This window comes from Phoca vitulina, unplaced genomic scaffold (genome assembly GCF_004348235.1).
Source record: "Phoca vitulina isolate PV1807 unplaced genomic scaffold, GSC_HSeal_1.0 scaffold1, whole genome shotgun sequence".
In the NCBI taxonomy this organism is placed as follows: Eukaryota; Metazoa; Chordata; class Mammalia; order Carnivora; family Phocidae; genus Phoca; species Phoca vitulina.
The window spans coordinates 28,618,489-28,762,667 of NW_022589704.1; the positions used below are offsets into that span (position 1 = coordinate 28,618,489).

The 144,179-nt window shown below is 41.6% G+C and overlaps 1 protein-coding gene across 2 annotated transcripts; it reads left to right on the forward strand.

The window, feature by feature from the left end:
• The first annotated feature begins 29,445 nt into the window (after positions 1 to 29,445).
• On the forward strand, positions 29,446 to 114,001 carry KLF7 (Kruppel like factor 7). 2 transcript variants are annotated; one of them, XM_032403665.1, is made up of 4 exons: positions 29,446 to 30,016; positions 71,326 to 71,959; positions 105,599 to 105,722; positions 113,056 to 114,001. In XM_032403665.1, the coding sequence occupies exons 1-4, from the start codon at positions 29,915 to 29,917 to the stop codon at positions 113,105 to 113,107; spliced, it is 912 nt and encodes a 303-aa protein (XP_032259556.1). In that variant the 5' UTR covers positions 29,446 to 29,914; the 3' UTR covers positions 113,108 to 114,001. The 2 variants fall into 2 exon arrangements, with proteins under 2 accessions (XP_032259556.1, XP_032259563.1); XM_032403672.1 differs by having other exon boundaries at positions 71,326 to 71,956.
• The last annotated feature ends 30,178 nt before the right edge of the window (positions 114,002 to 144,179 follow it).

Sequence of the window (144,179 nt, forward strand, 5' to 3'; positions counted from 1 at the left end):
TATTTCTGAAAAAACAAACAAACAAAAAAACCCCCTTGTGTTCTGCAAAAAGCCATACCAAAAATAGCAGCACTTTTGGGAAAAACAATATTGAGGACCAACTAACACAGACAACATTGTAAACAGAGTACCAATAAAAAAAAAATCATTTCAGTTAAATACTGGTATTTTTAAAAATGAAAGCCATGCCGATTTCTTAATAAATATATCTTACGGTATTATATATAAGATTTCCAAACGCAGGTAGCTTGATAAAAGGGATGTTAAAGGATGGAGACAAGGCCAAGATACAAAAAGATTGGGGAAAACTGTGTAAATCATCACTTCTCAGACAGAACGGGGTGAACTCAACAATGCTGCATTCCTCTGTGACTTGCTGCATTGAGCTAGGCTAATGTGCTTTGGTTCCAGCTCCCATTGCTATATGACACAAAGCATTAATGTGCTGGCAGAAAACTCTGTGTGAACCAATGTGTCATTTATGTTAACACAGTTCCCTTATTTTCCAATCATAGATTAGCTCTTTTACATTCTGGAAACATGTTTAGAAGTGAAACAGACTAGATTTCACATTCTGAATAAAGACGATCTGGAGAATTATTCCTCTTGAATATTCCAAGTTTTCCATTTGAAGAAGGTTCATGGTAACTTACAGAAGCCTTCTGTGTGGCTTACACAGTATTTTTTAAGAATTTTGAATTGGTGTGTTCAAGATTCAAATATTCGGAGGTTTTTAATAAAAATGTGGATTTGCTGCTCCTTATTCCCATATGGCAATAATTTGGTGGCCTGGGTAGTGGCTGACTTCATTTAGAGAGTGGTTATATTCATTGATGTTACCTGCACGATCCTGTAGGCATTGGGATTGGCAAGACTGGTTCTATTTTTCATTCGCCAGGGCTCTGCTCTTATGTATGTGTATTCATAAGTTGGATATTTGTAGTTTAGGGAATGCCTGCATTTTATTTATATCCACAGTCCTTTCATGGACTTCTCATTACCCTAAAATGCATACTCTTCAATTTAAAAGTGACCCAGATCCATACTAAACAGGTCACAGGTAAGTGAGATAAATGAATCTCAGAAATAGGATAAGAAATAATGAGTTTTATGGGCAAATCAAACATTACCCTCCTAATTATCACAGCTAGAAGCTTAAGGAAGATCTGTTGATCACCTTTGAATAGTGAGTATTTTAGTGCATTCTTCTAAATTTAATTTGATTTGATTGCTGTGGTTCTTGTGGAAAGACAAGTATATATAATGTCAATGTAATTTTATTAGCTGCCTCCCACATAATTGCTTTAAAATAAGATAATTTTTCATTGCTACACCTTGAGGTTCTATTATTATTATTATAAACATAAACAGAATGTAAAACCTTTAATTTTTGTGTGACAACTATCTATTATTTTTACTGTTGATCTTATTATTGAGATGGAATCAATACACATTTATATATTAGGTCTTTATTTTTTCAAACTAGATGATGAATATTTCTTTATATTGATCTAGAAAATAAAACTGGTACCAGGCTACTCTTCAATATAATTCTTACATTTAGAATGTTTTACTTTGGAATTTGGCATTTCTATGCACCTGATTCCCATGGTATGTAGTCACTCCCCCATGTACACTCCAATGAAGTGAATAATTAAGAGCTTTTTTCCTGTGTTTGACCATGGAAGGGTTTGTATTATGTATAAGCTTTATTTAAAACATCTCATATTCCTTGACTTGCATTTAATGGATGTGTGTTCACTGCCTCAAATTCACCCTGTCCTGTTCCAACAATGATTGACGGCCTTGATTTAAGACCAGCAAGTTAAAGGCTCATTGTTTAAAAGATGGCCGCCATTCCCTATCAGGATGTGAATGGTCTACTGATGATATACAATCCACAATCTTAGTTAGAGCTTTTCAAACAAAGAGTGGGAAAAGAGAGATCATAGAAATATAAATGTATTAAAATATTAATGTAATAGGTTTTCTTGTCCTTATGATTTTACTTGGCTAAAAGATTATTGACACCATTCATGAGCAGTCAGTCATCTAGCATGAGACAATTAAGTGAACTATAACTGAACTTTTACAAGTCATTGTTAATTTCATATCTTACTAGACCTGGAAGCTCAACTTACTGTTCCTTTTGGTGTTATTGCTAATTAATTGTGTTTTCAGGGTCAGAAATAGTCAATGCGTTTTTTTTTTTTTTTTTTCCTGTCCTTCCACCACTCAAGTGTTATATAGATAAAGATTTTTTTGGACTTTAGTAGTTGATTCTCTAGTCAGTCAAAGACCTTGTGATTTTCTACCTCCCTGTCTTTCTGATATCATGGTGTATTTTCATGGGAAAGTAAAGTGATGTCAGAAATAGAAGATTAGGCAAACGTCCCAGAAAAGAATCTCTCTTACCTCCTATGCATCATGTACTGTATGTACTGCTGTTGCTGTCTCAGACCGTCTTTACAAATGTTTCTTTTTTAGCTTTTATCTCTGAGTTCTTAAGTCAATACAAAACTACTTTACACAAATTCCCCTTCCCCCAAATAGGTGCTTATTTTTCATTTTCCAAAGCTCCAAATCATCATGGTTCCTAACAAGAATTTCCACTATCACCTGTGGTAATTTTATTCACGATTATTGAGTAAGTTACTGAATAGATACACGAATTGCCTCTATTTTTACCTGCAAAAACATTTTAAAAATTCATCTTCAAGGAAATTCCAGTTAGAAAGGAAGCCTGTAAGTGTGCACAGCATGCTGTCCCACTACCGCCAGTCTTCATGGCCCTGGGGACACAACAGATATTGTCAATGACCATGAAGTAACAGTGAGTCCCCAGCTTCTGACACGCTACCTTCTTTGGAAAGAGCACTTGGATTGGGGGTTATGAGAGCTGTCCTGACCATTATAGTATAAATATTTAGTCCCCCATCTCTCCCTACAAATGGTTTGAGATTACTTAGAACAATATTGCAACAATAATAAAGCCATACATGGAAGTAATAAGCCAGGATAAAGGAAAGGAGAACCAGAAATGTGCCAAGCCTAGAGTCACCAGAGTTGCTGTTGAGCTGGTAGCCAGGACATGGTTACAGTCCAGGGTCTGCCTCTAGCATACTGGTGATCTTGAGCAAGATGCTGCGTCTCTCTAGGCTGTGACTTCTTCAGCTGGCAAGTATAAGGATTATATTATTAGATGATTTCTGAAATATCATCAATCTTTAAAATTCCAGGTTTCTACGATTTGGGGCTTTCATGAATCATTCAGCTGAATATAAAGGAAAAAAATACGGTTTTAGGGCTGAGGGAGTATTTAACAGTTATCTTGGAGATGGGGCTACTGTTGATTATGATATAACAGTGCACTGAATGCAGAAAAGAGCAGCCTATCTCCGATGAGGGGGCAGGGGAAGGACCTCATGTTTTTATTTCCATAGGGATGGTATTTGCAGTTAACTCTCAAAGTACAGGATCTTCTGCAGTAGTGTTCTCTGCAAAGTCTCCTTTCAACTTTGGACACAACCAATTTTTCAGGTTTACTCATTCATTCACTTAGAGGTGAATCTGACTTATTTCTTTTAAAGGAAAATTACTTTATAGTTTTTATGCAATATATATTTTTATAGCACAAAGATATTTTAAGTGATACAGAAGAGTAAAGGCAGAAACAAAACAAACAAAACAACAAAGAAAAAACAAACTAAATCCTGCAATCCAGAAATCAAAATCACTAATTGCTCAGGTAAAGCTACTTTGAGAGAAGAGGTAAATACAAATGTTTTTCTACTACCAGGTCATATTATACTTACTATTTTAAACACTTAGAATTGATTTTTAATTTAATTCAAATTTACTACAAATAAATATAAACTGAAGTGAAACAAAAGGAATTATGGAGTTTAAGATAAATGCTTGCTCCCCATCTGTTGTGGGAAGATGACTTTTACCCCAGTTTGTCCCACACATTTATGTTCACTTACAAGGAGGTACAGAGACCAAAACATTTAACGCTGAGCTCATTCTCGTAACTTTATCATTTTCTTGTACAGTGATAGTTAAGTGCAACATATGTCTATACCTTAGAGCATAATTCCAGTTAAACTTGAGTATTTGGACCAATGGTTCTGTGGGGATAGGTATTGCCTAGTCAAAAGAAAAGAAAAAAGTCCCTATGTTTGTGTTTAATGGCTAATCTGCAGGGAGTTTCTAGAGAGATGATTCCGTGGCCTTGAGTATAAGTAGTGCATGGCATGCGCTCCTTCATACACACTAAAGTACTTACTTTTTTTAAACTGGAGAGAGGCAGGATGACCAAATAGATGTGTGGAAGGGAGCCCAAGGATCTGGACCCCACTCCCACACAGCAGTCAATAATCCAGTAGTTTCCAAAGCAGAGAGGAGACAGGCTGATCCAGGACAAGAGAACAAATTTTAAACTCGTCCTTTGCAAATCTCTATTTTTGGTGTATGCTTTACAATGTACCTAATGTATGACTGCAATAGTACAAGTATATCGCTTACAAAGAAATGAATCAAAAGATGTACTTTGGGGGTGCATGTTTAAAATTGTCTTAGAGATAGGAGTGCCCGGTCATGACTCTGAGACCCTGTATTCAATGGAAGTGGAGCCAGCCTCTGTCTCTCTGTTTATAGACTGCAGCTCCTCTCCCCCATCTTTCTGCCGCCTCCCTTCTAGAGAAGTTGGGAGGTCCAGAGAGAACTCTGTTGCCCTAAAGAGCAAAAATTCCATAAACATCCTGCATTAACTGGGGTAATTTGATTCAGATTAAAAAATTGTTTTATAGCACTTATTTTAGTTCGCATGTTAATGGTCTCCACTTCCTATGTTTAATTCATGTTTGTGGGCATTCTCCCAAATATATATTCTGAATTAAATTAAGAAACCAAAAAAAGAAAAATGTCTGGAAGAAGCTTTTGACTATACCTGACAGATTCATATTAAATCCCTGTGTCTTAATATATGACTGAAAGGGAATAACGTAAGTGGACTCGGAATTTCTCCCATGTAGCTCATTTACAAGAGTACCTCGGCTGCTAAGGATCTGCCTCTTGTTGGCCATTAGAACACTTACTGGAATATTTATTAGTTATTAACATGGGAAGTGTGTTTGCATGTGTGTGTGCACATGCTGAAAGAAACGTAGCTCTCTAGCTGCTTACTATTTGGGCTAGTTTAGATAATAATATGCTGTACGTGGCTTAAAAAAATAACTAGATCCAAGAGGGAATGGAGCTGAGACTCAGGAGTAGAGGGTGGTAGGCTGAAGGGGGCAAGAGCAGAGAGAGCCTCATTGCCTAAGGTAGCTTGTATTTCTGGGATTCAGAGATGCAATCCCCTATAAATCCAGGCTGCAGTGCCATTCGTGCCGAACCCTGTGGCTGGACCAGTCTGCCAGGACTGCCACACAAAGCACTACAGACTGGGTGGCTTAAACATCAGAAATTTATTTTCCCGCAGTTCTGGAGGCTGGAGGCCTGAGATCGAGGTGTCATTAAGGTTGCTTTCTTCCGAGACCTCTCTCCTAAGCTTGTAGATGGCTACCTTCTTCCTATGTCTGCACATTGTCTTTACTCTGTGTGTACCTGTGTCCTAATCTCCTCTTCTGATAAGGACATATATAAGGACATACCAGTCATAGGTGAAGAGGGTCCACCCTAGTGACTTCATTTTATCTCTCATTTTACCTCTTTAAAGGCCCTATCTCTAAATACAGTCATTCAGAGACACTGGGAGTTAAGACTTCAACATATGAACTTCAACACACAAATAGTGGCATTCCCCAAGGTGATGGCTGGCTCATCATGCCAACAGCATTCCAGGTAAGTTATAGGTAAATGCACACTGGGCAGTATCTGTCTTTGGCCTGGACTATCTTTATTCACTATTGTGGAATGCTTTATTGTGTAGCTTTTAAATAAAATTTGTTGCTTTCCATGCCAGAAGTGGCTGCATTCCAGATATGAATGAAATGTTTCCTGTGCTTTTTCTGTAATGAGAGATGGTGAGAAAAGAAAATTGGGGACATTAGTACTGTCAATTACTTTTATAAGGTATTCAGGAGTGCAAGTTTTAATCTTATTTGTAGGTTTCATTTTCATGGGAAGAATGTGATTTATAAATCAACATAAATTTGGTTTATTTTCTCCTGATTCAATTCCACTTGAAGGGACCTGAATTTGAATTTTTCAGAATATAGAGAAGAGGGTCAAAACGCAATTAGTTTGTTAAGCTGCCGCACAAGATTCTCTTGTTAACATCTGCAGTGTTTTCCTTGGCTGACCAAGCACTTTTCTCCCTGGAAAGTAAACAGCAAACACCTATTTATGAAATGGGTCAGAGCAAATATATTTGGTCAGGTGCAGGATAAATAGATCATAGATTGACTAAAATAGTTCTAAACAAAACAGAACAAAACAAATCTCTAAGCCACACAGATCCAACCTGAAGGCTTTCAAAGGCAAAATAAACAAATAAAACATCTAATATATTCATGATTAGTTCATATTTCTATTAAAGGTATGTTTCCTAAAGCTTTATTCTGATAACTATAGATGAGCAGAGCACCAACCAACCAACCAAAAACCATAAGCCTGACAGAATTTTTGCAAACTATGGTATCTCATGATGTCATAGACCAGAGAGGTTGTCTAGAGATTCTGGAGTCCTCGAAATCATAGAGAATGGAATGATTGCTGCCTCAAGAGATAGGAGAATATAAGAGGTTATAACCAAGTCTGATATTCCAGATAATGATGAATATTCTTTTAATCACCAGGAAAGAATATGAGGAACTATGTGGACAGAATGTATAGAAAACTAAAATACTCAACTTGTAAAGCAAAATGAACAAAATTTATCACCTCCACCAAAAATGAAACAAGATAATTCAGACAATGAGAAATTTAACTAATCTATTAGATATCAACTTCCAAAGACTTTTGGATTTTTCCCGTTCTATTTCGAGTATATCAGTCCCTCAGCAAACCCAATATCATTAGAACTGTCAGTGGGTGAAAAGAAGGGCCATATGCACCCCAATGTTCATAGCAGCAATGTCTGCAATAGTCAAACTGTGGAAAGAGGCGAGATGCCCTTCAACAGATGAATGGATAAAGAAGATGTGGTCCATATATACAATGGAATATTACTCAGCCATCAGAAAGGAGGAATACCCAACTTTTACATCAACATGGGTGGGACTGGAGGAGATTATGCTAAGTGAAATAAGTCAAGCGGAGAAAGTCAATTATCCTATGGTTTCACTTATTTATGGAACATAAGGAATAGAATGGAGGACATTAGGAGAAGGAAGGGAAAAATGAAGAGGGGGAAATTGGAGGGGGAGATGAACCATGAGAGACTATGGACTCTGAGAAACAAACTAAGGGTTTTAGAGGGGCGGGGGGTAGGGGGATGCGTTAGCCCAGTGATGGGTATTAAGGAGGGCATGTATTGCATGGAGCACTGGGTGTTATACACAAACAATGAATCATGGAACACTACATCAAAAACTAATGATGTATTGTATGGTGACTAACATAACATAATAAAATAAAAAAAAACTATCAATGGGATCATAGAATTCTAGATTTCACTGGGAAGTTAGAGATATTCCTTCCTTGAAACTCACTTGGTTTTGACGATATTGCTCTATCTTGGCTTTTTCCACCTTTCTAGTTAATTTTTCTTAGTCTTCTGTGAAACCTCTTCATTCTCTGTCCATCCTCAGATACTGGTGGTTTTGTTCTTTGTGTTTTTCTCATTCCGTCTGGGTGATATTCACTCCCATGTCTTCAGCTGCCATCTTTGTGCTGATGACACCCAGGGCACATCTCTCTTCTGCATCACAATTCACAAATTCACCTCTCTGCTGTCTATCTCCACCCACCTTGATACTATATAAATACTTATGTTCACACTTGAACATCCCAGACTGAAGCTTTCACTGTCCCCAGTTGTGATAGCCAGCTGGCAGGATGACACCTCCCTCCATGATCCCTGCCTCTTGGTTTTTATGCCCTGTTGTATTTCTTCCCACATTAGATAGGGCTGATCTGTGTAACCAAGACAACATTGTGGAAATGATGAAGTGTGCATTTCAAGGCTTACTTATAAAATTGTGACTTCTTTATTGCTCTCTCTTGGATCATTTGCTCCAGGGGAAGCCTGTTGCTATGTCATGAGGATACTCAACAACCCTATGGAGAGGACCATGTGGCATGGAAGATGCCTCCCCCTACCAACAACCAGCACTAACTTACTCTGAGTGAGCCAAACTGGTAGCAAATCTCCAGCCCCAGTCATGCCTTCAGACTACTGCAGCCCCAGCCAACATCTTGACAGACACCTCATGAGAGACCCTGAATCAGAACCATCTAGCTAGGCCATCCTTGAACATCGCACCATAGGAACAGTGTGAAATAATAAATGTTACTGTTGTTTTGGACCACTAAGTTTGGCGGTCATGCATCAAGGGTATAATCAATATTGCAACAAAACCTAAAACTCCTCCTGTGTTTCCTTCCTCGGACATGTACACCACAATCTAATTTCAACAAGTCATGCAAGGAATAATGAAGATCTGGTTTAAGGTAGTGGTAATAGATGTGGCAAGAGCTGAATGGACTACACAGACATTAAGGAAGCATTTGACAGACTTGGTGCATGAGGTGGGGAGTAAGAGAGTGATAGGAGTTTAGGATGAGAGGCTTGTTCACTTGGTTTTATGTTGTGCTGAGCTCAGTTCCAAAAGGAATGGAAGAAAAATCCAGCCAAATAACCTTTAATGAGTTAGGACTTCTTTCATCAATCGGTCTGTACAATTTCTTCACAGGAATCAGATTTTAAATATTGTGGTTGAAGAGAGAAAATGGCAAGAGGAGGGTACCATTATGGTAGATCAACGATAATCTTTTATGCTTTCATATTTCTGTTTATACTCTTGAAATTTCCTTTATATGCATTAGCTCATTTGCTGTTTACAACAATATTATGTATTAGCTCAGCCAGTGTTTATGCAAATATAAGCAGTGAGAAAAAAAAATGAGATAATGTGCCAGTTAGTGCATTTTTTATTGAAATTGTGACAGAAGACTCAACTCAAATGGGCTTAAGCTAAAAAAAGGATTTGATTACTAAATTTGTAAGAACAGGTACAGCTTCAGATCAGTGAGATTCAGTCCTCAACGAAGCCACTAGCTTCCATTTTTTTTTGGCTCTGCTTTATTTCTTCCTTTGGGCTGGCTCCTTCTTAGATTCTATATGGTGTGTCTTGGTGGTTTAGGCTCCCAACACTCAGATCGACAGAGCTAGAACAAGTCTCTTTAGGTCATTTCTGGTAAAGTCCTGAGATTCGCTTTGATTGGCTGTTTACCCCTGAATCATCCACATAATCCAGGGAAATATGAAATGCTGATGCGCTAGGCTTAGTGTACACGTTTCACTCCTAGAGCTGAGAGAGGATCGACTCCATCCTGAAGTTCAGAGGAAAACCAGAGTAGGGTTACCAAAGCAGGCAACTCAGGATGCTAGACCAGAAAGCAATAACTGTCCAATAGTAAAAGCAGGGAACGTGTATCCAATGCATGGTCATTACTAGGAAAAATGTTATTAGGTCTCAGTGTGAAAATTGAAGCAAAGAATATGTGCCTAAGTAAAACTAGAACCCAGAGAGCCTGTGTGTTAGATTGATTTGTGCCACTTCTACCCAGGCACTGCTAAGGTGAGTGGTTAGCTGTCTTCCACATTGCACATAGTGGATGGCTGCCCTCGAGTCTCCAGCCCCCTCCACCTTCTCATTTCATGGCTGGGCTGAGTCATCCTGTATTCTAAATGCTGACAGTGGAGGTCATGGCCATGCCCATATATTATCTCTGAGGCTCCTGTGACTGCAAAGATTCCTGAGACTTGCAAAACAGAACCAAAGTTGGAGGTGTGGAGGGAGTTGGTTCCAATGAATCAAGCAGCAAACTGGAGAGAAGGGACACCTCTACCCAAGGCAGTAAATTGGAACGGATGGCCGAGCAACAGACATATTGTGCATCCTTCATTAGTGTGTAGACCACTTCCAGCTTGGAGTCCTGGGGAAGGGAAACTTTGCCTCTAACCCCACAGCAGGGAGCACAGTGTCAAGTGGGGACATTGCAGCAGAGTTGTGGCAAAAACTCTGAAGTACTGTGGGAAAGTATGTTTCTAAGGAGGGGCCAAAGTGATTCCTACTAAGCAAAGTGCTGAGAAAATGTGAGTAAGAGGCAGATGAAGCAGTCAGGGCATGTCACTTAGTCATAGCATCATAAGAATTCTACTCAGAGTCCTTAAAATGTTGGCTGGTAAATTCCCTGACTCAGGTGGTTCAGCTTTGAAACCATCTAAATACGCAGTCTTGTGTACTATGTTTAAAGGCATTTGGAAAGGAAGATCCCTGGTTTGCAAATGTATTCTTATGATGAAGCACTCTTTCCATCGAAAATTCTTTCTTCCGTATTACTATACTCCATTTTCTGTCTTTAAAGAGAGCTAAGTAATTTGAATCTAGGAAGCGAGTTGAAGGAGCAATTTCTCATGACTGTTTGACCTCGCATTTTGTCATCTTGCTTTTCAGTGCCATAATTTTTACATCTATAAATCAGAAATGACAAGTAACCTCCTTTATAGGAACATAATGAAGATGAAAAGATACAATATTAAAAAATATATTGAGCCAGAAATACAAAAAGCTCTATTTAAACAAGCTTATTATTATAACCTGAATTACTACTAACAATGATAGTTGTCGTAATATGTCTATTTGCAGAAAAAAAGAGAATAGAGTAATTTCTGGTTTGGGTAAAGATGTATACTTGAGTTAAGGAAAGATGAGTAGTGACATTTGGCTATCACTTGATTTTCCATTTGTTATAAGAAAAAAATTGAGAATTTCTATCTTTGAGAGACAGAGAAAGAGAGAGAGAGTGTGTGTGTGTGTGTGAACTGTACAAAGAGTAACAGTATTTTGCATTTGAGGCCAAAACTGGTAATCAGTATGACTCCAAGTTTTGTTCATTAATTTTGATACCTTTCTACAATAGCCCCCAGATATGTTAAAATCAATCTTTTACTTTCTAATTTGGGGGCATTTTCTGGGTGCGGATGGTCATAAATTTTGAAAGGGATACTGCCCACTTCTTGTAAGAATTAATGGTGATTTCTAGGTGAGAGCATGCAGTCATGTATCATACCCATGAGCTTTAGAATTTTCCCAGCAGACATGCTCAATAGAAGTCTGGCAACTTTTGTAGTTGCCAGCAATTTCATGGTTACTGTCCGAAGCAGAAAGGGCACATCATCAAATTCTTCCTTCTAATGCAATCTTGTCTTCCTGGAATTTGTAATATTTTTCTAATATGAATAGGGAATATTTTTTTGAGAGTGCACAGTCATGTTAAAGTAAATACCCTGGAGAAATACTTTCAATTAAAATTCAGAAGGTTTAAAAATCCAGGCTAGAAAGGATTTCCCTGACCTACAAAACCTAATAAGATTTTTCCTTTCCATTTTCTCCCTCCTCGTCCCCTCTAAGTGTGTAGAGCCGTCCTGCTTTCTTACCTGGTGGCCCCATTTAGCTCTGTCCTCTAGACATTTAAGTCAGAAAATGGCTTTAAAGAATGTTTTGAGAAAACTTGACATACTGATCTACTCTCAAACTCAATGAATTTTTTTTTTAAGCTGGAAAAGAGAAAGAAACCGCAAAAGCAAAGCAATAATGATATCTTTTAGTTAAGTAAGAGAAATCTGACCAGGAGATGAAGAAGTAGAATTTGTGGTGATTGAGGGAATTAAAATAAGAATAACTGAGAAAGCAGGGATTTTCAGGACTGAAGGGAGGGCAGGGTGCAAGCAGCAGGTGTGGGAGTGGAACAAGGCAGACCCCTGTTAGCGTGGTCCTGTCTTCTGTGGGGCCAGGGGCCAGTCATTGAATCTCTCTTGGTCTCAGCTACAAAGTGGGATCCGGATGGTGCCTACGCTGCAGAATTTCTTAGTATTACAGATAGCATATGTATAATACCTTTAGAGTTTCAGTACATAGGTACTTGCTCATTTGAATTATCACTGTAAAAAATTAAATGCCTGGATATGAGGGAGAAAGATTCTCTTTTTTTTCTGTGAATGTGTTCTTAGGAGTATAGCGATTCCACTGAAAGTAATAAAACATAAGCGTGTTCCTTGGAGATAATTCTTAATTGAAGGCAGGAGAAATGCCCAGGGTGACCCTTAAGAGGCGCTGGCCGTGTTCCGCGTAGTGCTGAAAGTGAGCGCCTCCTTAAATTTTGCTTGTGAGATGCCTCTCCTGTCTTACCTGTCCTGTACAGAGGACATCCTGCCTGGCTCATTGGCGACTGCTTGTTTCTCCCTGGCACTTGCCTTCCTACTTACAATATCTGGAGTCACGACTGCCACTTGTTGTCAGACTCCTTTGGCTCTCCAAAGAATTCCAAAAGAGATCATTACATGGCACAGCATGTGAAAGGGAACAGAAGTGCATTTAAGACTGTAAATTGTAACTGCAGAGATGATCTCATGTGCAGTCGTCAAAGAAGTACATGGAGGGAATTACTAAAATTTCCGCTGTTGAGGGTAACAAGTCATGACCTCATTCTCTCACACCAGAGCCTTGGTATAAATACTAAGAATAGCAAGCAGGATCTTTTTTTATTAGCTTGTCAAGAACAACATTGGGGGATGGAAGATACCAGTCACCTTCAAGAACTAGCAACAAAGGGGAGTTTGAAGGACATTGGTGGACAGCCTCCAACTTACTTATTTTTTGTAGACATTGTATTCAGAATGTTTGTCAAGGTATGGTACTTTCATTATTCAGTTCCTTCAACCCCTTTCTCAATCTAAATCATTTGTAAACATAGCCTGATAATAACTAGCTCTTTTACTCTGGATTACTGTATAATTTGATAAAATCCTATAAAGCCAGTTATTTGAGAATAGCAAAATATATTAAGAATGTGTCACGGGAAACCTCACTGCAACGACTTTTAGCAAAGGTGATAATTTTCCTCATGTAATAGACATGAAGAGTCAGGCAGTTCCTCATGTTGGTTCAACTCCTTAGCTCTCTTGGTCTTTCTCTCCTAATCCCAATAAGGCTGAGCAGCTCCAGCTATGGAGGCAGAATATAAAGCAGAAAGGAAGGACAGTGGGAGGACATCACACCGTGACTGTCCTCTTGTGAGGAAAGCAAAAGCACCCCCCAAAACACATACTCCTCCCATATTATGGGTTGAATTGTATCTGCCCACCCCTCTAAGAATATGTTGGAGTATTAACCCCCAGGACCTCAGAATGTGATGTTATTTGGAGATGGGATCTTTACAGAGGTAATCAAGTTAAAATGGGGCCACTGGTGTGGGTCCTACCCCAATATGACTGGTGTCTTTATGAAAAGGCAAAATTTGGAAACAGAAATGTGCAGACAGGAGAACACCTTGTGAATGGGGCACGCTCATCTACAAGTCAAGGAGAGATGCTGGGAGCAGATCTTTCCTTCATAGCGCTTGGAAGGAACAGACCTTGCACACACCTTGATTTCAGACTTCTAGCCTCCCGAGCTGTAAGACAATACATTTCTGTTGTTTAAGCCATCGCTTATGGCACATTGTTATGGCAGCCTTAGCAAACTCATACAGCCCACAAAACCTCCATTTACACCTCACTTGCCAGAATTGTGCCCTTGGCTATCCCCTAACTACAAGGAGCAAGTATGCGGTAGCTGAACATATTCTAATGGAAGCATTAGGTTTCTGGTAGCAAATTTAAAAAGGAGTTGGCTGGATAACTGAGAGCATTTTCCACAGGGGAGAGAGTGTTTGTGCTTGGTAAGTGGTGCTAGGATGCGTAGCTCTCCCTCCAACACTGCTCAGATGTTTGGAGCAATACTTTGGAGATATAACTGTGCAGTTGAAAAAAAGCAAGGAGTCTGGATACCAGCAGTGATGTTGCCACTACTTGCTATATGGTTTCAGAAAAGTTGCTTTAACCTCTAAGCCTCAGCTTTCTTATCTGACAAATGGGAATAATAAGCTCTGCTCTGAACATTTTAAGACTAGCTACGTCATTGAACTGCTGTGAGGACCAAGTACAATAGCAGAGATGAAAATGTATTTGAATGTACGTTTGTCTATTCAGATGTGAAAAGATGATTAAAGAGGAGATATTTCAGCTTCTGCATCTTGGAAATGAAGGAAAGTTTGAACGAAATAGACTTCTCTTAGAAGTTAGGGGAAGTGAAAGGGGAACAGCAGTTCCTCTGAATCTACATCTTACCAACAAGAAGGCACCAGCTGATAAAGTGGAAGTGCCAGCGCAGGAGACAAGCCCATGCTCTCAGAGTAAATAGGAGCAAGGTAGGTGGGTGTGGCCAGAGGGAAATGGCTGCAGGCTTTAGGAAGCCATTTACTACAAGTTCAAAAAAGAGAGGACATGAGCCCTTGGCCTATAACAATGCTTCTCAAACTTTGCATGTACACAGATCGCATGGGCATTTTGTTAAAATGCATATTGCAATTCGGTAGGTCTGGGGTGTGGTTTGCCAATGTGCAATTCCAACAAGCCTCAGCTATGTAAGTGCTACTGGCCCAAGGACCACACTTTTATTTTATTATTTTTTTAAAAAGATTTTATTTATTTATTTATTTGAGAGAGAGAGAGAGAGCAGGGGGAGGAGCAGAGGGAGAAGGACAAGCAGACTCCACTCTGAGTGCAGAGCCTGACGTGGAGCCCAACTCAGGGCTCAATCTCACAACCCTGAGATCATAACCTGAGCAGAAATCAGGAGTTAGATGCTTAACTAACTGAGCCACCCAGGCAGCCCCAGGACTACACTTTTAGTAGCAAGGCCGGTATCACTGAAAGGGAAGCTGAACCCAAGAGGAGTAGGACACTTTCAAAACTGAAATTCTGACAGTATATTGATGAATGACTCTACTGAGAAAATCATGTAAAGAATCTAAAGATTCTGCCCTGACTCTCTTGGGGATATCTTCAATAAGCCCAGCTTCTAAAAGAATGTGTAGAAGTTGGAAAGAGAGACATATAATCAGGGCAATTACAAACAAGTAGTGTAGACTTATCTAGAAGGCATTAGAACAGAGTGAGATATGTTATTTAAAAATTAATTAAATTTATAAAGCAATGTTAGGGGTACCCAGGAGGTAGACCCATAGCTAAGAATCCTTTTTTTCTTAGTAACATGGGTATTCTTTTTTTTTTTTTTTTAAAGATTTCATTTATTTATTTGAGAGAGAGAGTGAGAGAGAGAGAGAGCACAAGAGGGGGGAGCGGGAGAGGGAGAAGCAGACTCCCTGCTGAGCAGGGAGCCCGATGCGGAACTCGATCCCGGGACTCCAGGATCATGACCTGAGCCGAAGGCAGTCGCTTAACCAACTGAGCCACCCAGGCGCCCAGTAACATGGGTATTCTTATAACAATCTATTTGGGAACACACCAAAATCCCCTCCTGGGTCAGATTATATTTTTATTCTTTTTTAAAAATGGTTTATTATTTATTTTAGAGAGAGCAGCGGAGGAGGGCCAGAGGGAGAGGGAGGAAGAGTCTCAAGCAGAGTCCATGCTCAGTGTGGAGCCCAACTTGGGGCTCAGTCTCACAACTCTGAGATCATGACCTGAACTGAAACCAAGAGTCAGACACTTAATCAACTGTGCCACCCAGTCACCCCAGATTATATTTTCATTCCTGACATCATTTCTTAGCAAAGTTCTAGAATAAATTATTAAACTAATGGCTCCCAAGGTTCCCAAAAGGGAAGCCACTATCCCCAGAAACCAGCATCTGTGCCCCAAGATGGAGTCAGGCCAAAATAGCACAATATCACTGTTTGAGGGATGACCTAGTCAGAGGCAAAGGGGTTACGGTCATGGTATATCCAAACAAAGTAGCCAGTGAAAGCTTTCATGGTATCCTCATAGACAAGATGACAAACTAAAAATGTGTGATAAATAGTCCATGACTTTATAGTTCCCTCTAATGGAGGCTCAACTTGGAGGATAGTCTTTAAAAGGGTTCAGCATTTTAGTCTTGTCTGTATAAATTGTCCTCAGAGATTTGAGGGGGCAAAGCATAGGGTAATGACTAAGCATGCAGGCTTTGGATTCTGCTCACACCTAGAAGCTGTGTGGCCCACAGCTTCACCTCTCTGAGCCTCAGTTTTTAAATATGTATAATGGGTATATGATTAGTACCTAACTCAGAGGGTTGTTGTGAGCATGATCTAATACATGCAAACACTCAGAACGGGCCTGGTACCTAGGAATCTTTATGTATTTTAGCTGTTAATATTAGGCCTATCCAATTTGTAGGTGACTTGTAATTGTAGGAGTTACACTACAAAATCAAGAGCCTAAAAACATTTTTGACACAAAGGAAATTTGAGCTGAAAGTAACAAAATTTTTCCAGTGAATAGCCATATACTCACCATCCAGATTCTACCATTTGCATTTTACTATGCTTGCTTGCATATCTGTCTAGATATCATTTTTAAGTAGTTCCAAATATATTAAAATTTCTTTTCTGTGATATTGTATTTAACTCATAGGCTATTTAGTAGTATATTTCTTAATTTCCAAATACATGGGGACTCTACAGTTATCTTTTTGTTATTCATTTCTGGCTTAAATCTCACTGTGGTGAGATAATCTATTCTGTATAGTTTTCACTCTGGAATTTGCTGAGACTTGTATATGGCACAATTTATGGTCTATTTTGGTAAGTTTTCTGCATGCAGTTGAAAATGTTTTCTATGAGCATTATGTGCCAGGTTCTATATTTGATAATTAGGTAGACAGACATCTTTGTGCTCAAATCTTTTATATCTTTACTGATTTTTGTCTGTTTGTTTGATAGTTACCAAAAAAAAAATTAAACTCTATCAGTATGATTGTAGATTTTTCTACTTCTCCTCTACTTCTTCCAGTTTACTTTACCATTTTGAGTCTGTATCAATAGATCTAGAAATGTTGTATCTTTTAGTAGACTATTGTATTATAAAATACCTTTCTATGTCTACTTTGTTTACTAACCTAAAATCTGATTTGTTGAATATTCTTAGAGCTAAGACAACCTTGTTTTAGTTAAATTTGCATGATTTATCTTTTTTATTCCTTTCATTCTCAACCTTCCTCCCCTATGTTTAGTATCTTTTATAAATAGCGTCCATTTCTGATAACAGTACTTAAAACTGTCAATATTAGACCATTTCCAAACTACAAAAATAGAAATTTCATTGTATTTGAGTTTTGTTTTTTATTTAGTTACACACTGTCTTTTAATTGGATATTTTAGTCTATTTGCAATGATTGAAATAATTGAAAATTTGGGATTTTCTATTTATTACTTACTATTTATTTTCTTACTATTTATTTTCTATTATTACTACTTACCTTATTTCTTTTGGTCTCCTTTCCTAGATTAATCATTTTATTTCTTCCTTTTTATTAGCTTGTTATTTAAAATTCTTATATTATTTTTTTAGGTTACCTTAGAAATTATAACATTTCTCTTTGATTTGTTAAAGTCTAATACACATTAGTATTTTTCTATGCCCTGGGACAATGCAAGGGTATTAGACTTTTTTAACTCCATTTGCTTCCCTACTTTTGTGCTATTTTAATTTTATATAATTTAAAACTTCATAGACCTTATTATTATTGTTTTATACAATCATTTACATTCCTTCCTTCCCCCACCCATCATCATACCTTCATCTGGTATGTTATCCTTGTGATGAAGAACTGTCCTTAGTATTACTTTAGAGTAGATCTGCCCCCCAAAATTTTTGGAGGATATTTCCTATTTTCACAAGGTATAGAAATCTAAATTGGCAGTTATTTTCTTGTAGGACTTTGAATATGTCATTCCATTGTCTTTTCTTCCAATGCTTCCACTGAGAGTGAAGAATGAAGTCTTATCTTTGTACTCTTGAAAGTAAAGTTTCTTTTACCTAAGTGCTTTTCAGATTTTCTCTTTGATAGCAGTTTTCCTGTGAATCTCTTAGCAATAGTTTAGTTGTATTTATCCATCTTCGGAGGGGGTCTATAGCTCTTTGTAGTCCATGGCTTTAGATGTTTTTTTGTTCAATTTTGGAAAATTCTCAGTCATTAAGCACTCATATGTTACTTGTCTCCCAATCTTTCTTTCCTCTTTTATGGAATCCAGTGATGTAGATGGGAGAACATTTCACCTTGCCCCATTTGCCTTAGCACTCTTTTTCTTTTTCACTATCTTTTGCCTCCCTATGCTTTTGCCTGAATATTTCCTGCTTACCAACTTCCAATTACCTCACCTGTGTCTAATCTATTGTTAAACTCTGTATTAGTCAGGGTTCTCTAGAGAAACAGAACCAGTAGGATATATAGATATCAATAAGAGCTGTATATAAAGAAATTTATTATAAAGAATTGGCTCACACAATTATGAAGGCTGACAAGTCCCACAATCTGCCATCTGCAAGCAGAGACCCAGGAAAGTCAGTAGTGTAATTCAGTTCACGTCCAAAGGCCTGAGATCCAGGGAAACCAATGATGTAGATTCCAGGCTGGATCAATGTCCCAGCTCAAGCAGTCAGGCAGAAAGGGCCACATTCTTCCTTCTTCCACCTTTTTGTTCTTGGCCCCTCAAGGGATTGGATGGTGCCCATGGGACTGGATGGTACTCATCCACACCGGGGAGGGAAAACTGCTTACTGAGTCCACCAATTCAAATGCTAACCTCATCCTGAAACACCTTCACAGACACATTCAGAAATAATGTTTAGCCAAATATCTGGGTACAATGTGATCCAGTCAAGTTGAAACATAAAATTAGCCATCACAAACACTTCCATTAGATTTTTATTTCCAATTATTGTGATTTTTAGTTCCAGAGTTTTGTTTTTTGTTATAGCCTCTGATTCTTGGCTGAAATTCTACTTCTTGTCATTTAATTTCTTGTTTAATGACAGTTGTTCCAAAGTGCATGTCTAATAATAGTATCTAGATTTCCCATGGGCCTGTTTTTATTATATTTTTTAATTCTTGGTTTTGAGGAATTTTTATCTTTTTATGTTTTTAAATGAGTGCTGGACATTGAGTATAAAAAATTGTTATAGCTCAAAGTCAGACTTCAGTCCTGGTAAGGGATAGTCTTTTTCTGACCCTCACATCCCTTCAACCTCTTGGCCAACTGTAAACTCTTATATTTATACCCCCAGCCTTTTGGATTTACCAAAACCTTTGCTCACCTTCCTTTTCACTGTATTTTCTGCTCAGCTTCCTAGCTCAACTTTCTCTTAGGTAATTACTGCAGTGGGGTAAAACCATGCTGATTTGGGGGCTTATCTCTTTGGCTTCCTTTCTTTTCAGGATTTAGGCTTGGTGAGTTCTTGCTCCATTGTTACTTCTCCAATACCTTCATCATGTAATTTTTGCTCCAATCTAGTTGCTCTTGGAGGTTGGGGGGGGTGGGGGTTGGCGTTTATCTAATACCAGCTAGTACACATTTGCTGGAAGCCATACCACTCAATGGTATTTTTCAAGCTCTTTCTAATATACAGCCAGGGCTGGGAATATTGAGCTTAAGAGTGCTCTGGCCAGAAGCAATGTTGAATCTCACTTTCATTTAGATTTTAGCCTAGTGATTCTTTATTTTTTTAAATTTTTAAAATTTTTTATTGTTATGTTAATCACCATACATTACATCATTAGTTTTTGATGTAGTGTTCCATGATTCATTGTTTGTGCATAACACCCAGTGCTCCATGCAGAACGTGCCCTCTTTAATACCCATCACCAGGCTAACCCATCCTCCCACCCCTCTCCCCTCTAGAACCCTCAGTTTGTTTTTCAGAGTCCATCGTCTCTCATGGTTCGTCTCCCGCTCTGATTTCCCCCCCTTCATTCTTCCCCTCCTACTATCTTCTTCTTCTTCTTTTTTTTCTTAACATGTATTGCCTTATTTGTTTCAGAGGTACAGATGTGATTCAACAGTCTTGCACAATTCACAGCACTCACCATAGCACATACCCTCCCCAGTGTCTATCACCCAGCCACCCCATCCCTCCCACCCCACCCCCCACTCCAGCAACCCTCAGTTTGTTTCCTGAGATTAAGAATTCCTCATATCAGTGAGGTCATATGATACATGTCTTTCTCTGATTGACTTATTTCGCTCAGCATAACACCCTCCAGTTCCATCCACGTCGTTGCAAATGGCAAGATCTCATTCCTTTTTTTTTTTTTTTTTTTAATTTTATTTATTTATTTGAGTGAGAGAGAATGAGAGATAGCACGAGAGGGAAGAGGGTCAGAGGGAGAAGCAGACTCCCTGCTGAGCAGGGAGCCCGACGTGGGACTCGATCCCAGGACTCCAGGATCATGACCTGAGCTGAAGGCAGTTGCTTAACCAACTGAGCCACCCAGGCGCCCAAGATCTCATTCCTTTTGATTGCTGCATAATATTCCATTGTATATATATACCACATCTTCTTTATCCATCCTAATCATTCTTTATTATCTTGTCAGCTCATCAATGCTTATGTCCTAGAATTTTGGTTATCTTTATGTAGAGGAAGTCTGTCCCAATAATCTAGTCTGCCATATTACCCATATTATTTTTATTTATATCTCTCTTCATTTAACATGTCAGTTCTAGAAGGGTAAGAATCATATCTCATTCATCCTTAGAGACCCAGCCCCCAGCACAGTGTTTGACAGAACAGGTGCTCAATAATTGTTGAGTAAATGAAATTATATGGCTTTAAATAAGACTACCTGGGCATTTTAGTGGAGTCACCAGAATTGAAAAATATGAAGCTCAGTTTTACCAGCTTATACACCAACTTAGTAAAAATAGTTTACTTCACGGAGGTGAGACGCTGTGCTCTAGGGGTATGGGTTCACATGAGGCAAATTTACAAGGAAATAATTTATAAGTAAAAACATAGCTTGATCAGTGTTTAATAGCAGACACAACTGGAATGATAATGGATCCTTATTATGTTTCTTCTTCCCTCTTCCTTTAGTACTTTACTTCTGCCTTTTAGTTAATGCTAATAGTTTTCTGTATTATCATTCTCATGTTTCATTGTCTTTATTCATACTTCTGCTCTGAAAATAGAAACATAATAAAGTATGTAGATAAATAAAAATAGACACTACATGTTTACAAAAGGCAAGCTCGTATAAGTAAGTCCACTCAGAAGACCAAATTACAGGTCAGAAGGTCACTATGGTAAAAACAAAACAGAAAGAGGAAATTCAGGGTTGCCAAATACTTACTTTCAAGTCGCTAACATAGATCTCTTTCTATTCTGTCTAGGTGATCTTTAAAGGCCATTTAGCATCAGGACATTCTTTATTCCAGGTTAGTGTGGAAGAAACTGAAATTTAACAAATTCTTGTTCTCCAGCTTTCCTTTGTTAAAGTTGTTACTAGTTCCCAGAAAAGTCTGTTATTACATCACTTTGTGAAATGTTACAATATTCAAGATTACAGTCTCTCTTAAATGTAATGAATGTAATAGCCACTGTTCCCTGATAGTACCTTATTTTAAAAAATATATTATCTCTGGGGCACCTGGGTGGCTCAGTTGGTTGAGCGTCTGACTCTTGGTTTCAGCTCAGGTCATGATCTCAGGGTTGTGGGATTGAGCCCTGTGTTGGGCTCTGCTCTCAGCATGGAGTTTGCTTGTCCTTCTCCCTCTGCTCTTCCCTCACCCCTCGTGTGCTCTCTCTCTCTCTCTGTCTCTTAAATAAATAAATACATCTTAAAAATATATATATATACACACTATCTCCAAATCACTCTGTGAAGTGGGTTCTTTGACAATGTCTCTCATGTACTTCATGTAGATGTTGGTAATTTTAATTACAGACACTTTTTTGCTAAGTGCCTTAGATCTTCTATTTTCCTTTAACCACATTTGACATCATTTGAGGTAATGCTATTTCCTCCTATTTGGGCTAACCTAACAGAAGCCAGGACAAACAATACAGTGTCCAAACAATACTGGAGAAAGAGTAATATTATTTTTAAATTTTACTAAAAACATTTTATGTGATCTCTTTTAAGTTGGGCTTTAAAAAGTTTATGTGTACTATAACAGATACTAGATTCTCTGTAGGGTGATCAGACAAATATTCCCTGGAAATGTCTCATCTCAAAAGGGCACCAATGTACATGAACATGTGGAAAGGACAAATACACTCAGGATCAGTTTAACACAGACAAACTTCACCACTCAAGAATCGATATTGCAGAAAAGCAAAGGACAGATTAATGTGTGGCACGAAGAGAGCTGGGTAGAATTTCACATTTGGACACGTTGGGTGGAGGGAGTGAACCTCTCAGACTTACATTGCCTTCATCGGTGGGATTGCCCCACCTTCCCCAGTAATGATCAAAAACTGAAGCAAAGCAGAAGAGCATGTCATATATGGGACCCAGCCTGGGAGAGGCCAAGATGAAATGACTCCTTGTAAAACATGACCACATTTGCTTAGAACGGTCTGTGAGTCTTGCAGAACAGTAGGGAGAGCTGAGAGTTGGCAGAGGGATGTGAAGCTGTGGGGGACACTGAAGCAAACCCCCCAACCCCCCATTTAGATCACCTAAATGGAAGGCCAGGCATTTGCCTTTCTCACTCCTGAGAAGAGCAGTAACCAGTATTAAACACTGTGACTCAGTGGACTCTTCTAACCATTCAAATGAGCAACCAGTCAGCAAAAAAACTGCTGCTGCTGACATTATTAATCTTCCCAACTATCCAGATCTATCATACACATAAAAACTCATCATTGGGCACTTGTGGAATAGGTATCTCTCACTTAAAGGAATGGTCACTGTCAGCAAAGTTTGTGGCACAGAGACTTTCTACCAAATCTATCCTATTTTCCCATTGATTTCCATTACAAAATTTGAGATGCATTCTGCTGTTAAATCCCATTAAGTGTGTACCAGACCCTTTGGAAATGGCATGTTTAAAAAAAAAATGATAATATTCTGATAAAACATTGACAGTGATATATAATATATTAATAGCAAAGCTGGGCTAATTCAACATGGCCCAACAACAAAAAAATACTCAGGATGAAATATCACACAATTCTACAAACTGTGCCTCACATGCTGTAAAGGGTAATAATCCCTAAAACATTAGCAACTTAATTTCTCACTAGCTTCACAACTGTCTTGGCATTTCTATCATTACATAGCCAAAGGAATTCTTTTTATTATTTAAAAATCTTTTCTCATCTTCTGCTGGCCTCTTTCCCAAAATCTTTGTCCAGAACCCCCTGAGTACCTTGTGAAGCTATTCTTAGATGAGGAAAATGAGCTAGGGTCGGTCACAGTGGTTTATCCCAGGACCTGCTGGGATTTCCCCATCATCGGAGCAATTGGGCATCTCCTGGAAGGAATGTTGCAGAAGGAAGCAGTGGGTCTGTGAAGGTTGGACTAGATATTTCCAATGCCTTTTCAAACTTCTGAGATATAATACTACTAACGTTGGTAATGTGTCTTTGTTTATACTTCTGTTTTCAATGTATGCACTCTGCATAATGTTAAATGACCAAATGTTCTGCATAATATATATGAATGAATGTTTTGCATAATATATGTTGAATAGCTGAAATTGATTTTGTTCTTCATTAGAGGATACTGACACTTTTTTTTAATAAAGATTTTATTTATTTATTTGACAGAGAGAGAGAGAGACAGTGAGAGAGGGGACACAAGAAGGGTGAGTGGGAGAGGGAGAAGCAGCCTTCCCTTTGAGCAGGGAGCCTGATATGGGGCTCAGTCCCAGGACCCTGGGATCATGACCTGAGCCAAAGGCAGACACTTAATGACTGAGCTACCCAGGCGCCCCGGATATTGACACTTCTAAGTGCTGGTAGCTCAAGCTGGGAAAATGATTACAGATATTAATCTCCATAGGAATTATGTACTATAGGTCATAATAACATTAAATGTCCAATTCTAAACTCTGGGCAGGACATTCTTGACAGTAAACTTTTAAAGAAATTTTTGATTTCCTTACCTTTATCACTACGATAAGTCAATTTTTGTTAAGCAATGGACCACTTGAGTCAGAGCAACATGCCCACCACCAGCAATGCATCTTAGGTCCCCTCTTTACCCTGTTGGTATGACCCAATACGATGAAGAATTCAACATTCAGGGTTGGCTTTAACATTTCATTAAAAACAAACATTTTGTTTTTATTAAGCTATAATATACCTAAAGAATTCTGAAAAGCCAACACCAAGATTGGCATGTTTTCTGGAGATCAGTAAACTACCTGCCAAGAGTTTTTGGTTAATTCATTAAGACAAAGATCTCTTTCTCTTTCTTCCTTCCTTCCTTAGTTCCTTCCTTAGTTCCTTCCTTCCTTCCTTCCTTCTTTCCTTCCTTCCTTTTTCTCTTTTCTTTTCTTTTCTTTCTTTCTTTCCATCATGTCCAGAAACCTCAACATGTCAGAGTCTCCATATTGAACACATCCAGGGAGCCAGACCGATGCTAACTGTACTCACAAAAAATACAATTATAACTAAAATGTCTTTGTATTGACAAAACAACCAAAATTGTCACAATGAGCACCAGGCTCCTGTGGTGGTAGCCAGTACATTCTTTCCCTGCAGGCAGAACAAGTGGGAAACCAAATTATGAGCAGAAAGTGAGTACAGAATGAAAACAAAAGGAGATGTCTATCCTCGAGGAATATTTTATCCAGGACATGAGAGGCCTGATGAAGGTGCCTTTTTTTTTTTTTCAAGCATGAAACAACTCTCTGGTTATATGTACATACATATGTACATCATTCATTGAATGACACATATGGCCACATACTTTTTCTTCCAGATTCAAATTGTGTCTCTCAGTCTTGTTTACTAACCTCCACCTCTCTGACATGCTTGTTTTCTGTGATATCATCAAAGCATGCTCCCTAAGTTCACACTTCTTTCACTGTAGTGAGATTGTGAAGGGAAGCAAAAGTCATAAGTAGATGAAAATATTTATTAATGATATGACCACTTACAAATTAGTTACCGTTCAAACATCTTTTAAACATTAGACTCCCCTCCTCCACTCCCCATGGTGGTAAACATTTATAATCCAATGCAAATAAATTCAGTTCTATTGCAAAGTGAAATTGCAAATCTTGCAAAAGGTGTAAGGTTTCATGGTATCAATGAGAGTGAAGTTGGTAAAGCAACTGGCAAATGAGGGTCTATAGAGTTAAACAAACAAGTGAAAGTAAAATCAACAGGGATGAGGACTATATTGATGCTTCAGAAGAAGAGAAGAAAATACTTTGAAAATTAAAAAAACAAATGAGACCCCTGGGAAAACTGATGAAGCCCTCAAACATTTTTACCAAACAACCCTCTTTTTGATTATGGCGTAAAAGTCAAATATGAAATAGAGCATGTTGTAAGGTGCTTCACATTTGTTAAAAAAAAAAAAAGCCAACAATAATCTTCTTAGTTTATTGTTTATTCATTCCATAATTAGCACACAGTTGGACTTACAACATAAATTTTGTTCCATAAAAGATAGACTAAATGTATTTTAATAACATTGAGTTTTATTTTCAAATAAAGTCCACTTTTCACCAATTGCTCTGAAATTTAGTCCCTGTTTTAAATAGATTTATTTTAAGGAGGCTTTAACAGTGCTAATCACACAGTGCTAATCAGGACTTCCTGTACTAATGAATCAGACTTTTCTAGTAGAAACAATCTGATGTCTTGGTTGTATCTATTTACATATTACATTTTTACTATGTTGTTCATAAAATAGTTCCATTTCTTAGTTTTGCCGGGGGAGGAGGTGTTAGCATTATTTACTCTTAGGTATTTCCTATGGGATAACTTCCAAAGGGTGATATTATTAAAAGTAATATTAGTGTCTTATAAGGTAACATATGCAGAGGACACAGACTTTGGAGTCATCTTGGATTCAGACTTATATTTGAATCTGCTTCTGCCACTTAACAGACTTACGGTAATGGGCAAATTGTGTGCCCTCTCTGAACTTTGATACCTTCATCTGTGAAAATGGAGCAATGATCACTCCGTCTCAAGATTGTGGTGAAGACCAGATGAGAACATGTACAAAATGCCAGGTACAGAGAAGGCATTCAATATGTGGTACTTAAAGCCATGCTGTTTATTTTTGGTTTGTCTAACTGCCAAATTTCCCTTGTGATCTTAATTTGTTGATTATTTTGTACATTCAGATTCTTTGCATGTGTTTTGCAATGAGAACCTGGGGTCTTTCGGCTATAAAAAGTAGCTAAATATGACTGATATTGAAAATGTGACTTTAGGAGTGCCTCATTGCATAAATCTCTTTGAAAGAATTCTAAAATATTCTATAAAGCTTTGAAAAATGTCAAAATGAGGTCTTCAGGATTTATATTGTAAGATTTTGGTTGAGTTCTTCTTTAAGTTGGATGAATGACATTTACATGGAGAAAAACCTCAAAGGAAGACCCCTTTTCCACACCCAAGCATTTTTATAAACAAATCTTGACTTAAAACAAGAAACTTAAAGGCTTTCCCCACACAGAGATCCCCATGCAAAGCACAGTCTTGAAAGTCACATGCTTCTGGATTTGAACCCCTGCTCAGCTGCATCCTAGTTGTGTGACCTTGACCAACTTAATATTTCTAAGCCTGGGTATTCTCATCCATAAAGCTGGAGGTAACAAAAGTACCTATCTCAGGTTGTCATGAGGGTGAAACGAGACATTGAGTATAAAAAACGTTTATGTGCCCACACAGCCTGGCACACTGGAAGTGTTTAACTAGTTAACTATTATCTGTAAAATCTTCAGACTTACAAGTTAACAAGAATGTCATATTTTGTTCAAAAATGGTAATGGTGTAACACAAAAAACAGAAATTAAGTTCACTTGAGTTCAAACATCAAATTATATGCTTTGGCTTTGCCTTGCCTTCTGCCTCTTGAGTTCCCTGTTTAAGTTCCTTTCCTTTCCTATTCACTCAAGAACTTGTTTTCTACACCAGGGCTTTTCGATGGTCTCTTCCCCATCCCCCCCTTCTCTCCTCCCCCCACACAATAGGAACATTACATTTGTAATACTTATTACAAATTGGCAAAGGGCTTCTACCTCTCCTCTTTCTCTAAGACTCTGGTATGTCCCCCCGTGGGTCTGATTAGCTCAGATATATTATTTAGTTTACTTAGCTAAAACCAGGAGATAATGATGGCTAACATTTAGTACCTACCTAATAGACCCATATACAATGCTAGGTGAGTTACAAATGTTACTTTGATTCTTCATAACAACCAGGCAAGGCAGATACCACTCTTTATATTTCTGAGATGGATAATTAGAGGGTCTGAGCCAATAAGCTCAAAGTCACATGGCGAGTAAGCATCAGCACCAGTGACCATAAGGATCAAGTTAATGCATTAATTGGGATATGATGGTTCTAAGTGGTTTTCTACTTCTGGGAAAGGCCCATCTGGCCTTTCAAAGAGAGGCCTTCTCATACTGGTGCTAACACATATGTGTGCTAGCATGATATCACCTTGTTCATGTATGACGTTTAACCTTTTTATACCATTTATCCCCTAGCACCACAAATGCGCTTACATAATATTAAACGCACTAACATCTTTGCACATCCCATGCACATAAACTCCAGCAAATATGCCAGTTAGATTCCTACAATGGATGCTGTAGATCTGACCATCAGAATTCCAGACATCACAAAGTAAATAAACTAGACTTTCCTCAAACCCAGTAATTCCTTCTTAATTTCCCCTGGCAAGTACTGATTTCGAATTGTGCTCGTTCTATAAGGCAGAATTTTGCAAATATTATGATATGGAATCCCACATACTCAGAAGGAGGGAAAGCTGAGAAGGGCGATTAAGGTCGATGTGTTTCTTTCATTACGGGTAGAATTAAGTTTCTCATCTGAGTAAGTACCGAATTCTGCAGTCATTCCAAAAATGTAAGCTCAGCTCACAGAGCATTTTGGGGAAACTTGAATGACACTAACCACATAAGGTCAAGCACACAACTGGTCGACCCTAAAAAAGGAAGAAAAAAAAAAAGTGCGTTGTGCAAGGTTTTCATCTAAGAGATAAGAGTATCTGTCTATGTATTTCTCTATGCCAGCTCCAGAGTCCGATCCGGTTCCGCCCCTCACCACCGCAGCTCGGCAGCCACTTGGGGAGCCTCAGGTTTGAGCCCCCCTCCCTCCCCAATAAGCTGCCGGCTTCTGCCTGCGCCCCGAGTCTACCCGGGCGCCTTCCGTTCTCTCCGACTCGCACTCCAGCGAAACGTCCCTTTTCGATCAACTCTAACTGGGAGACTGCCTCCCGGCGCGGCCGCCCGCGCGGGGTCCCAGCGCAGGGCTGGCGGGTGGTGGCGCGCACCCGGGCGCTGGCGGGGCGGGGACTGCGCGCCGCGCGCGTTGGAGGGGGGGGCGCAGGTCGCTCTCTCGGCGCCGCTCCCCTTTGTTCGGTTCCATTGTGTGCCACTTCCTCCTCGGGCGCTTCTTCCTGCGCCCTGGCAGCCTGTGGGCATTTTGTGAAGGGGCTTTTGGTGACTTTTTCTTTTTTTTCTCGGTTTATTTGTTAGTAAGTGAGGCCCTCCTTTGCCCGCCTCTCCCTCCCGGCTCTCCACCCCCGGGCCCCGGAGCGAGGCAGAGTGGGAAGTGTCAGTGCCTCCTCCCCCACCCCCGACGGCGGCTCCGCCGGGCTCCCGCCCCGCTCCTCCTCCAGGAGGCATCCTAACCCCGCAGTCTGGACTTTCACCTCCAGACCGGCCGCGTCCCCGCCAGGACGGCGACACGCGACCCCGCCCCTCCGAGGGACGCAAGCTCCGGGCGCCCGGGCCTCCACCAGGCATCGGAGCGAGGGTCGGAGGCCGGCGCTCGGCCCAAGCCCGGCCGCCTCGGCGTCCCAGGAGCCGGCGTGAGTGTCGCCGCGGCCCTCCCCGTCCCTTGCGCTTGCGCTCGCGCTCGCGCTCGCGCTCCCCGGCCGCCGCGCAGCCGCCTCAGCCCCCTTATATAGCCCTCTAAAAATAGCTCGCCTCGCGCCGCCTTGTAAGGCAGCAGGGAGATCCGCAGTCTGCCAATCCGCGCTCGCCGCCAGAGCCAAGCCCCGCCCCGGACCCCGCTCCGCGCTCCCCATTGGTCCTCAGTGACTTCATGAGCCCCCTGTTTACCTTACATGGTCACACGCGGCCTAATGGACGCCCTCCTCCGAGATCCCACGGCTGCGCGGAGAGCCGGGCGGAGGGGGGAGTTTGGGGAGGGGGAAGAGCAGGAGGAGGAGAAAAGGAGGGGGGGAGAGACTACAAACTAGCAAGGATGGGGTGGGGGGTGGGGAGGGAAGGGAAGGGGGGGAGAGAAGCGATCGCGAGAAAAAAAAAAAATGCAACCTCCCAAAATAAAGAGCAAAGATTGCATTAGGAGCGAACAGCGCTGCAGAAATAGATGGCAGCTTCGTGTCAGTGAGTTTGCATCCCCCTTCCTGATCCACGAGCTGGAGTGATTAGAGCCCTGGAAGGGAATTGTTACTCCCGTGGAGAAGTCCCCTTTTCCTGGCAGCCGTCTGCACTTGTACATGCTGGATGCCTCTCTCCATCCACCCCACTCACTCTCTCCTCTCTCACCTCCTCTCTTCCTCTCTCCTGCATTGATTTTTTTTTTCCTTTTTAGTTGACTGAAACAAAACAAAACAAAAGGGCCACTGGATGTCTGCCTTCTTGGGGGGTGAGCCAGACAGACTGACAAACAAACAGACCCAACTGTGTTCGGGGGAGGGTTTCTCCTCCCGTTTTGCCCGGCAGCAGCAGCATGGACGTGTTGGCTAGTTATAGTATATTCCAGGAGCTACAACTTGTCCACGACACCGGCTACTTCTCAGCTTTGCCATCCCTGGAGGAGACCTGGCAGCAGGTGAATGATTTAAATTACTTGTGTAAATCGTGTGGTGGCGGCGGAGACGCAGGGGCTGCGTTGGTGTGGGCTTGGGGTTGAATTTTTTGTTTGTTTGTTTTATCCCCCCCCCCTTTTTTTGGCTGTTTGTTGTTTAAAATGTTTTCGGAAACAGTCATCTGCGCTTACCTCTCCACCCACCCTCTAACCCCTTAGTGTGCTGAGCTGAGCAGCCGGTCTGAGCTGCCTGCGTTTCAGTCACCAACACACATCCTTGCGCACACGTTGTCGGGCTCACTGTCCCCAGCACAGACCTGCGTAACTTCTGGGGTTCGGGGGAACCGGGTGGGAAGGTGGTTTGGGGCTTTATGAGCTACTGATGACAGGATACTGCGTCCCTACATGCCTGAGCTCTACCTACTTGGTACGTTAAATCAGGTTCAGTTCTTTCAACTGGTGCTGAAGACCGTCAGATGGGGGTCAGGAGGTAGGAGTGTTTTCCCAGTAATTAGCGCGTGACAATAAAAGATAGAAACTTGATTTTGAGATGAGAAGGTGGGCAGAAGGGAGAGGAGCCCAGTGACAAAAGATACTCAAGGATATCTAGGAGGAGGAAGGGAAGATATATCTATCTAACGCTGACCATGCATTGTAGATTTCCCCAGCGCAATGCCTCTATATGTGTCCTTGTTTCTCTTTTTTGTTTGGGGTCCCTCCCTGGTTAGAAGGCACACAGCCTCTGACAAAGGGTGGTGTGTGCGTCCATGCCTCTGACTTTGTCTTAGAGGACTAGTTAAGAAACTCCTCTGATGCTGAAGGGCACTGATGCCAAGTTGGCTAGGCGTCCCACTGAGGGCAAAGTGGGTCTGGTGACAAGTTCACTGGGCTTTATGAAGTCGAATAAAGAAAGTGCTGGTCAGTGGAAAGTGCTAGATCTGCTGCGGAAACAGTCATTTTCTCAGCAAGGATTAGGAACTGCTGAAGGGACACACTGCAGGAAAGATGGTGGGTGGGGGGCAGGGGGGTATGGGTATTCTTTAAAAATACTCCAGTGTGCACCATGGAACGTCCAAGAAGACAGTCTGGATTTGCACATCGGAAGTGTGAACTCGCACAGTCCGTCTTGAAGAAACCAGCCTGCCCTTGGGGAGGACTGCGAGAGGCTTGGTGTGTGGCTGCTCATGTAACTTCGCTCAGTGACAGCAGCTTGTTAAGGCTAATGAACGGCTGAATTTCTTCTGCCAGGATCCAAAGCGGGATTTGCCAGCTTGAGGCTGGGATGTAACAGTTGCTGCTTTAGCGAGTGAGGTTTGGCTTTGGGTATAGGGAGCAGAGTGGCAAAGCTGATCCTCTGACTGTACCTTTGTTACTAGTTGCTCTTCTCCCCTGATTAGAGGCGGTGAGTTTTCCTCCGGGTGCTGGCCTCTGCTGTCTGTGTGGCCACCATCCGTTGCTGCCCAAGGATGCTGGCAGAGACCCTCGACTTTGTGTCTGAGTGCACACACAGTTCACGCGTTCTTAGTGCAAGGCATTTCTTCAGTGCATCCTTTCCCCATCCCTAATGAGACTGTCTCATGAAGGGTCTCACTAGATCTTTTCCTCCTTTTATTTCACATGCTAATGAAGCCAAAATGTTGCTAGAATTTCATTTTCTGAAATAGCTTTCATTTCACATTGTCAGCCCACTGGTGTCAAACTGGTTGCGTATTAACAACTGTCTAGACAGGTTAGGGTAGGGAATCTGTTGATTTAGTCAGCCTGCCCAAGGCAGCCCTTGTTTGTGACTAACTGTTAAGCAGTGTTGGAGGGAAGAAAGTTGGCTTTATTTGTTACAGCGTTCCCTCCTGATGAATCACACAACTTTGTTTTGGTTCAAGTTTTCACAGTAGTAAAGCCTGCTTTTGGGGAAGGCCTCTCCAGAGGAAACCTGCTTTTCTAGATCTGGTTAGACCATCCAGGAGAGAGTCTGGATCTGTAAAGAAACATCACTGGTTTGATAATTAGGGATGTATTAGATCTATTGTTTCCTCCGAAGCCTCCTGTGCTTTTCCTTTCCCCTCCTCCTCTCTACTTGCCTCCATCAAGGAACCTCTAGCTTAGTTTCTATCTGCAGGCCAAGGAATCTCAGCCCCCACTTCCCCACACCTCCCTCCTTACTTCTTGCCTTCACCCTCCCCAACTGGCAACTACTCTTACCTTAAAACCCTTTGCCAAGCTATTTGAGAGGCATGCTCACAGTCACACTGAAACATAAGTTGTGGGGAAGCACTCCTAAATAAGACATCACTCCAAGGAGCTTTCTGCTCCGGGCTCTGTAGTCACAACCGCGCTCTTGAAAGGTGACTGAGACTCTAAGTTCAAGCTGATGACAAAACCTCCAACCTCCATCTCTTCCTTCCTCCCTCTCCCGCTGCCCCCCCCCACCCCCCGCTTCTGAGTGTAAGGAGGGGGGATGGTTACATGCAACTGACAGGACCAAGTCAACCATCAGATGGTGAAATTTTGAGACTCCTTTGCTCAAAATGGCTTAAGAAGATTGCTACAAAGAACCCCCAGACAGGAGGAAGTTTCCTGATGCTCTGGGGTAATCAGATTTTAGAGGTCAGATGAGGAGCAATTATTAGATGTTCTCTGAAAGTGAACAGTGTACCTGGCCTTGAGGAGATGAGCAAAATACAGAGATTCCAATAATCTGATTTGGTTTGTAGAGAAAGAGTGGCTTGGTTGATAAACCCAAGAACATCTGTGCATTTGAAAATTAAGGATGGACTCTTTGGGGATTTTATTTTAAACTGTGGCCTGGGGTAATTGTCCTGCGTAACAGTCAGTGAGCTTGGGATGGTCCTCCTGTCACGGGGGTCGTCATTTTGACATTGGGCTTTCAGGCAGTGACGTCTTTCGCAACATACAGCTCCAACTCTGAAAACCATTGCCGATGTAATTTTAAAATCCAGATGGACATCTTACATTAACAGCTCTCCATTCCTGGGCTCTGACTGCATACTTAAGCACTTGGCCCAAGTAACATCATCTCTGCCTGTCATATAACTGTAAATTACACTGTGCTTATGTGGTCTATTATTTTATGGAATTCAGCTGACGCACAACTCTTAAGGCTACCAGCCTTAAGTTCTTCGGAAACTTGCAGGAAATTTTCCAAGAGCTGTCTGAGCAAAAGTAGGAAAAAGTCAAACGTAGGACAAAAGCCGGAGTAGTTTATAGGGTGCCACTTGATGATGGATAAAGGGAAACACGTTCATGAGTTTTGTTGCCAGTAGAAATTGTGATTTTTCTGGACCCACTGCTGACTTGGAAAATAAAAAGAATTTGATATGATACCCTTGGTTATTTTTCTCCAAGAAGCTACAAATTCTTAGAATTTGGATAGATTTTGTATACCTAGTCTGCTCTTTTCACGAGTGCAGGTCAAGTAATGAAGTTCTGAGTCTTATTTGCACGCAGCTTTGCTGCATGCCATTGAGGAGCATGGCATGGTTACTTGAAAACTCTTACAGAATTATGCTTGTTGTTAATGCTGATTCATAATTGGCAGATGGGGTCAGTTTCAGGCCTCCTTTTTGCTCAGAGAAAATTTTCCACTGCTACTGGAAACAAATAAATAAATCATAGAACATTCCTCCCTCCTCCCCCATTCCCCCATTGTTTTAAACTAATGGCATACTTGGCTACTGTACGAACTAAAGTGTCCCCATAACACTGCAATTTCATCTTGGTTTCAGGCACCCTGGAACGCTTTTTACAAGGCCTTTGATATGAGGCATCTCTAGGGGACAACCTACAAAAATGGTTGCCTTCCAAGAACAGCCTCATGATACAAGGGATGGGATTTGTTCTGTGAGCTACATCGCTTCTTCCTCTTTCTGGTGATCTTGCCTTTGCCCTGCCTTCTATAGGCCTGAGCAGCCAGGTGCTGTCTCAGCCAGAAAGACAAAGCAAACTGTAGGGTCCCTGCATCTGCAGGTTTGCCTCTGTCCCCAATTTGCAGAAAACCTTGTCATGAATTAGAATTTCTTGGCAACAGCACCACCCAGGGAAATTTGTAGACACAAAGGAGCCTTGCTAACCACACTGAAAGGATAAAATAGCTGGCTTTTTTTTTTTTGTATGTTATTTGTGTGCTCTTCAGTTACCATAAATCTTTTTTTTTATTTGAAACAATGACTTGGTAGATGAAAAAAAAAAAAAAAAAAAAAAAAAAAAAAAAAAGGCCCCTTTTTTTAATTTTAAAAAAAAAGTAGAAAAAAAAAAAAAAAAAAAAAAAAAAAAAAAAAGAGAGAACTGTCCCGTTATTCAGATTTTCTATATAAGGATGCAATCACTAAATAAATGTGGCTTTACAAATGAGAGCACATGTGAGTGCAATCAATCACACACTTAGCCTTTCTTTAATAGACTCGTTTCCATGTTCTTTTTAATAGATACATCTTTTTGTAGATTTAGGGGCTCACAAACATTATCATTCCGTCTACCTGTTTGCAGTTCGGTATTTTAAAGTGAGTGAATGTTACTCTGCAGATATTTTTACTACATCTGTCTTTCGTGGGGGGATAAAGGAAGTGGTGACTTCTTTGTTCTCCATGAAACTCCCACCCCCCCACTCCCTACCCTGAGGAGAATGTGATGTTGGGGTCCAATCCATTTAAAGGGCAGAGCAGAAGATGCACTGTGACAGCCTCACCCTGAAATGATTTATGTTATGGGTATGTCAGAGACCTTCAGTGCTCCGATGTGGGCTCTTCCTCTCTTCCAGCCCATTCTAAATATAAATACCAGTGGGGGCTATTTGCCTCTCCGCTTAAATGGGAAGAGTTTAGAGGGGGTCCTAATGGGGCTTTTAGTAGCCGCTCTTATAAATCTTCAGATTCTTCTCCCTTCAGAGGATTCCTGATTTTAACTTTTTGAGTACAAGAAGGCATTGCAGTCTTCTTGAATCACTCCATGCCCATTGAGCAAAGAAGGATACGATTTACTCTGGCCAGCCCCCACTGGCTCGTGTTGATGGAAAAGCTGATGCCCCCTATCTCTGCAGTTTGTAGTAGTGCGCAAGGGTTTTTTTTTTTTTTTTTTTTTTTCTTTTCCTCCCCTATGCTGGACCCTGTAACTGGCCAGTGCAGAGAACGTCTCTGTGATTCTGGTTCACTCAGTATATCAGTGAGCATGTATGTTGGAATTGGGATTTGCTGAAAGTTTAGGACAGCTCCCCAATTTAACCTGAGTGGTGCCAGAAGAGTGAGGGGCAGAGAGTTAGTCTCTCTACAAATAAATCCCTTTGTTTTCCTGAATCATCTGAATGCTTACTTAGCATAAACAAGTAGAAATGTTTTAATCCAAACTGCTGAATCTTCCCAAATACAGTGATTAGGAAGTTCTACAACTACTAATGGTTTAAAGTCAATGGAACAGTTTACAGGGTCTCATCTGTAATGTTACATGTAACCTGGGCAAGCTCAGAGACACTCCTCCACCCCGTTCCGTTGTGTGCTCACCCTAGAGCATCCACCTGAAAAACCAGCCTTTTTCGATGTAGTGTAAGAGTTCCCAAAGTGCATGAAGCGTTGCCACTACCAGCACATGCTTTTACCTAAAAATGGTCGTGATCTTGATTGTCTTTATCTGCAGCTGCTGATGTGGAGAATGATTTCTACTGCCTTGAGTCCTTTCTGTTTTCCTCACTTGGCATTTTGGTGTGACAGAGAACTTGCTAAGTGTCCTGCTAAGTGTATTGTGTCCATTTCTCCCTCCATTAGAGCGGCTTCTAGCAGCCCTCGCCACCACACGTGTGGCCGATTGATATTACAGCCAAGGGTCAGCAGCAGCCTTGGCATATGGACCTAGTGTCAGCCTGCTTAAGGCGTGAGTGACTTCTGATCTCATAGTGGTACCATACGTGATTGGGCTGGTGGGGACCGTCGGTCACACCTTGTGAGATTTCCTTTGTTTATGTTGAAATATGGAAAGTACTTCACAGTAAATCCTTCATTCCTTAATTGTGGTTATGTGCAAAAATACTCTATGGGTGATGCAGGTGTAGATTCTGCCCTGGAAGCTTGACTCCAGTAGGGGAGAGGAAGCACGTTCAAAATTAAGTGATACAGAATCAGAACATAATTGCCAAGAAAAGAAATTTTAAGTCCTGTGAGTTTTTGAACACTTACCTGTGCCTGTCTGTATTTACCCACTTGGCCACAACCTTGTTTATAAAACTTGCTTGAGATTTACTAAGTCCTGTTGCTCTTTTAGCTGATGGCATGTTGGGGCTGGTGGCCCTTTTAGGGCAGATGAATATACAGTGTGAATACACATGTCCGTAATGGCCAGGAAACAGCATCCATGTCATTCGGAAATGATTAGAAGTAATTAGAATAATGAATGTAGAGCCACATGCGATATCTATTTCTGAATATGGGTTTATGGACATTTCCTGAGGGTCATATTGAAAGTCAGGCCCCAGGCCTTGTACTAAACCTAAGAACATAGAATCTCGGAATTTCAAATCCTGAAAAGGATCTTGGTTTCTTCAGTTCTAAAACACTAGTGTTGGTCCAAGTGGTTGTTAAAGCAGATGAGACGTTGAACCTTCCAAGGTCATATAGCTGTTGTTAACACTGATGGTCCTTCCAGGACTCAGGACCCTTTTTGGATGCCCACATCAGTTTGCTTGCTGTTGGTTACACTCCTCTGAGTATACTTTGAGTCACTTCTCATTCTTACCTCCTCTCTCTTTCCCTCCCTCCCCTTAAAGGGAACAAGAAAATCCCCTTTTTTACTTAGAACACTACTAGTACATGGGATCTTGGAATTGTCTGGGGCTTAAACCAAGCTATTGAATATCTTGGTAAAGCCTTATGAGTATGATTGAATCCATTTCCCACTTTTATAATAATGTGTGGTAACCTGGAAAATGTACACTGTCCTGAAAAGAAAAAAACAAACAAAAGACCCCAATTACAACTTCAGTTTTATTTTAAAAAGATCTGTCACTTCAGTGATAACAGGTGGAGTGGGAGTAAGGAGGATACATGATGTATACGGTAGGGGGTTGGGATGGACAATATAACTGGGGATGAAGTGGGCCTAAGTCCACAGTGTACCTCCTAAGGAAGGGAAATGTGGGGTGCTCTTCACCCCTTTACCTGGTTATTTTTTGCCCGTCTCTACCCAATCTTGGGGAGCTATGATGGTGAGAATTCTCTGTGGGAACTCATCTCACTGATCTGTTTCATCTCTGCAATCTTAGAAACTGCAGTTTCCTCTCCAAGTGGAGACTTCTTTATTTCCTCAGAGCTGTAACCTACATCTCCAACTGCAGATATTTTCCTGACTTTCAGGCCCCCAAAGTGGGGATGGATTGAAAACATGGGACTGACAATAAAGGCTTTGGGATTGGCCCATGATCACCTCAGCTGACTGTGTCCCAAAGCTTGAACTCCGCAACGTCTTTCCTCTTTTCTTGGCTGCCTGGTTTCTTTTATTGAGATGACCTTTCTTCTTGTGATCTATGTTTGAAGCTCTAGTCATCTTTGGCTCCTCTCTTCCCTTGCATCCAATCAGGTGCAAATCCCACTGATTTGGGCCCTATACTACTTCACCGTGGCCTTCACCTTCCTGTTCCCTCTGCCATTCCCCAGGGCAGCCCCTGGCACCGCCCCTGGACTGACTTTCTACCTCCATCACCATGTTTTCAAGCTCTCGATGTCTCCCTGTTGCACGTAGAATGAGGCCAAACTTCTGAGTCAGGATGTTCTAGGATGTTCCGCTCGGCCTGGGTAATTGTCACATTTCCCCCTTTTATGTGCAGTAAGTGCCATCCAAACTGGATCACTGTGTTTTTCCTGCTTTGGTCTTTATTTCTGTCATTTCCTTCAGCTTTTTCCTTCTTCCTCCATCTTCTTCTCTGATTCCGTTTGTCCAAATTCTACCCATCCTTTAACTTTCAGATGGTTGCCACATCTTCCAGGAAACTCCTTTCCTTTCTCTTGGCTGATAGTAATTGCTACTATTTCTACACTCTTGTGTAGAACTTTTTAATTTTTCATGATGCTTTTTAGTTTTGTAGTAGAGCTTCTCTTTCTTTCCTCTTTCTTTCTTTCTTTCTTTCTTTCTTTCTTTCTTTCTTTCTTTCTTTCTTCTTTCTTTATTTTTCTCTCTCTCTCCCTCCCTTCCTCCTTCCTTCCTTCCTTCCTTCCTTTTTCTTGTCTTTTTTTCCTGTTGACTTGTTTTTCCAGTCAGGTTGTTTGATGTAGAGCAGAGTTGATGCTTTGGTTATAATTTTGATAATCCATACATTTTAGTACGTAACCCTTCAGGTTCGTAGAGAGTCTTGCACACAGTAGGCATTCAGTTGCTATGTAGGGATTATGATATGATGGTGAGTTAAGATTTGGCTAAGTCTGCAGCAATGGTTTTCAAGCATGGCTGCACCCAGACCAATCAAATCAGTATCCCTTTGGGTGGAATCCAGGCATCAGTGTTTCTTAAAGCTCCCAGGTGATTCCAATATGCAGCCAAGGCTTTGAGCCATGAAACTATGGAGAGTTAATATCAGATATATCAGCATTGCAGATGCCTGCTGCTTATATGGAAATACCTGCTTTCTAGTGTGACTTGGAGTCTAAGTGTAACAGAGGTTTAGCATAAAGCAGGACAGTGCTGGTGGATGTACTTCCTCCAGCTCAGTGGTTAATAGCGATGGCCCAAGCGTTGTTTCATCCTTCTTGTTTTGCTTTCCCTCGCCTTAAAGTGTCAAATGCAGTCCCATTTGGCTCACATTCCTGTGACCCACTAGAGGTTTGCTTAACCTGGTCAAATTCCGTTTCTGGTACCTTTGTGGTGTTGGGCATTCAACTGCAGCCATGCCATGCTTCAAATGATTCATTCTCGGCAGGCCCTCGACCAGGATTTTCCACTTACCTCAGCCTCCTCTGTGGTTTTAAAGGGATGGATGCATGCATGAACATCTGTTGGGTGATGCCAGGTAGGCATTAGGTAGCAGCTCTCCATATTTCTTACTGACCTCACTGTTTGGAAGTAGACTCTGTTTATAAAGGATTTCAAAGGACCCATGTTTCTCGTAAGAGGAGCAAAAATAAACTGTGGAAGAATTGCCATTGAGGACATTCAGGCAAGGAGGCTGCCTCCTTGTCCGTAGAAGGCTTAGCTCTTGTGGTAATGACCGTGGCATGCAGCGATCTTCACAAAGAAGCCTTAGACATGCCTCGATTTCACACTGTGATGTTTGCAAAAATGTATGTACTGTAGCTACATCCTTTTATCTATAAACTGTCTTTGATGGGGGTATGGTTGGCAAGAAAGAACATCATGAGAAGAGCTCAGAGCTGAGGGTTGAAGGATGCCTTTTGGAAAGCTCAACCCAGCTGTGAAAACGGCAATTAGCTGTGGAGCAGTTGCTGCGCAAGGGAGTGCCTGCCTGCTCCTGACCCTGCTCGCAGGCTCACCTTCCGGAGCTCAGTTAGCAGTAATTCAATGGAGCGGTCATAGTGCTGGCTCTTATTTTTGGAGAGGCGGCAAATTTTGTCAGCGTACAAAGGAATGGAAATAGATTCTCCCTACCCCATACCTTTTGAGCTTTCGGTGTTTGTTCAGATGGCCACTATAGACCCTGTTCATAGAGCCCTGCCTCTGGTGGGAGAAGGGGTCTGCTGCGAGGCGACCCTATGTGGGGCTGATTCTCCTGTGAGCCACCCGACGCGCTGCTAAACGGCAAACTGAGTCACTGGCTTCACTTCTGTGTTCTAAGATTGTGCAGCCCTTACCTGTGCATTTGCCTCTCTACATCAAGGTTCTTGTTTTGTTTTGTTTTTTTTAGTATGGACCAAGAGATCATTTCCTCCATGATGGGGATTTTCCTGTTTGCTTGGGAGAGTCTAACAAGCATCTGTATTAAGCGTTCGTTCAGAAGGGCTCCAGGTGTCTTGCTCATGGTCTCTTGTCATTAGCACATTCTTTCTGTAACTAAGGAGCAGGCAGATATTACAGAATTTCCCATTCGGAGGTGAGAAAATTGAAGCAGAGGAAGATTAAGCAAGTTGTCTTTTCGTAGCTGCAAAGGAAATGAGTTGCAAGACCAGTGTTCATGGAACACACTTTCCTCTTCCCTCTTTCCACTTGATGACTCTTCCTGTCATCATCATAAGCATTATAATAATATCTAATATATATCAAATATGCCCTGAAGATGATTTCATTTGAATTCCTTATACGCAACATTTTATTTAATCCTCCCAACCCTGTGAGATACAGATTCTGCATTTCTCCATTTTACAGATGGAGACATTGAGGTTGGAGGTATTAAATGGCTCGCCTAAAGTCACACAACTTGGAAGTGGTTGAGCCAAGATCCAAACGTAGGCAGTCTGCTCAACACTCTGAAATTTTAACACTTATACTGATGCTTGGTGAGATAGGAGACACCAGGGCAGAAGCTAAAGGTCATGGCCTGGCAACCAATGGACCTGTATGGATTTGAACAGTTCCCTGGTCTGTCTTCTTCCTGGGACTTGGTTTTCTCATCTATAAAAGGACTGGACTATGCTATATCTCCTTCAGGCCACAGTGTTTGGTGTTAGTCAAATTACATGGAGGTTTTGGAATAAGGCAGAGCTGAGACCTTGAGACAGTATCTCTGGGCCTCATTCTATCATCTGTGGAATGGAGTTAGTAATGCTTACATAAGGGCAAGCATGTTGGCTCTCTGGCCCACTGTCTGGCATTTAGCATCCACTTAACAAATGCTCATTTCTTCTCCATTTTCAACTATTTTTCCTCTCCTCAGTTGCAGTGCAAAGTGGCACAATGCTCTTTTTCTAAATGGTATCACTGATCTAAGACAAGGTGAACGATGGAAAGCAGGGCAAGAGAGAGGTCTGGGCATTGGGCATGGTATTCTTTTATCCATTCCACAGGGGAAGCTCTTATGAAGTCACTTGTACTTAGACCTGGGGAAAGACTAGCAATACCCATTGTCCCCCGAAACTGGGCCTATGTGACATGTTGGAATTTGGCTGGCCTGTTCATACACATTTCCAACCCATTCCCCTTTCTTTCTCTCCAGTCTTACTTATGACTTACTTCTCTTAAGTTTTTCCAGCATGTGGTTATTTTTTTTTAAGAGCCAGAATTAAGCATATATAACATAATACTGTGCTGGTTACTACACCTGCCATTTCTGCCTTACCTGATGCCTGAGCTTACAGCAGCTTATGAGAGTGAATCAGGTTTTATGAGATCTATAAATATCTCAGATAGGATTTTTATTTCATTTTCCTCCTTCAAATAAGACATCATGGAAGCACTCACATACACAAGGAATATTCTTTCTGTGATAAAGTAGGGCGTTTTTGAATTGGCCTCTGAAAAGCAATAATTTGATGTGGTTGTTCGTGTTGGGAGTTTTATGGGGGAGGGGGGAGAATCATGCATATGCTGCTATAAAACTCAAAGATTATTTCCTCGTATTGAAGGTTTAGCCCAGCACCTATAGAGAGATTTATTTCAGAGATGCCAGCCCTGTGCACAGACTGCATTCCCTTCTTCTGAGGAGTGTATGTATTTGTGATTTCTTTGATACATAGAAACCAGGGAAGGAGGGTCCCATTGGCTGGCAGGAGGGGGGCTCCTGGAAAGAACATTTCCAGTTCTTTGTCTAGCCTGCTTCCAGCTATCCCAAGGGAGAATGTCCTCATCCTTCTCCCCACTTCAGAGATTTCCTGGGAAGTCTTCACACCACTTAACATATCAATGAGATCTTTTTCCTGGAATTTCATTTAAAAAGAAGGTCCTAAACTTACTCAATTTTTTTTAACTGTACATGAACCAATACCAGGAATGGAAAGGAATTTTCTTATCTTGCTCTTGAGAAGTATCTAGAAGGAAACTTGAACATGTAACTTTAAAAAATGTATTTTAAAAAAACAAGCTGTAAGGGTTCTAAGTACCCCACTTTTTCTGCCTGGAAAATGGAAGACAGGAGCTCCATTTGCCATATCTAATCCAGGGCCATTGTGACAAATTTAACTACAAATTTAACTATCTGACTTTCTGATTACTTAGGTGTTTTTTGTTTTGTTTTGTTTTTTGTACAACTTCTCTCTACATACATATTCCCCAGTTCTCAATAACTTTGTGTTTAACTAGATGGTAATTTGTTCTCATGTGAACTTAGTATATCTGAACCAAAGACATGCAGAGGATTTTTGCTTTAATATCATTTAATTTTTCTTCTATTTAACATCATCTCAGTGTGTAACATAATCCTACCATTTTGGCTCTGCCACATATGCCCACTATTTTGTCCTTATCATCAAATGATGTGATCTCTTTCCTTCTGGCTAGAGCTTACCTTAGGGTAGAACTAGGAAGAGTTAGATTATCAGGGACACAAACAGGAAACTCCTAGGCTGAACTGGCTTGAAGAGGTGTTTTATTTGGCCAGCATACATATTTCAATTTTCTTTTTAATTTGAATGTTTTTAGGCAGATTATATACTCATCAATTAACCTTGTCCCCATTATTTCTACCTAACTTCATTTCTGATCTCTGACTTGGTGAGCATATATTTGGATTTGTGAGCCCTAGATTGGCGGCTCTCTGAGGCACCTTCCCCTCCAAAATGCTATGATTTGGGAACAGCCTTTATTTCTCCACCCCAGTCTCAAGCTGGATTGCTTTATACTCTCACCCAGAATTCATTTTCATTGTGTCTTAGATTTCTCTGCCTTGTTGAATGTCTTTGTTTGGGATTCTGTTTTATAGAGCAGCTTCCAAATTGCATCTGAATTTCTCCTAGTCATCCAGGTTCTGTTGTAGATCTTTGAAATCTGGGATGGAAAAGACCATCTGGTTTACCCCTCTCCCCGCCTGGGCTGAGCAGTTGCTCCAGAGCATGTTCATTCCTTATTGGTATTTGCAACATTTTCCAATTTGGAAACTGAGTTTCCTGAGCTTGTAGCCTCTTCTTGGTCTAAGTGAGAGCAAAATGGGACAATACCAAACAAAAAGTATTTTTTGGTCAGGTAGCACTCATTACCAAATGGCTGCTATTGTCAGGGCTTCTTTTGTCACTCCTGGAGACCCAACTGGTCAGTGGTGGGAAAAACTCCTTTTTGAGGAAGAAAAACACGTAACAAGCTTCTTAGTCTGACATAGAGGTATGTTGTACAGAATCCCATTAATTGCTTTAACTGCTTTTTTTTTGTTGAGGTGGATTTTGTATGCTTGTTTCACGGAGGAAGTGATGCTTTCTGTATGAAGAAATCCAGGGCATTATAATAAAGTACTTTCCTGAGAATCAAGTAATTTGCTTTCTTCCTACCCCTGGCATGCAAATACTGCCAGCAAGGCACTTGGCCTTCATTTTCTAATGCTTTTAGGATGCTGTTCTACATTAGAGGTATTTAAAAAAATTTATTATTTTATATTGGCTCCCTTAGATTACTAAGCATATCACTTAGGTTGACCAGATGGTGAATTTCAGGGTCGTTCTTTTCCTGTTTAAAAAAGCCATTTCTTTGAAATACTTGATGCGGAGGGTTCCTCCTTCTTTTCTCCAATCTCCAATTCCTTTTCCTTTTTTTTTCTTTTTAAAAACTTGAGTGCTAAATAAAGGTCCGGGGTCATTATCTTGTTAACATACATATTAATTACTTTTTAAACTAATACCCATTTTACTGTATGAATTAGCTTACCATTAAAGTATTTCTGAAAAAATATTTCAAGGAAGGAAGGAAGAAAAAGAAAATAAATGAAAAGAGAAGAAAAGAAAAACAGACATGTGGACTTAAAATGTCCTTGCACAGTTTTCCTATGAAAGAGAAGCAGAATGCAAAAAAACCTTTTCTTCCTACCCAAGATGTGTCTGCCTACTTTTTCCTCCTGCTTTTGCTTCCATGCTCTCTTCTTTAAGCTCCCTCTTTGTAGAGACTAGAATTTTACAAATATTAGAATTTGAAGATCATGGGACACTTCATTACAATCCCTCTTCCCCCTCCTCAATTTGCAAGTAACCTGCCTGAGCCTTAGAGATCATTATTTCGGTCCAAGCCAGTATTGGACCTTTAAGAATTGTGAGCCCCTTTTCAATAGTTTAAAAACATTCTCATGTTAAAAAAAAAAAAAAAAACAAAAAACATTCTCATGTTAATGCAATGCATGGGGCAGTATGGTTCAAGGCAATGCCTCTCAAAGGGTGGGCTGCACTTCTTAAGCTTCAAGAGCACGGTGTTAAATAACAACAAATTACCATGGGAGGCAATATTTTTCCCCTTTCAGATTTTTTTTTTCAATCCTTGTGACTATCTCAAGGAGAAAGACTCAGCTTTGTGATAGTATGTCTTTAACACCAAAGGCTTGATAATCTTTCCTTCTTTTCTTCCTCCTTCTCCATCTTCTCTTTTTGCTTTTTTGCTTTCTCACTTTCTCTCTCCCTTCCTCCTCCTCTTCCTTCTCCTCTTCCTCCTCCTCCTCCTCCTTCTTCTTCCTCCTCTTTCATCTTCCTCTTCTTCTCATAAAGAGAGAACAGATCTCAGACCCAGAGCTTCTGGCAGGCAAACATCCAGCTAAAAGTTAATAATATCATTTTGGTTTGTTGTCTTTAATTTTACAGTTATCTTTTATGGATAGACATTTACAGGAAAAGTATTTTAAGATATATGCAACCTTAATATATAATATCTTAGTGAGGCAATTAAAAAAGAAAATGATAGGGAAATGATTGTACAGATGAAATGTTGACTTGGTAAAAATGCATAGAGGTGGAATGAAAATTAAGTTTGAGAAATACTGGTGTGGTAGAAAATTCAAGGGATTTGGAGTCAGAAAACCTGGAATTTTGTCCTGACTTTGTAAGTATAAACCAGGGCAAATTGCTAAACTGCATTTTCCCATCTGCAATGTGGGGATTATAATAATAGGATTGTTATAATCAAATGATATATGGATGTGAAAGTGACTTGTAAACTGTCACATGCTATACAATGGTATTGTTTTCTATTCTGTGGTAGGGAAGGCTTTTATCTCAAGCCTTAAACTAGCACTTCTTGTTGGCTTTCTTCCTCTTTATGATTTCTGTTCAGTTTTCTGAGCAGAAATATAGTAGCTTTTTATTTGTTCAAATAGGGCTATTACTTGTGACATACAGCACTTGGAGAAACTTTTCCTACTGGTTGTCTGAAAGTGGGGACATTCCTTGTGTGTGTGTGTTAGCTTTTACATAAATTTTGAAAAAGTAAATTTAGTTTATAGTCTATGGCATGCCCAAACTTCTGGATAAAGATAACATATTTGGCTTAATTTTTTAAGATACATTTTTAAAAATTAAAGTATTTTACCATGCATGAGACAGTTGTGTGCCTGTGTATGTGTGTGTGTGTGTTAGTACCCAAGCATGAAGGAAGTTTGGGGTTTGTGTAGAAGTGAGAATTCTGGGGACAGTTTGCTTCTGAAAGTGGAAGTCTGTGTGGCTAAAATAACTCATTAACAATGTACTGTCACATGTTGTTAGATGATAAGAAGATGGGGACTTACCTGGGTAGGAAGTCCTAGACTTACCATGACCTCTTAGCTTGACTTCCAGGGAAACCCAGCTTATGTCACATAGGGATTGGCATGACAGAGCACCACATGTGCTCTCTGGAATATGAACTCTTATCCCAGCCTAGGGCAACCCTAGTAGGAGGTAACTACAGATAAGAAGGGAGGTTGATTTCTCTGATGAGGACCACACCGACTCCACTAAGGATGCTGAGATCTCCATGCTACTTAAGACAGGCACCGTATTGATGAGGACTTGGAAGCCAGAGTGTCAGGTCCAAAGGTCTGCTTGCATACTGCCTCACCTGGAGTGCTGGTGGAAATGTGGGCACATCTGGATCTCTGTCTGTGAGGGACCACCAGAGTTTAGTCCATCTCTCTTTTGGGGTGGAGTGGCTCTGTCTTTCTATATCCACTAGAAGTAGAAGTTTGCACCTGGGATGGCCCTGGGGAACAGCCTGTGTGGTGGCTTGGCATGGGCCTCTCTTGCTGTGCCTGCTGGGTAAGATCGCAGACACAGTTCTCCCCTCACAGTAGGTAGAGTGGGGTGAGGTCCCTGAAGCTCACAGCTTCCAGTTTGCTCTAGCTCCAGACCTTCAGGGAAAAGTGGAGATGAAGAGGGATAGGAATGTCAGCCTTTCAACCCACTTCTATAGGGATTTGTCAGGACATCCCTTTGGCTCAACCTGCCACGTGAGAAATTAATGTGACAAAACACTTGAGTATGCAGCTGGATTTTTGCCATCAGTGTGATTTGCAGGGAAGTGTGGCCATAAAATGCTTGAGGTCATGAATTGGACGGACTCCCCATCTGGAGAGCCATACCTTTCTCTGCAAAATTAAATATTTATGTACTTTTAAGGTTTAGTTTTGATTTTTTAAAAGAGTGTAGAAACACACTTAACTATTAAAAAAAAAAGAACATAAAATGCTTTGGATCTAGTGGTAACATTTTCAAGTTCATAACAAATAGCTTTATTGGAAAACAGTGTTTTGTTCTTTAAAGAAAATCAAACCAGTCCTAAGACATTTCAAGAGCCAGCTGATCTGCAGCCCTGGCCGAGGACACGGTGCAGGCAGCAGGGGCCAGGGGCTGAGGTTGGCCTTCAGCACATTATGTTATCAGAGAGCTTGGTCATTGTCACTTGCTCCTCCTCCTCCCGATTTAGGGTCCCTCTGCTGTGGCTTTCTCCATCAAGCACTGACTTCTTTTCCCTTTTTAAAAACACTTTTTATTTTGAAATAATTATAGACTCAACAGCGAGTTGCAAAAATAATACAGAGTCCCATTCACCTTCCACCCAGCTTCCCCCAATGGCGACATGTTATTATATAGTTATCCAATGATGGCTTGATTCCTTCTGAGGCACCTGCTCTGAGGGAACAGGGTGGGGTGTGGGAGGAGGAAACACCTAGAAAAGGGGAGGGGAGGGAGCTCTGGGTGGGGGTAGAGTGGCAAGCTAGAAGGAATCCAGGCCTCCCCCACCCCAGCCTCTTTGCAACTGGGGTCTCTTGGCTATTAAAATGAAAAGCCAATTATCTTCTGTGTAAAAGAGAAAAAAGAGAATAAAAATGTCTATTATACGTGCTGATATGCTTAGCATTTCAAATAAAAGGATATATATAAGTACTTATTGACAGTTTGGAGGAGAAGGAGGAGAGGGTGCTGGGGGGTGAGGAAAGGGAAATTTTTACTTTTTATACCCTTTCTGTTCCATTTAAGTGTTTTTGCTTTCACATATGTTCATTACTTTCAGTTTTTTTTAAGAGCAATCCAGGTGATGGAATAATAGGCCACTTATGTTTTCCTCATTATATGGGTTTTTTTTTAAGTCTTATATGTTAGTTTAGAAATTACCAAGCTTCTTGGGAGGATCAATAATTTGGACTGTTAACAATTGTATATAATTATAGTACAATTGCTGTTCTTTTAGTGCAGACAGTAAATGAAGCCCGCTTCTCCCCTCCCTAACCTATTTGAAAAAATAGATACAAGAACCAGAGAGGTAAAGGTTAAATATCAGGTTTATCATTAATAAAACTGGCTTTAGACTCAGTTGGGAAGGGCCATTTCATTCTGGCTTCCCAGTATTTACCCTATCCCCACCTCCTGCTAGCTTAGGGGCGGACACATCCAGGAAAGTATATGATCCACCAAACAGCAGTTCACCAGGATTCCCCAGGCCTACCTGTCCCCAAGGTGCTTCCCACATGGCAGGGGATAGAGTCAAGCCCTCCAGGGAGGAGTCAGGGTGAAGAGAGATGAGTGAACACAGCACTGTTTTTCCTTTCTTTTCTCTTTTTTCTTTTCTTTGCCTTTCTTTGCTTTTCCTTTTCCTTTTCCCCTCCCTTCCCTTTCCTTTCTTTTCCTTCCCTTCCTTTTCTTTTCTTTTCCTTTCCTTTTGTTTTCTTTTCCTTTCCTTTTCTTTCCTTTCCTATTCTTTTCTTTTCTTTTTCCTTCCATTATCACCAATTACTTTCTTTCCTGAGCAGGAGTGAATAAAGGAAGTAAAAGGAATTTGGAAGTTTTGCTTCCAGAATATTCTGGGAGATATTTATTTCTGGGGGCCCTCAGGGAAACAAAGTACAAGGGAAAGGCTTCCCTCTACCCAGAATGAAGTCTGATGAAGAGGGAGCAGCATGCCTCCAGAGGAGGGGAGGAAGGAGCCCCACAAAACAAGGGGGAGGGCTCAGGGTGCAGGAAAGAAGACAGGAGGCATCAGGGATGGTTTTACATTGGTCTGTGACTCAGGGGAAGAGGTCAAGGGTTCCCTATCCTTGGCTCTGGTACTTAAGGAACCCCTGCCAGAGAGAGACTGGGAGTGGTCAGGGAAGGGGAGTGACCCGAGGTGTGTTTGGTTCTAGAGGGTTTTAAATTCTACCAACCTCACCTGTAAGTAAAAATGGGAAGAATTTGAGGACTATAGACCAGCAGCCTTAATGGAAGAGTGGTATAGGTGGAGAGAATAGAACAGAAGAATCCCCGTCTCTAAAACACTCTGACTATGGGGACTACGTTGTCCTTTACCTGTCCACCTGTCCACCTACCTCTTCTTGGCTACTTCACATCAGAACAGAACTCACTCCTAGTCCCTGAAGTCAACTGGCCTTGCTGATCAGAGTATGTCATCCATCAATAAGGGATGAAGACATTAGGATAATCATACTGGTACATAATAAACTATTGAGATTATTGAGAAGGAAGTAGAGAGTGCTTAATTTTGTAGCTGTGCTTCATTTCTCTTTGATTTTTTGGAGGGGGGAGGGTTTTCTTTAGGAGTTTCTTAGTGGTGCCTTGTTTATGAATAGTTGTTAGTTGCTCATCTTATGAGAGGAAGTAAAGTCAAGAACAACCCTTGTCGCCATCTTGATTGTAAAAATTCCCATTTTTACTTATAGGTGAGATTGGTGGAATTTAAAACCCACTAGAACCAAACACACCTCGGGTACTCCCCTTCCCTCATCACTCTCCTGGTTCTCTTTAATTCATACATTCAATTCCTCCCTCTCTTTCTCCTTCCCTTCCTTTTCTCTGAGGGCTTTCTATATGCTAAGCACTGAGCTAGGTGCTGAGGATGCAGTAGTGACCCAGGTAGACATTGTCCCTGCTCTTGTGGAGTTTAGAGTCTAGCAGTGGATCCAGAAGATAAATACACCCAGAAGTATGCATCGTGACGGGGATATAAAGAAAAGAACAGGATGCCAAAAGAGAATATTTCCTTAGTGATTTTCCTAGTCACATCTGAAATAGTCAAGGAATTTTCCTGTTCATCTCACAGCTATTTTCCCCCCAAATGTTCTCAAAATGTTTTCCTGGAAGTTTACAGTTACCACTCAAAAGGAATCTAAAATGGAACAGACATTTGGGGTTGACAAAACTTAGAACCTTTAGATACTTTTATTTCATTTACTACTAGTCTCTTGGGTTTATAACTTCCCTGCTATGTTTGTGGCTGGAGTTTTAGTCTTGCTAAGTAAAGAAGTCATCACATTCCATATTCTATAGATATTGTTGGCATTGAGTAAATGTATTACTTGTTAAAGATTTTGTTTGTAACCTTAACTTCTTTTCTAATATATTTATGTTATTCCTTACACAGAAAAGAAAATGAGGGAAGGAAAGGAAAGGAAGTTAAGAGTCTTTACGTGTCACAAAGCAAATCATGGCAGGCAAGAGATTTTGACTATGCGTGTCAGTGGAGGCCTTTATGATATCTTACTGCACGTCCTTTGTAATGAAGTCTGTATATGTATAACCAGGAGGTGGTTTATGGTCATCAGTTGGTGCCAGTTTTTAAAAATATAGATATGATGAGCATTTCTTTCCTTAAGTTCTGCCCCAGGAGTGATTGGCAAGTTGCCATTGTCACCTGTTGAGTGATATGAACAGTATCAACAAATGTATCAAGCTGTATTTGTCTGATTTTGGCTTGGTATGTGGTTAAAGGGAAAAAACCTTTCTGACAAGTGTGATACTTCTTTAACAGCAAATGGATTGAATTGATGTAGGTATGATTTGCAACAGGGGATGCTTAATCTACTATCTAGAATTGGAGAAGCTGAAGACAATAATGGCTTTACAAAGATAAGACATTTGCTTGATCTTCATGATTGGAGGAAGGACTTTGGGATGAAGATGTATCTGAAAATTTAGTTTACTTTTAATGTCTGCCAGTTTGCAGCCTTGCAATGCGTGTTACTGTCACTGTTGAGGGATGGTGGCAGGATAAAGGAGAGACCAAGGCATATATCATATGAAGGGAAAGATGAAAGGAACCCCTCCCTGGTCATTGGGTGTGCACAAGATTTGTTGGTGATGCTGACTTGGTGCTAGAGGCAGTGGGATTGGGTCATTTGACCTGTGAGTGGGCAGTGGTGACCCAGTTGGGTGGGAGTCCTGAGCAAATCAGAGGGGACACAAGGATAGAGTTGGTGACTTCATTTCCATTCAGGTATAACAATAGCTCTGTATTTTCTTTTGGTGGAAACACTTTAACATGTTTATTTTGGTACTTATAGGTAACCCAGGAAAACTGAGTGAAAAATTAGCAACAATAGGATGGTTTAAAATTCAAGACTGCAGATGAAAGACTGTCACATCTGAAGGATGTATTTACAATTTTGTCTTAGGTTAGCCCCCTGGCATGACCTTTTGGAAGTCTATACCATACAGAAACTCTTTGCCATGCAGACCTTGCTCCGTCCAGCTGTACTTTCTTTCACTCTAACTCCTCGACCAAGGGCAACATTTCTATGGGAGGCTGTCAACACCACGTTCATCTGTTGAGCTTACATGGCAGCTGCCTCCCCAGAGTTAAGACTTTAATGAAGCATCCTTTCCTTTGGAGCCAGCCTGCTTCTCCCTGTCTTCTCTCTCCACCCAGGCAGAGAGCAAAGCCTTCTCTTATGATATTGCAAAGTTAATAATGCTGCTCTATTGATTTTGTAAGCCTCTCAGTCCCTGGGGAATGTGTGGGGGATGGGCCCAGCACTCACAGCGTGCTTCCTCCAACTCTTTTTCCAGCCCTGGAGCTTTTGTTTTGAATCTGGAAGCTTCCAACCAGTGCTGGATTTCCAAAGGTCAAATGTGCCTGCACATTTTGTACTTAATGAGTTAGCTCTGCCCTGAAGCCCTTACTGAACTCACCAGTGTTCAACCTGAGCAGTAGGAGAAGTAGCTTCAGAACCAGATCCAGTTGCTGACACTCCACCCTTGAAAAGTGCCTCAAGGAGCCACGGAGGGTTATTGGCCAGGAGAATGTGGTCATAAATGCATGTCTACAGGAATGGGTGAGGTTTCCTCTTTGCTTAGAAAGCCAGAAAAACATCAACAGAGAGAGGCTACAAAGGAGAAAAACATATCCAGGCACTGAACCTTTGGTCCCCTCACTGCCAAAACATTTGATGGTTTTTAATGAGGGAATTTTACCTTTTTTTTTTTTTTTTTAAAGAGGGGGAGATATGTTTTTAAATCATCTCCTTTCTTCCTTTGTTCTTTCTTCTCTTCCACATTTTCTTGTCCTCTTCTGTTGCTTTAAACCTGGTGTGCACAGATCAACTGATCTCTGAGGAACTGATGTTTCATTTATTTGATGATGAGAAGTTCTTAACTCGTTGTTGATCTTTTTGCCTTGGCTACCAGGATACTCAGGGCTGAATTTAAATCTGTGCTTGATTCAGTAGCTTTTTTTTTTAAGCTAAGATTTGTTTGGGGTGGGGGTAATATTTATTTGTCTTCTTTTGTTCTCATTTTAAGGAGTGTTATATGTGTGCTTTAAATTAGGAATATAAATCTGAAAAGGAAAATGCCTCAGATGATTGTTTAGAACATTTAGGTTCAGGAATATTATTTGGCAACATTGATATGACCACTGGGCCTCACTGTTGTCTTTTGAGCTCTTAATCTTTCCCTGAACTACTGCTGAGCATCTAGAGAAACAGCCGCTGCTGTTCATAAGTATAAAGGCTGAGGCCAGAGCCAACGGGGGTGGCGGGGGAGGGGGAAGATCCTGAGGCCAGAGCGTTATCAGCCAGAAATATTTAGCATTTTCTAGGCCCTGGAGATGCATTTCTTGCTGCCCTATCACATGTACCCCATGCATCAGAACCCCTAGACTGCTCATTCTTTTCCAAATACACAGGGGTGCTTTTATGTGTCTGCACTATTGTTCATGTCATATGCACTTTCTAGAATGCCATTGCTCCCTTTCTCTACTTGACAAAAGCTCACTCATTTTGCAAGGTCTAGCTCAAATGTGATTTCTTCGCATGGCCTTCACTGACCTCTCTAGGAGAGTGAATTGTTCCTTCTTTATGTTGCCATAACATTTTGTTCACTTTATTTATTAGTCACACATATACCTTGTTATCTTTAATTGTGTGCATTTCTATCCCTCTTTCCCTACTATTCCGTGGGCACCTTGTAGACAGATACTGAACCCTAGGAATTCCCTGAAGTCTCTAGCAAAGCATCTGGTATAAAGTAGAAGCTCAGTAAATAATTGTTAAATTAATTTAAAAGAGATACAAGATACAGTAGTACCCCTTGAAAGGCCAGCAAAGTTCAAGTGGGTGTAACCTGCTTATCCTAGAAGAGTTTTTTCTCCCTGGTCATTATCCTATTGGACAATCTACCTGTCTGATTCAGTCACTCCAGAGAAGAGCATGCAGTGAGAGATAATAGTGGCTCTTAATTAAGATTTAAAAAAAATCATTTAAGAAGTATTTGAGCAGCTGATTATGCCAAACATTGTGCTTTAGCCCAAGGGAAGTTTAAAACTTGGTGCCAGACCTCTAGGCTCTTGGAGATTTGTCATAGTTCTTACTGTCTCCTGCATGACATTTCATGGTGCCGCCTCTGCAGATTTCCATTCTTGTGACAAGATTCTTGTCTCTAGGCTGAGTGGTGCTGGGCAAGAGTAGCTGAGCAGAAGACTACTGAAAGCTGGGTTTCTCCTTAAATAAGGGATTGCATGGAAAACTGTGGGAAGTGTTCATCATAGTGCCCACCAGTCCCTACAGTCATATTCCTTGACTATTTTACTAATGGATGTGATCCTCTGGGTCCCTATAGGTATTTGAGTTTGTGAATCCTGACCTAGATTTATCAGGAAGGGCATTGTTAACTTCTGGAGTAAAGCATCTGTAGAAACAACACTTTTCTACTTCAGCACCTCAAGGACAACCATGTGGCCTTGTATCATGGGACCTTATCTAGGAGACTGGGCAGAAACTGCAGTCCAGAGTCTGAAATTGAGATACTTGAGACATGGCATTCCAATGGACAGAGAGATCAGAGTAGTATATCCCGTCTTCCTCATGCCTTGCTTCCCTTAGGCAAGCAAGATTTGATCATGAGAAGCCAAAGACCAAAGAGGAGCTGTCTTGAGGAAGGCCAAAGCTAATTACAGAGGACAAGCTGGTAAAAGTCCTCTTGACTTTGGTCTATATCGTCTCCATGACACTGCATTGCTTTTGACCTTATATATCTATAAAAAATCCCGAAGTTGAAGGATTTTGATATCCAATATTGATTAGCTATGGAATCCCAATATAAAACTAATTAACCTTACCCAATATAAAACTAATTAACCTTATTTTTTAACAAAGATGGTCTTCTACCACCACACATTTCTGAATCACAATAATGTTCTTCACCCACTGACCATCTTCTTTTCTGGTTTGTTGCTACCAGATGATTATAAACAAAACCACTTTAAAATTAATGTTTAGATTTCATGTAAGGAACAGGGCCAAGTGTCAGTTTTGCCCTTGAGCTGATCTGCTGCCCAAAGTTTGATGGATTCCCTTGGTTAGAGGTGTGTAACCTGATAAGAGCTATTGGCATCCAGGATTTTTACACAGGAATGAGATGCTTGCTGTTCATCTCTTTTCCATTGCTGCTATTTTTTCCCCTCTTCTTCTTGCTGCTTCTATTCCTTCCATGTCTTTATAAAGCTGCATTTTCTATTTGACTCTTGAACAAAAGAGAAGAGTGATTGATAATACTGGTGTTGAAAATGGGCCAAGAATCACTATTCTGAAGGGCACTGGGTGGGACAAATGTTGAATCTGGTTTACCTAAATTTGTATTTTTATATTTATTACAATTAGGAAATTTTTTTTTTTAATGTTGGATAGCAGGTTCAAATTCCCCTTTAAAAAATGTATGACTTCTAGTTTTCATTTATTTGACATTATCCAATAAACAAATAAAATTAGGTCCTCAGTAAACAATTATGATGTTTTCTCAATTCGGATCTCAAAAAAAATGAGACTAGTTTCATTTCTTTCTTTCTCAACAATGACACTTGATATGGACAGGTTGGAATGACTGAAATCCTATTTACTTTTAACAATCCAAGCAAGATATGAAGCAGTCAGAGAAACCTCAGGAATCTCTTAATAAAGGGTGGTGTCAAAACCAAGTCTCTTCTTCCAGTCTCACTGGGAGAAATTACACAGAGATATGTAGTTGAAAAGATTGTGATAAAGTGTTGTGTTTCCAGTTTGGGAAGATCCTGAACTTTTGTCAGGAATCCTAGTCCTTCAAGGTTACTGAGGGATGATAGTTTGTCGAATTTCTAGAATGTTTTGAGGTCCTGGTAGAAGATTTAGAGTTGGACCAGAAAAAGCCAAAAAGTAGCTAAGAAACTTCTGGCTCTGTTTCTGGCCTTATTGATAATATGGCTACAGAACTGTGGAAAACCCCGTTTTCTTTACTAGGTTGGGCTCCCCATAAATAGGATGAGGATTTGAATCCTTGCTGCCTGGATGGTCTCACAGGGGGACTCTGAGGTTACATGATCAATGTTGATAAGCATTTTCAGAAGCTGTTCATATAGGAATTCTCTGTAAAATATATATATATATCATTTCATGTGGATTGGATTGGAAAAGTCCCTGTTTCATCTGGCTGCTGTAGTTATGACTGTGTTCCTGATTCTGTCAGCCTGTTTTCTAGAGAAAATGGAAGGTTTCTATAGATCTCTGATTCAGTGGATCGTGGGTTGAGAGCTCACTGTGTTTTTAAGAACAGCACAGATAAAGCACCCCTACCTTATCGAAAGCGATCCTTTCATTCACATAGTTGTTTGCACATCCTGAGAGGGTGGATGTCATTTTCATTTTCTTTTTCCAAAAAGCACATTCAAGAACTCAAGTTATTGAAGATCCAGCCAAATATGACCAAATTTCAGGGCAATCGCAGATAGAGAAGCAACATCAAAATATCTTCTTAATTAAGGCAGTGGCTCTGCTGGGGCCCACATTCCAGGATTCTCAGTAGAAAAAACATGTTTTCTTTATAGGGGAGTTTTATTAGCAGCAATGTTCCGGTATGTGGTTCAGGTTAATTAATGATGTAGTCACACTGGTGTCTTGCCATGCGTTTTATTCCAGCAAGTAGGGTACTAGGAAATTGTATTGGCATAGCCTGTCATGCCAAAAAGGACTCCTTAATTTGGACCATCTCAGTGTTTAGAATATGTTTCGGTGAGTTCTGTCAACAAGGTAGTTTAAGAATTCTTAATGTGGGTACTGCCTTGACTGAGAATTCATTTACCATAATCTATTAAGTAGCAAGTCCATTGGTTTCAATGAATATATGCTGTCCAAAAATATTTTGTTGGCTGAGATGATTGAGACCTCAAAGACACAGACCACCCACAAGCTCTGGGTAGAGTTGACCCACATTGTGTAAGGAGATTTGTACCAAAAACTACCTTTTCCCCATGAGAGTTTTTATTAATTTTGAATCACAGTGGTGTTTTAAAACTTAATTTATGTTGTGCATATGTAAGAACCTTCCTTAGAGGTTGAAACAACAAAGCAACCGGATTGGAAATTAGATTTTCCCCCTTATGCTGCTAATGTAGTTCTTGTTCCTTTGGGATTTCCCCTTTGCATGGGCTGATGATTTCTTTGAAACTGTATGGAAATTGGTTCAGACAGGAACAAAGGGGAGAGGGGATGGCAGTGATGATTCAAATTAGTGTCTCTTCTTCAATGAGGATCTGGTGTGCCTGAAAGTGCGTGTCATCCGATATCAGCTGAGCCACCTGAGGTTAAGCGAGGGACCCGAGCTACTGGAATCCAAACTTCAGGTCCCCAGCACTTGATTCTTCCCTGTCAAGTGGGTTGAATTGTTAATTTGAAATCTGCAGCATCGTAATGTGGCTCCAAAATGGGCCAAGCACAATTTTACTTTTCTTTCCATGATAGAAAACCTTCTCTTCATTTCCCCCTCATCTTTGTCCAGCCAGCATGTGAAAGATTCCTATTGCCTAACATAATGAATAAGAAAGGGAACAGCTTTGTGGCTCTGGGAACAACGATAGGTTTAGAGAAAGGCATTCGGAAATACATGAAAAAGAATCTACATTTCATTGTCAGTGACACACGCGTGCGCGCACACACACAAACCCTGTACAGCTATATTCAACATTTTCACCTTTAGCTCTTGCCTAGTTCAAACGCCATACCCTCTTAATTGGATTTTGGCTCACTTCCAGGTTCAGTGAGGGCTCTGTATCTGTGAAATAATGATCTTGAAATAAATAGCACCTCTCAGTAGAGCTATCTTTTTATGTAAAATTCTTAAAGGGAATGGAGAGGAATGAAATCCTTCTGTGTTTAGGAATTTATGGGAAAGTCACCAGAATGAGCCCAAATAGGAATTTCTGGGGACCTCACCTATGTAAGTGGCATGTGGCACTATTTAGGGTGACAGAAAACACAAGTTCTTGATGACTGCTAGATTTGAATGAACTTCTTCATTTAAGGACTGATGATAGTAAGGATGCCAACGTTGGGGACAAAACTGATGTGACCCTCATGAGCTTTGGAGACCAGTGGCCAGAGGTCCTTTTAGGTGATAGAAATGGGAATACATGATATAAAGTGGATTGAGCCTCTACTTTTAATCTATTCCCTCAAGGCACCAGTTAATAAGCACCTAGTGTGGAGGCCAGGCGAGAGGTGGGTTTTGTTCATCCGAGCGAGAGCAACACTCGTAGCACACGATGCAACCCAGACTACTGGGAAGAAATGTCCTTTTGGCATCTGTTTGAAATAGGCAGATTTAAGGACCCAAGACTGACCTCTTTGTCTTGAGAGGAGGCTCCATTTTACTCCTGTTTGATGAATGCACATCAGCGAGTGCCTTCTCAGTGCTAAAAGTTGAACTGAGGAGGGGAAATGATGATGAAGCCTTAGTCCTAATAAAGTAGACATTTAGGGTAGATTTAGGGTAGACCAGCTAGTCTTCCCTGGAATTCCAAGATTGATTAATGGCTTTGTTGGTTCATTTGTTCATTCATTTAGCTGGTATGTTTTGGGTGTCTTTTCCAGGTATTGTATTAGATTCACTGATACATGAGACTAAGTCTCTACTCTCTTGGAACTTCCATCCCAATAGAGAAAGGTAGACAGTAGACATGCAGATAATTTGGATCTTTCCAGGACTTGGTAAATACTAAAAAGCAAATAAAACAAGGTAGTATGATGGAGAACAAATGGGATGTTTGGGCTACTTTATCTAGGCAGATCAAGAAAGGACACCGAATAGGTGACAATTAAGCCCAAACATAATAGATTTAAAAGGAAGCAGGTATGCAGTGACCTGGGGAGTCTGCATCTGGGGTATAAGAACAGTGGCACTGCAGCTCTGAGAAAGGTATGAGCCTGGTGTGTTTGTGTGAATGGAGAGGGGTCAGAGATGAGAACAAGGTCAGATCCTGTAGGAGCCGATGTGCCACGGCAAGGAAGTATGCGTGATGGCAGGCCACAGAAGGATTGTCAGCAAGTAGTTTGAGCTGGAAGGGGTCTGTGAGAGTATGGTTCACTCACTTTGCGGAGAAGGAAGTGAACGCCCTGTTCGGGTTCAGTAGTTCAGTTAGTGGGGAGGGTAGAGACAGTGTGGGCAAAGTGGGGATGGAACCTGATTCCTAGGTCAGGTTCTTTTCATCAATAAAGAATGAGAGTTGAAAATCGCATCTTATCTACTTGTCTTTATTGCTTCTCTTCCTGGTGTTTTCTGGAGGTTAGAGGAGAAAAAAAGGAAGTAGCAGAAGAGAGGGAGACACTCTCTTAGGTGAGGAAATGGTTCTTACTTCCTACCCAGGTACATATTCCCAGGGTTGCCTTATAGCCTTTTATGAACCTAAATGTGCCTCTCAGTTGAGAATACTGGATGTATCCCAGACAGTAAACATTTAAAGATTTCTTTTCTCAAATGAAAAACACTGAGGAGACAAGTAAATATCACCTTTAGCTAGATCTTAAAATACTGATGTATCCTACAAGAAATGTTGGTAGTAAATGCATACACATTGTTTCTGATGTTCTTTGTTCTAAGAAGGAAGAATTTTTGGCTTTCATCTTACTCTTGTACTCCTGCCTGCCCAGGATTATGATCACTATTGACTTTTGACTGGCTTGTTTGGAAGTTGCTCCATTCATTCATTCATTCATTCATTCGATAAATGCTTGAGACAGGCCGTGATTCAGGGTCTAGTCCATGTGTCTGAGGAGCCTCCATTCTAGTGAAGTTTATGTTCAGATGCTGGTGAGGCTGATACCATGGGGAACCAGAGAATTGTTTCCACAGTGTCCTGGCCAAGGACCACCTTCTTCTAGAGTCTCCAACCTTCTTCCTCTCACCACCCGACTGGGCAGCAGAGCCACGCATTCGTTCCTTTGAGCCTGTGCTGAGTGAGTCATTCTCACATTTGGTCTCTACTCTTCCACTGTGATTTCACAGCAGCATAGAACTCCAGACTAGTAGGTTCCTTAGAAGTCCAGCCCATTCGCCTGGGAGAAGAGAAAACTGAACCCTCAGTGAGGCATGTCATCCAGCCAGAGTCCCCTGTTATATGCAATAGGTTTATTTTACTTTGGTAATTATTTGGTATTTTTTATTTTCCCTTTCTATGTCATTGTTACATTTGATTATATTTACTGTCTTCTTGAAAGTGCAGTGAAATAACACTAGCTAGGTAACAGCCACAACAGACATAGTGTGGGTTTCAGGTGCTGTTATAAGCACTTGACATATATCAAGTGATGGGACTCTCACACACTCCTGTATGGCAGGTGAGGAAACTGAGGCACAGAGGGCTTAAGTAACGTGCCCAACAGCGATGCAAGCTAGTAAGTAGTGTCACCTAATTCTGGACCCAAGCAGTCTGGCTCCAGGGCCAACACTCTTAACCCCCTGTCTTCTGCCTCTCTGTGTGCGCAGGACGCTCTGTTTCCTTACCTGGGGTGAGCATCACAGTGGCACCTACACAGTCACCTTAAATATTTTGGGAAGTTGATTCTAAGTACCTCAAATTAAATAAATGTACAACCATCCATGACAGGAAAAGTGGTTTAGGGCTTGGTTTCATTATATTTTTGGCAGCCATTTTACACAGTCTGGGGAGTAGAGCAAATACCCCTCCTAGTGCTCCCACATCATCTTTACCATTCCACGGTGGAAGTTCCTGAAAACTCTCTTGGATTTGAAAATATCCTCCATGATCACCAGCCACTGAATTGCATCTGCCACAAGGACCCCCATGGGATTTGAACCTGTTGTTTTGGGGAAATTCACACTTGCAGTGTGTGTGTGTGTGTGAGAGAGAGAAAGAGTATGTGTGAAAGAGTGTGTGTGAGAGAGTACACGCACGCACACGTCTGTACATTGTCCATGTGTGCAACTGTGCTTTGGGGTAAAAGAAGCAGTCATATATGTATTTTTATGGGGGATGGGGGTTAGGGGAAAAGTATATTTAATTAATCCAACTGAGAAGAAGGATATAGCAATGTTCCAGAAGGGAGTCAATGAAATGAGTTTTGCTTTAAAAAAAAACCTCCCAGTAGCCTGAGTCAGCCTGTGCGAGTGATTTGGGAGAGGCAGGGGAGATGATGTAATGGGTTCGGCATGTTCCCATCTTGGCCACTCAGTGCAAAGGGGCCCGGGGAGTTTGGGGAGGGTGTGTGCATATGTGTGCAAAGTTAACGGAGCGGGTGGGGGTTGAGTAAGAGTGGGTTGTAAAACAGGATTAATAACCCCTTGTCAGACCTTTCCCTGTTACTGTGTTTTTCAGTAATTTTGGTTTGAATGAAGGCTCTCTAGCCAATTAATGTTTATTTGTTTCCTTTGGCAAGACCCGTTGGGGGAAGGGATGAGATTGTGAGTTTAAAATTTTTGTTTTGTTTTGGCGTTTTGGAAGAAGAGGCAAGTAATGTGAGTTTGGGTTTTCAATGAAGGCTCCCCTACCCCCCCCCCACCCCCTTAAGAGGCAGGAGGCAAGACATGACCAGCTGGTGCCTTGAACTGACACAGGTGCAGAGGCTGTGGGGGGTGGGGAGCCAAGAATAATTACAGGTTTCTGAAGCATCAGGCCCTGCCTGACACAAGCGCTCATCGAGAAAACTGCTCTTTATGGAAAATTAATGGTGAAGCTGAAAAACTGTCAGGGCCATTGTTGTTCCTGGGAAGCCATCACTTCTCAGAGGGGAGGCCTTCTCCCAAGGCCTTGGGCTCTCAGGATTTGCGGGGATAGCGGGCCTCCCTTCCCGAGCAAGGACTGGTTGGCACTCTCATGTATGATGATGGGTTTTTCCTTTAGGAGCGCCTCTTCTGTATTTGTTTCTTTCTCAAACCTTATTGGCAGCCCACATCTAGGGCTTTGCTCCAGTGTAGGATGATTTTTTCATTGATTCTTAAGGCATGAATTTCATTTCGTCCATGGAAGCATAATGACCAAAGCAGGGGCATCTCATGAAACTTATTTTCAAGCTATAAAGTAAAAAATGGGGTTTCCTCCAGTGTGTGTCAAACCAAGTAGAGGCTCGGTGTGATAGCAGACCAAAGCATCTCACGTAATCCAGCTGTAAAGGGGCAGTGGTGTCTTTTGACCACTCACAAGTTTGAATTTAGTTCTAGTCCAGTGGCCAAGTAATAGCGAGCTTAAGAAGAGCTGATGGAGGGTAGGTGCAGCAATTGTGGGTAGAGGCCAGTGTGACAGACTTGGAATTGGTATGCTGTAACAGGTAACATCTGGAGAAACAACCCTTAACCAAGGTAGGAAGCCATCTCAGGGCACGGGCCATCCTGTCCCTGTAGGACACTTAATTTTGAGGATCACAGATATTCTGAAGGAGGAAATGCTTTTCCAAGTTGTTGGAGGTGTGGGGCACCCCAATGCCTTCCTTCAAAGAGCGTGAGACGTGGGACCCAGCTCTGCGAAGGTTCCATGACTGTAGAACTCACCTTAACATTTAATTTGGATTGGGGTTGTTTTGGGGATTTCTTTTATGCGCTGCAAGTAAGGAACCCTTGGAAGATGAAAGAGGTATATGAGGCTGATTATTTCAAAGACAGCACCCACTCCCAGGCCTTTCATCTTCTCTCCTTCCTCCCCTCCACCGCCTCCCCAAGGAAAAATATAAAAACAAATATTTTCTTTGAATGTTAAAAATAGTTCAGAGAGGAGAGATGCTGAAGAGGTTTTGGTAGAAATTTCCCAACTTTCATGTTTGTTTAGAATTCAGTTAATTTGCACAGCATTGTCTCTCAGAATTTACAAAGTACGAGAGGGAAATATTTAATTTGGCTTCATCTCCAGCAACCAGTTGATGTGAGAAACAGAGGGAAGGAATGCGATCTGACGTCGTTTACAGTCCCGTGGTTATTTTGTGGAGTTCAGCAGTCCTGGCAGTGATGTGTAATGCTGTTGCACCTCTGGGGTGTGCTATTGATGTGGGTTTGGGGTGGTTTTTTTTTTTTTTTAGTCTGATAGCTAAAACATGTAGGAAGAGGTTCTCACTTATCTTATATAATTACGTACCTGTATTTTCTAGACAAATTCTCTCCTAATCTTCCACCCTAATATTTCTTGGCAATGAAAGCCAAGAACAAGTGAGTATTTGTTTAAAAGGAATCATTTTTTGAGTCTTACACAATTGATTCTTGTCACTGGCTCTACACAGTCTCTGCCATGAGTTAGTATTATATTCTTCTCCTCAAACCCACTTTGAAATGTTGAAACCCAGGAAGGTGGGTAATAAAGTTCAACTATTTGGTATCTGAGGTTCTCCCATGGGCTTAACTGAACTTATTAATCATAACCTTGGTGCTTCTTACCTCTCCTCTCATTCTTGAGAAAAATGGCACCAGAACTCTCTGACCGTGCTGTCTGCTTCCTTTCCCATCTTTCAACTCTGACCTAATTTTAAAAGACTAGAAACGTGTCAGAGCCATTGCATCATATCATCTTTAAAGGGAAAAAAAAAAATCCCCAAATTCCCATAAATACCAATCTTTGCAATCCTACAGAGTTGGTTTCAGGAGTCAGAGAAATAAAGATTTTGCTAAAAAGTGTGTGATACACATATCTAATAAGGAGTTAGAAAAAATTTGAGTATTTTAGATCATTTTTAAAAGGAAGCTCAGATTTCCCTACTATCAGTAGTTTGTTTTGTGTCATTTTGTATTTCCATTCTGGGATGTATGTGAAGATTTCAAAGTACAAAAAAATTATTAAGCTTTGGGCCAATCCCAGGAGAAAAGTAAGGGATTCATCTCCCTGTTTCTGTACTTCATGCTCTTTGGGGACGGTGGCACCATGGTTAATAGCATGTGACAAAACCAACCACACATAATAAGTGTCAGGAAGGAGCTCCCATGGGCAGCCAGGAGCAGTCACCTGCGTGTGCAGTTACCTGGGTGAGCATCCTTTCTGGGAACTAGAGTTCACCCCTTCCTTGCTAGAAACATCATCATCATCACCATCATAGCCGTCATCTTTGTTGTCATCATCATCTTTATTAGGTCTAGGTCTGATCTCAGAAGAATATGACTGTGCAAGTTTCTATAATGTGGACAACTGTATTTCCTTTTATTTTTGCATTTATATTCTTTCCCCAATTTGCTTTATATCTTTACCATTTTAACTCTTGGATCTTTTAGGTGAATGAAATAGGTAGAATGATTGGGATTATGGGTAGCTGGCTAAAGGGACCACAGATGACTGATAATTGATTATAAACATAGGTAGTAGTAGGTGGCATTTTATTTCATTGACTCTGTATTATTCCAGAAAAAAAATCAATCACAAAATGCAGTTTCTTTTCTCTTTATTGTTTTTGATTCACAAACTTGAGTATTCGTGGATCTAAAGACGCCAAGTAATTCATCATAATGACCCAGTAATGAGTGATGGCAAAAATATTGGACCAATGGCTTTGTCTTATGTTCAAATTAAAAGACACAGAAATGAAAACAAGAACTTTTTATGTTCTAAACACTTGGTTTATAAAGGGATGGCATCGAGGAGACTGGACTAGAGTGTGCCCAACTGAACGTGGATGTAGTTATGATGGTGGTTATGGATGGGGGTTGTGAAGCAATTGTAGCTCATTCTTTCGGAAAGTTCTAACTCTTGAAACTTTACACCACTTTAAACACTGAGGTATCTTTGCCATCTGAGATAATAGAGGTAGAAGTTTTGTCCTAAAAGATTATTTTTATTGTTTGAGTACCCATGTGGCATAAGGAATATGATCATTGCTTTTAAGGAGATTGTAATTTTTAAAAATTAATTTATTATATTTTTTCTTCTTATTGAGAAATAATTAGCATATATCACTGTGTAAGTTTAAGGCATACAGCATGATGGTTTGACTTACATATATTGTGAAATGATTACCACAATAGGTTCACCCAACATCCATCTTCTCATATAGATAAAATAAAAAGAAAGAAAAAAAAGGAAAAAAAGTCCTTATGATGAGAATCTTTAGGATGTACTCTCTTAACAACTTTTCTATTATCACACAGCAGTGTTAGCTGTAGTCATCATGTTGTACATTACATCCCTAGTTCTTATGTATCTTATAACTGGAAGTTTGTACCTTTTAACCACCTTTTCCAATATCCCCTCCCCGCACCCCCTCCCCCACCTCTGGTAACAAGTTTGATCACTTTTTCTATGAGTTTTGTTTTTGTTTTTGTTTGTTTTTATATTCCACATATAAGTGAGATCATACAGTATATTTCTTCCTCTGACTTATTTCACTAAGCATAATTCTTTCATGGTCCACCCATGTTGTCACAAATGGTAGGATTTCCTTGTTTTTTAATGGCTAAATAATATTCCATTGTATATATATTCTACAACTTCTTTATCCATTCATCCAGTAATGGATACTTAGGTTGTTTCCACATCTCAGCTATTGTAAATAATGCTGCTATGAACATGGGGGTGCAGATATCTTTTTGACTTAGTGTTTTTGTTTCCTTTGGATATATTCCCAGAAATGGAATTGTTGGATCATATGGTAGTTCTATTTTTAATTTTTTGAGGCTCCTCCATACTGTTTTTTTATAGTGGCTGTACCAATTTACAATCCACCAACAGTGCACAAGGGTTCCCTTTTCTCTGCATCCATGCCAGCATTTGTTATCTCTTGTCTTTTTGATGATGGCCATTCTAGAAGGAAACATAGGAATAAAACTCCTTGACATGGGTCTTGGTAGTGATTTTTTTGGATAGGACACCTAAAGCAGAAACAACAAAATTAAAAATAAACAACTGGGACTACATCAAACTAAAAAGCAAAAGAAACCATCAACAAAGTGAAGAGAAAACTGGCGGAGTGGGGAAAATATATTTGCAAACCATGTATCTGATAAGGAGTTAATACCCCAGATACATAAAGAACTTCTATAACTCAATAGCAAGGAAACAAATGACCCAGTTAAAAAATGGGCAAAGGACCTGAATAGGTGAACAGGTACATGAAAAGATGCTCAACATCACTAGTCACTAGGAAAATGCAACTAAAACCACAAGGAGATTATAATCTTAATAAACCAGGCATACCACCAATCTATGGATTCATAGATTCATTTTGGAGATACTCTTTAATTTTCCAGGATTGAGGAGGTGTGTCTTTCAACACTTAGCAGTCAGTATATTTTCTTAACTCCATTTTTTTTCTAGACCAAGCTTCCTGAAGCAGATAGACTTTATGTTGAACTCTGAATGAAACAATGATTAGTGGGAGGGAAGATGAAAGATTATGTGAAGCATACGAACACAAGGAAAAGTAAAGAGCAGAAAAATGGGTAAAGGAAACCCTTAGGGGAGGGTTGTGGGGGAAATGGCAAAAATGACTAGAGATGTTTGCAGTCCTGAATGGCAAATTTCATCTAATTTATGAAGAGAGAAGGACAGGTTTAATGAAAACCATTTGGTAACCTTGGCATCATCATGCCCATATATGGCCAAATTTCTTACGTATTTCTTGATCCCATGAAAGTAACTACCTCTTGTCAACATTGGGGAGATTTGGGTGATCTTAATTTGTGCTACAAGACTTGGGTTATCCTGTTCTCTGTCAATTTCTGCCTCTGGAGCCTGTCACAGCAGTAGTAGGCATGGCAGTAATAGGTTTGAGTTTTTTTCTTTTTTAACTAGGTCTTGGATTGTCACTTTTATTTTTTAAATTTTTTTTATTTTTTTAGAAAGATTTTATTTATTTGTCAGAGAGGGAGACAGAGAGAGCACAAGAAGGGAGAGCAGCAGGCAGAGGGAGAAGCAGGCTCCCTGCTGAGCAAGGAGCCAAATGTGGGACTCGATCCCAGGACTCTGGGATCATGACCTGAGCCAAAGGCAAACGCTTAACCAACTGAGCCACCCAGGCATCCCAGATTATCACCTTTAATAAGAATGTTTCAACAAGTAATATGAACAAAATGGAGAGAGTATTAAAAAAGATTGCAGGATGATCATTTCAAAACCAATTTCAGGTGATATTTCTTAGGTAACTAGGAGAAGAAGCCACACTTTTCAAAGTTGAAATGTTGAAGAGTCTTCACAAAGCTCATTTGTACCCCATAAATAGTAAGAAAATCACTTTGCACTTGGGCACATTTCCTTCCCATTGCTAACTGTAATGGATTTATGAGGGGATGGAGGTTGATCCAGTGGCTCGTCTTAAATTGTATTGTTAGGTCAGGTTGAGGGAAGCCTCATATGTCCAAGGTGAAGTATTGGCAAGGCATAATTTATGTAATTAAATTGACATCTGTGGACTCTGAGTTGGAGTTTGCTGGCTAGAGTGTCATTGGGACAGAGTAAATCTCTGGTTCTGGTAGATAAACAAATATTTGAACTTTATATGCAAATCTACAATCTGGAGACACTCCTAGTTTGCTAATGGTTTTTCTTCTTCTCTCTCTCTCTCTTAAAATTATTTGGACTTACAGAAAAGTTGCAAAAATTGTAGATAGAGTTCCTGTATACACTTTGCCCAGTTTCCCCTAACATTACGTGACCATAGTACAATGATCAGAACCAGGAAATTAATATTGATACAGTGCCATTAACTAATCTGTACACTTTATTTGAATTAAATTATTTTTCCCATCAATGTCTTTTTTCTCTTCAAAATCCATTGCATTTAATTATCATATCTCCTTAGTCTCTTCCGATCTGGGACAGCTTCTCAGTCTCCTTTGTTCTTCCTGATCTTGATATATTTTTAAAAGATTTATTTATTTTTAGAGAGAGAGAGAGTGCACAAGTAGAGGGGCAGAGGGAGAAGGAGAGAGAATCTCAAGCAGACTCCACACTGAGCATGGAGCCCAACGCAGGGCTCGATCGCATGACCCTGAGATCACGACTTGAGCTGAAACCAAGAGTGAGATGCTTAATTGACTGCACCACCCAGGCGCCCCCATGATCTTGATATTTTTAAAGAATACTAGCCAGTTATTTTGTAGAATGGCTCTCCATTTGGATTGTTCTGGTGTTTTCTCATGATTACATTGAGGTTATGTATTTTGGGCAGGATTGGTGTAGAATAATTTTGTGCCCTTTTCAGCCTTCATACCAGGGTACATGATATTAGTATGTCTTATTATGGGTACTGCTAACTTTGATCATATATTTAAAGTGGTGCATGCTAGGCTTCGCCACTATAAAATTATTGTTTTTGTCTTTGTAGTTAACTAATATCTTATTGAGAGGGATACTTTGAGACTAGGCAAATATCTTGTTTTTCATTATACTTTCATGTACTAATTTTAGCATCCACTGGTGATTCTTGTCAATGTCATTATTACTTTTTTGTTTGCCTAATGGTGATTTTCTATTTCCATCATCCCTTCTATGCTTATTAATTATAATTTTACTGTAAGGAGAAGCTAATCTTCTCCATTTGTTTATTGATTCAACTATTTATTTATATCACTATGGATTTATAGATATTAATTTTATTCCATGTATTAAAATCCATCATCACTATTCATTTCTGTTGCTCATATTATCCAGATTTGGTCATTAAAAGCTCCTTCAAATTGCCCGTGAGGTTTTTTTGACATAGCTCTATCACTTTATGAACACTTCTTACCTTCTAGTACCACAGGATATTCTAGACTCATCTTTTATTTTCTTTGCCCCAGACTTTGAATCAACTATTTCTCCAAGGTGCCTTGGTTTCCCTTTATTGGATAATGATATTTAGAAACCACGATCTATATACTAGGTGTGCTCAGTGCTATTGGGGTGTCTTTCTTGTAGACTCTCCCTAAAGATAGATCTAGGAAATATATGTATACTCATAGACACATATACACATTTATTTCTATATATACTTCTCTGTGTGTATGTATTAATATCTATGAGTAAATACCTCAAATTTTAATTAAACATCATAGGCATTTCTTAAGGGAGTCCTTGTAATCATTAAAGAAAAACATTGGAGATAAGCTTTCTCTTTGGCTTAGAAATAATCTAACATTAAAATTCTCTTCATTCTTGACATTTTAATTGCCAGCACTCCTGATGAGTTTCTGATTCACAAAATCTCTCCTCTAAGTAGAATACTACAAGAAGTGGATTTCTCAAGACAAAAACCATTCCAAAATGATTTCGTAGGGCTATCCAGCGCATCCTGATGGGTACTCATGCCTCTCTAATTCTCAGATGGAATAAGAATGCCCTGTATCAGGGTTGCAAGTGGTAGCTGCTCTTAAGTGGTCCAGCATTTTAGTAGATGTGTCTCTATCTTTAGATCATTAGTCTGACCTGTGTGCTCCTGGGATTTAAACTAGGGCATACTGGGTAGGTTATTTTTTAACCTTCCCAGAAAAGTATATAAATGTGTTTAGAATCTCTCTGTTTCCCAGAACTCTGAATATGAAGAGACCTGAGCTTCCTAACAATCACAACAATTTCTCAGTGGCTTTCAAATCTTTGAGCTAGAAAGTATATAAGAAGACATGACATACAAAAACTCTGTCAAAAGACAGCGGTGACTAGGTTTGAAATAATCTTTGCGTGTGAGGCAGGGAACTGCCTCAAGGACAACTTATAACCTATGATTCAGCTGTTTTTTATCTGAAACATATCCGTGTTTCAAAGATCTGGTTCTGCCCTTTGGGCCAAAGCTAAAGAAGGATTATAGTTGTGTTCCAGAAGACATGTATTAGTGGTCATTTCTAAGATTGCTAGCCTCAGCATCATCCAGGATAAGGGGTCAGGAAATGGCTTTTGTGGAATGGAGGAGTTAAAATAATCAAAGTAGTAGTATAAAGTTGATTTTGTCTTTGTTTGATAGACATTATGTACCTGGTGGGTGCCAGGCACTGTGCTTGGTAGGTGAGAGTTTTAGAAGGGAAGGGGAGCTTTAAGGGAGGTTTTAGGAGTAGGATCTCATAATTCAGAAGTGAAGTGACTGGAGCTAAGCCTGAGGGTTTCAATATCGGAGAGAAGTAAATGACAATTTCTAGCAATGAGATGGAAAAAGGAAAGGGAAAATTTTTGAGACAAGGAATTCAGAAAGGGGCAACTGAGGATAATGTAAATTTCTGACCTGAGAAGGTGGTAGTGTTGGTTTCAAACATAAAATGGTGGGAAGCTACTCAGCCAGAGCTATTATTTAATCAATACATAAAATAGAATCAAAACTGACTTTCCCAATAAGCTTCCCTTGATGAATGCCTTCATATTATAGAGTGTAGACTTCATTGTCCGCTCATCCCCTAAGAACTTATCAACACACTTTATTGTATGTTATTTGGTATCACTTTGCTTTGTAAATTCATGTCATTTTTAGCTTGTAATTATTTATTCTGCACCTACATCACATGGATCTATTAATATCTTCTTCCAACACACAGAAAACCTTGCACCTTGCTGTGAACACAGTAGTTGAACAAAAACATGTGATATGAATGTTGAATGAAGATTAGAATAATTCATTAGTTTATGCTATTAAAAGTCAAAAGTGAAACCAAAAGTTGATTCATAGTTAAAAATCTGGTTTTCTTATTCATGAGTGTAGAGTTTTACCATAAGGCTGATTAAAAACCAATCTTCTGGTAGCTAGACTTACTGTGGTGATCCTTTTGCAGTGTATACAAATATGGAATCATGTTGTATGCCTGAAATGAATATAATGTTGTATGTCAATTATACCTCAATAAAAATAATAACAAAAAATAAACAGAAGACACAAGACAAATAAATATATAACCAGTGGGAGAATATAAATAATTTAAAGATTTTGAAGGTCCAGGTATATAAGGTGGTGTTGAATACTTTGGCAAATAGGAAAGAAAACTTTGCAGGTAGCATTTGAGTTATTCAGAGAGCAGGAGTAGAGTGAGACAAGCAAGGTAGGAGGAGTTGGGCCCTTGGTATCATAAGGATACAGATGGGGTTTGGCAGCCATGAAGGGCAGGCTGGCCGAGAATACCAAAGGCAGTGACCGTTGGTGGATTCTGATAGAGAGGTTAAGTGCTAACCCTGGTAGGCAGCTAGAACCTTGTCAAAATAGTGAGCATGGAATGGCTATCACATGCAGTCTAAGAAAAACAGGTAAAATGCTGACATATGAACATGTTAGAGAAGCACAATGTACATAAAATCTAGACAAACATCTCTGAAACTCCATGGTTCTATGATTCTGTATCTGGGAAAATGTAAACCCCATCGACAGTGCATCTCCTAATAGAGAAATTTATGGGAGAATAAATGGGATAAGAAAGAGAAACAAAAACAATCTTTTGAAATGTCACCAAACTAAAATCCTTAACAGATACAACACAATGAGGTATATCATTAAAATATATTCTTAACAGAATAAAAGCCTAGGATCCAAACATTGGTTGAAATGAAAAATGCTCTACTAGGGAGGCAGTGAATTAGGAGCTAGTCTCATCTTAAATTTGCCATCAGTGTTTCTTTGTTGAAGCCCAGAAGCCAGAGCAAATTGAGCTGATGGTGCAAGTTAGCACCATGGTTTTACACAAGATTCTGGAAAAGTAGGATTCTTAAGTGAGGAAAGCTTTTTGAGTATAAACTTAAATATCCACTTTTGCCATAAGAGCGTTTCCAACATGTTACAAAGAGCACCATGGATGAAGATGTGTTGCAGCTCTGAACTTTTCCATTCTTTTTCTCTATTTCTTTACCAGGTGAAAGCTTTATGTTGAAATATATTGGGTCCTATCTTTAGCAAGTCAAATAGCTGTGTTTGAACTTATTTTTATCACACAGAGATGCTAAACCATTGTAATCAGACTTATGCCCCTTGCCACAAAATAGGTAGCAATTGTATTTTGAATAACTTGCTGTAAACAAGGGGAGTTTTGTCTTGTATATCAAAGGTTTTGTGAGAGGCATTCTTCAGAACAGTATCCATTCCCGCTGGTTAGGGAATCCAAGGCAGGGCTTGCTGTTGGCTGATTGTGGCTGAGGTCACCTCGTAGTTGGCGGGCATGGTTTGTTCTTCTGAGCAAGTCAGAAAATTGACTGATTTTTGCAACTTGCTCAAGTCTATTTGAAAAATGAAATCGGACTATGGGAAGTCTTGTTTTGGTATGAAAACTTTGTCTGATTCTATTTACTTCTTGCTTACATGGGAACTCCTAGCAATGCTTGGAGCATCTCACCTGCTGACTTGGATTGTGGGGCAGGAGACCATTTTAATGTGGAATGTTCTCTGGGATCTTAATGGTGTGAGATAGCCCTTCTGGGCCTCTAGTTTCACTTCATTAAACTTGCATGATGTGACCCTTATGAGCCCTTCAGAAGTATTCAGGGACTAAATAACAGGGTCAGACCTTTCACCAAGAGAATTTCAGATTCTAGCCGCAAAACCATTCCGTGTGTCTCTTCCTGCTCTGCCTGTCGACATGTGGACTCATGGTGTTCTTTGCCTCTGATGGCTGTTTCTCTCCCTCCCTCCTTCCCCTCTGCAGACATGCCTTGAATTGGAACGCTACCTACAGACGGAGCCTAGGAGGATCTCGGAGACCTTCGGTGAGGACTTGGACTGTTTCCTCCATGCTTCTCCTCCCCCGTGCATTGAGGAGAGCTTCCGGCGCTTGGACCCGCTGCTGCTCCCTGTGGAAGCCACCATCTGCGAGAAGAGCTCGGCAGTGGACATTCTTCTCTCTCGGGACAAGTTGCTATCTGAGACCTGCCTCAGCCTCCAGCCAACCAGCTCTTCTCTAGACAGCTACACAGCCGTCAACCAGGCCCAGCTCAACGCAGTGACCTCATTAACGCCCCCATCGTCCCCTGAGCTCAGCCGCCATCTGGTCAAAACCTCACAGACTCTCTCAGCCGTGGATGGCACGGTGACGTTGAAACTGGTGGCCAAGAAGGCTGCACTCGGCTCGGTCAAGGTGGGAGGGGTGGCCACGGCAGCGGCGGCCGTGGCGGCAGCTGGGACAGTTAAGAGCGGACAGAGCGACAGTGAGCAAGGAGGGGTGGGGGCCGAGGCATGCCCCGAAAACAAGAAGAGGGTTCACCGCTGTCAGTTTAACGGGTGCCGGAAAGTTTATACAAAAAGCTCCCACCTAAAGGCCCACCAGAGGACTCACACAGGTAGTGGTACAAGTTGGCCGCACGTGGTTTCTTCTTCTCCTTCCTCCCTTAGGCTCGCGGTGGGAAGGGCTCCCGTGTCCCCAGGAGTGGCATCGTGCTGACTCGGAGGTGGCAGCCAGACGGGAGGGCCGGGGCGGGGCAGCAGAGTGCCGCACGTGTGACCTTGAGCTCTGCGGATGTCCTCGGCACAGGCCGTGGGCTTGTCTCTCGCTGGCTGTGCGATCCTTTCGGAGGCAAGGCCAACCACAGGCTAGAATCACACAGTTCCAAGGAGGTCTGAATGGGGCTCTGGTAGTGTGACTCACAGCCGTACACTGTACACGCGCTTGTCACCTCCCTGACACTTTTCATTGTTTTACGAGTGTAGCTCTGCGGTTTTGAGCAACACTGGAATCCGAGGAGGCACATTTGAAAGAACTCACAGTTAAACAAGGTAGTCGGGGTGTCCCTATTCACTCTTTTCCCAGCATCCCTGATTTTTCATCAAAGTCACCAACAGCAGGAGGGTTTCAGAGTTCATTAGATGTGATCATTCTATAATTAATTGGCATCTCCTCTTTTGCATTGTTCTCTGGCGCGTGCTTTATGGAGAGATGGCAGAATTGCTTTTTAATGAGCTTGTTACTGAGAAGTTGCTAAAGTGATTACATTGCTATGTGTGTGGGAAGGGCGAGTGGTAACCGACGGGGACTGTATATTTTACTCAAGACTTCTGTGGTGATTCCCAGGAATCATATTGATCTTTGGAGCAATGGGATTATTTGGAAGAGTGGCGTTTATAGAGAAAAGAGTGAGATTGGCATTTTCCTTGAAACTGGTCTTTGTTCTGTGCTTTGAGGTACAAGCTTAGGGCTGGTGTTTCTTCTTGGTGTTAGCATCCTAGGAGCAATTACTGTCATTGGTGGTTTTTAAATGAGTCCTGGCTATGTCGCCTGAACGGTTTTGCATACTGCTTGCACAGTACAGCTGAATTAGGGAAAACTCTGAAAGTATAAGCAGCAGAGTAGGAGTGCAGTCCGGGAGAAATGGGTGATTGGATTTGAGCCAGGAGAAGTGGCTGGTGGGAGTTGGTTTTGGTCTTGAGGCTCATCTTCCTGGTGCTCTGTGGTGAGTTTCTGTCTGGGCTAACCAAGGAAGTGTGCAGTGCAAAACTCATTGGCTGGAAAATCAGAAAAACCCGGGTTCTGGTTCTAACTCTGCCACTGACTAGCTCTGTGACCTTGAGAGTGTCCCTTTACCTTACTGGGCCTCATTTTCCATATCCGTCAAACAGACTGACTTAAGGTCCCTTTCAGCTCTAATGCTCTGTGGTGTGGGAGCATGAAATACTTTGTGCGATACAGAAGCACTTTCCTAAATAAGATGCGTAATATGTGTCTAGACAAAATCACCATTTTGAACCTCAGAGTCAGTCCCATGCATGGGAGGACGAGAACACACTGCTTTCCTGCTACACAGGACTTAGGCAGGTACTCCAATTCTGCACTTAACTTCCTATGTAGCTCTTGCTTGGTTCATGGGAAGGTCTCCTAACATGACTTTTGAACCCTGTGGCTCAAGTGCAGAGTCCCAGTGAGGGTTTCCCAAGAGTCTGAGTGCCCCACCCCACAGACACCAAGGCTAACAGTTCCTGCTCAAGTCAGCTTTTGTTTTTTTCCTTTCTGATATTGTCCTGAAGGTCATTTTTTATTTATATTTCTTTCTTTCTCAAGTCAATGAGTAAAGTCATGACAAGACATTGCAGTGCTCCCAGGCTTTGATGGTGACTCACTTCCCGTTCTCCCCAGGAAACCAGAGAAAGCCGAATGGAGCAAGAATGTTGAGCTTTGTTGGGGGCGTGGAAGGCATGATTATGGACACATTTCTGAATTACTGACATGAAGACAGGCTACATCCTGTCTAGTAGGAAGACTGGACAGCTCTGGGGAAGCAAGATTCTTTTTTTTAAGGGGGAGTCCAGAGCATTTTTCTTCTTTTTCCTATCCCCTTCTCCCAAGAGATGTGTCAGAAGGAGACCTCTTTAGGAGTGATGCCTTATTTGGTGCTTTGTTTTTTGGGCACAGTCTACTCAGAGTGATTATCAAGGTGGAGCTCATTATGTTCCCCAGCACCTGCAACCACTTGCCTTATGGTGGACTGATGTAGAAAGACTCCTCCCCATGGGGAATTTACTCAAGGAGGCGCCCTGCAGTATTGGAAGGCAGTGTTGCAGAGTGGTTGAGAGTGGGGGCTTTGTAGTAGGTGGACTTGGGTCTGAGTTCTGGCTCTACTCCTTCTTAGATTTGTGACCTGGTTAAGTGATTTATCTTCCCTGAGTCTCAGCTTAGTCATTTGTAAAATATAGGGATAATTTTATCTATATCCTAGATTGTTTTGAAGACTAAATGAATCAATATATGTAAAATCCTTGGCAGATTGTAAGAGCTCATCGAAGATAGTAGTGGAGTTGGTTTGTAGTTATTACAATAGATATTGATATTGATTAATGACGATTGTGTGAAAAAACAGCTCTATGTAAGCTAGAAATAAGGCAAAGTTAAATACCGTCAAAAAGCGAGAAGCTTTTTCCTCACTCTTTGTGGGGGTTGTGATGCTCAGGGACACCGGTTGTAGAGAGTGCATCTGGACGTGCAGGCATTGGCTTATTGAAGGTGGCAGCGCTGGAGAGCTTGGCTTTCCTAAGACAATACAGAAAGCAATCACCTTGCATCCTCCAGAAGCATTTTGCCTGTAAAACCTTGCTCAGACATAAGCATGGAAGGAAAATTTGGTGCTATAAGAAAGAGAAACAGGAGGGGAGCTAGAGGTGAGGATGGAGGATGGGGAGAGGGAATATGAATTAATTTGGATTAAATGGATGAGAATCAGAAGTATTTATTTGGAATTGGTGTGAATGGGGCACATGGGGAACTGAAAACAAAGGTGATAATTTATGTGGTGTGGATGAACTAAGAATAATGAAAAAAGCATGAAAGATGGAATCAAATTAAGTGTAAACATATAAAGGCAATGGACTAGTAAAAGCTTGAGGGCAAAGGTGTATGGCGATGGGAATTCTGGTTGCAGGAGTGGCTAATATAAGTGAGTGGTGGGGCAGGGCTGCCCACCAAATGTTGAAATGGAGTTTAAAAAAATGGGCTCTGGTTGGATCCAGGCAAGTTATTTTAACACCGGGCTCACTTTAATTCAGTGGAAATATTTCTTTATCTTTCAATTGGGGGAGTGTTTGGGGACAGGAGAAAAAAAAAAAGAAGAAGAAGATGAGAAAACCATCAGGTAAAAGGAGGGAAAATATTGGCATTCTTTTCTCTAGAGTCATATATATGCTCTATCTCTTCTATATGGTAATATGTTGAAAAGGAGACACAGTTGCAAAAATGAAATAAAATAAAATGTGTGGGTCTCCCTCTATGCATAAGAAAGACAATACATTCTTGGTAACATGGATTTGCTTGCACTGAAGAATTTTTAAAATGTTATTCATTTAATCTTTATATAGACAGAATTTACTGAGCCGGAAAAGATAGGCCTTTTTTTTTCTTTTTTTTTTCTCCTTCTGTGGCTGTTCTTTTGAGGATGCTGAATCCTTCAAACTTTTTGCCCTGGAGGATGTTAGGCAGTGAGGTGATTTTTTTTTTTTTTTTTTAAGGTAGCAGATGTTCAAGTTGGTAGCTAGGGCACCAATACTGTTTGCCCAAGGAGGTGAAGTTGGGGATGGGGGAACCGAGGGAGGGGGGAGATGAGGCAGGGACTGGGACAAAGGGAATATTGTGAAGTCGCAGGATCTTAGTGAAAGGAAGCATAGAAAAATGGACATATGGTTTATTCATTGCGAAGAGCACTTAGTGCTGGCATGTGCGTAAAAATGTCCTTTAGCAGCCAAACCATTACAGACCTTTCTCTCCCACTCTGTTTTCTGGTCTTTGTGTAACATTATTTTTCTTGCCCAGTAATTCAATCATTATGATCACAGGTTTATTCATCTTCTTGGAATCAGCTAAATAATCCTTATATGTTGATACAAAGGAAATCTTCACTTTCAATTAAAAAAAATCACTTTACTATGCTTGTGTTCAGCAAAAGTCAATTTATTGAAATGTTAGTAGTTTCTACACAAAAAGAGAAAGAAAGAAGTGTTTTCTACATTTCTTCTTGATCACTTCTAAGGAAGAAAAAAAGCATGTGACTGAAATGGCATTTTGTGTTAATTGAGCCGACTTTTCTAATATGGAAACTCATATAAAAGCATGTCTACATTTATACTTTTCAGAGTGAGTCATGTTGATAAAGTCAGGACAAAGGCCAGCAATGAAATCTTTGGTAGTTGGTCACTGAGGAGGGAGAAAAGAGGCCATGTTCTCACATGTCTTACTTGGAGGAGTCTTTCTATGGACGGGGGTTGCTTTAGCGTAATCCATGGGTGTGTGGATAAGGACATTCTGGATTTTGCATCAACGAATGTAAAGGGATGCTTTTTAGGTGGAAAGATAACACAAGTGTGCAATTTACTTAACAGTTTATGTCTGCTGTGGGGCAGGTCTTGAGGTGGCACCATTTTTAAGTTTAACTCAGATTTAGGGAAATAGTTTGTTTTCAAATGAAAAGGTAGCTAAAAATATTATAAATAAAAGATGAGTGTCATGTTTAAAAGGCAAATAGAAGTGTTTATTTTATACATATAATGAAAGTTCTTTAAAGTTTGAAATGTAATTTATTTATTCAACAAAGATAAAACAATTGCTACATGCTAGGCATTGTTCTAAGTCTTTTACAAATATTAACCTTTTTAATCTAATGACGTAGGTACTATTCTTATTTTATAGTTATGAAGGAATGAGGCCCAGAGAGGTCAATAACTTGCCCAATGTCACACAGCTCCTAGGTGGCTGGGCCAGGATTCAAACCAAACAGTATTGCTCAAGTCTGAGCTCTTAACTTCTATGCTAACAAACAAGGGGAAAATAAATCAAGTAGATATTCTCTTAATAACTCATTATTAAGAGGAAATGAGAAACATAGTTTAAATACAAATGGACAATGAAAACCACTTTGAGTGTCTTCTAAATAGAATAAAGTTGGGAGGGTCCTTAAACATACTGCCTCATCAAGTGACTAACAGCCAGAACAAGGAAATTACAAAGGGATGGTCTTCCGTTTCTAGGCCCATTATTGTTACGGTTATAGTTATTGTTATTATGGTCATTACTATTAAACCATTTTTTACCTTAGGATTAAAGAGAGACTTTCTTGTAACAGTCCCAATTCACTCATTAAAATGACAAATGCTAATACTCCATCCCTGTGAAATTAGGGCAAGCATTATCACATATGGGGAAACTGAGAACCAGCAGTGTAAAAATGCCTTAGCCCAAGTTCTATGACCTGCCGTGGCAGAATGAAAATTTGACCCAGGACTCCTGTCCCTTGGGCTTGCATCCTATTCGATAGGTGATCATCTTACTCACTTTGTTTGTTCTATCAGTCATTCCCCAAAGTACGCACAGATGTCAGGTGCTGTGCCACTGAGTAAGCAGTCCCTGGGAAAGGGACAGCCCTTCCAAGAAAGAGTGCAAAGGGAGACAGAGTGCTGAATGAGAGTAGGGGCGCCTATCAGAGGTCAGAAGCAGCAGTGAGGACGATTTAGAAAAAGTTGCTTTTCTCTTTTTTGGACAGGGTGTTTATTCATGCCATTCATCGTTTCAAATGATGCCGATGTGATAATACACTAATTTATATAAATAGAAGACCTAATTCAAGGTCAGGCACATCAGCAGGATAAAATTAAATACCTCAGTCTGGAACTGTAGGGGGCCCACCGACCACTTTCAACCTCCTCAGCCCCATAGATAAGAATTCTTTGAATTTATACAATAGCAACTGAAATAGGGCAATTTTAAGGCATTAAAGGGCCTTTAATATGCTGAGACACATGGCTGCTAATGAAGTTTATCCATGTGTTGAGGCAGAAACTCATTAAAGCCCTATTATGGGATGGAAACTAGAATAAGGGTTAACTGTTCAGTTCACAAGGTGGAGAGAGTTTAATAGAAGGGTGTGATAGTTTGGATTTAGCATATTCAAGAGCTTAAGAGAAAGAGTTTGAAAAGAACGGGTGTGAATGAGATGATGGAAAACAATTGACGGGATAATTTTATGATTCAAGAAATTCTTAGAGCTTTACCACATGATAATTTAGCAATATGCTAGCTCTTAACATTTATGAAGATAAATTTCAGTAAACATATATTGGATGGAATGGTGTAAACTCAGCATATACACAGCAAGCACATTTATTTTATTATTATAATATGGTAATAAATGTAGGCTTCATGGGATGCCTATTCCAGATGTCCTTTTAATGGATAATTGGTAGTCATGAAGTAAATAAACATGTTAAAATGAGAATGGAAGAGAAAGAAAAAAGCATGAAATTAATAAGTATTTCATCATAAACAATATTTCTCGAACCCCCATTACACTACACACTGTTCCTTCCCCCATCTCCGAGGACCTTGCTTTTTGATGCAAAAACCTGAAAATGGTTTTATAAAGTCACTATATTTGGAATCTGGTCTGAAAAGAGAAGAGAGCATGGATTGGGGTGGGAAGTAGGAATGAGGGAAGAGAAAAGAGGAATCTCATTTCAGAAAAGGCAGCGGAAGTAATAGAATTTTATAAATTCTAAGATTTAAAGGTTAGGTCAGCTTTGTTTGATGGAGAGGAGAAAAAGAAGGTCATGAGTAGTCTGTGCAAATGAACGAGTGACATTGGGAAGGCCAAGTGTGGACTTAAAATAACTGTTCTCTTTAATAAATAGATAATGTACAGAAGCTGTTTCTATTATAATAAGAATGTTAATGACCGTGATGATCATGGTTATCCTGTACATATTATACTGGGGAGATTAAGTGGAGCTTTGTAAAGAGTATCTAAGTGATATTATAAGAATTAGCTGGGGGTAGACAATACTTATGTCTTATGTCTCTTGAAGTTAAAACAATAATGAAGTGATTCCGTTTGAATCAGACAACAAAGGAATTTAAGAAGGTCGTGTGTAATAAAAAAACAAAACAAAAGAGTTTTTAAACTGGAATAATCCTTTTAAAAAGCTTAGTTAAAATATAAGGAGAGATGAAAATATATTTGTAAAATGAGTGTCTTTCTTTGAAAAATAGCCAGTTTGAGTTTCATAGAAATTATAGTTGAAATCTTGAAAATGGATCAAGAGAATGCAGACATTTCATGTAAAGAGGTTCGTTCCGATAAGAAAATGGAAGTTTTTGGGAATCCAGCCTACTGTGGGCATATGTGTAGTGGGACGCAAAGCTCTGTCAGGTGACTCAGGTATTCAATGGTGAGAGGCTGGCTCTTTCCAACCAGGCAATTTCTCTTTGTCCCCACCCTGATGGAGGTGAACTGGATGGCCCTGGGCAAACCTGTTTCCCAAAATCTCAGTTCCTTCTTCATGCCCCACCTAAGAATCTTACACCTGATGCTTGCCTGCACTGAGTCACTTCCTGCCTTTGAAGCCTTCCTTTATTACCTTTCCTTATGTCAGAATGAAATTCCTTATTGTTATTATGTTGTTAATCTTTGATTATGGGAGGCTGTGAGTGGAATTTCAGGAATCTTCCAGCAAGTAGGGAGGGAAGGTGGGGTGGGTTGGAAGCTGGGGCAGCATTTCCCACCTTGACTTCCTCCCCTTCCTTCTCTGCTACTGGATCTTCTACATTTTCTAAGAGTAACTTCTTTTCAACCATTTTTAAAAGTCATATGTTGATATGACAGTTATTAAGCTAAATGTTAGTAGAAGGAAGACCGTTCAAAGTAATCAAGAGTTAGTGACATTTTATTGTGCTGGTTATTTGGCCAACCAGTGACAGAGTTCTTTGCCAGTCCTGCGGCGTCTCCATGTTTGGTTGCCAATGTTAGAATCTGACTAGCTTATGTAATGGAGGTCAACCCACTTAAATTATTTAAGAGTGTCTGCAGTGAGAATAAGCTTTTCATGGTTTGTCCCATATTTCTGTTCACCTTTCCTTCTCCTTCACCATCTGTGCTTATTGAAGTAAGAGAGTCAGGGACTGACCAGGACTGGACCCCAGAAGCTTTTAGGGATGGAAGACCCGGGCACCCCATTGCTAGTTCCTTACAGAGCATAGGTCCAGCTTTGTCCTGAACTAGGCCTGGTTGGCAGATCCCGCCCACCGCTGCCCCGGCCCTGGCCACCGCCTTTTTTTTTTTTTTTTTGGACCCTCCATCTTTTCCTTTCTTCCCTTCAAAAGTTACCTACATTCAGGTTAGACCCCCTTTATTTTGTTTGCAAAATAAAATGCATTTATAATTTAAAACTCATTTTATATTGTAAACCACTCATCTGGAGTCATAAAACATAGAGTTAGGCTTCTTTTGTTATTTCTGCCTTCAGAATGCATCCTCTTTTCATTACTATAGTTGACATTTAATTTATGGAATTCAGTAAAGTAAAACTGTTATGCATATTGTTTTCAGTCAAACAAGGTACAGTTTTTTTAAAATCCCAACTTTGTTGGGCTAGGATAGTTTCAACTGTTTCACTAGGTTAGCTAAAGTTGGTAGAAGCCATCAATCCTTTTGTTTTAGGGAAGGAAGCCAGAAACCCTTCAGTTGAGAAAGTCCTCTCCCTTCATGGTAGATTATTGCTCAGTTAAGTGTGTTATGGTATATAATGTCTTCCTCTGGAGCCCTTGCTATTTTCATATCAGGGAATATTTTGTAAGAAGGACTATAAATTGTTCCACAATTGAAGGCACTTTTAAGTGAGAGAAGTTCTAGGAGTCTAATGGATGCCTTAAAAAAAAAAAGTATAATTATATAATCTATGCCCTGATGAATAGAACCCATGAAAAGGCTTGACTGGTACATATTCTAGTATCCAAGAGCAGCAAGATGCAGTAGGATTATCTGAGAATAGCTGTGCGGTAGTCGTTTTTAAAAGTTTTCTGTCTTCATTTTGTGTGTTCATGTGGGTTAATGTCACCTCACTGGAATTCATTACTGGGATTATGAATTTACCATGTTTGAATCCCCTTACTGTGGGCCACACACACTCTTTACCTGTACTCAAGTTCTCTTGTAGAAAGGAAATAATGATTGCTCATACTGAATTCTCAATTGGTCATGAACTTGTTGAAACTAGTATTGGTATTTTTAAAAGAACAACAAAAGATACATCTCCCTTCTCTGATATAGGTAATAAGACATTTTATGTTCCTAGCATTCAGGAGAGAGTGTCAGAAAATCAATATGAATAAATTCAAGTACACAGAGGATTCAGCCTCTTCGGAAATGTAGCATATGGCGAAATGACAGTATGCATTATTAAATATTTTTTTGCTTCACCCACATGTAAATATTAGCATATAGAAAAGGTACCATAGGCTACTTACAAATTTAGGCAGAAGGCGATTTGCTGGCTTTTTTGTTTTTTTCATTCTTTGTTGTTGTTGTTGTTTAGTGTCTCAAGGCTTACAGCTAATCTAAATTTGAAACTAAATACTGTCATTATGGAAGATTTTTTTCTGAGTTCTTCCAATTTCTCTGGGGACAAAATAATGGCCGCTCGAAGCAGTGGAGAAACAGTAATTAGGGCAAATAGTAATACTGTGCATGATTGAGGAAAATGTGAGGAAGGGAGGGAGAAAACGCAACAGACAGACTTGTACAGCCTGTTACTAGGAAACCACATCAGCATTAAATACAGTGTGCTAATTGGCTATCCTGTTTCTGCCTGGGTACCAGCCTGGGCCTGCTACACAGCTGTTTCTGCTCTTTCTGGTTGCTAGGTAACTGCATCATTTTTTTTTCCCCCCTCTTTGTATTCTGGAGGCTAATTGGCTACTTCTGCTCCTGGTGTTGCTGCTGGGTACCAGTCTGGGCCTGCTGCTCTGCTGTTTTCCAAAGGGATTTAAAGGGGGGAGGGGAGGAAAAAGGAAAAGGAAGATATGCTGGCAATTAATGGAGCATAAGTGCAAATTCTACACAATGTCTCGCACCTGCGTCCCCTCATCCTGCTTTCTCAACGAAATCCTTTAGCTATGAAAACACATTCGAATCTTGGAGTCTTTCTTTTCTCTGCATACCTTTTGAATGTAACTTAAAAGAAATAAGACATTTGAAGACTACTTAAATGATGGATTTAGTCTTCTTAAGAAAGAACTGGCAAATTGTTACACATTTATATTTGCTACAGGCACTAATAGTATTTGCACAAACATTAAAACTACTAACTTAATAACAAAGCAGCATCTTTAACATCTTAAAGGCAGTGCCGCTTTATCTCTTAAGTGGAACAGGTTCTTTTGTAGCCATTCTTCTTGATATCATACAGAGTATAAAGTAAGAAATAAAATGGACTAAAAGCAATTATTGGGTTTTCCAACTGTTTTGTTCATTAAGAAGGAGTAAAAGGAGACTTCTAGATCCATGACTTTTCATTATGGATGTCATTCCTTTGATATGCACAAGAAATGTCTCAGATGCTTTTGGTGGTACATGGCTTTACCCAGAAGTAATGCATGTTTTTGCACACCTTATTTTCTTTCCTTATAGCAAATGAACAAATGTGGTACAAAATAAACCTAAAATCAGTTTTGTGATTTTAAAAAAAGTGTAATTGCTTTCTATCTATTGTATCTCCTATTTAAGTAGAGGTTTCCATTTCTCACTGGAAGTGTGGGGAGGAGGATTCTTCAGAAGTGAAGTGATGCTTCACGGAGGTTTCACTTTAAATGGTTGAAAAGGGGTATGCAAATTGAGGCCCCTTGAAGAGGCAACTTCATTGCCCTGCAGAGGAGCTATTTTATTGAGAAAACTCTGAGCACGTTGTGTGACTGTGTTCAGAAATAGTTAGCAAAGGCAACTCTTATTTGACGCTAATGGCTGGTACTGGTTCTCCATACTAATGAGATCTACCACCCCCTATCGAAAGTGAAGCTTGGAGAGTTCTATTCAGAGCAACAAGCCCTGCCACTATCAGACCAGATCAGGCTCCATGGAATCATTTCTGCATAAAGTATCCTTAAAATAGGTAGGAGACCTCAAACTAGGCTAGGATGATGGAGAGAATATTGTAGTGTCCCAGAGACCTTAAACCAGCTAACCAGTAGTAGCTTTCCAAATGCAAAAGAAAACCTTATCATCAGAGGATAATGACAGAGCCGGCAAAATATTATTTCTGCTACCAGTTATTAATTACTCAGAAGTACTTCCTAAGTACTTACTTACTAATCAAGTCCTAAGAAGGACTTAGCCATTTGATTATGGGAGCCATCAGATGTCAGAACATTACTTCATCGCTTGACAGGTTTTATATTCTGACTTTGGGAGGGGGTGGTTTTGATTTTTTGAGCCTTTAGTCTTTGTTGATGGTGGATTGTCAGAATGACTTTCCATGTGTGTGTATTATGGATTGTCCCTAGTCGACCGAAGCAGGATCTGGAGTGAAAAGTCCAGAGATGTCCGGGTGTCTTTTCCACCACTCTTCACCCATCCATTGGGTGTGGTTACATATCTGCACTCGCTCTGGTAAGACCTGAGAAACAGGGGTTTTCAAAGGCTAAAGTAGTCATGGATAGCCCCAGCCATGAACGAACGCCAGTACCCACTTCTGAACCTCCTCTCTTCCTGCTCCTCTGGGTGGGCTATCTTTATTCTTTGGATGAAAGCAATCGTGGGAATGCAGGCATGAGGAAAGGAAGCATCCCACCTAGCTGCTTCAACCTTTCGATTCGCCTCTGTCACATTCTTGGCTAATTCTCATCCCCACGTAATACTGCTGCCTCTTACATGAGGTAAATCAGTTGACATACCTGGAAGAGAGGAATCTGATGGCTGCTGTCTGCCCAGCAGGGCTGTTGCTAACCCACATCATGCCTTTGTGTGAATCAGAAGCAGGTGCCCCTCCTGTGGGGCAGGTGCACCCCTGTGCTCGAGGGGTGGAGCTGGAGTCAGCCCTCAGCCCTTCAGCTGGACACCCCGTGCTCACACCCTCCCGGGGTGCCTGCTCACCACGGGAGCTGAGCCACTCCAGCGGGCCTTCCCTGTCCCTTCAAGAACTTGTGAGGCTAATGAGGTGCCAGCAGGGACATGAAAGTTGCGTGCCTGTTTAAGGGAGGTCCTGGGGCCTCCTCTCAATGGCTAAAGGGCCATTATATGTGAGAGCAAACCTTTTAGCCCAGCCATTCTCCCCAATGTGAGATCATTAGTTGCCTAATGCAGTGATTCTCAGCTCGGGCTGATTTTGCCCCTCAGGGGATGTTTGGCAATGTCTGGGGACAGTTTTGGTTGTCCATCTTGGAGGGGGATGTTGCTGCTGGCATCTGGTAAATGGAGGTCAGGGATGCTGCTGAATATCCTCTAGTGCATAGGACAGCCCCCCCCTGACCCCCCACTCAAAGAATCATCACACCCTGAATGTCAGTGGTGCCAAGGTTGGGAAACTCTGGCTTCACACAACCTTAGCTGTCCTTTGCTTCTTCTCTTTGTGTTACTCTGCACCACGTGCAAAATACTTCCTCATCCTTTTAAGAGCACCCACCAGGTCTTGGTCCCCTTTTATGATCTTTTAAACGTTGACTAAGTATAAATATTGTATAATTTATTTTTTTCGTCAGGACTTAGATGTACTGGTCTCCCCCCTTAGGACATCAGGGAAATCTCTCTACCTCTGCTAGATGCTTAGCTTTCTAGATTCCACGTTTGTGATTGGAACTCTTGACAAGCGACATCCCCCTTACCCCCCCACCTTGCTGAAGCCTCCTGACCTGTAATAATTTGAGATTTTGCTGAGGCAGGGATTTGAATCACATGAGCTGCCAGGCTGGTGTGTGGGAGGGAGGCTTTTCGCCAAGTAGGCTTAGCTGACCGGGCACTAATGATCATATTCTACATGTCCTCTGACGTACAGCAGCCTCACTGAATCACAACAGTTGTTTCCTCGTTATCAAAAAGAAGGGTGACTGTTGGTGCAGAAGTAAGTGTTTTCAGTCAGAAAAGAGAACTTTTCTTAGGAAAACCGCATGGCATTCGGATGCGCTCCTGCCGCACCTTTCCTATCGTTCGTGCTTCCGGTTCACACCAACACCATGTGGAAAGTACTGTGAAGCAGTCTGAGTTCTCGGGGAGAAAGGTGCTATCGGAGGTAAAGACATTTAAATGGCATTATCTAATGGACACATACTTTATGCTTACATTTTGTCAGGAGATGTGAATTATGCATTGGCCCCTTCAGCTACATTCACATGCATAGAAAATAATATTGTCAGACATGTCATCCCCAGATACAGTGGACAATATGCTATTATAATTGTATGGCATTGTCCTTGCTGTTTGGAGATAATACTGCTGACGTTATTCCTCTCATCCATGTGAATGTGGCTGTAGGGAGTACGTGACATCTGTGTCTTTCACACGGATTAGCTTATCCCTTGCCTCTTGGAGGGATTGCGCTTAGCGAGCCGGTCTCCTGGGGTCATGGTAAGTGCCATGTTTTGGATCACAGTTGTTATCGGACCTTAGTTTTAGGCCCAGTGGGCAATTAGGAATATTTAGCTTGATGACCTGAAGACACAATGGTTATGGAGACCACTCCCCAGAGCAGATGGGCTAAAGAAAGGGTAGGCTGAGGCCTTCCTACTCAGATTGGCTTTGGGAACGAGCAGGCAGTTGGGGACCCAGCCTGGGAATGGCTGCCTCCATAGTATTGCTTTGTCCAAGTAAATATGCAATAATATCACTTGCACTCACCTTTAGAGTTTACTAAGTGCTTTCACGTACCTCATGTCATTTCACCTTCACTCACTTGTGGGGTAAATATTCTCATTGCTCCCATTTTATAGATGAGGAAGTGGAGGCTCGGAGGATGATCTTTCACAGGTTTCTCTGCTGAGCTGTAGAGCCAACCTTATGCTGTTTTCCCTTTAGAAACTGTTTTTTTTTTTTTTTTTTTTTTTTTGCGAGGGTGCCTAAGTTAAAATAGGATATAAATGAATTTAGGTATATTGTTATAGCTCAGCAAAATAAATGACCTAATGTTTGCCATTCTACTTATTTCACACATATGCTAAGTAACATATGAGTTATTATCTTACTTGTTTAATGTGACAGCAAATTCAGAAGAGCTAAGAAAATGGAATGATATAATGCAGAGGAGTATAGTATATTCCTATATCCTGTATGTTTTGATTGAACTTAAAAATCCTTGATCTTAGTTGGTTTTTTTTCCATTTTAAGAAAGAAAGCTGGTTTCGAAGATGCGAGGTATTGATTCTCGAAGTGATATCTCAATACCAGTGTGTTTGCATATTGTAGGAAATTTGTGGAGAGAAGTCGTAAACAGAAACTTCTCCCTGACTCCTTAAAAGGATGCACCTTAGCAGTCCTCGTTTATTCCTAAACTGAAAAATCCAAATGGAGGTGCCTTCGGGAAGTTGGAAGAAGCTATGAATGGATGGATCTTGCTGTACAAGTTGCCCATTGCTGTCTTAGGGGAGTGTGAACAAACAGTTTGTGCTTTTATTTTTATTTGTATGATAAATGTGGAGTTAGAGATAATCGTGTTTTATCCCTCTTTTGCCCCACTTTTTGGAGGATATTTACCGATGTATTAAATGTGTTATGGAGAAAAATACTTGCTCCATACAGGAATTATGAATCCCCTAATGGGCAAAGACCCCAAACTCAGGTTTAGATTTGCTGCTGTGTGCAGCAGTCTGTCCTCTGTATTCACAAAAGCACGTGGTGAGGGAGAAGAGCTGGTTTCTAACATTCTGCCACAAGGATCTACAGGAACCTCCAAGCAACGGGCACTTGCATTGTCCTTCAGAGGTCTGCAAAAAGAAAAGGTTTTAACACCAAAAGACAAATCCCTGGAAGGTGGAAGGAACGGCACACATGACCCCTGTGGGCTTTACTTTTTGAGGATTGTTTGCCTATATTTATTTATTTATTTTTTGTCTGATCCTGTGTTCCTTTATATCTTTGTATTTCCAAATTTACTTTCCTCTTTTATTTATTCTACCTGCCAAAGAAATAACCTTCATAAATCATTAGAGTTGGCAGGGCCCCCATCCTGCCTTTGATATTTGCCTTTTGCTTGCGAAGTTTGCTGCTGGGCATATAGAAGGTTTCCCGAACCCACCTGTGTGCTTTCCTCTGCCCACACTCAGGTCTCCAAGTTTTTCTGTGGTCTTTTCTGTGGTCTTCTTTGGTGTCCATCTTCTCCACAAAGAATGTTTAATAAGGAAAGGCAGGGACTGGAAAGAATCCTTTCAGCTAAGGAAACCTTTCATACTTCCTTCCCACTACTGTCATTGCTCAAGCTGGAAGGACCATAGGCACAAAGCTTACGGGATCAATTACCACCAGCTCACTGTTAACCATTTTTTTTTTTTTTACTCTGTTGTGGGAAGAATAAAGCAATAATTAAAATTAACTGAACAGCTTTTGCTCTATTGAGGCGTTAAATCTTTGTGTAAACACAATCACATTGTGCAAACATAGGTCTTTTCAGCTGGCTGATTTAGACAGTGAGGCCACTGAAGTTTTGAGGTCTCTGGGTCAAGGGCCCATTTTGACACGGTTTGAAAGGTCACCTGCTCGTTTGTGTCTCTGCTGCGCTGCACAGAGTGCCCTGAGCGGGTATGATCCCTTGCCCACCGCCGCACAAAGAGGAGCCGGCTGGCGTTTGGCAGATAGCGGGCTGAGCCGAGGGGGCAGGAAACCTGCGCACAAAGCGAGACTGTGGCGCACAGGGCGGGCGGGGAGTGCTTGCGAGCCCCCGGGGCCCCGGCAGTAACACAGCTCGAATGTGGAGAAAACAGCAGTTATAAAATATAAATGTGTTTGTTATTACACTGGGCCCATGCTATATAATTTTACACGCACTCATATTTGTGATTTACGGCCGCAGCTCCATACGGAAGAGAAGCGTGCTAATTTACCCAAATTGATAGGGAGGCCTCTGAAGATGATCAAATTAGAAGCAGCGGTAACTGAGAAAAAAGGGCCTCCTAAAACAACAAGAACAACAACAACAAAAAGTGGCTGCTGTGTCAGAGGCATCCTTTGTTCATTTCGTTTGATAAGCAGAGCTTCACTTTAATTATTCATGATAAGGCTTGCCCTGGAAGGAGCGTGCCTCCCACATCCCTGCCGTGCGGCATGGTGTTCGGTTCTCCATGCAGGGGACACCGAACCAGCCTGCCTGGCTCTTCCGGAGCTTTGTTGTGCTTTTGCCTCCGAGAGGTGAGCCGGCTCAAGGCTGGAAGGTCCTGACGCACCTGTCGCCCCTTTCTGGGCGGCGGGTGTCCAGGGCGCTGCAGCGAAGGAGGAGGAAGGCCTCCTGGTCCCAGCCCCGGTTTGGGGCACTCCCTCTATTTCTCAGATGCTGTACCTGTCTTCTTGTCCTGCATCCTCCCAAGGTAGGTGGGGCTTTTCCCCAGGAGGGAGGAGGAGATGTAAACCTGAAAGAGGCCAGGGGTACCCAGCTAGTAAGGCGCTGACCTGGCTTTTGAGTCTGGTCTGCCTCCAACGCCCGTTCCCCTGCCGGTCCCGTCTCCTGGAATTTCCTAGGAAAGAAGCCAGGAAGAGGCCTGGGAGCAAAGACCCCACCCTGCTTCCACTGCCGCCCATCCCAGTTGTTGTGCCTTCAGCTCATTTCCTGGTCCCAGCAGCAGTTACCCTCAGCGTTCCCAACAGCTTTCCAAAGTTTTTTTTGTCTGGGTAGAATCTTGAGTTACTTGTTCTGGGAGCTTTTCAGAAGGAAAGCACTTTGGAACAACATGCACTGGTTCCAGAGCCTCCCGGAGCATCCGTGATTCGTGCCCCTTGCAGGGGAACTTCATGCAGACAGCCTGCTGCCATCCCAGGATAACTTGATGGGCCATTTTTACGCGATGCGTACTTACTAGGGTGTGGAAGCTGAATGGCCACCCAGTCTTCATAGCAGAACCTCGGGAGGCATCCCTGATCCGTACCCTTTCCTTTCTCCCTTATTCATCAATATCCGTATCTTGTTGGCACTACTTCCTAAGGATGGTTTCTCTTTATCCACTTCTCTCCATCTCTGCTGCTAGGGACAATGCCATCCGTGTTTCGGCCACTATCTTCTGTCTCCCAGTCTGTGTAGCGCCTCCTCAAGCGCCCTCCCACATCAGCTCATTTCCCTCTGAAGCCCATTCTCCATTTTGTAGCCAGAGTTTTGAGAATTCATGTCTGATCGTGTTATGCCTCGGCTTAAAGGTTCACAATGGCCACCATTGTTCTTAGGATAAAGTCCAAATTCTTAAATGTGGCCTATACGATCACTATCCAATAGAAATACATAATGCGAGCCATGTGTATACTTACATATAAATTTTCTAGCAGCTTTATTTTCATTAGTTTATTCATTAATTACTTCATTAGTTAGCTGTACTAATTAATTACTTTAATACTAGACTTTAACTCAGTATATCCAAACTTACCATTTCAACATGCAATCAATACAAACAATTGTTAATGGCCAATTTTACATCCTTTTTTTTCATACTAAGTCTTTGAAATTCAGTGTGTATTTTACATTTAAAGCACATGTCAATTCACATTGCTCACATTTCAAGTGCTCAGGAGCCACCTTCAGCTGGTGGCCACCAGATTAGACCATTAGCATCTTTTTTTTTTTTTTTTTTTTTGAGAAAGAGCGAGCACACAAGAGCAGGGTGGGGAGATGCAGAGGGAGAGGGAGAGAGAGAATCCCAAGCAAGCTCCATGCCCAGCACAGAGCCTGACATGGGGCTTAGTCTCACGACCCTGAGATCATGACCTGAGCGGAAATTAAGAGTTGGACGCTTAGCCAACTGAGCCACCCAGGCACTCCTGGACCGAGCACATCTTTAAGCCTTGCGGTCTTTAAGCACATCTTTAAGCCCTGCTTGATTCTCCAGCCCTATTGTGACTTCTATCCCTTCAGGACACACACTGCAGATCCTCTGTGCCAGGCATCTGGGCTAGGTGTGGGAGAGGATGAGGCAGAGGGGTAGAGAAACTCACCCCTGCTAAGGGGTTGGAGGAAATAGCCCAACAGTGGGCCGTCTTCATTTTACACTTCTACTCTGCAGGGCTCTCAGGCACTCAGGGGTATGGGTTAAGAATGAAGCCTTTGTTTAGCTATTGGCCTTGGGGGGTTTCCATTTTTGGTTTATCTAGGGCTGTGTCAGGCTAAACAGATGTTCTTTGAGAAAGTAAAGGGATTTAAATGGAGAAAACACAGGTAAAGTTGATATGTGGTATTCTCTTCTGAGGGAAATGGACTGCCTGTCCCATGCCGAGGTCCCGTAGCGAGCAGCACTGTTCTGTGAGTGGCAGATGGGCCTGGGGGAGTGGGTGTGAGTTGTAGTTCACACCCCTGGCTTCTCGTCGCAATAAATTACTTCTTCACTTTCAAAAAGTTGGAACAGCTACTGTAGGGGTGCATCTAAATATTTCTGACATTCTTTCCATTTGAAAGATTGGCTTCATCAGAAAGTATTTCCAAAGGGAATGTAAACATTTATTCTATTTTAATTGCTGGCATTCCAGTAAGAGTCAGAGTAAGGTAGGGGTTAAGCCTGTGGACAGAAGGTAAAGCTGCCTGAGTTTAAATCCTGACTGTGTACCGCTTACGAGCTGGAGAACTTGGTGAGTGGCTTTACTTCTCTGACCCTCCATTTTCTCATCTGTAAAATGGGGAAGATACTAGCATGTGTCTCACAGGGCTGTTGAGAGGATTCAAGGAAAGAAAGTTCATGAAGCCTTTAGTTTCCTGTAGTGCCCGGCACATAAGGAGAGCTCACTGAATATTGCCCCAGGATTTGTAAACCACTACCATTAATTGAGGATGGCTGGATGGGGCCACAGTCTGGCTCAGGATGGTCATTCAAGGTGCTTTCTCTGAAAAGATAACGTTTATTGTCCAAGTTGTGTATAACGTTTTGTGTCTTTCTCTCACACTGAGTTTTGTATTCTATGTGTATCTCTGTGAGGAAGAAAAATATGGACATCTCATCATGGTTTGATTCTGCCATCTCTGTCTCCAGTAGGAAAAGCCAAACATAGGTCAGTGCATGACGTATGAAGCATGGTGAGATATACCATATTTTATTGGTACGCAAACTTTGGGCTTCCTTTCTAAATATAGTGTTGGGTTTGTGCTGTTTGGTCTAAACTCTTTGGCTTTCTAATCAATGACATGTTGCCGGTTGAAGCACTGGGGCTTGGGGTATTGAGTTAAATGAAAGGAGGTCTGCTCCTAAGACCATAACACTGATCTCTAACCACTTTAGCTAACAACAGGGACTGCAGGCCCTTTATTCACAAGGAAAGTATGTCCAGGGACTAGGTTTTGATATGAGCCACCTTGCATGAAGGAGGATTTTTGTTTGGAATATTTTAATAACCATCTTGCCTGTAAGTGCTTTATACTATACAAAGCCCTTGCACAGATAATCCTCTCTCTTCAGACTTCAAAATAGTCCTGAAAGGCCAACATCAAAGAAGGGGTTAGCCCCACTTTGCAGAGGAGGAAAGTGAGTCTCAAAGAGTATGTAACTTTCCTAAGATCACATAGTTAGTAGGAAGAACTGGGACTCGAACCCAGCTGTCCTGATTGTGAGTTGTGTGTGTGTGTTCCACTAAACTGTACTTGCACACTCGGGACACCATTTACAGGAGCTCTGGTAACCTTTCTGAGTAAAAAAAGTGTGACTGAGATGTGAAATAATGTTTATACTGTAAGTTGGGGCCATTTAGGCACGTATCGTTTTCATTCATCAGTTTCTGTTACCCTTTGAATTATTAAGAACATAGATGAAACTATTTGTAACAGAGACGCAAGCTAGCAGAGGCTCTAAAAAGATATGATTTTTTTTTCTATTTCACATAAAAATCCAGAATCTCAGACAGCTGTGCTCTGAGAAGTTGTTGGAAGCTCAGACTCCTGTCCTGTTTGTCCCCTGTCCTTAGGGTTTCTGTCCTTTAGGAATTGGTTGTGTTTGTGGGGTTTGAGATGGCTGCCACCAGGCCTGCTTTCCAGGAACCTACTTTTCATGCAGCTATTTTAAAAGTGGGAAGGGGAGAGGATGTCCCAACCTTTTAAAGTACAGCTTGAAATTGCACTTGTCACTTCCACTCACATCTCATCAGCCAGAACTTAGTCATATGTCAACATGCTGCAGCAAAGGAGCTGGGAAATAGTCTTAATTTTGGGTGGCAATGAGCCCAACTAAAATTTGGGGGTTCTCTTACAGAAAAAGGGAGAATGGGTATAGAAAGTCAACTGGCAGTTGCACTATGCTCTTCTCTTAAGAATAGTTTCTTTTTAGTCTGTAATGCAGACATTTGAACATGAAACACTTGAGTTCTGAAATTCTAAATGTATAACATGGTAAGGGAAAAATTTTAGTATATTCTAGTTTGTGGTGCATTGCAAAATCAAAATAACTGCACGAAAACTAGGTTCCTCTGGCATGCCAGGAGTTCTGAATGGAAACTTAATTTACATTTTGCATTTTATGAGAACAGTGCATTACTGGAATAATATGAAGTGAATGGGAAATTAATAACTTGAGAGAGCAAGCTTATAGGATCAAAAGAACCATATCTTAATATTTCTTGCACGTTTCCCCCCCTCAAAGTAAAAAGTCACATTGCCTTGACACTTTTTCCCAGGATGAAAATTAAGTAGAAGAATAAAGAGAAAGTATTTTGTAGCTGTGGGTTTAGAACAGACAAAATTGAGGCTGTTTAAGGTTACAGGTGTATAGGCTGACAGATTGTGGGGGGGTGTTTCTATGTATGTGGGTGTCAGTAGGTTTGTGCTGAATTGTTTGCAGATTTGGTGGGGGGATGTCTTGTGTGTGTGTGTGTATGTGTGTTAATGTACATTCCATGGGTGGCTTCAGTCATTGTGTTTTCTTCCTAATTATTCATATTCTGGAGCAGCAGAAAGAGGATGTAGGAGGATCTAGATTACAGTGTTTAAAGAAGGTTTGAAGGACTTGTAACATATGTGCGTGTTCGTTCAGTCAAGTTCATCAAGGGTCTTTGGCATGTCTTTGGCATCCTGAGTCTTGGAAATACTAAAATGAATAAACCTGGTCTCTGCCCTTGAAGGAACCATTGGGTTTTGTGAGGCTACATCATGTAAAAAAAAATGACTCAAGCAATATGATAAGACTCTTCTAAAGGAAGTTATAGGAACAGAGAGGAAGCAGCACCCAACTCTACTGGAGTTGGTCTAGAATCACTTCCCAGAGGATATGTTTTTTAAAGTAGTAGTGCCACACATTGGGCCAGGCTCTGAGGATACAAATATGCAGAGGCATGGGTTCTGACCTCACGGCAGTTAGTCTTCTGGGGGGAATAGCTTGTCATCAAGGTACCACAGGGTCTGGCTCTTACCACTTCTCCAGCCATTCTTGAAATTCCTCCTTATACACTCATCCTTTACCCCAGCTCTAACAAACCACTGTCTCTCATATCTGGGTCTTTGCACATGCTGTGGCCTCATGCTGTTTGTATGCACCCATGGGGCTTCCCCACCTGGGAACTCCTCTAATGCACAGACCCTTTGCTTTTAGCTTTAATCTCCAGCACTGTCGTTGCTCAGTACAGATTAGACTGATAATTAATGTAGATTGACTCCAACTTGTCACATTAAAGAGGCTGTATTTTTACCATGAATGAATGAGACCAGAAGTCTAGACATTTGACTTTGCCTGCTCACCCATGGACAGAGATGAGGTATTTCAGATAATGCATGTTAGGGCTTTTGAATCTGGAAGGCAAGGTGGTAACAAAGCTTTCTGTACTGTTAATTTTTGATTGGTCCCCAATCTGTTAATTAGCAAGCATCACATGGAGTATGTATGATGTGCCTGAGCCTGTGCTAGACATTGTGGGTGATGACAAAGAAGCAAATGAGAATCATCTAGCCCTGTGCCTGGACACATTGGGTTCTTAATCACATTTGTTGAGTTGGCAGGGTTAGGCATGCCGTATTAAAAGCACTTTCTGTGTCATGGGTGGGGCAAGCAGGGCGATGGATCAAGGCATAAGAAATTAAACATCTTCCAGAACATAGTCAATAAGTAGCCAACGACTGCAAATTCTGACAAGACTGTAGATTTCTGAGCAGGAGAAACACTTCAGACTGGGGTGATATGTGGAAGACGGATTCATTCTAGTAGACGACATTCTAGTAAGTGGGACAGCGTGGGGAGGGCTGCTTGAGGGTGCTGGAGAGCGAGGGCTTTATGTAAGGAGCAGTGGGTAGATTAGGGCAGAAAAGTACGTGAGATGATTTTGTGGACATCTGTTTTTAAGTACATAGGTAGTGGTACATGAAGAGCATCTGTCTTAGGTTATTATTTGTCAAAATAAGACACTTAAATTTCCCTTCTGAGTTACCCTTTTCTTATACTTCATAGTCGGGTAAGGTACATATTTGGGTTGCTTTAGCTAATGAGGAAATTCAGTCTCTGAAAAACAGTGTTTGATCATCTTGGAAGAGAGTTATACAGACAAATTGATGTTTTAAAGCTTGGGTGATTTAATATTTACCTCTAAAAATCTCTAGAGAATTAGATCCATATCTATTCAACTTGAATAGTAGCTGGTCCAGGGGAGGGCCCATCTCTTTATCATTTCTATGTAAATTATCCAATTTGGGCTTCTTGAAGATTGATAAAGTTACCTTTTTTTTTTGCTTTTTAATTTTAGGGCAAATTGCCTATAAAATAATCATATGCTTGGGTCACTTTTTCTCCATGATCTGCATTTATATAATCAGGAATAACAATTAATATTAGCTTTAGCTTAATCAGAACAAATTCAGATGCTGAAGCCAATCATTTGATAGCTTCCAAAATCATATCTGTGATGGTTTTTGGATTATGCACTCCCATGGGTTTTCTATACCACTGATGCATCTCTTTTCATATTTATCAAACATGTAGCAGAAAGTTAACTTTCATCCTAATAGTAAATGATTCGGGCTTATATTTTCTCATTTTTAGTTAGTGAAAAGTTCAGTATGCCTAGGACAATAGATTAGGCATCATCAACTACTGTGATATGTACCAGTTGATGACATGCATAGGTCCTGGGTCTCATGAGGTTTGTTTCAGCCTCCCCCCCGCCCCCCCGCCTCCCACATATCCTGGACCTCCATGCACCCTCTGTTTCCATGACTCTCAGGTACCAGCCCTCTCACACTGCCCTCAAGCCCCCTCCAATCCTCTCCAGGAGGTAGCAGGTAAGCCTACCTTACCTCAAAGCTGCGTGCTCCACATTTGTTCTTTTCCTTACTACTACCCTCCATGCAGAAGAATCCGTTTCTTGCGATACACACTTGAAGTCGTACACCTGAGTTTCCAACCTCTGCAATAAATTGGATCTTTGGGGGAAGGGTTCATGTTCTGGGTTGGTTTACTACCGAAGGGTGCCTGTCTGCGTCAGAGATGTCACTTTCTGAGTGGCTCTGATATTAACTAAGCTTGGAACATGTGGGGAGCTAAAGTAACCTTTCTTTTTTTGTTTTTTTTAAGGATTTTATTTATTTATTTGACAGAGAGATAGTGAGAGCAGGAACACAAGCAGGGGGAGTTGGAGAGGGAGAAGCAGGCTTCCTGCTGAGCAGGGAGCCCGATGCGGGGCTCGATCCCAGGACCCTGGGATCATGACCTGAGCCGAAGGCAGCCGCTTAACGACTGAGCCACCCAGGTGCCCCTAAAGTAACATTTCTTTCTCTTCATTCTTAAAATTGAATTTTTAAAAGTGATTGAAAAATTAATAGTTTGGTCATTGTGGTTGTCATAGGCTGTGCCTGCGTACCTCCTTTGCAATATGGCTGTCTTTATATTTGAATGTGAAAAACCAAAGACTGGCCATGAGTTTAAAATTCATATTTTGAAATAATCAAGTTCCTATCTAAATACATCAAAGTGAATTATGGGAAATTGGCTTACAGAATAGTACCTTTACTACTAAGTGGAAGAAATGTCCTATAAATTCGTATTCAACAAATTCACATGGTGTCATCGTCGTCGTCATCTTGACAGGAAAAAAGATGAATGTTTTAACAACTTTTTTCTTCAAATTCAGTTTATATCTAGCTTTTGACTTTATCGTAACCCTGGTAATCACCAAAATATGCTGAAATTTCCAAATTGACATTAAACTTTCTTTGGATTTATCTCTGAAAAAGCTGATAAAAATAATTTTAAAAAATTAATCTTGAGGGGCGCTTGGGTGGCTCAGTTGGTTGAATGTCCAACTTTTGGTTTTGGTTCAGGTCATGATACCAGGGTTATGGGATTAAGCCCCAAGTTGGGCTCTGTGCTCGGTGAGGAGCCTGCTTGAGATTCTCTCTCCCCCTCCCCCTCTGCCCCTCCCCTGGTACATGCATGCACACACTGGTGCTCTCTTTCTTGCTAAATAAATAAATATTTTTTAAAAATTCAAAAAAATATTAATCATGAATAGCAACAACAAAGACAAAAAGGATAAAACCAAAATAAGAAAAAAATGCAAAAAAAAAAAAAAAAAGAAAGAAAAGAAAAAAGAAAAAGAAATTAACCTCAGTGCCAGAAAAGTATGTAGTTTCCCTACCTGGTCATGCTTACCTATTTCACAACATGAGAACATATAACTTTAGGTATGAGTGTTGAAGTCTACATTTTTAGGTGAGTTTATAGTCTTTTGAGAATTACAATAATACCTATCCTAAAACTTGTGGTATTTTAGTTTGTTTTTTGGGGGGAGGGTATGAGTTACACCTCACTCAACCCACTAAAAATATTAGAACACTGTATACATTTTTAATGAAATAAAGATTCAGTTTGACTTTGAGAATATTATGAGACCCCTTGGTCTAGGAGAAACATGCTGTGGTTTCTGAAACAAGCATTGGGATCACAGGCTGCACGCTGAAAGAACTCCATTTGCCAACAGCTATACTTAATTCCAGCATCTGGGGTAGTTGCCAGTTTTCATGACCAACCCAGTCTTCCTCCAACATTTCATACACATTCACCAGGAATCTAACACCTCACTTCCAAAGACTTTTTGGTAGAAGTTAACAGTCATTAAAAATGGAAGCTGGTGCCCAAAGATTTGTTTAATCTTGTGTATTTCCTGGCTGTGCTTCACAAGGTAAGGTAGATCTGAGAAGTGATGCTTGGGCTCTTTAAGTCTCGTGGAGAAGCCCATGCGCCCTTGCCCTGCACACAGAGCTGACACAGTCTCTGTGCTGTTAGCCTTCTCTGGCCTCCGCACGCCTGCACCCCTCTTCTGATATCCCCATCATCATGATAACACCTTTCGTGCATTTGGGACTTTGTAATTGACCAGTAACTTCCATATACTAGATTCCATTGAATCATCATAACTAGGAGGGAAGTAGGACAGATTTTTTTCTATTCCTTCCCCCCACAGTTAAGAAAAAGAAGTCTCAAGAAGAAATTTACTGACTCTGCAAGGCCACATTGCTATTAGGCAGCAAAGGCAGAATGAGAAGAATCTGGCTTTCTATGGCGAGTCCTTTTTTGATAACGAGTCCATTTTTCTCCAATAGAGCAATGATTCAAGTTTCATCGAGGCATCAAGGGATGGCTACCCTAATGCTCCTACAGAGTCCTAGAGATTTCCTCTCCCACATGTCATGCACATTCCTTTATCAAACACGTGGGCCTTGTATAGTTCGTATGCAAGCGTGGGACTTCCCCACCTGGGAACTCCTCTACTACAGAGACCCTTTGCTTTTAGCTTGAATCTCCAGCAGTGTCATTGCGTGGTAGAGATTTGAGCCAACAATTAATGTAGATTGAATCCAACTTGCCACATTGAAGAGACTGTATTTTCATCATCAGTGAATGAGACCAGAAGTCTAGGTATTTGACTTTGCCTGCTCAGCCGGAGACCCAGATAAGGTGTTTTGGAGAGATGCATATCAGGGCTCAGGGATCTGGAAGGCAAGGTGGTAACAAGCTTTTTGGGCTCGGCATGGGAGAAAGTTTATGCTCGAGGTGATGGTGGGGTTTCCATATAGAAAATATATTTTAAAACAGTGCTGTCTAAAATAGAAAGCAAGTTGTATATGTAATTTAAAATTTTCTAGTAGCCACATTTTTTAAAAAGTGAAAAGGAATAGGTAAAATTAATTTTAATAATAATATTTTACCTAAACCAATATATCCAGGCTATGATCATTTCAACATAAAGTCAATATGAAAAAAATTAATGAGCTCTATCTCACATTCTTTTTTTAAACTAAGTCTTTAAAATCCAGAGTGTATTATGTACTTACAGCATATTTAAATCCATATGCTGAATTTTCAATAGTTAAAGTTAAATGTTCCTACCATAACAAGAGTATAAAATATTCTTTATAATGTTTCAGTTTTAATTTTAATTAAACTTAGATTAGAAGTTCAGTTCTTTGGTCACCTTAGCCACGTTTCAAGTGCTCATAGCCGCATACGGCCGGTGGTTACTGTCCTAGACACCACGGTTGTCAGTAGTTGTGGGATTATGTCAGAATTCTTTCCCACGCCCCTCCCCATATTCTGAAGTAGGAGCTACCCTTATTGAGGGCATGGTTTAACTTTTAGGTTATACATTTTATTTTATTTTATTTTATATTTTATTTATTTATTTGACAGGAGAGACACAGCAAGAAAGGGAACACAAGCAGGGGGAGTGGGAGAGGGAGAAGCAGGCTTCCCGCTGAGCAGGGAGCCCGATGCGGGGCTCGATCCCAGGACCCTGGGATCATGACCTGAGCCAAAGGCAGACTCTTAACGACTGAGCCACCCAGGCGCCCCTTAGGTTATACATTTTAAACAGCCATTTTAAGGTGGTGATCCAGGCTGTAAGGATGTAACCTGACTGAGGCCGGTCATCATTTCATTCGTTGTTTTCTGAATGCCAGAAAAGAGAGGAAGCTTGTGTGCTCAGGGCAGTGACGGCTCCTTTATGCAAATTCAACTGCTCAGGCGTCCCAGCACCTTGGAGGCTGTTGGGTGAGCAAGTAATGGATGAATGAAAAAATCAACCTGGAACGTAAATAAATGAGAACACATTTTGTTTTATGTAGTTGTTGTAAATGCTCTTGAAGTTCTAGAAAAGAAAGCCTTTGGCTCGTTTTTCAACAATCACCTAATCTAAAATACCTTGAAAAAAGAGAATCTTGCAGATTCAGCTGGAATCCAAGAGGAACTCTGAGCCAGTTTTCCAAAGCAGAGTTAATAATTTGGGGTGTTTGGGCGCCTGGGTGGCTCAGATGGTTAAGCATCTGCCTTCGGCTCAGGTCATGATCCCGAGGTCCTGGGATCGAGTCCCGCATCAAGTTCCCTGCTCAGCAGGGAGCCTGCTTCTCCCTCTGCCTCTGCCTCTCTCTCTCTCTCCATGTCTCTCATGAATAAATAAATAAAATCTTAAAAAAAAAAATAATTTGGGGTGTTTTTTACTTGCAGCTCCTATACCCTGAGAAGGGATTGCCAAGCTGTGGAGTGATGTTTACTGCTTACTCTTTTTCCATCGTTAAGAGAGCTTAGTGACATTTTCTCTCTCTCAGTGTCTTTATTCCCCAGGTGGCTTAAATTCTCTAGTGCTGCTGAATGTAATGTGGAAGCAATTGCCTGGTTTTTGCTGATTTCCTCTAGATGTACTCGGTGGCAGTGCAAACCCATTACAAAGTATTCTTCCTCCTTTCCATTTTACTTTTCATTTCCTGATCTGTAAAATTTCAGGTTCCTCATCCAAGTCCTAAGGAGACCAGGACCTTGACATGCCCAGATAACAGAAATTTAGTAACATTTTTTAAAAAGTAAAAAGCAATAGATAAAATTAGTTTTAACAGAAATCTGGACATGTCAAGGTCCTAGTCTCTCTAGGAATTGGATTAAGAACTTGAAAATTTGCAGATCAGGAAATGAATGCAGAAGATTTGCATTAACGATGTTTATTTTCAAGGAGTTTTTAAACCTGGAATGCATGATTCTGACATGTTCATATTTTATTCCACAATCTATATCTTAAAGGCCAATTTATGGTGCAGTACATTTGACGTATCATTCATGCTCTCCCAAACACATATTCAGTGAGAACCTTTACAAATGAGTTGCATAAAATGACGCACTTGGCTTCCCAGAGGGGATGTTGCTCAGGAGACTGTGGTCCCAGATGTGAGCTGAATATTACAGGAAGATTTTCAGGATATGCCTTTCTTTAGGCTCGGGCAGATCGAGAAGAAGTGGAAGTGACCTATGATGGTGAAGGAATATTTAATCCATCGTAGTTCCATATTTCATTCCCTGGAGTAGAGGATTGGCCAGCAAATAAACATTTTCTACTCTTAAGCCAGTTCAATACGTAGAAAGCCAGGGGCTGAAATCACATAGGCTGCCCTGCCCTCTGTGTCACTTGGTTCTTCGTTGCAAACCAGGGTGCTTTATTCATTCGCTGTATCCTACGGGACTGAGCCAGGCCCTACTTTAGTGCTCTTGGTACCACAGCAAACAAAACAGATGCCTGCACAAAACTTACGTTCTGGCAGGGGAAGCAGACAATAATACAAACGACATGCAGTCTAATTTCAAAGTGATTGAGTGCTATGGAGCAGGTGACAGAATCTGCTGTTTTATGGAGGATGGTTGAGGGTAAGGGCTCCCTGAGGAGGAGACGCTCTCGAGCAGGGACCTGACTCAGGTGAGGGAGCAAGTATGCCAGGCAGAGGGGTTAGTAAGTGCAAAGGCCCTGAGACGGGGGTAGGAGATGGGATTAGAAAGGGGCCAGATCATATAGACTCTATACCACAGGGCTGCCCAGGCTTTTGACTTGAATTCTGAGAATGACAGCAAGCCACTGCAACATTCACACTGTAATTTCTTCTTAACCTCGTTTGGGTCATGAACTTCTTCGGCAGTCTGGTGAGGTCTGTAGAATGCTTCATAGAGTGTTTTCAAATGCACAAAATATAATCCAGGGGGATGTCAGAGAAACCAATTATATGGAAATATAGACACTAAAATCCCCTAGAAGGACCCCCCCTGTGCTGATTATATTTTCAAAGGATTCCTCGGACTGCTGTAGGGAGAATGGACTGTGGGATCCAAGTCTGGAAGCACTGAGACCAGCAGGCTTGGAGCCAAGCTGTTTCCATTTATCCTATGGAGCAGCGGTCTCTAAAGTAGGGCGTACAATGCAGTCTTTTTGAGTGCAGGAAGAAAAATGTAAACCTTCTATTTGTATTTAATTTAGTCCCATTCTTTTTAATTTCTGTATTGAAAGCATATTTTATAATATCCTAACATACTAAGACATCAGTACATTTATACAATTCATGAATAAATCTACTTGTATTGGAGGTACATGTTCAAAGGTATTTATGTGCATTTTGACCAATCAAATTTGATGATCATGATGTAGAGAGAGTTACTCTGTAAGAAACTAAAAAAAAAAATGCCATACTGGTTTAGCCCACATTCCATTTCAGAGGCCATTCTGTGGGAGAGCATGAATTCTTGCCATGATTCAACCTTGCTAAATGTCAAGTCCTGTTTCTCAAGCATCCTTAGCTCTCCTTAAGAGCCCTCATACGGCTATAAATGTATTTACACCTGATTAGACCTACTATCACCTCTGAGGGAAACACGTCTCCTGGGGTTAATTTCTAGATAGGAAAAGTAGATCTTGATATTCCACCTGCAATTCAGGGGGGTTCTGACCGTGTCTCCGCTTCTGGCCCCGTGAACTGTGCACGCACTACCATGCCCCCTCGCCCATCCGATCTGTGCTGTGCCCGCCTTCATCCACACACGCCTTCCAGCCTTAGTCCTAATGTTTTAAGTTTCTCTCCCATCTGCCTGTCTCCTACAGACCTCTCCTGAACATTTTTGATCATTATTGAGTTGCTGTGAGCTGAAAGGCAGGCATTGTCCCAGGTGCCATACAGTATAGCGTTGTGCAAGGGTGTGCTGTTTTCTGTGTTCTACCCAGGAATAGTGCCTGGAGTGGAGCAAGGAGAGAAGGAGGGTGGAAGAGAGGGCAGGATGAAGGAGATAAGCTGATTTTGCATGAAGTCCGCTCCAGTTACAACTGACTGCCCCTTTCTCTTTTTTCCTCCCTCCTTGCTTTCTTCTTCCTTCCCTCCCTCCCTCTGTCCCCTTTCTCTTCCTTTCTTCCTTTCTTTTAGAAAGAAAGCCATTCTTCTATAAAGAAAAAAACCCAAGATTTTTATGAAATACACAGAAATCTTTATGTAGGCTGTTCAGATGGAAACTAATGCATCGTGGATATAGGTGGTTCTGCCCCCGACATCAAGCAGTGGGTGCTGGTGTCTAGGGAGGTCTGATCTTGGCCAAGCAAAGTACTGACAGAGGACTTTCACTGATGCCTCTCAAGTAGGCACTGGGTTACAGAAGCCGATATGGGACCTAGGAATAAGGCCAGCCTAAGCCCACCATTTCTGAGCCCTAAATATGAAGTCATATTCCCAATTCTTTATATATATTTTCTGCTCCTCTGATTTCTGTACTCTGCCTCTATCAGGCACTGCTCCTTCACTTGGTCGAGGTCTTTCTTGGTTATTTTAAAGTTCACATTAGTGAGCATTTGCTGAAATGGCAACTTACAGGTAAATGAATCAGACACTGGAAAAATAGATTGATGAGGCACCATAATATATCTTGACTAAACCATAAGGACACAAAAGAGCTTCTTCTGCTAGCAGGAAACAATGTTAGGTGATACAACTCAAAGCCAAGTCAAACTGTCTGTAGTTTCTGTCTATACACTGGCAAAAGGGATACTGAAATAGCCACTGGATAGGATCATTGGCTTGTGCCAGAACTAATTGAGTCTGTATTATTTTCTGGGAAGTATCTAAATCCTTAATATTAATTGTCAAAACAAAACTATTTAAAAAATTCACCAAGGGGAAAAACCAAATGATTTGAAAGAACAATTTTTCAAAAATATCTGAAGACATCCACTTGAACCTCCATTTTCTCTCTGTCCTTCCTCTGTCCTTCAAAATGTGGTTGCCTATGATGGATGGGTTAGTTCAATTGTGGGATTGATTTGGGGGACAGATGTCTCTGCTTGTGGCTATAGAATGTCGTGGGATTTCCAGATGCCTTGTTGCATTTGGGGTGTGTTGGGCCCCCCAGGCTCCAGGAACCTGCAGTGTTACTTGCCTTTGAAGGCCTTGGGTGGGTGGAGGGCATTGTGAATTTCTAAAGTCGCTGACGTGCCTCATTCTCCTTTTTTATTTGTTTGTTTGTTTGTGCCAGATTTCCTTGAATAATGGAGCCTGGTGGGCAATCAATCACATTAAGTAAAGGATGCCAACACGCCCCTCAGGGAGGGCCCACCTCTCTCCAGCTGGGGTCTCTTCTTTCCCCTCAGCATCCCATTCCTTCATAGTAGATCGCAAGAGCACTCAGTTTTTCTGGAGCATTCTCATCAGTACACTGAGAAAATATTTAAAACTTAAAAACACTGTTTTTCCAATATTAGGTTGCCCAGAGTGATTCCAGACTCAGCTGTCTGGAGCCTGAGCTTCGAAAGTTTTGGGTGACAACCTTTAGACAGCTTCTGAGAACACAGGTGTATATGGGAGGAAGAGAAGTTGAAATTGATAGAATATTTGCCTTGTGTCTGGCTCAGGATGTGTGTCCTCTATATGACAACATATTTAAACCTCACAACAAACATGGGAAGCTCAGCCCCATTTGACAGAGAAGGACACTGAGGCATATTCTGTAATGAACTCTGTAATGAATGCCGATCCCAGGTGTGTTAACTCCAAAGTTGATTTGACAACCCCCCCCCCTTCTGCTATTTTCTTTTCAGCAGGTGCAATTTTCTAAAATTTTGGCTTTAAGGATCCAGAAGGTGAACTTTTAACACTGCTCAGTGATTCTTTTTTTTTTTTTTTTTCCTGATTTCCAAAACTGAATGGGTTTCCTCCTGTGCTTCTAGCCCTCCTTCATGTCCTCTTGGTTCCCTTTAAAAGAAATGCCTGTGTTTCTCATTCCTCTTCTCTATGGGCCTTACAGAGCAGTAGCTCACTAGGGCATCGATTTAATGAAATGAAATTTTCAATCATGTTTGGTTCAATTCTAGGTGATACAAATAAAGAATTGTGAGCACTTTGTAGTCAGGTTTAAAGGGAAGGAAAAAGGTGGGAAGAAGAAAGTGGGTCAAGTATAGTACCTGGGCAATGTCTCTTTAAGCGCTGCCTCGTGAAGGTCTGGCTATTAAAAATAGAGCAATAATGGGGCAACCATAGTACTACTTTGGCACCTGTGTATCCTGAAATTTGGGGTTTGGCAATTTATAACATTTACCAGTAATGTGAATCTTAAGTGAGCCAGACAGTGTTCTAATGAATATATAATACCTGTGTATATTAAGTTATGCTCTCCGAACACTTTGAGTTACGTACTGTTATTATCTCTAGAAGAGCAGAGGCACAGACAGGTTTGTTAACTTGCCCGGGGTTAGACAGTTAGGGGCAGCACCGAAAGCTGGGCCCGGGAAGGTCGTCTTCGGGGCTCATGACCACTGCGCAACCTGCCTCTCAGTTACCAGGGCTCAGTAACTCTCATGACTTCATGGGGTTTTGAAGATTATTTTTCTTCTTAATCGGAACCAGGCACCATACAGTGGGAAGGGTAAATATTTGCCATGTTGGGTGACAGCCGTTGATGGGTTAAAGAAAAAGGTCTATGGAAAAATCATGTACTTTCTCTTACATAGCCCTCCGTCTGTATTTACCATGCAAAAAGGTCACTTGAGCGCAAGAGCTCTAATTTCGTACTTACAAGTAGCTTCACTGTGGCTAAAACCTTGCTCTACAAATTGGCTTTAAAAATATTTTGTAGTACTCTATCTCTCTCTAATATGAATGCTCTGGAGCCATTAAGTTAGGGGCTTCTTAAATAGGACTTTGTGACTGCATTTTACATAAATGCCAGGAATCGTCAGGTGATTTTTGTTTTACTCTCAAATCATAGCCCTTTCTCCTGACTGTCCATCCATTCCCATTTACTGGAAGGAACAGTGGTTCTGGGAGACCTGAGCTGTTTGCCTTGTCAGTCAGCATCCTGGCTCCAGTTTGTGGTAGGAGGGAGAAGGCTAAAAAGGCTGAAATGGTAAATTACTGTAGGTTCTGGAGAAAAATAGAATTAGAAGCATTTGTGGTTCAGACGAAAATAGCACATTTCCTTTCTGCTTGGACAGTGGGGGGTCAAAGTGCTCCAGGGAATAGAAAATAAATAAAAATTGATCCTTCACCAGTTGAAGGAAATGCTCTGACTCTGGGAACCGAAATGACAGCTCCAGATTAGAGGATCCTGTGAAACTACTTTTGAAGGTTAAAACAACAACAACAACAACAACAACAACAACAAAATACCAGGAGCCTAAAGAAAATGTGACCAACTGTATTAGGAAATGCAGTCTTTCAAGAATAATTTATACAGCCCTTTTCCAAGATGATGGACAGGTAGCAGAACCTGATCAGGCGTGTGGCCATTTTGTTCCTGTTGTTGACCATGGTCGTTCCATCTCTTCTTGCAGGTGAGAAGCCTTATAAGTGCTCATGGGAAGGGTGTGAATGGCGTTTTGCACGAAGCGATGAGCTCACGAGGCACTACAGGAAACACACAGGTGCAAAGCCCTTTAAATGCAACCACTGCGACAGGTAAAGAAACACAGAAGCTGCTGGGATGGGGAGGGGAGAAGGCGAGGTGGGTCCGGGTGGGGGGGGTGGGCTGTCCGTGTGCTTCTGGGGTTATCCCAAGCCTCTACCTCGGACACTCAGGCCTTCTCCACTGAGAAAACCCAATGCGATAAGGGTGCCTTCTTGCGTATAATCCAGAGATGATGTAAATTCTTGGTTCAGTCACACAAGTATTTACTGAACACCAGCTTTGGGCCAGGAACCATGTGAGCCACTGAGTGGCAATAAGACACAGTTCCTCCCCTCAAGGAGATGATGTGACAGATGATTTTACTATAATATGAAAAGTAATAGGATAGAGAATGGTCACCTGTAGCTGTCTCTTCTGATCTTTTTATTAACATCAATACCATTTTTCCTGATTCTTAATAACATGAAAGAGTAGAAAGCCTGCTCAATGGAAAGAAGGTTACTCATAAGGCTTCCCTCCGAAGCGTTATTAGAAATGAATTTATGAATTTACTGGTGAGAGTCCCCATTCTTTGGGGGCCTGAATCACTCTTTCTCCTTTGAAAATAGGTACAAAGGTCTAAAAGATGGCGAGGCTTTGAGAACTTATCCTATAATTCAATTTCCAACCTTCAGCATTTGATAGTGGAAGAAAGAGCACGTAGCAACAGATACTACACAAGTAATAGTATCTGACAGCCCTGGCATTATCAACCAATAAACCCCAAAATGGAGACTCTGCAGGCCAAGGTGAAGGCAGGATTAGGTTTAGACATAATCAAATAATGGGCTTGCATCTGAGCATGTTATCCTTCTAATCCTATTTCTGTGTTTAAAAGGAAGCTTAAGAAAATTAACCATCTTTTTAATGCAATACTAAAGGTCTCAGTTATGATGAGAAAAATGCTTCTAATACAATAAAAGCCCTGAAAGCCTCAGGGTTCCCCAGCTCGCAGGATGTCCGTAGAGGCCTGGCTCTCCGTGGGAGGAAATGAGATCGCTTTCCCATCCTGCCTCCCAGTCCCTGTGCCGGCCCCTCCCCACACCACCTTCCTCTGTTGGAGTGTGTGTGTGTGTGTGTGTGTGTGTGTGTGTGTGAGAGAGTGTATGAGTTTGGAGAACAGAGCAGTAGTGGCCAAATCTCATGGGTGGCCAGTTGGCTTGGTGCTCCCTTAAGATGCTTATAAAGGAGCATTCATGTTTTTCCTCCTTTTTTCCCCTTCTTCCTGAAGAGGCTATTTTCCTCTTATCTTCATTCTTTAAGAACTAAATAAAGCCCCCATGCCTCCTGGAGTCCAGAGATAACCTCCCACCCCAGAGCTGAGGAAGTCCACGCTGCGAAGCTATTGTCTCTCATTCCCTTGGAGCTATCTCCTCTGCTCCCCAAGAGCACAACCTGTTTTTTCATTTCTATCCCATTACGTGCAAGGCCCCCTGAATTGATGTGAATCAGTGGCTGTTCTGCTACAGGAGTATATTTGGGTAATGTTTCTCCTTATTTGACGTCTTTCCTCAACCTCCATCTCAAGTTCATTTCTCTTTAGCCCTGGCCACTAATAAAGAAGCTGCATAGAGGGTGACTCTTTGCCCATACTCCTTTGAGGAAGAGCATTATATCAACTGGGATGAAGAGGAATCCCCTGTGAGTTGTCAAAGTCTGGTGGTAGTAGGCATACACAGAAGTCGCCCATCCCTGAAGGGTGATAAGACTACTACGTGGAGATTGTGCGTTATAGATTACATTCATCCTTTAGAAATGGACAAAGAATTCTTATTGGGAAATTGCCAGGCAGTTAGTATTCCTCTCTGCAGATCAACTGACTTATTGAGGAATTTACAACTGTCCAGCAGTTGATATACTAGGATTAAATCTGACCATTTGTATGATTTATGTGGAGAAATATTTCAAGCCAGCTGGGTATTTCAGGGAAGGAGGTGTCAGAGACGGGTAATTTGGTTAGCCTTTTGTTTTATTTTTCTCACCCAAATCTACAGTTCCTGGAGCTAGAAATTTGATGAGCAGATGGTATAAATTCTTTGAGAAGGTATCTGGGGGAGATTGTGATTTGGGGGAGATCTGGGTCAAAGTCCTGTGATATTGGCCAAGAGTCAGGGCATTTTCAACAATGTCAGAAATAAGGGGTTGGATTCTCATTAGTGTCTCACGACCGGCAGCACCTTACATTTCAATTGCAGCGACGGTGCTAAGAATAGAGCAGGTCCGGGAGGCGGCGTGGGGAACTGGAGTGGTCCCAAAGCAGATGAAAGGAAAGCCTGGCGTGACTGGGAGCTGGCATTCCTTAGAGGACTTTTACCTTCCGAAAAGAGGGCATCTGTAGCCCTTAGGACTCTGAATCCTGTAGGTGACACCGTGTGTATAAGCGTAAGAAACCTCCCTCTTCCTTCTTAGAATTTGAGAAATCAGACCACTCTAGAGGCTAAGCTGGGTTTGGGGCTTCCTGTCTTTAAAGCACGTACCAAGTCTAATTTATACTTTTATTTTGCCTATTGGGTAGATTGAAAAAAAATAAATGAGTTTTTCTTTATTTATTTGCTTTACTTACATTTAAAATTACTAGATGCCACAAAAATGTCTGCATCTCTGGCTTTGTCTGGAAAAATCAGAAGATCCGGTAACACTGGGCTCACACATTCCCATGTGGCCATAATTTTCTGAAGCTAAATAGTAATCACTCCCCATTTGTGATGGCCATGTGATCACTAATTTCTTACTGTTCCCACCACTCCCTGCAGTCTCCCCAACATGAAGCCACACCTTCCAATGCCATATACCATCGCCCTTGTCCTCTTACAGAAGAGCGGTATTTCTTCATATCCAAGCCTTATCAAAAGTAGAATCTGATAGTCCTTGACCTATTGCACTCATTTACTTTATCTGCCAGGCCCCTGAAGACATTGGGTTTTGTGACCTCAGGCTTCAGGTTTGGGTTGGGGGAGAAAGCAGTGAGGCTCTGCCACTTCCTCGCTGTCAGACTGAACCGTATAGCCCATGGCCAGACCAGCTGCTAGAAGGGTGAGGCTTGTTTCTCAGCCCATACAGCCCGGGGCTGCTGGTGGGGGTAAACAGGGTGGTGATACCTGGGCCATTGTTCTGCCAACTCAACGCAGTTGTCATTCAGGGAAACTGCTATCAGGGTAGTACCTTCAAGATCTTGGGCAGTTGAGAGGACACGTTTGGATCTCTGAGTCAACCCACTTATAGGTGGTAACAAATACCAACCCATATCTAGCCCCTTTGGTGCCCTGGAGCATTGCTGTTGGCTTAATGCCCACATGACTTAACTGTGCCTTTTTCAGAAGCCAAGGGAAATGACAACAGTGGTTTGACTAGTTCTCTGTAATGAACAAATTTCAATCATTAAGGACATTCTTATTTAAGGTCGTCTGACTACTGTATAGTTATAAATACTCTCTGGGGGTATATTACCCTTAGAATTATTTGATTCCACATTTCTAGATGGTGAGTTTATCTATTACCTTTTACTATTCCTGTGTGGAGCTCAGTAAGTGTAAATTAATAAATATAAATTAATCATGACTAAGTATCTTGCTGGTATATTGAATTTAAATAAAACCCCAATGGTGAGGGACCTAGTCTAAATTCTAAGCAGCGTATACTTCCGAGAATTTGAAGAAATAACAATGCTGGTTCAATTCAGGAGTGCAATTAGATTTCATACCATGTTAAAGACTTGATTTGGGTTTTTTTTTTTTACTTTTCTTTTTCCCTGCAAGATCTCGAAGAATAAATACAGATGCTTGTACATATATTGCTAGATACCCAGCACACAGTAGGCAGTTGGGAAAGGCAGAATAAAAATTTGGAACACATACATCACTGAATGGTGTCTGCAGATGAAATTCTGTATCAAGAATGCTATTTTCCCTTAGGTTCCCAGGATATAGAAAGGAAAGGAAAGAGGTTTTGTCCCCAGGCCAAGGCCTGTCCTTCCGCACTGCTGTCTCCAGTCCCTCTATTCCTCCCTCTCCAATCCCTCTGTTCCTCCCTCTCCAATCCCTCTGTTCCTCCCTCTCCAATCCCTCTGTTCCTCCCTCTCCAATCCCTCTGTTCCTCCCTCAGACAGGCAGGCTTCCTGGTGCCTACTTTTTTGGTTTCACACAGGTGCTCACTACTCAGGCCTGACCAGACTGACTTCTGGATTCATTTTCTAGTTGCTACCATTACCAGTTGCCACAAATTTAGTATCATCTTTATTTAACGTTACAAATGTTTTATCTTATAGGTACCTTCTTATAGGTAACCTTCTGTAGGTTAGAAGATCCACTGGGCTACAGTTAAGGAATCGACAGGGCTGTGTTTTTTTCCTAGAAGCTCTAGGGAAAAACCCATTTCTTTGTCTTTTCCAGCTTCCAGAGGTGGCCCACATTTCTTGCCTGCTCACCCCATCTCTCCATCATCCAAGCTTTCCATGCTGCTCTCTGTGTTCTCTTTTAATTCCCTCTTCCACTTTTGAAGATATTCTAAATAACATTGGCCCTACCCAGATAATCCAGAATAATCTCCTGATTAGCAGGTTAATTTCATCCACAGCCCTGATTCTCCTTTGCCACATAACCTAACATATTTACAGTTTCCAGGGATTAGGTACAGACATTTGGTTGGGGGGACACCCATTATTCTACCTGCTACAGACTCCTGAAATTGACAGTTCAGCTCTCCCTTCTTCTCGGTCTAAAGAGCAGGTGTGGCTAGAACATGGGTTCCGGGGTCACACTACTTGGGTTCAGATTTTGGCTTTGCCTCTTTTTAATGACTATCTCAGCTGGTAGAGGGATAAGAATGGCATCTTCTTTATAGAGTTCTTGTTAAGGATGTTAACTTTAAAAAGGAAATGCCTACAAAAAGAACTTCCCAACTTAGATCTTCTTTCTCTAGGCTGTTGGGATGAAGGAAGGAAGGAGGGAAGGCAGAAAGGAGGCAGGGAGGGAGGGAGGGAAGAAAGAGAACAGGCAGTGGGCAATACTGAGTGTGCCCTCAGAACAGGACGAGGTCCTGGGAGTTAACTGCTGAATTCCCTATAGGCTGTAGTGCTATTCTGTATACGAGTGACATCAAGCACTTACTTTTAAAGAATATTTACCACTGTTTTGTGGTAAATGAAATCCCCTTTGGATGGCACTCTGAGGGATTATCCAAATATCTTGCTCATATTAAATTAGGGCCTAAAATAAGTGCGTATAATTAGAATTATTATTATTCGGGGCACCTGAGTGGCTTAATCAGTTAAGCGTCTGCCTTCGGCTCAGGTCATGATCCCAGGGTCCTGGGATCGAGTCCCGCATCGGGCTCCTTGCTCAGTGGGGAGCCTGCTTCTCCCTCTCTTTCTCCTGCTGCCCCTGCTTGTGCTTTCTCTCTCTCTCTCTCTGTCAAATCAATAAATAAAATCTTTAAAAAATTTTTTTAAAAAGAATTATTGTTATTCAATATGTTATTGGATTATATTATTTTCTACTGTACCTTCCCATTCTTATGTGTTTCTCATTTGCCTTGGTTCTGTTTTGCTTCATTTCCATGGGGTTCTATCCTGCGTATGTGCCTATTTAAAAAATCAACAGACACAGAGTGGGTGGAGAATGTTGGGGTCAGGAGATAGGGTGGGTTTTTTGTTTGTTTGTTTTAAGAATGAACAAACACGGGGAAATCCTGCATGGAACAGGAAATCTTGCTAACCTGAAACAGGGCAGCTTGCTAACATCCTAACAAGAATCTTAGACTGTGAGCATGGCTTGGGCCTTGGGAGAGCCTGGGAATATCCTCACAGGTAAGAGATGGCCAGTTTCAAGAGAAGAATCCGGAGGGAGAGCACACACTCAGAGCTATGCTGTCTCGTGTGCTGACTTTACTGGGATTCTAGCCAGAGCCTTAGATTGTAGGCTGCGGGGATATGGAAATGCCCACTCTATTAGTTATACGATACAGAAACCCGACTCAGGCTGGTGTTAGCTTCGAAGGGTATTTATTAGCTCAGCTGACTAAGGAGACCAAAATTAGATTGGTCTTTAGGTTTGGCTGGATCCAGGGTCTCAGATGTTGTCATCAGGCCTCTTTTTCTCTCTTTCTATCCTCCTGCCCATTTTTCTCTGTTGACTTTGTTCTCAAGGAGGCTCTTTCCCACATGGCTGTAGGGATACCAGCAGCTCCGGCTTCAGTCTTGATAGCACAGTAGCCCCAGTGGAAAAAGAGCTTCTCTCTTTGAGTAGTTTCAGCAAGTGTTCAGGACTGGCTCTCATGAACCTTGATGGGTCATGCGACTGTCGCTTAGTGGACCACCATGGCCATAGCTTTAGCCTTAGGAGGAGGGTCAGTCAGCCCCATACAACTGGAGCGCAGAAGCACAGCTACCCAAGAGAAGATCAAGTTGCTGATGCCAAAGGAAAGGGGGAGGAGTGAAGATGACCGCTGCCTTTGCTCTGAGGCTGAGGAAGGCACTCAGTGGTGGCCCTCAGGCACCAAGAAAACTGGACGTTCGAAAGGGTGGGCATTCGAAAGAGGGGGCTTGCAGATCTGCCTGAGTTTTAATCCCAAATCTGCCACTAACTAGCTACATGACCCTCACCTCAGTTTCCTTAACACACACACACACACACACACACACAAGAGGTGTGAACACTCAGCATGGAAGGTTGCCGAGAATGGTACTGGGTCATGTTGGGGAAATGCCTAGCACATGCCTGCATGTTAGCTCATTCTCAATAAGCATGAGCTTACTTCTCCATTCTTTTTCTTGACTTGGTATAATAGAGACCTTGTAGGTATCACAGGCAGCATTTCTGGGTCTTCATTGACTCAACTCTGGGTGTTGAAATGTTAAGAGTTCCACCGTTGGATGATACGAGCTAATCATTTTCTGCCGTACTTCTGGTATACGGGCATGTCATGTGTTTCCAAAGCACCTTCCTGTTAGTTTCTTCTTTAATAATGACAACTATGATAATAGTTAACGTTCACAGACATCTTCCTTCCTATGTGCCAGGCAAATATTCTAAGTACTTTATGTAGATCATCTCATTAATCCTCAAAACCAGTCTATGAGGTGAGTGCTGTGATTACCCCCATTCTACCGAGGAGAAATGAAGGCACAGAGAGTTTAACATGCTCAGAGTCACACAAGGATTGGAAGAGCTGGGGTTAGAACCTGCACAGTCTGACCCTGAGCTCACCTTCCCCACACAGCGCCTTGTTTCTCAGTACATATGTACTGCCACTTTTTGAGGTAGGGTTAATCATTTTCTAAGGGGTGCTGGAAGTTGAGTTTATTGCCTGGACCCCTCTTATATCCTTGTTGTTGTTTATATTTCCTAGGTGTTTTTCCAGGTCTGACCATCTTGCCCTCCATATGAAGAGACATATCTAAAACCCCTAAAGGCCAGAGTTGTCATGGCGTCGGCCGTTGTCTGAAGGAAATGCCGTGAGGCAGGGGGCTGGACTTCAGGCGGGGTTCCATTACCTCGCAGAAGAAAGTTCTCACTCATAAACCTCTGTGTACACACACACACACACACACACAGACACACACACAGACACACACACACACACGCACTCACATAGACCCACACACACGCACTGTCATGCACTCAGCTATATTTAAAATATATACGTCTATTCTTTATGCCTTGCCCTTGCCAGATGGTAGAAGACGAAGAAGAAGGAAACCAGGTGAACTCAGCAAGGCAGACTGGCTGCTTACTTCAGCACTATTGGAATTATTTCCCGCTGTTGCCAATGGAAATCAAAGAAAATGGATGTGACGTCTCCGCAGGTGGACGGCAGTAAGAGGGGCTTATTTACCTTGCTTCTCAGTGCAACTTGATAGGAGAATACAACGTCGTAAAGTTGCATATGTGTAGCACTAATGTTTCTTTTTAAATAGTTGGGGGAAAATGACCTAGACAACCAAATTGCAGTTTGGTAGCCAAAATTAACTCTTGGTTTATTTGTCCTTTGTGTGTGAAAAGTCCTACTATTCCGTGCGTCCGACTTCCTCACAGAACTGTTGATCGGTTTTGGTTCTTCTTAGTACTATTGAGATCTTTCGAGTCGATACCGACGGCCTTAGCGACGGCAGACTCTGGAATAACACCTTACACCTTTCTGGCCTGCATTTCTCTAGACTTCACTCTCAAGGGAGGAGTTTTCTTTTCTTACTTTTTGACTCTTGCACACCATATGCACTAGGGATTCTGGAAACTTCTAGCATGACTGCAAAGTGGCCAAGAGAATAAAGTCCTTGATGATAAATCACAGTATATCCCTTGAGCCTCACCTTATTGCCAGTGCTAGATTTTTTCTTTTTAATCTCTCTGTTTTTGCTAACGAAAACTTGAAAAGCTTATTTGGAAGCTTAAATGTTTTATCTTTTCTCCATGGACTAAATAAACCTCTCCAGGACTCTCTCGGCACCTGGATGTCCAGCTCTCGAAGCAGCCAATCAGATGGGACATCACAGTTCTCTCATCCCCCTTGAGGCACCATGACCTCAGCGCATAGTGACCAACCCCGTGCTGTGTGTCGTTGCTACCCTATAACCAGTTTATAGATGTCGCTAGTCTCAAAGGGCAGCTGCATGTTTAACCTAACTCTGGGGTATGACCTGACAAAAAGCCAAAAATATCACTCTTTCCAGGAGTGGGGAAAACTGAGGATGCCTCCCGAGTCTAGTGGCTTCAGAAAACATCATCCTATCTTCCTCTCTCATACCCACTGAGCTCATACTCCCCCACTTGTTAAAACACACAATTCAAAATGCCATTGTGGGAATGAAGGGTGGACGTTTAAGGAAAGGGTTGAGAAGTTTCTCTCATGGTCTGTCTAAAAGGAGAGACACGTTTCTAAATCTTTTTGGCTAGACCCACCATGACTTGTGACCTAGAGCACCCAGGATCAAGAGGCCTCACATTTACTCTGCAAGCTGACTCCAAGGGGGTTCACATTCCTCACTTTTCATCCCACACACATCCACTATCGGTCTCTTATCTACCCGCATTCTTAGCTAGCTGGCACCGGCCCCAACTCCAAAGACTGCCTTTAGGACCGTTCAATGGCCTATGCAAGCAAGCGGGGTGGTTATTAGGACAGATTGTATATTTTGTATATTCTGGGACCATCCCTTCAAGACACGTCTAAAAAACAAAAATGGCATTTGGTCCGCACATGGTTGCTGCTCCTTCATACCAGCTGGCTCCCCTTCTGCCCTCCTTTGACTGTTTGACTCATTGACTGTTAAAATGCCACCCCATACCTATTTGGGATGCAAAACTGAAGTCTTTAAAAGGAAATAATAATATAAGAAACACAAATACACGTATGACAGCAACCTTCAAGATCCTTGGCATTTGGTTTCTCAGCTTTCTGCAACCTTTGATTTCCCTGAAATGTTGAAAAGTGCCCATCAAAGGGTAAAGGAGCCTCCTGATCACAAACGCGGTAGCTTACCGATGGGACACCTGGGCATTCTGAGGTCTGGCCCTTAAAGTTTTCTTTCTCTTTTCCCCTTTTGCAAGGTAGACCAAAAACCAAAACAACAGCAACAACAACAACAACAACAACAGCAACAACAAGAACAAAAACCAACAACAGCAACAACAACAGCAAACAAAAACAAAAAGAAAAACCACCCTAAAACACACACACCTAAAAATCTGCCCATTTGCCGGAGGCAATTCTGTATATGTTAGTTGGAGGGTATTTAAAAAAAAAAAAAAAATCAGTTTTATTCCAAAGATTTAAAACTAGACATGACTTAGAAACATTTTCTGGAGCACTGCTTGCTGACAATCTCATAGTTCTCTACTGCATTTGAGTGCATTTCGGGGCCAGTCCATCAGGGCGTCTCATGGGATTATATTTGAATGTGTGGTGCATCCTTTCTGGGTGAAGGATGTGTGAGGGACCTTAAACCTCAGCTGTATTCAACTGTAGCGCCTCCAGTCAGTGCACTAGATGAAACTTTAGACACCCCAGATTCTGTTGGTTCGTTGATTTCCCTTTCTATAGCAGCCTCCAGCATGAACGCACGCACATATCAGTGAGGCATTAGAGCCGTGGCTGCCACCCGTTACAAATGTTCTCTCCCCAGCTGGAGCTGCTCTTGCCTCTCGAAATGCTATTATTAAGGGTTTATAATACTGAATTTAATTTTTGAACTGACCAATGCAAGGCTCTATTAAAAAGAAAGTTTAAAAAAAAAAAAAGAATGCAAAAGAGTAATCATTGCTTGTTTGCTCCCTGTTGTCATCTGTGGTCTTGAAAAGTTCTCATTTGAATGTGGCGGAACAAAGGCCCTTTGGTCCTCATTAGTGTCTGAAATGTTCAGTGATTCCTCTCTCTTGTATCAGTGAGGTCCTTTGTACTGTGTTCCTGACCTTTCTCAGAGCAGGGTGCGCTGAACCACGATGGTGGGGCTGGCTTGCTTCAGAGTCTTTTGTGGACTGTGAGAATTGGCCTGAAATTTGGTGGGTGCTAAGTGTATGGCTTTGAAACTGTTCTTCTCTAGCCCAAGTGACACCTGCGAACGATAACCTATCCCTAAAAGCGAGGGTAGCACCAGTCATTTTGGAAGTGGATTTGTGAGAACATGTCCATCATCTCTGAAATGGTTAGAGATGGTCGGTAAGAGTCTGCGGAGAGTGAACAGGCTCTCCAAGAAATCACCGTCTGAAGATACTTGGCTCCCAGAAGGACAGGTTATTTAAAACAGTGCTTTACTGGACATTTGAGACACATTAAACCGTTGCTTTCTCATTTACCTCCTGACATTCCCGGGGATCCCAAATTTGGAAGGAAAAACCTGGCACGGTGTTTCTTGTGGTTGTCCCCTCAAGCACATCTGATCCAGGGTTCCGACTTTGATGTATAGAGAAAGCGTGTTTCTAAGCCATTGACAATTTTCTTTATTTCAAGTTGTGCTTCTTTCTCCTACCACATGGCTGTAAGTCAAAGATGTGGAAACAATGAAATTATAATGCTTCTCCTAGCTACTGGCCTCCTGCCCCACTGATGGTTAATTGGCCCAGCTTAAAGCCTGGTGGTGATGAGTACTGTGTCCAGAAAAAGAAATGTTCAGATTCCATGACAAAGCTGCATTTTATAAAAATATCGGAAACCCCAAAATGAACTTCATGCTGACCATTTCCTTCTCCTCTCTATGTGCTTTCCCTTGCAAAGCCCTTCAAACCCCCCATCTCCTCCCCTCCTGCACCTCTTGTGCCCTTTTTACATCTTAGATTGCCTGATTATAACAGGGTAAAAAAGACAGCCAACCTCACGCACGATTAGCAGAACTGATTCCTATTTTTAAAAAATCTTCTTTGAATCTAGAAGCCAGAGAAGATTTTTTAAGGACTTTAGTTGGGGATAAGCTTCCAGAGTAGCCATGTCTATTTGCATCAAAGGGGAACTAAATGGGACTTTCAGGGCAGCTCACCTAGTGCATTCAGAATATTCCGCCCATAGCCCCCGTGCCTGAATGCGATGGCAAAGTCAAAAGAAATGAACTCCACCGGCAAGAACGGCAACATCTAGTGATCGGTTTCATTGGTTCAAAATGATTTCCTCGATGGAAGTCGCTCCGTAAGATATAAAATCCAGTGCAAAGTGCTTTTGTCTTCTCTTTTGCATGAGTTGGTTTTAGGGTAAGGAAGAAGGTAGGGAAAGTCGGAGAGATGCAACGTATTTAACTGCAAAAATCAGGTTCATTGTTTCTTTCTTTTTCAAAGATCTTACGAGGGCCGGCATTTCTGGCCATAATTTTGCACCTGGATCTTTGCCAAAGTGAAAATTCACTAAGTAGAACCTGTTTGAAACGTACTTGTGGAAACTTTCCCTGGCCTCTTCCGGAAGTGGCCACCTGCCAAGCGTGGGGTGGGGGGCAGGAGGAGAGAGTTCGAATTCCGGGTCTGGGTTGCATTTCGGTAAACATGGTGAGATCTCAGTTTGGAAACGAGAGGGGCTGGCCTGAGCGTACATCGATGCCTCTTTGACGGCCTACTTGCCTCAGTGAGGATCTTTGGGAATACGTGAGATGGAACAACAAAAATGTGTCCAAGGAAACAAAAACTGCTGGTCAGTGTGAGATCCCGTGACTAATGGCCTGAGGCTTCAGGGTTTTCTCTTGCTTGTAACACTCTTAAATCCCCTCGGCTGGTTCCTCATAGATCCTGGAAAAGGGGGAAAAATAAAGCTGCAATTCACTTTCTTCTGCGCGCCCTTCCAATAGAGTACTGTATTCTTCAGGTGTTTTGCATTTGCGTTTGTAAGTCCTCGGGAAACAGGTATCAAAAATGGCAGAGCGAAATCCTAGGCCGTCACTTCACTAATATCCCAAACCAGATACTCTTTTCAAACAGGGCTCCCTCTCAGCGGTCACGAGGGAAGGGTGATACGTTCTTTGTTGGGGACTGTTTATACAATTTTTTTCAACTGTAAGCTTTGGAATCGTAAATTGCTTTGACTCCAGCTTCTGTCTACTGCCATAAAATGGACCCCACGTCAGAATAATGAGGGTGGTATGTGTGCCCACGCCTAGACACGTGGCCACGTGTACCTAGTGTACCTTCGCAGAAGGAAAACAGGCTACTGACGTTTAAGAGGAGTAGCCACCAGTGCCTAATATCTTTTGGGGGGGGATGGATGCTTATAATGCCAGTATATTGAAACCACACTGGGAGCTCCACATGGAGGGGAGGGGCGGAGGGTGGGGAGAGGGGACATTTTAATCCTAGGCCTTGGGACTGGAGGCAGAATGATTTCTGCAAATCTAGGCCCTGAAAGGCTTTGGGGCTCATTGGCTGGTTCTCAACCTTTTTATTTTAGTTTTCTTTTCCAGCATGCATTTCCTATCTAAACCCAGACTTGGTTTAATTTCCTTATCTTTCACTTCTGCTTCATTCCAGGGAGGAAAAATACACCTCTTATGGCCAAGATCTCCTTGCTAACACAGAGGCAAAAATAAATGTTTCATGTTTTTGCGGCCTCCCCTTCCTTTCTGTAAATCCCCACCCCCACCAAAACCCTTCCTCTCTCATCACCCTGTCCCCATTCCCGCCACACGACTCCCCAGCCACCACCACTTTGCGTTCCAGTCTCTGTTATCCTCTTAACAATTGCTTGAAGAAATTTATTTTTGCACTATACATTTTCTTTTTGCCAGATGTGTAACAAGTGTGTTCGGAGAGACCTCCTCCCAGCCCCCTCCCCTCCCCCTCCTCCCCTCGGTCACATTCTCTCAGGCCTTCTCTGGTATTTATAATATATCACAGAAGTACCCAGTCTTATAGCCCTCGGTTATGCCTTTTTTTGACATTTTATTTTTTTTAAGCTTTTTATATATATATATAAATATATTACTTTGTCAAGTTTTTTTGCTGTACAAAAGTCTTAAGATTTAAAACTATTATTTGTATTATATGATGGTGGTATGTTAATGTTACAAAATTATTAATGAAGAAAAAATTTATTTTTGTTACTGGTCTGTTTCATAATTCTTTTTTAAATTGGTATATTGTAAGATATCTATGCAAAAAATGTTATGTGACGCATTTTTATTTAAGAATGTAATATGTGTAATAAACAGTAGAATGTGTTTGGCCTTGGAATGCCTTACTGTATTTCTCCTTAGCTCATTTCGTCGGGAAGAAGAAAATCCTCAAAGAGACACAAATTGGTCCTTATATACCTCACGAGAGTTTTCTTTCTCAGAGAGAGAGGGGGAAGTCGGGATTATATTAGGTCATTTTTCTTGGTTCGGGAGGTTGTTGGTTGTGTGTGTGTGTGTGTGTTTGTGTACATGTGTTTTATGGTTTCACTGAGGTAACTCAGTTCCGAAATAAAAAGGAACTCTGAAGATAGTTTGTTTCTTTGAGGGGAGGGGAGTAAATGGTTGGAGGTTATGAAAAGCAATATTTTAGAACGAGGTGGATTATGGGATGTTTGTTTCAGGGGTTAGGAGAGGCTTATTGAAAGCAGTTTATTTGGTGAGAGACGGGGCAAGTTTGTTCTGGGACAGTGTTCAATAGGAGCATATTTGGAAAGGATAACTGGAAGCGGTTTGTGGAGGAGGGAAGAAGGGCCAAGGCTGGAGGGAATACGTGAGGTGAGGGGAGGGGAGGAGGAGTCCGCGTACAAGAGATGGTTGGGAACAAAGTGAGGAAGAGACGGCTGACCGGAGGTGGAGAACTTCCGGTAGCGCCATGGAGGGCAGGAAGGTGGATGCAAATATGAGCAGCCGCAAACAGGAGAAGAGGCAGATGAAAGCCCTAGGGAAAACTCTCAGACCCCAAAAAGAACACTCACGAAAATCTCTTCCACGCATGACCTCCAGGCAAGAACATCCAAGTGAGGAGGAAGGTAGAGAACCTAACTGGTGTTATTATCCCAGCATTCCTTGCAGGGCGAGTCCCCAAGAGAAGTGGTGTCATTAACTGGAAACAACAGTAAACACCTCTCTCACTTCCCAGGAACACGGCGCTCCTCAAGCTTTCTTTTCATGCTTTGGATTTGGAAACGGATACAATGGTGAGTAACTTCAGTCCCTCATCAAATGAATCTGACAAGAAACTCTTCCATAAATTTTCACACAAAAAAACTGTGGCTGCAGCCACCGAACTCAGTACATTGGCGCAGACACATCCCAGTCTCTGAACAGGAAAGCAGGTGTAAGGATGGTGGCGGTGGGTTTAGAAGGGGAGCTGAGTGATTGTGTCCTCACCCTAATAAAACTTAAGCTACGAGGAACAGTAGGCACTGCAGGGCCAGGAAAATGTTTTTGAAAATTGTAAATATCAGCTGCCACATCTCCCGAGCAGACAGTGAGCTGGGCAACAGGGCAACCCGAGGTTGACTGAGGAGAAACTATGGGATCCAGGGTAAATGCGCTGGTCCAGAGTCTACACACCAGTCTCCTGGTGCCCGGTCATTCAGATGCTCCATAACTAGATGAGTAACTTAATTCTCATAGCCAAAGTCATTAGCCTAGAATTTCTTTGCAGGAGGAAGGATAAGATAGCTTTGCAGTATTAGAACAAGGATTATGGGGCGCCTGGGTGGCTCAGTTTGGTTTGAGTGACTGGCTCTCGATTTTGGCTCAGGTCATGATCACAGCATCCTGGAATCGAGCCCCATGTCAGGCTCCGTGCTCAGGGAGGTGTCTGCTTAAGGATTCTCCCTCTCCCTTTGCCCCTCCCTGCGCTCGTGCTTGCTCTCTCTCTCTCAAATAAATAAATCTTTAAAAAAAAAAAAGAACAAGGGTTATTATTCTGTAATAATAAGCTGACTTATAAAAGGATAGCAAATTGGACATTTTAGGTGGAGGACAACCAGCACTGTGCTGGAATGAGGAGAGGGTAGTAAGTCCAATCATTTCACATAAGGAAACGAGATGGTTTACATAAGGGGTTATTCTAGACAACTGAAGCTTCCACATTTAGAGACTTAACTTTCGCTTAAAATATGTCTAAAAATACACTACCCACTTTACAACCTCTTCGAGCATCCATTTTTGCAATACAGTATAAGCTCAGGGATGACTTCAGACTTTGGGATTACTGACCTCACACACTTTACACTCAGTGACTCTACCTTTTCTCCTGTGTCCTCCCTATTAGAAGTTGCGTGCTCTTTGTGTCAACTTCTAGCAATATTTACCTCCTCATCAACTAGCAGATCAGAGAAGCAAGCTTGGTAACTTAGTAAGGGCAAAAATAACTATAACCCCAATTCAACAGGCTGTTGTCTGAAAGTGTAACCTGGCTATCCTAGGGGTGTGATGTGCATAAACCCCGTGACAGTTGTAATCTGAAGTTGCATATCCAGTTGGGGGTACTCGGTGGTAATGAAGAGGAAACTCATAAAAAGCAGAGCTCAGTGCAATTGATAAATAACTGAGTATATCTAGCTCATCTTCCACTCTGATTATAGGTTTAGAAGAAGAGAAGCAAGATTTTGAGGTGACTGCTAGGTGATGGTTTTCTGGGGTATCCATGATGAGCCAATTCATGATTCCTTCTCCAACGTTAAACATTTTATCTGAGCTATTAAAAATGATCGATATTGACTGCCTTGAACTTAACCTATTACTTTTTTTTTTTTTTTTTAACGTAGCCTGACACGGGGCTTGAACTCACAACCCTGAGATCCACACCTGAGCTGAGATCAAGAGTCGGATGCTTAACTGACTGAGCCACCCGGGCTCCCCTTAACCTTTTACTTTTTAAACAATTCTGTCTGATCACAGTATGGTTGTACATACCACCATACTATTTTAAAATAGTGAAATGACAATGATATTTACAAAAAGGTGGTAGAACAAGGTTTAGGTTTGTATAGAATTTTCACTTCACATGCAGTGCATTTGAGCTGTCCAACAAGACTGCGTAGTCATGGAATAGGTATCATTCACCACCGTGACCCTTTGACCTCACAAATACAGAACTCGGGGCTCAAAGAGGGCACATGACTTTGTGAAGGCCCACGGGGCAGAGTAAATGGCAAAGCTGGCTTCTAGGTCCCCTGACTCTCAATCCAGTGGACTGAGTATAAGTGAGTATATTTACCTCATTGCTTTTAGGTAATCCAGGAGCTAACATGATGCTTACGTGTGTCTAGCCATGACTTCACCATTGGCCACACTGACTTTATTTCCCCATTTCCTCCCCAGCAGTTTCAGAAGGTAACCTTTAATATGGATAAATCCTCACACACGAGAATTGGATGGGAAGTTAGGGATCTCTTTCAAGGCTACTATTGTACTTCAGTATACTGTGGCTCAGAAAGTTTGCAACTTGCCCAAGGCGGTCTAGCACATCCTTTGCCGAACAAGAGTCAACACAGTGTTGTTTGTCGATATTCAATAATACTCTACCAATATTGGCAGCATTTCTCAAAATTTCTCAAATTTTAGTCACTTGAGTACGACATTCAGGATTCTTGGGATATCCTTGCACTATTATTTCCTTAATATATATTTTTTAAATCAACCCACTGTTTGAAACCTTAAATATCTGTTTTAGTTTCTCCTAAGCAAAAATGTATCTGAAACCACTGATTCAACTGTTTTTCCTTTCAATACAAATGAAAATAAATGTATAGCTCAAGATAAAAATGTTCCTTGTTGTGTCACATTAAAAGACAATGACTACTGGTGGTAGTAGAGAGACACTGTTCTGTGCCATAGTCTAAAATCTATTCTGTTCCATTTCTTCTTAGCTAATTATTTAGTCCATATGATGCTCCTTGGAGCACATTTCAAATTGAATCTTAAACTAAGTGCTTGTGAAAATTTAATAAAGACTGATTTGATGACTGGGAAGTTACTTAAGGACCCAGAGGTCTCTTAGGAGAAAGCAGATAATGTGACCGTGAGTGAAGTGAGCATGCATTCTCTGCCATGTTTCCCCATCCTTGGAACACCCATCTTCCCTCAGGGAAAAGCACTCTCAGTGGATGGGCTCATGGCCAGGTCATGCCATTATCCTGGGAACGGAGCCCTGGACGTTAGGCATTGATTGCCCCAAGAAAATCACGTTTTCCTGCTGCCCCCCTCCCCCAGATCGATAGTCAGTGCCTAGAAACAAATGTATATACTATAAAATATGACTTCAAAAATGTACTCAACTTCATGGTATGTTTCCTGGAATACCCAGGCCACCGTCTGTACGTGTGTGTGTGTGTGTGTGTGTGTGTATATGTATATATATATATGTACACGATGCAACCCTCAAAATATTTTTCCGACCTTCTTCCAGGCACTTGATAGTCTACTCCTAAATATTTATTTTTTTGCCTAATGGCTTTCCTGCTTTTAAACTACAAGTAGGCAGAAAGAAGTAACTCTTTATGTCTTATCCATCGTGTGTACCTTAATGTGCATGAGTTTCTTCTCTCCTTTCACTAGAAAAGGCTTCAAGTGCAAGGCGGATGAGAGATAGGGGGATTATGGATAGGAAAGAAAACCACAGAAGCAGGTGGCTGACTCTGGGACTCGGGAGGTGGAGAGGAGTAAACAGCCTGGTGGGCAGCTCTTCGCCCATCTCCACAGAACACCACAGGAGAGTCAAATGACCTCATAAAGGGTCTGAAGCAATATTTTGTTGCTGGCACAGTCTGCTGCACGATCAAAATAAGAGTTTGCGGGAAACTGGTCTGCAGAGCTTATCACAGGAAACAGCTACCAGCAAATAGGTGGCTTCTGGTTCGATAATGACAATGACAGACCCCCGGTTGCTGGGCTGGGTTCTGTTCCTTGAAGCACCAACTTCCTGGGTGCTGGTCTTGTGAGTAGAAAGTCCAGTTCCCTTCAGAAAAATGGGAATGCACTTGAGTCTCTGGGGGAATGTTTAAAGGATCATCACTGATGGACTCCAAATAATATGAAAGACAAAGCAAGCCGATGTATTTTCTGCAGTTCCACAACACACTGTCTTCTTGGGGTTAAATTTGCAGACAGTTCTGAGAAGCACATGACCTGGGATTATGGGATCGCCGGTCAAAGGATCCAGGCTATAAGAAATAAACACCCTGATCTTATTTACATGCTCCGGAGAACTCACAGAAACAAAGACACAGATTTGCCACTTGAAACCTTACAGGAGTCACTCAGTGTCAAATCTGTTACAAAATCATTTTCCATCCCTGCTTAGAAGTAGCTAATCACACCACACCCTAATATATATCATATATGATGACAATATTAATGACTGACTATAATCTGAATCTTGTCTTTGGCTCGGGGAACTTTTAACACCTTTCTGTTCCCAATCTTATTTTTTTTTTCATTTTTGTTCCCATTTATTCTCTTTTCCTCTTTTCTTTCTCCCTCCTCTCTCCCTCCTGGTGTCTTCAGAAAATCCTATATTGGGCCTCCCTCTCTGGCATTGTCCCAGTGACCTGGCCTCATCTTCCCAGGTGCCCCTTCTTCCTCCTCCCTGCTTCCTCTTTATAGCATCACTGTGTCCCAGTTGAAGGGTGTACAGTTTTCAGCATAACTTAAAATGGTGCTACTAAGAGAATGGTTTGGGTCGTTCTCCTGGCTCCTCTAGGTACAGTTAGAAAACTGCAGGATGACACGGAGGATTCCAACATGTCTTCATTTGCTAAACACTGTGATCTCCACACAGTGGGTCAGTCACTCAGGATATGTGTGCTCTCCAAGCTGTGTCGGCCACATGCATACCCGTTTGCATGTTTCTTAACAAAGACACATGAGCAATCATAAAATAATAATAAAATGAATCTTAGAGAGTCAGCATTGTAAAATACCAAATGTAAATTTTCTCTCTTAGCTCACAGTCCTGTCCATTACAACATGGGGGGGGGGGGGGGGCGGAAATTGTTTTATCCAACATCATTGTCCCCCAAATAGAAATTGACCTCTGTTTAAATGCATATGGAAGCCAACTGTGTGCAGTGTTTTTCAGAGTGTGAACCAATGACTACCCACATCAGAATCATCAAAGGTTCTTTTCAAAAGTGCAATTTTCTGAGTCTCATCCCAAACCTGAATTGGATTCCTTGGGGCGTAGGACCTAGACATCCACATCTTAACATGTTCTCTTGGGGTCCTTTTCAGAGCACCTCAGAGTCTGAGAAACAATCATATGTAAGGCAAAGCAACATTTTATAATTTCATGTAAGTGTTTTCTGGTTTTAATTCTCTAAAAATATGGATTTTCATATGTACTTATGATTTGCTCAGAGTATGGTATGTTTTTCATCAGACTTCATTTGTGTAGGATCTGACACGATGAGAATTGCCCTCCCACCAGTTACTACTGGGGGACCTCCAACAGTGTCGCTGGTCAGGTAAAGTCCCAGGGACTCTCTCCTGATCGTGTGCTGAAACAGACCTTCTCTGGGTCTTAGAAAAGAACTCTGGCGGTAACTCTTTGGGGATAGCAAGGTTCCTCTTTGTTGGTTTTGATTCGATCTTCTTATCTGGCCTTGGCAGCTCATGCCCTGTGCTGACATGATCTCTTGGAGAGTCCTAACCTGAGCATAGGAACGCCAGCCTATTACCGGGTCTGGATGACTCACCCTTTCTGGGCACGAGACCAAAGCCTGGGCCCCGTCCTTGGCTTCTGAGATGCCAATGGCACCCACTCTGTGTCAAGCCCTATTTGTCTTGTAAAACTTTGCCTCCTTCATCACTGCCCCTTGATGCCATTGAAGCTCATCTTTTAAGCAGAAGTCACCTGGGACTAAGAGCTTGAGGACCCCAGAGGAGTCTGCTATCTCAAAGCCCTTGAGCTAAGCCCAGTTTTACATCCAGGTTTTATCAGCTGAACTAGAAGAAGAAATCCATGTCACAGTTGGAGAATATGGGTTTTTCTATATTCTGAGAAAGTTATTCTAAAAATAGGCCTGTGGAAGACCTAACAGGGAAAACTAGGAGGAAAAGGGAATTTTCAAAATGATTGCAAAAGCTCTCCTTGAAAATATGCATACAGCTGCCTGCTTATCTCCTTCCTCTGACCCATAGCACCCCAGAGAGGAGGTGGTTGGCTTGGGGAACAGGAAGGGAATTGCCATAAATCTGAGCTCATTTGGAAAGGGAAGGATGAAGCAAATACTCAGCAATCAATAGAGCGTCGTCTTGTTTTGTGGTAAATGTTTACGGCTCTGTTGCTGGAATGTAATCCCGCTGCATCAGAACATGGGCCATTAGAGGTGAAATGAGTTCACCTAATGCCCCCCTGTGTAATTGGTATGCATCAGTCTTCAATGTACAGCATCCAAAGTCCCTTGCTTCCAACTAGAGAAAAGGTTTTAGATGATTCTCCGCATCCTTTTTGCCTTTTATTACTTCATGATTCCCAAGAAAGAGAAAAAAATGACCCATTTCTCTCTCTTAGTTCCTCATGTTCTCAGGATGGGATGTACAAACACCACTTAAAGTTTCCTTCCACTCCTGAAAGTGCTGTTGGGGGAGCAAGCAAGGACCCGAAAACCACAAGAGAACAGGGACTAGATTGTTCCCTCTCTGAGTAAGCTCAAGGAGTGATGTATTGCTCAGCCACCAAAGCATGTGTTTCCTTGTCATGGAAAGGAGAGGGTATAAAAAATGCTTTGACTGAAAAGCAAGTTCACTAATTGGTTGTTAATGACTATGCAGCCCTAAATGTCTGGAATTTGGTTTAGATTCAATGTAATTTGACATTTGCCAACCATTATTAAATCCCTTTGATTCTCTCCCTGCGCAGCGGCGATGAGCAGCTGATTGGCTCTTGGGGATGGAAAATGAGGCTGGCTGGGCATGGAGTCAATGGGGGATCTGGAAGGCGGCCATCGGCACCCAACTCCCCACGGCTCCACCAGGCATTGGGCTTCCCTGGTCCCCTTCCTGTTTCTGGAGGCTCTTCTCTTTTGCTTCCCCTCATTCTCAAAGTGCTCTTCCCTTTCCAGCACCAGTTCACCTGCCCCTTTGCTCTCCCGGTTCTTTTAACTCAGAAGTCAACATCTCTTTGCAAAGAACAAAATTTACTACAATTGTATCAAGATAAAAAGATTCGTAAAAAGCTGCAGGGGAATTTCATGACAACTCGTTGTGGGTCAATTGTCTCTGAGGGAATCTGAGAGTCATCGGGCTTCCCACTCCCACCGCCATATTTTATTTCTGTTCTGCTCTGCCCTTCCTTCCACGAACCAACTTCTTTGCTTCCTCAACCATCATATGTGGTCCTGCATACCTTCCCCCCAGCTGCCCCCAATAACTCCCTTCATCCCAGCCTCTACAGGACCTGTCACCTGGCTACCCCCAGGAACAGACGGTCTCTAGGCCCCAATTCTATTTTCCCATGAGGAAAAATGTAATTGGCCAAGTTCGGGTCTAGGGCTCATCACTGGCTGTCAGCTATTGCTAGGGGAAGTGGGGGTGCAGAGACAAGGCAGGTAGTGTCTATCTTTCCAGAGCTGTGAGTGGCCGCAGGCAAGAAGGAAAAGACAGGCACTTTTCGCGTACTTCTTCAGGGCATTGTACAAGGGTCTACCTCTTCACTTGTCAAGTGTCTCAGAATATCCAACACAGCCTTGCAAATAGTCCTATTTTTCATGTTCCTAATTTATAATATACTCCCACACTTGCATTGACCCACTCACTTTACCAGAAGCACCAGTTCCTCCTCATTCACATTTCTGCTACATTTCTTTTCAAAAGATTGAGGAACTAAGAGAAAACAAATCAGAGCACCAGGAGAACCAAAAGAAAAGCTGCAGCAATGGGGAAAAACACAGAATTCTATGAAAGACAAAGATGAGTTTCCCTATTAATTCACGTGTGAGGCTGTGCGGGCAGAAAGAACAAAGGATGAGGAGTCAGGAAACATTGTCCTAGCTCTAACTAGGCCTCTCGTGGGCTGTGTGACCTGAGGCAAATCATTTAGCCTTTCTGGACCTCGTTTTCTTTTCCTAAAAAATCAAGAGAATAGATTAGATGAATGTGTAAGTCCTTTCTTATTCTTAAATTCTGTGATAACTTCAAGAAACATTTGATACAGAAATTATAGAACAGCAACGTAGAATGGCCCCAGAGAATGGTTCCTCTTTTCATTCATTCTCTTCATTCCTTAAACAAAAATTTATCAAGACTGCTTTAATGCTAGCTAATCTCAGCGTGAGGCTCTGGATATGCAAATGGCAACAAACAGATATGATCCCTACACTCACAAAAGGCAGCTTAGCACATTAAGGAAAAACCTTATCATCTACATTGCCGAATTTCTGAGACAAAACTTCCTTTTAGGTTTAATGCTATGTTGTGCCATACAGCTCTGCACACACGGATGATGCATGGCTTCGTTCTCTTTGCCGCATGGGGAATGCAGCCTTCACTCTCTTGCTGAAACACTTGGAAACCCTAACATTTAGGCACTGCAGAAAAACATGGACATGGCTGCATAGAGAAAATTGGCCCGCTTTTCCATCTCCTTCTGTGTCAAGTCTAACAGAGCTTCCTTTTTGGGTTTGGGATAAGTTCTAAGAAGATCGGAAGCTTTTATGTCCAAAGATAAATGTAAAAGCATCATGAGATGCAATCAGACATCAATTATGAATGGTCCCCCATGTTGACGGTCTGATCCTCTATTAGCAACTGGAAGATGGTTTTAAGAATGATGTGAGTTAATGCATGGACCTGATGGGACTGGCACCTGTTACATGCTCAGCAAGTCCTGACCTGCTGCATGCTACATGTTAACATATTAACAACAAGGAAACAATGCGACTGGCAAATGCTAAATGCCCAGCACGTGCTATAGTATAGGCTCAGTTAAGTGCTGGCTTTCATCATCATTACTAATGGCAAGCTTAAACATTTCAGGGGAGAGTTTCCCGGATCTGAATCTAATCATGGTCTTTGAGAAATCGGACACACTGCTCACACTCACCCCAAGTCTTGGACCAGCAGCCTCTGCTTTGGGCTCAGAGAAAGAAAGACCATGAGAGGAGCCCCATTCACAGCACACAGCCTCTCTCCTGCCACCCCAAGGACTGTGCCCCCTCACTCCTCGCCCTGGCTCAGATTCTCCTTAACTTTGAAATCGCCAGAGAGGCTAGGGGGGTGTCAGGGGGGCTGAGTGTTTTCCAAGTTCAGTCCTCGTCTTTCTCCAGAGACTTCAGCCCCGAAAAGCCAATCAGCGTGTTCTCAGAAAACACTACCCTGGTGGAAATGTTTGCCATTTTCTTTGCTAAGTGTTATTTTTTCCATATTAGAGGTCTGATTTCCTGCAATTCTTGGAGAGTACCGTGAGGAAGAAGGGTCAGGAAATGTGGCACAGAGGAGAGCAGTGATTAAGTGCCCACTCATTTCCATCACGACGGCAGGAAAGGGTTTTGAGATGTTCCTGCTTTGGTTATTTTTGTACAGAATGAACAGGGCCTTTGTTAATGGGCCCCGGATAATGTGACAGAAGATTCAGCATTTTCCCTTCGGTTTTGTCACTTACCAGAGGTGGCTTTCCAAGAGCCTCTTCTCCTCGGACTAGCTTCTTCAGCCCCTAAATGGAGACAATATTTGCTTGACAAATGATTCCGATTTCCTTCAAAATAAGACGTCAGGCAAGTCTAACTTACTATTATTATTGTAAAAGGCTTCTGTCTTGGGAAGGAGCACTCAGTGAGTGGTGAGGAAAAGAGAGGAAACTTTCAAAAGGGAGAAGCACCAAAGAGAGTTACAGAAAAATATTCTCCACATGCCCCACCTCACTTTAAAAGGAACTTTATGGTGGTTTTCACCAGCCAATTACAGGTTGCAGTGCTCAGAGTAGTAAAACTGTGATAGGCTTGTAGGACCAGTTGACTTGACTTGATTACTTAGATTTTTAATGGCAGCTCTCCATAGGTACAAAATGAAGAAACACAACTTATCCAAGTATTTGCTAGTGACATAATAGGATAATAACAGAAGTTATACCTTCTTTGGTTATTGTTTTAATAGCTTGTCCATAACTTTAATATACTATCTCATTTAATATTCATAATACACTTGTGCAGTCAACAAGATAGATACTATGTAAGCCTAACTCCCTACCCCTTCTTTGTCTTTTGAATGAGGAGACCAAAACCCAGGGAGGTTGGGTGACTTGCCCAGAGTCACGAATGTGCTAAGCAATAGAGCTGAGGTGATCACATCACTCTTAATTCTCTTTCCTGTCTACCATGGGCCAATCAGCGCTTCCTGAAGCCGATGTTACCCTACTGTGATGCAATGCCCAGAGGTTCGGTTCGTTTAATAGATATGTATGTTTATAATTGAGTTATTCTAGTATTTTGGAAGTTGGTTCAAAACAATCAGTTTTGCTATATTTTTATGAAAGTAAGTAGTCCTTATTTAAAAGTTAAAGCGGCAACTGCATTATTGGTTCAGTCATTTATAAGATCAGGCATTTTTATTTAGTATTGTGAAAAGTGTATGACACAAGAATTTGGATAAGGAATAATTAATTTACTAAATTATTTGATGACTACAATAAGCTAAAGATGGTGTTCTATGTTGAGGATTCAAAGATTCCTAGGCAAATATATTAATTAAAATTGTATTTTTCTGTTTACTTATTTATCTTTGCTGGTGACAGAAATTCAACTTGAAGTCATCTATGCACAAAGGGGATTCATTAAAAGGAATTTTTTGTAAGGGGAGAATTCATTATAAGGATTTATATAAGTATAATTCACAATAGGGATCTTAGAGTATATTTGTGAAAGCCCTAGATGTAGGACATGACTTTTAAAACAACTAGAAATGGGGATTCCAGAGCTCAGGACCCTCCATCTCAGCTCTATTCCTCTAAGCTCATTTATTTCGTTCTTCTCTTTCTAAACATTTCTACTTCTTTTGTGCTGCCAATAACTCTGGAGCTTATTGCTTTAAAACCAAGAGAGACTAGGTTCTTTTTCTCAGTCCAATTTCCAACTTGGACCAGGAGCTTACCCTAGGCCAAATGACTCTGCCCTTTGGGGTGGGATACTCTGCTTTGGTCAATCACTCGCTCATAACCAGTCAGCGGGGTAAGGGCTGATATTACACCAGACCAGCATGGTGGGTCCAATGATCACCATGTGGGTGAAGGTGGACATGAGCTGCTAATAGAAGAGGGGTGTGGAAAAAACAATCCTGTGGAAGATGGACAGTCCCATATCTCATGAGACTCCCAATGTCATGATCTATAAACATGAGCTCAATAAAAGAAATATATCAGATCACTCTAAAAACACAGAAGGAGCAATGACCCTACCTAAGAGGACATCAGGAACAGAGAAAGCAAGGTTCCAGCTGAGTCTTTAAATATGACCAAAAAAAAAAAATCGTCAGTGGGGAAAGGCCATTCCAGGCAGAAGGAACTACATGTCTAAAGGCTCAACAGCATGGAACCATGACATGGAGGAACAAGAAAGATGAGGCTGCAGAGGGGAATAGCACTCTGTGTCCCCTTGTACCTATGACCCATCCACCTTCCCCATCCTCTAAGGAGCAAGGGACATCCTGAAATGAGAAGAAGCACATTGAATAGCACTTTTGGCTTCTTAGAACACTTTTTTAAAAAAAAGATATATTTATTTATTTTAGAGAGAGAAAAAGAGAGAGGACGCAGTGGGGTGGGGCAGGGGAGAGGGAGAAAGAGAGTCCCAGGCAGACTGTGTTTAGCACCGAGCCTGACTTGGGGCTCGATCACACGACCCTGAGATCATGACCTGTGCTGAAGCCCACAGTTGGCTGCTTCACTGACTATGCCCCCCAGGCTCCCTTCTTAGAGCACTATTACATAAACTCTTTCACTGGATTCACACAATTTTGGTATGAGGTAGACAGGACATATATTTTCCCCCATTTTATTGATGAAGAGAAATTTTTAGAGGACTGTGACTTGGCTAAGGTTAGTTCAGGGGAAGAATTGTGCCTAGAACTTGGTTTTCAGTTCCCAACTCAGTGTTCCTTCTGCCCCTTCTTGCATTTTCCTTGAATGTCAGCATAAGGGATCACATCTGTGTCACTAATAATTCAGTCTATTGTGACAGCCACTTAGATGATACCAAATAAGCTATGTATACTTGGTTTTGGTCAGTTATTAAAATATCTTGCAAAACCTTCATTCCAGAAAATTATCCAAAAGAAAAGATTCTTCTCACCTGGAGGGGGAGGGGTGAGGGACAAAGAAATTACCTCTCAAGAACTGGTTTATTCCTATGATTCTTTTATTATAATCAGTACATACAGATGTAAGCAAATCAGATCAATATGTAAAATGAACTGGTGAACATTTTTCACCTCACCAAAGAATTGCCTGCTAGATTTTAAGCTACATGAAGACCCACTTTTGAAGAGCCAGTATTTGCTCGGAGTGGCCTGTTGCACCTGGCACTTACTTTGCAAACGCTCAATAAATGTTTGATGAATGAATAAATGAACCAACCAACATAGGGGAATTTAAAAAACAAGGACACAGCATAGATCTTTGATTAAGAGCCTTAGTGGCAGATGTAATTGGGATCCGTTTGGGGCTGTACCACTTACTGAATGGGAAACAATCAGTAAATGATTGTCTAAGCCTCCACCTTCTTAGTTGTAAAATGGAAATAATAATGGAAGTCACTCCCAAGGTTGTTTATCTATTGAGTAAAAATTTGTTAGGACCTACTAGGAGCTAGGCACTGCTCAAGGTTCAGGGAGGTATTTCAGAAAACACAGGTGACTGGGTCCCTAGGCAATCAACATGAAAAGAAAGAAGTAAATGAAATAATTAAAAATGTGATGCAGCGCCACGAAAGAAGTAAAGGGTGATGTGGATTCCACTGTGGCCATGCGGGTGACTTTAGATGGAGTGGTAAGAAGAGGCTTCTCTAAGGAGGTGACATTTGAACTAAGACCTGGGGAGAGGAGAGTGAGCATCCACGTGTAGAGCTAAGGAAGAGCTTTCTGGGCAGAGGAGGGAATGGCCAAGCCGAGGGAGAGGACAGGATTGCAGAGCTGGAGAAACAGAGAGGAGACCCTGGGGCCAGAGCTTAGGAAGCAAACGAGGTCGGAGGCAGGAGAGAGGTTGGAAATTGGTCAGGTCACAAAGGGCTGTGTGGGGCAAGCTCAGAGACTGGGGCCTTGCTCTAAGAGCCATGGGGATTCACTGAGGAATTTAAACAGAGGGGCACCATTACCTGATTTACATTGTTAAACAAGCACTCTGCCTCCTTAAAGAGCACCGACAGCCATCTCATTGCTCCTGTGAAAAACCTGAGTCCTTGACTCCTCAGTTTCCCTCCCCCTTTCTATAATGAATCCAATGAACTTGCTCTCTAAAATATACTGCTAAATAAATAAATAAATAAATATACCGCAAGCATCTTGCTTTCTCTCCACCTCCTCTAAAACCACCTTCAGCTCAACCCTTCTCTCTTGTCTAGGCCGTTGCCATGCCACTTTTGACCCTGTAATTTGGGGAACTTAGCAGATTTTCAAGGGGGGAGGTCAAAGAGGCGCTTGGACATTTAAGACTAAAGGTCAGGCTGGGGTTACATGAGATAATGCACATAAACACTTGGCACAGCACCTGGCTTCTAGAATGTTCTTAATACACATGATCTTTTTTTTTTTTTAAATAACATCCATCCTCCTTGTGCTTTTCAGCACGATGAAAAGATCAAGGGATTTGGAGCAGGAGACTTGGGTTTACATCCTAGTTTCAAAGAAGCGTGGCTTTGGACAAGTCCTCATTTCTCTGAACTGCTGTTTCCCCTTCTGGGAAATGAAGATGTAAACACCTGTCTTTTCTATCACACAGGACTGTTGTGAGCTTCAAATGTGATGATGGATGTGAAAATGCTTTGTAAGCTGAAAAGCATCTCTTCATGAGCGATCAACTATATGAAATTATATTTAATTCAGTTTCCCTTTGTACGTGACCTCTCGGGGTCCTACACTGTAAGGCAGCATTACAAAATAAATTTTATTATAGGGCACGGGGTCTTCAGCTTCAAAGAAGACCGAGTCCCAGATTCTTAAACCTCTGCCTCGTATAGTCTAAACCAACAGATGTTGCTGCTGACATGGAAATGTGTATCTGTGCTGTCCCCTATGATGACCCGTGGCCACAGCAGCGAGCAAGCCCTTGAAATGTGGCTGGTATGATAAAGGAATGCTACATTTAATTTCTCTGATTTGAGTTAATTTAAGTTTAAATAGGCATATGTGCTAGTGGGTATCCAACCGTCCAAATCCAAAAGCTCTTCTTTCTCAGGGCCCTCACCTATCAAGCAAGGTCTTTTTTAGTTCTATCTGTGCTTCTACATACACAATTCAGAAATAGATAAGCCAATTTGAATAAAATAAGGGCTGAATTCCGAGTCACTTTTCTTATTCTTCAGTCGAAGACAATCCTTGGTCTATTTTTTAAAGTTCATAGCTGGTTTATTTACCAACAAGAGGCGATGACAATACGGTCTCAAGGAAAAGGCAATTCTGGAAGAGGAGCTATGTCAGAAACACATTCTCCTGGGAGTTTTATCCTGGTATCAAGTAGACTATTTGTTCCAGAGTTAGCGCTCCCCTTTTCTCATTAGGAAAACATCGCCAGGGAGGAAATATTTGGAATCGATAAAGTACACGGATGGCTGCAATGGGGTTGTTTCTGTGATGTGGGCAGTCGCGAGGTCATTAGGGGTTTCCGTGTTGAAGCTGGTACTAGTTCTGTCTCTTCGTGTAAGGGCGGTGTTTCCATTCCTGGGTATTTAGAACATAAAGTGAAATATGGAGAGAAAGGGACATGAAAGGCAGGTAACATGATTGAATTGTTTCCAGCAAAAATGAGAGCTCAGCAGAAAAGAAACCCAAGACCACAGGAAAGGACCCGAGATAGGGTATGGCAGGGAGTGAGAAAAGCTTTTGAAGCAGAGAAATGAATATGGAACTGAAATCAAGAAGACAGAGAGGGAACAGATGGGGGTAGGCGGGGTGAGGATCAGAGAAGAAATTCCAGATCCATTTGTGAACGACACCAGGAGCTGTCTGTGGGGGGAGAAAAATAAGGAGCAAAAATGAGGAAGACAAGAAAAAAAATTACTTTGGAAAGAAAGAGAGTGACAAGGTAGTGAGGACAAAGAGGGACAGCTGTCATCTCATTTAATTAAGAAATTATTAATGGAACAGACGGGACAGCCACAATGAGCCTTTACTGATGAGATGCTACTAAAATTCCAGATAATAGCAGCTGAAAGTTACTGAGAGCAAAAGTGGTGAGGATGCTAATTTCGTTGATAATAACATACTTAGCACAATGCTTAAGAATTTAAAAATCACACATCAAATAAATTTAAATGATTCTGGTTATCATCTAATTACGGTTGTTTAAATGATGTAATACAATTAAACGTTAAAAAAAATGAAAAAAAGCCCTGATAATTTTAAGTGATCACTCTCGTGTTCTGAGTCCTCCTTATGAGCAGCTTCTGTTCAAAATCCTGCAGTCCTAGTGGAGGTATTACGGGGATGGCCACACTTCTGCCAAATGTAGATAGTTGGCGGGTCGGAAGAAGACAAATGGCTAACAGGTTCTAAATGCCTTATTTTTTTCCTCCTCTGTCCCTTATTTTTCCATTATCAGGATAGGCAGCTCCTCTCCTCAAACAACCACTTTTTCTTTCTCCTTCCTCCCCTCGCCAAACAGGTTCCCTGACAGTACCTTCCCCTTCCTTCATCATTAGAAACTACAGCATCAGTACTAGTGCGCTAAATGTAATACTGGCCATGTAGGAGCTCGGCCATGCAAGGTCGTTCCACAGGAAACTATCTGGATGGCGTCATCGAGAGCCAAGAGCCATGGACTTGTGGCCATGACCATGGAGAGAAAGGCCGCATTTGCTCACCTGGCTCCTTTATGGGAACGAGTCCTGAGCTTCTCAATTAGAGTCATGGCCTCATAGTGGGTAGAAAGGAAAAAACAAAGCAACTAGTTCATTTGAAAATATCTTTATTTTTATAATTTGTATTTTTGTAAATTATTCCAAAAAAAATACAGAGAAAGTTAAAGCCTATCCAGATAATCTTATAACCCTATCCAGATATCACTATCAGGAATGTGATGCATGTTTCCAGAAATCAACATATATATAACATAATAGGATCCTCTCTGTGCAGTGTTCTGTAGGATCCTTTTTTAACTTCATGTATGATGACTATATTTCCATGTCAATATGCCATGCTTCCACAAATGAAAGACACTTGCGATTGTAAGGTTATGTACCTGTAAAAAAAAAAAAAATGCTGCAGATTATAATCGGCAGGCTCTGTAGACAATAAGACATACCCTAATTTCAGAGATGTTAAAATATTAAAAAGGCAGCTTATAAATGATGAAATAGAGTATTAAAAAATTACATTACCTTTTGATGGCTCCAGAATATTGCATTGTACAGACAATATCATAAATTACTCAACAAATCCTTCATGAGTAGACGTCTGTGTTGTTACCAATATTTTCAAATTTTTATGAACTTCTTTAATGTATATCTCTACACACTTGTCGTATTACTTTCTCAAGGTGATTCCTAGAAGCAGAATTGGTGGGTTAAGTAAGAGTGTGAATCCTGTTTACACCAGGTGATACTGATTTACACTCTTAGCGGTTGTGTCTCCAAGTGCTCACTTCCTCAGTAATTGATATATCATCTACTGAAACCTAGCCTGGACCTCAACTAAGAAAAATCCAAACTGTACACCTCATTTGCCATCTGCTGTCACTCTTATATTTCTTCTTGGTGTTCCCAATATTTTAAAAACTTCAGGAACTCGAAATGATGATGTTCATAGATAATTCCCCAGTAACGGACAAAGGCCAGATCTACTTAGCTGCAGAGAGCCACCCTCAACAACAGGAGTATATTCAATGATCAGCTTGATTGCTTTTCATCTTTCTGCCAATTAGGGACAAGGCCTAAGGATCACAAATATGGATGTGACTTCGTATTAATAGCACCGGGAACCAGGAGTTATACAAGGGCTACTTTCCTGAGCTCTTCTGTTCATTTGATCTGAAATCAGTGAACCCACACTGTGCCCTAGGCTGTGGGGACACAAACATGAACTGCTTACAGTTTCCTGCCCAAAGAACATACAATCTAATGGGGGAGATGAGATACATTCATATAAAGTTATAGAACAACAGAAGACAAGATAATCGATTTCATGAGATTGGGATATGATTTAGTGTCAAATGTGCAGACATTAAGTCCAGAATTCGAATGAAATCTGGAGACAGAATGCTCTGTCCCTCTGCGAGGCACCAAGACCAATGCTAATGTGCCGTGACCCTCTGGAAGCACCAAGATGACACATGGTCGAGCCTTATGTAGGCAGCATCTGTGTCCTGTATCGTCCCCTGTATGTCCCCCAGGAGTCTAAGGCGCATCGACAAATGCTCAGCCTTTTCCTGGAGCACCAGAGGCCAGCTGTCCCAGTGTCCTCTATGTCCTGGAGGGGAGGAGCCGCACCATTTGACTTCAGCCCCTCTTCAGGAGGAGTGCCCCAAGGGCAAGACACCGAGTTCCAGGATCCGAAGAGCATGGGACGCAGGCTGCTATGCTAGGAAAGTGAAAATGCACCGATCACATTTCCATGCCCAGTGGCATAGGGACTGAAGTCCCATTCATACAGCAAGCTTCTTAGTTAATCAGTAATTCAAGTTTAGGGACATATGTCTCCCAAACCAAATTTCATGAGAGTAAAAGGGGGAGGGAACTCTTTTCTTTCATTGTTTCTGAAGCCAGATACGCATGGCTTTTAAGAGGCACCACATTGTGTCCTGCTTCAGGGCGCTGATTTAATAAGAATTGCAAGAAACAAACCACTCACTTGCTAATATTGAAAGAGGGCAAACGCACCTGCCCCAGGCCCCCCAGGTCAGGACATGTGTTTATAAATGACATGCAGGCTATGAACCCATGGGAGGAGCCCTGGATGGGGAGTCAAGAGAGACAACTGGGCTCCATCAGTGGATCTTAATCAGAACTGTAGGTCAGAATACCAGAGAGTTTCAGAATAGATGCAAGTCTAGACACATCCGGACCCACCTGAAGCAGACTCTTGGGGTGGGTGGGGCATTGTTTTTCAAGAAATACCATCAGTGACTCAGATGTGCTCCTCTGGTTAAAAATCATTAAGTTAGGGAATCTCTAGCCAGGAATTATCAGACTCATATTTGACTTTTGGAGGCTTCTCTGTAATAGAAAAATCAAATGAAGCTTAAAAATTATTTAAATAGCATGTTTTGGACTTGTAATTTGTGTTTACATTTAACCTAATAACACTTAATATAAGATTGCAATGCAATTTAATCTCACAAGATAATTAAAGATTTATGAAAAATAGTTATTCTTAGGGAACTATAGGCAGTCTGATCCAAAAATGGAACACAAGTTTGAGGTTGTATGATGAATAGCTTCTTTCAGTCCTGTCAGAGTAACTCTGCGACTGAAGATACCACCTCATTTGGTGAAATGATTAAAGTATAAATTTGACCCTCTTCATTAGTGGGGAGCCCAGGCCCACAGTTGTCCTGCCTCTGCTTCCTCCCTCCCCCACCAATGAAAGTCCTGCCATGAAAATCCTGGGCTTCAGCTGTAATGATCAACGACCCCTCGGTCGAATGTTGGTCATAACGCTCTAGGCTATTTTACCCCCCGAGGGGAGAGTGGTTAATGATGATATTAATAAGAGTAGCTAACATCTGCTAAGCTCTTACTATGTTTTGGGCTCTATGCAAGGGGCAGAAAACGGATTTTCCTTTCTATCCCAGGAATCCAGTTCCCCAAGAGTTTACAATTCAAGAGAAGCAGACTGTTTTCCAGAATAGCCTCCTTAATCATATTACAATTACAAGCGTGAAATACGGTTCTTTCCTACACTTCCAGCCAGTGTATTGGCTTTCACATAATTATCATCTCTCTTTAGGATGCTCGAGGACCATTGAGGGTCCAAGTCCATGACATTGGACACAATCTTATGATTTAGTGATTAAGAAATACACAGAGCCAATGAGGCAAGACTAGATACACAAACAGGAACCTCTGAATGAAATGAGAATAAGAGAGTGATGGCAGAGAGCTCACAGCTACGTAGCCCGAAGAGTCAGTCTGGTCCTCCTGGGGTCAAATCTCTTTCCAACATCCTTTGAGACGTCTTCAACTGAATACCTTTCTGAAACTTGACACTCCACATTCCTAAAATCAAATTTATCCATATTCTTCACACCAAACCCAACCCATCTTTTTCTTCTAACTTACATATTTCTATTCATTTCTTGTTCTAATTCCATTTCTTGAACTAGCAAGAGCTCAAGGTAGAAACATCCCCCCCACCCCAAGATGGGCAGAGAGTGAAGAAGAGTGGGCTCTGTTCAGTCATTCAGGACTCAGGCAGATAGAGGTTCTTCCACCTTCAGTGCATGGCTTCCAAGGAAGTCTCAGGGGCTGACACCCAGATGGCAAGAGGAGAAAGGCCACTGAAAAGATCTCTATGGGAAGTATACATTGGCCAACTCCGGAAGTGGCATGCATCATTTTGTATACATTTCCTTGGCTAGAGCTTGGTCATGTAGCCTAGTTGTGAAGGAGGCTGGGTAATATTATCTATCCCAGAAGGAGATGGGTTTGAGTGAGTAGTTAGCTGTCTCCATTCTTCCTATAACCTGAGTCCAAAGCCTTGAAGGAGGTATCCCTTATGTTTCTTCTTCTGACTGCCTCTCCTCGTCCAGTTAGTCCCCAGGTCCTGTTAATATTTCCTCTACAACGCCGCTGAGCATATCCAGCCTCTCTTTTTTCTCCTCAGTACCATCATCTTACCTCACGCTTTCATAAACTAACTGGGCAACTCTAATAATCTAACTCAAGTCTTTCCCCTTCTAATCTCTCATGTATTCAACAAATATTTATTACACACCATGTTAAGTAATTAGGAGGAAATAAGGAAATGAACAGGCCTTGCCCTGCATTTACAATCTTGTAGGCAATATAGATGAATAAATGGCTCTTCCCACATTGGGCTGTTAGTACCTGTGATGGGGAAGTGTAAGGTACAAGGAAAATGGTTGGAGGGGCCCCAACTCCCCTGACCACTCCACTGAAGCAGGACACACTGTGCCCTACACACTGACTCCCCCATTGCTCTTATTGGTCTCTGGCCCGACATCTTGTTTTATTTCATCATGGTCCTTAACACCATCTGAAATGATCATGTATATTTATGAGTTTATTTTTCGGTTTTGTGTCTTCTCCCACCAGAATGGGTGTTCCACCAAGAACAGAGGTCATGGCTAATTTGTCATCAGCATAGAGACAGGATCCAGAAAAGTGCTGACATGTAGTGCAGTTAGAAGGGACCAAGTTGGGGGCAGGGGGGCAGGGAAAAGGTCAGATTGGGTTTCCCAAAGAAATGATCTTTAGGTTGAGGCCTAGAGAATGTGTAGGAGTTAACCAGGTTTCCTGGGGGTAGGGAGGAAGGTGGAGTAGAAGTTATTGTTCTAAACTGAGAGGAGAGAGAACATGGCTAGAATTCAATGCTGGAAAGGGGAGCGCTAAGGATGGAGGTGTGAGCATGACCTTGTAAACTGTGTGTGTGGGTTTGGATTTTCTCCTAAAACCAATGAGGAGCCATGAAGATTTTTTTCACTGGTGGAGCCACATTAAGATCCAATTAGAGTTTTAGATCCCTGTGCTTCTCTTTGTAGAATAGACAGGAGGAGGGCAGCAAGAAGGCAGGATGACCTGTGAGAACCTAAGGGCAGACCCCAGTAGCATGAGCCAAAAGAGCACCAGTGCATTTCATGTTAATTTTTCAAAAGTCTTAGTTCTAGAGGGGAGGGGGTGGGGGGATGGGTTAGCCTGGTGATGGGTATTAAAGAGGGCACATACTGAATGGAGCACTGGGTGTTATATGCAAACAATGAATCATGGAACACTACATCAAAAACTAATGATGTAATGTATGGTGATTAACATAACATAATAAAATAAAAAAAAAGTCTTAGTTCAGTCGATACCATTCTCTCTAAGAAAGTTCTCTAAATGGTGAACGTTGTGAAAAGTAGGATGATGACTACATTTTTCCACTTCTGTTTTATCTGCCCTTCCAGCTTGGGTCCTACCTCCTCCCTGAAGCTTTCCGATTTACCCCTGCCCTGAATTGTGAAATTTCATATTTATGTAATTCAGTTAGCACGAATGCACTGTCCTATACTTTTTACTTTTATATTCATCCCCAATCTTTCCCCCAATAGATTGTTAGCGTCTTTGAAAAGTGAGCTTTGTTTGTTATTTCATAAAAGGGTGCTTATAGGAATGTAATTTGAACAAACTAATCCACACTAAGGTGTTTGTCACTAATGACAACCACCCCTATGATACTAGAATCCTAAAAAGGAGAAAGAGTTCTTTGGGGAAGGAGAAATGTTTAGCCCAGTCTTTCTGAAATCCTATCTCTTTAGGATGTTCCAAATTGCAAAGATAGTCCATTGGTTTACCCAAGTGCTACAAACCAATCTTGATGGAATTTCTGGCACTTCTGGGGAGATATGTTTAGGTGAAACCACCATAGAGACAGGACCTCAGGGAGAGCCTGAAGCCAGCACATTACACTTTCCTAGAGATCCTTCTCGCCTCAGGAACATTCAGATGCTGACCATCAAACTCCGCAGCAGATCTGAAGTGGCTCAAGAGAGCACATGGCCCTTTGTCTGGGTCTTTTGTTGACAGGCTCACAGAGCAGGGCAATGTTTTCATTTCAGCTGATGTTGGAGGTCCACCTGACACTGAGAAGGAGATTTTTGTCTTAAAGGTAGCCTTTCTTTTCCTATTTTTATCCTCCAAACTCTAGGTCCATCAAGGCCAGGCTTGCAATTCAAGGAAAGAAGAGCACTGGAGGAGCCAATGGGGTTTTTATGTCTTAAGTGCTTGGGCTGCGAGGGGTCGAAGGGAGTAGGGAAGCGTTTGGAGGACGCAGAGTGATTGTCACCTGGGAAGCCAGTTATTCACAAACTCCACGAAGTAAAAATGAAAAAGCCCTTTTATACAACTCCTGTCTCCCCTTGTCAGGACAGAATATGCCAGTGATAATTGCCGCTGAGGCGAACATCTCAATGTTAAGGTATCATTTATTCCCCTTTCCTTTGTCTTTCAATCCACACGCATATTCCTTCAGCTTTCTCCATCTGCTATTCTTCTGTTTCTTTTTAATAATAATGAACATAGCAGACACTTATCATTTGTAGGAAGTACCTCTGGATTTGTTTTGCATTTTTCATTTTACATCACCCTTGTATTTATATAAAAATGTCCCCTTTTCATAAAAGCTGCATTTTCGATAGCTTTCCTGACTGCAGTGTTAAATCATCGTGGCAGTTGTTGGCTTTGGGTGTAAAAAGATGTTGTGTGTATGCAGCCACTCAAGCTCTAACACCCATGTACCATTTACCAATTTGGGCAAGAAGGTAAACAAAAATATCTTTTATTCCCCCTTCACGCAGTCAAATTAAAAATCTGGTGTTTGGGGGCGCCTGTGTGGTTCAGTCCTTAAGCATCTGCCTTTGGCTCAGGTCATGGTCCCAGGGTCCTGGGATAGAGCCCCGCATCGGGCTCCCTGATCCACAGGAAGCCTGCTTCTCCCTCTCACACTCCCCCTGCTTGTGTTCCCCCTCTCGTTGTGTCTCTCTCTGTCAAATAAATAAGTAAAATCTAAAAAAAAATCTGGTGTTTGTTAGATAGGGAGATCTAAACTAGATTTATGGAAGGGTTATCCATATCTGTGATTTTTTGATACTCAAAAAATGTTTTGTGCATTCAAAGAAAGAGGAAGAAAGGAAGGAAGGAAAGAAGGAAGGAAGGGAGGAAGGAAAGAAAGAAGGAAGGAAGGAAGGAAAAGGACAGCTAAACAAATAATCCCAGTGTTGCTTAGAAGCAAGCAGCAATACTTGACCAATCTGCTAGTGTTCTCAATCCTTTCCCATTGCCCGCCTCTTTGGAAGGGGTGTTGGAGGCAAGTAGCTAGTGGGAGAGAACAGGAAAATGAGATTTTCACCAACCACAAACTGGGTAAGCAGACTCAAATAATAGAAAATTGACTGTTCTTATTTCTTGACACACCCTTGGGCTGAAAGACCAGAGACGTTTTGTACACTCCACAGGAAGCTGTGGGCTTGCAGGTTCTCACAAATGCCTATTTCCCAGAGGCCAAGGTAGCATGTTCATATGCTACGTGACCATCTTGGACTTCAGACTTGGCAGGTTGTCGTTGCTTTTACTCAAAACCAGGCCCTGAGAGGAACGTGAACTTGATCCCTGTAATAAATCAAGTTCTAATACAGGGTGAGAGCCTTAACCCCTCTCCTCCCAGCCCCCCTCCTGTGGCGTTCCTCCACATGGCTTCCAGTGCTATTGAAATGATTCAGAGAGCTGAAACCGGGCTGTTATTTTTATCACTCAGTCCCAAAGGTAAAATGTTTGGCTAATTTGGCTCTTATTCCTGACCCTCATCCCTCCATATTTAGACATGGAAGGGGAAGGAATGCTTAGGCAAATCAGTCTGAAACAAAGCTTAGAAAAAACAAATGGAAGGAGGGAGGGAGAAAGAAAACCAGCGGGAAGGATGTAACATGTGTCTGGACAATCCCCCTTTGTTTTCAAAGCCTCCCCTCCTCCTCTTAGGAGTGTTTCTTCCTTCGCTCTTATTAATTTTTCTCTGCAGCTTATCTCTTAGCCCTCAGGTAAGGAAAGATCAGAGCCTGAGAGCTCTGGGCAGCCAAGCCTGCAGGGAGCTCAGAGAGCACACTCGGCAGCTGAGACCAGCAGGCATCCAGCAGGGACCCGGGCTGCCCTCCCTGAGAAGAAGACAGTCTCCTCATCCCCCACAAGCACCCTGAGGGACATTAATAGCCGTCCTCAGCGTTGAGCATTTGTTCTTTCCTCTATGT

Excerpts from the sequence above, each read along its gene's own strand:
- KLF7 (XM_032403665.1), top strand. The coding sequence starts at position 29,915 with ATGGACGTGTTGGCTAGTTATAGTATATTCCAGGAGCTACAACTTGTC. Across the intron at positions 30,017-71,325 it reads TGGAGGAGACCTGGCAGCAG|ACATGCCTTGAATTGGAACG; the intron begins GTGAATGATTTA and ends TCCCCTCTGCAG. Across the intron at positions 71,960-105,598 it reads CCAGAGGACTCACACAGGTA|GTGAGAAGCCTTATAAGTGC; the intron begins GTGGTACAAGTT and ends CTCTTCTTGCAG.